The 144,179-nt window shown below is 39.2% G+C and overlaps 6 protein-coding genes across 9 annotated transcripts; 4 read left to right on the forward strand and 2 right to left on the reverse strand.

Annotated features, from left to right (window-relative positions):
* Positions 1-24,507: 24,507 nt before the first annotated feature.
* Positions 24,508-29,231, forward strand: cmtm8b (CKLF-like MARVEL transmembrane domain containing 8b). Its single transcript, XM_040117362.1, has 5 exons — positions 24,508-24,513; positions 25,434-25,610; positions 27,091-27,264; positions 28,162-28,281; positions 29,004-29,231. The coding sequence occupies exons 1-5, from the start codon at positions 24,508-24,510 to the stop codon at positions 29,088-29,090; spliced, it is 564 nt and encodes a 187-aa protein (XP_039973296.1). The 3' UTR covers positions 29,091-29,231.
* A 192-nt stretch (positions 29,232-29,423) lies between these two features.
* Positions 29,424-31,314, reverse strand: LOC120784580 (zymogen granule membrane protein 16-like). Its single transcript, XM_040118492.1, has 6 exons — positions 31,281-31,314; positions 31,013-31,094; positions 30,724-30,850; positions 30,071-30,170; positions 29,763-29,852; positions 29,424-29,682 (listed from the first exon to the last, which is right to left on the reverse strand). Exons 2-6 carry the CDS (start codon positions 31,062-31,064, stop codon positions 29,545-29,547), a joined length of 507 nt encoding a protein of 168 aa, XP_039974426.1. The 5' UTR covers positions 31,065-31,094; positions 31,281-31,314; the 3' UTR covers positions 29,424-29,544.
* A 17,536-nt stretch (positions 31,315-48,850) lies between these two features.
* On the forward strand, positions 48,851-53,359 carry LOC120784432 (nuclear receptor coactivator 7). 2 transcript variants are annotated; one of them, XM_040118262.1, is made up of 7 exons: positions 48,851-48,958; positions 49,881-50,076; positions 51,005-51,157; positions 51,307-51,459; positions 51,579-51,674; positions 51,971-52,044; positions 52,255-53,359. In XM_040118262.1, the coding sequence occupies exons 1-7, from the start codon at positions 48,933-48,935 to the stop codon at positions 52,391-52,393; spliced, it is 837 nt and encodes a 278-aa protein (XP_039974196.1). In that variant the 5' UTR covers positions 48,851-48,932; the 3' UTR covers positions 52,394-53,359. The 2 variants fall into 2 exon arrangements, with proteins under 2 accessions (XP_039974196.1, XP_039974197.1); XM_040118263.1 differs by lacking the exons at positions 48,851-48,958; positions 49,881-50,076 and adding an exon at positions 50,267-50,627.
* A 2,075-nt stretch (positions 53,360-55,434) lies between these two features.
* hint3 (histidine triad nucleotide binding protein 3) lies at positions 55,435-58,821 on the forward strand. The gene is made up of 5 exons (XM_040118114.1): positions 55,435-55,653; positions 56,310-56,427; positions 56,695-56,764; positions 57,190-57,316; positions 57,736-58,821. The coding sequence occupies exons 1-5, from the start codon at positions 55,516-55,518 to the stop codon at positions 57,781-57,783; spliced, it is 501 nt and encodes a 166-aa protein (XP_039974048.1). The 5' UTR covers positions 55,435-55,515; the 3' UTR covers positions 57,784-58,821.
* A 197-nt stretch (positions 58,822-59,018) lies between these two features.
* On the reverse strand, positions 59,019-60,729 carry si:dkey-29b11.3 (actin-binding Rho-activating protein-like). 2 transcript variants are annotated; one of them, XM_040118358.1, is made up of 2 exons: positions 60,623-60,729; positions 59,019-60,158 (listed from the first exon to the last, which is right to left on the reverse strand). In XM_040118358.1, the coding sequence occupies exon 2, from the start codon at positions 60,154-60,156 to the stop codon at positions 59,617-59,619; it is 540 nt and encodes a 179-aa protein (XP_039974292.1). In that variant the 5' UTR covers positions 60,157-60,158; positions 60,623-60,729; the 3' UTR covers positions 59,019-59,616. The 2 variants fall into 2 exon arrangements, with proteins under 2 accessions (XP_039974292.1, XP_039974291.1); XM_040118357.1 differs by having other exon boundaries at positions 59,019-60,162.
* Positions 60,730-61,254: 525 nt separating this feature from the next.
* trmt11 (tRNA methyltransferase 11 homolog) lies at positions 61,255-71,390 on the forward strand. 2 transcript variants are annotated; one of them, XM_040116657.1, is made up of 13 exons: positions 61,255-61,385; positions 62,429-62,494; positions 62,666-62,739; positions 62,897-62,978; positions 63,132-63,224; positions 63,329-63,463; positions 63,554-63,710; positions 63,820-63,900; positions 64,086-64,250; positions 64,697-64,769; positions 65,109-65,243; positions 68,795-68,915; positions 71,044-71,390. In XM_040116657.1, exons 1-13 carry the CDS (start codon positions 61,305-61,307, stop codon positions 71,185-71,187), a joined length of 1,407 nt encoding a protein of 468 aa, XP_039972591.1. In that variant the 5' UTR covers positions 61,255-61,304; the 3' UTR covers positions 71,188-71,390. The 2 variants fall into 2 exon arrangements, with proteins under 2 accessions (XP_039972591.1, XP_039972592.1); XM_040116658.1 differs by lacking the exon at positions 71,044-71,390 and adding an exon at positions 65,499-65,520 and having other exon boundaries at positions 68,795-68,909.
* The last annotated feature ends 72,789 nt before the right edge of the window (positions 71,391-144,179 follow it).

The following is a 144,179-nucleotide window of genomic DNA, read 5'->3' on the forward strand; positions in this document are numbered from 1 at the left end:
CTTGGACAGTGCGCTTTTCTAACTTTATTCGACAAAAAATGTCCATGTCTGTGTTAAGTTTATGCTGAATATGAGAACATGAAAGTGAACCTGGTCCATCTGATATCTTTTAAGATAACTTTGGGTCAAAAAATCCATCAGACAGGCCGCTGAACTCACCAAGAGGACAATATGATGTCTGTGTTTCTCTTGTCTGAAATTCTCTCCTACAGACTCAGGTGCAAACTGAGAGTTAGTGTTTGGGCGAGTGTCTTTGTGTGTATCTGTGTGTGTGTGCACGTATGGGGAGCTTGGGGGGCTGCTGTGGCAGAGAGTGGCACAGGTGGCACAGAGCCCCAGCAGTGCCGGGGGCATTGGATTGGCATGTGGCGCACAGCCAAGCACACACAACATATGCCAACGGGGGAGAAGAGAGGGAGAAAGTGTGTGAGAGAGAGAGAGAGAGAGAGAGAGAGAGAGGAATGTGTTTTTCTAACGACCACATGGGTCCACAGGTCTCCTGTCTTGCACCATATGCTGTCAGCATGTCTCCCTGTCTGTCTGTCTGTCTCCCTGTCTGTGTGCCAACAGAACAAAGTGCTGTCAGTGGTCAAACTGTCAGTGCAAAGACGATGGACATGTGATGTGATTGGGGCTCTGAACATCCAACACAAACATATAACATATACACACAAACACACACACACACACACACTCTCAAACACACACACACACACACACACACACACACACACACACACACACACACACACACACACACACACACACACAAACACACACACACACACACACACACAGACTTGGAGCGGGCACACAAATGCCCACATGACCACAGTGCCAGCTTGTGTCATTATCATATTCATCAATTATGTAAACAGTTATGTGAACAGAGTAGTAACACACGCACATACACACACACACACACATTCCCCAAAACACATGCATTTTAATGAACTGCCGTGGGGTTAGACATGACCTCCGCATTTCTTCCATACACACACACACATACACAGGTGTTTGAGAGTGCATAGCTGAGGGGAGATTCGGTATGTTTGTGTTTGGATACAGACAAGGGTTCTCCCTGTGCGCACAAGTGTGTGTGGTGCCGCTGTATCTGTATATATTTGTTTGGAATATTTATTATAATACAAAAGCTACAGTACAACTGGTGTCATCTGAACTTGGATCTGTGAACTGTAGGTCTAGACAAAGTTTCGAACTCAGGCTTTGACTGACAAAATTCCAATATTAAAGGGCAATGTGTCCTACTAGAGGTTTACTTTCATTCTAATGCTAGTGCATTGATATCTCGTACTGCATGTGCGTATACTTTACGTTGACCTTTTATGTACATGTCTGTTTATAGAAATGAAAATTATAAAGGCTGGCAATACTGCACTACACAATGTGAAAATGCACGTGGATAACATCGTGTAAGCTGTTTGTCAGTCTTAAAGTGTTCTTTTCTGGAAAAGCTTCTGCAGAAGGCCACTGCCAGGAGAACATGACACAAACTGCTGAGCATTCAGATTTCATTTGTTTGTCAGGTCTGGTTTGGAGTGGGAGGAGTAGTAAGAGTAGATTTGTCAGTTTCATTAACACATACACACACACACACACACACACACACACACACACACACACACACACACACACACACACACACACACACACACACACACACACACACACACACACACACACAAACACACACACATGCACAGAAACATACAAACACACCTTGCTGACAGGTCTGTTGTGAAGGGTGTGTGGATAAATGCACAGGAGGGAATGAGAGACAGAGAAAGTGAGCTGGATGGAGAGACCGAAAAGACAGTGATTCTGTGAGTCTTGACAGTGAGGGTTGATATTAATTCATGATGTCACTGAAACATCATTGAAGACAGACTATTCACGTGAGTTAAGATGAATAATAATGATGAATAAACTAAGAACCAACAACATTTCAACAACATTTGGAATAAGAAAACAGCCATACCCACCTTAATTGTCTTTTCTTCTTTCATTTATAAGCACCTAAGGTGTATTATGAATATTTTATCAAAATGGCACCCTCTTTCAGTGTGAATACTAAACGATGAACCTAAATCACCAAAAATCATAACAAACCCTGCTTACAATGGGTTTTCCAAGTAATACACCTAACATACTTCTTTACTGATTAAAAAAAGTGAGTTAGTTTATAAATGGCTGTAAAGTAATGGTACAGTCAGTGAGCTGTGGTATTTTCATAATTTATTCCTTCATTCTTCACACACCTAAGTCCATTGCTGTACAACCGCTGGACACATTAAGAGATATGGCCAGTCAGCCCTGCTGCCATTATGCTCCAGTGACTAACTGTACTACAAAAATCCCCTGCAGTCCGAAGAAGCATGTAGACCACCATTATAAAAGAGGTTTTATATTTGCAAAAAACTTTGCCACAGCCAGGAAAAGTGTTTTTGTAAAGTAATTTTTGGGGGCATTTCGTACCCTTATCAGATCGCGTCAGTAGAGAGATGACAGGAAATGAGGGAGAGAGACACAACAAAGGACCTCAGTCAAACCCAGGACGTTTCGGTTCATGGTTGGCGTTATAACATGTAAGCAATGGGTGCACCCCGGGAAAAGCTATTTTCATGTTTGTAATGTAATCTCAAGGAAAAGTCTATAGGTTGGGCGGAACTGCATGAGTGGGGCCAGTGGGAGAAATCGTAGTTTCATTTTCAATTGGTTCCAATTGGGCAAACCAGAAAACAAGAAAACTGTTTTAGTATATTCAACAATTTTCATATGAATGAATGGTTGCTGTCTTGTTTCCCGGTATTCACTTTTAAATAGATCCGAGTGCAATACCATGAATGACTGTCCAAAAGTGTGTGTGTTATCCCCTTTGTACGATTAATTGTGTCAAAAGCACAAAGACATGCCAAAGATGCAGAATTCTTGGAGATAGATTGGGGAGGCATTAGATGGAGGCTATGACAGCAGGCTTTTCACCCAGGTATAAACACTTTTAACGTCAGGTGAGATTGGATAAAACATCAAAATTAGTGTAAAACATAGAGTAGCCTTTTATGGGCTGCATCTATCCAAGTTGTCCTAGATGATTGCTGTATTTTCCATTTTTTTGCTGATCAAAAAAGAGGGATTTAGCAATTCCTTTATTGATCTGGTATTTCAGTGTGAATGAGTATCTTAAAGGGAAAATGTGAGTGTGGACACTGTCTGGACAAAATTCAAATATATCCATCTTAGTGTCAACATGGTCTAAGTTCATAAAGGAATACTCCATTGGAAAACAAAGAAATTTGTGACTTTGTGTTTTGATTTCTGTTTCTCTGGCCCCTTGAATATATCTTTATTTATTTGTTCATTAAATAAACAAATGAATGAAGAACAGAATCAGAGCACTGACACAGTTTCCAGGCCCATAGTTCAAGCTCAGCACACATTCTTGTCTCACCATCTATCCACTGAATTTGAATTCTATGGGGTTCAGTAAACCATGCCAACAAAATGAGTGGCAGGCTCAAAAGGGGTGCCAATTTAATCAAAACTATTGCCACAGGCAGTAAGTCAAGGCTATGGCACCCAGACAACATTTGGAGCCAAAGTAGACGGCCAGTTAGCCAGCGATTATGACCAACGGTATTTTCCATGATACTTTGCTCCCTTACAGCCCACTGTGTTATAGGCATTGATTTTGTCTGAGTTGCCAATCCCCCTTTTTGCTGAGAGCAGTACTGTCTTGCTATATTCCCTTGAAAAGTTGTGATGGTGTCAAAGCAAAAAGCAAAACAAAACAAACAAACAAACAAACAAAAACACAGACAAATAGGACTTGATTGTTTGGCAGTCTCCCAGTCCTTGTAAAAATCTTTGTAGAAAGGGAACACTGTTTTTTCAGATTACAGTATCATGTAATATCCATTACAGTTTTGACATTCAAAATCACCGAGGCTCCTGAGCTAAAGCAATGCTTCGGAAACTATAATACTTTGGAAGCTAGGAAATGTCTTAAAAGTGAAGGAACAATGAAAAGACAAAGAGAGGGATGTACTGTGTGAACAGTAGCATGCAGGGAACAGAGCTTTCTGTGGCCTCTCCTGTTTGCTGACTAATGAGTGTATAATTGAGTGCAGTCGGCCCTGCGTCTCCCTGATTAGAGCCAGACTGGGCCCCTGAAAAGACAGAAAGACAGGAGTCAGGCCTTTCTTTCTTTCTTTTTTATCTTTCAATGTATGTTATCCTCTCCACCCTCCTCTGCAAAGATACTTATCACATCAGATAATAAATTAAGACACATACACACTTACCCACATAGACACAATCCCTTACACATACAGTCACACAGTGGTACTGATTGCTGAAACAATATGTAGTCCAATCAGACAATACACACTGCATAATTGGCCCAGAGGACAGTGACAATGACATTAGCAGCACAGAGCGCAATGAGAAAGAACAGACCAAAATAGCAGGACTCATGGTTTTTGTTTTAGAAATTAGATTTGAGTCTTGTTGGATCAGCAAACTATGTCCTCAGAGATGGAAGTGTCCCCGAAGAAGAAAATTGTGATGCTTTTCATAATATGGAGCTGAACCAGTAGTTGGAACATGGAGAAGATTATCTTCCAGCTGTGTTAATCCACCGAGCTCTGTCAAGTGCTGGAGAATCAAAATAATAAGCACACATTTCTAGAAGATTACTCTGTAATGTGTGTAATGTGCATATTTTTACCATTTACCAGATGATCATTGTGACAAAAAAAATATATATATGTATATATGTGTGTGTATATATATATATATATATATATATATATATATATATATATATATAAAATGATTGTAAAATGCTGTGTCATAATATTATAAACCACTGTGCAGTGATTTAGAGTCTGATAAGCCCTTACTCTTGCTCTTACTCAAACTTGACTTCCTGGATCATATTTCAGTGTCTCACTGATACCCCGCCAACACAGTCACTTGCATGTTTCTAATGCAGGGCTGTTTTCTGTCTCAGCGCCCATTTACTGAAAAGGATGAGCCTCCTCTCAAAGCTGACGAAGGCATAGAGATAAACAGTCATTCAAATGCTAAATGATTTCTAAAATTCATCCCTGAGGCAACATGTGACAGAACTAAGACAGTCTTCTTTTTGGATGTCATTAGTGCCCAACTCGCTGCTGTTCTCCAGCAGTGCTACCACTGTGGACAGGAGGAAAGAAATCTACTATATATAATCTATATATGTGTGAAAAGAGTCCAAATGGATGCAATGAGAAACTTAAGTCTGAAACACAACCTTACACATTTCAAGTAAGCAATGATCCATCTTCCATGTGTGAAAATGGCTGCAGTGTCTTTCACATGCTCCCAATTCTTCAGCATTTGTCTCTTGTGGTCTGTGAAAATGGAGAAAAGTGGAGGCAGACACACACACACACACACACACACACACACACACACACACACACACACACACACACACACACACACACACACAAAAACCCTGAAACTGCAGTGCCTGCAGCCACAGTGTACTAAGAGTGGAGGTGTGTGTTAACGGGAACAGTGCCAGTCTTGGCATGGCTGGATGCCTGTCTGTGAGTCTCCTGAGAGGGGACCAGGGGCACAACAAATTGGCACACTACACTACTTGGTCCCACCTGTGTGTGTTTGTGTGCTTATTTGACTGTTTGTGTGTCTGTGCACATGTGCATAGTGAAGGCTACTTTGTGTGTTTCTCTGGAACCCTCTGGCTGAGAGTAGCATCAACTGTGGAGATGCCCTCTCTCCTTCCTTCTTTTCCTCCTTCTTGTCTTCCCCTGGATTTCTTTCTCCATCTTTTTCTTTTTAGCCCACCTCTGTATCTCTGTTTACATCCCTCCATCCTTCCTTTTGTCTCAATTTAGGCCCTTTCACACACGCATATTCCATAACTTTAACAGAATCAAATTGCCTGTTTCAGCCAAGCCAGCAGCTTCTATTGTTTACACAAGCTACACCTTGAAGGATAAGGCTGAAGATATTCTATATTTAACTTATTGTCAACAAATCCCATTAAAAAAAAAGAAATGATAGCCCATTTTTTTCCTACTGGAGATGTAAATACAGGTCACAAATATGTATTTTTCAATGTGTAATTTTCAAAAAAGACTAAATGATTTTATAAAAAAGCTGGGCACTGTAGTTTTTAGTAAATATTACTCAACAAGGAGTTAATGGGGCTTTTGTTGGAGATTACTTCAGATGCATATTTGGCCTGATAGTGAGTATTTATAGCAGCTGGACAGTGTCTGACTAAAATAAATTGTAATCATGGAGAAATGTCAACCAGTGCAACAGTGTGGCTTAATGATGTGTTTTAAATAGTGTTTAAACAATGGTAGAGCTCTATGGTAGAGGAATAAGATATATCAGGCTTTAGATACTCAGACATCACATGTTAATAGGATCAGTTCATTGTTGGTTTTGGGTATTTTCATGGGATTAAGTGCCAATAACACATAAATAAAATACCTCCAGACACCACTCATATTCTCAAATATCGCCACTCACCGTTCTTTAAAGTCTAACAGAAATTACGTCTATTTTTGCCGTCAAAATATTTTCAAAAATTATTTTTAACACTTTGCAATTTTGAAGGACATTGCACATTCTTTTTTTTCAAATGTGAACAACCTTGTTCTGAAAACAGCATCTAAAATGAAGGATCTTGACATAGGTAGATCATTTTGAGCTGCTGAAAAATTGCTAAAGCTAAACCACGAATTAACAATCTAGCATATCTTCTCTTTTAACCTCCTTGACAGGTGCTGGATTGATTATTATCCAAGGTACAGGAAGAGATATATTTCTGCACTTGTAATCGAAAATTACAAATTATAGCTAGCAAGGTAATATCTGCTGTGGTGTCATAATCTGTGGCTCTTCTGTGAATGTGTCTTTGGCTGATGTCCGTTCTGTGTCATAGTCACACTGATCAGAGAACAATATGAAATGAAATGTTAATGCTTAATGCAAATGCTGTTTTAAGTCTTATGTCTTATTTAACCATTTGTATTTTTTCTGGACTAAAATCCTAAAATATAAACTTCCCTTCTAAATTCAAATCACCACTACCAAGACTGAGAAATCTTTGTCGCCCGGAATTACAACCATCACACCTGTTTCCTGGCATTGTCCCTGTCCATAGCAGCAATGTGACGCTTTTGTTCACACAATATGCCAGTGGTAAAGACATCTCGACCAGTCAAAATTGAAAATTGAAAATTATTATTGAACAGACTTGTAGTAACACCTCCCCATTCACACATGGTGATTTAATGGCGAAATGTCATTAAAAATCAACAGTAAAGGCTTTATTTGTGTACCTCATGTTTCCTCTCATCAACTACAATCCCTTACTCACTGTTACTGTCACTCTTCCTTTGTCTGTCTCTCATTTTTCTCAGCAGTGGTGTGTAATAAAGAAGCAACACCAGGAATTGACCTTTATAAAAGGAGAGACCCATTCCTTCATTACCAAAAGGTGAAAGATGAGGATCCTTTTTTTCTGTATCCCAGAACACTAGACAAGATAGAATAGAAACAACAGAAAGATGAAATCAGCCTTTAGACTAATTTAAACAGCTCTTAATTTTCAGTTAATTTCCAGCTTGTCTAAATGTAGAGAGAGGCCACAAACAGACATGACTGATAAGTCTTTTCATTGTCATTGCTTTTCATTACAAACCATTTTGAGTATGATTTTTTTCCCCCCATAAGTTTGATTAAATATGTATGTAGTCTGCACTACTTACATCAAAAGCACAAGATGCCACTCTGTTAATTACATGGAAACATCATTATCTCTCTTATTTATTTATTTATTTTTGCAACAGTTAGAGCCCGCTGAGTATTTTCACTCTCCTCCCCACCTCCAAGCCAAAACAGACTAATTATGCTCCATACAGTCACCAGCCAGAGGATCTTTTATCAGTGGCTGCTGCTTGAATTAAATCAGGTGCCCCTGTACATGTACAAACACACGCATTCACACACACGCCCGATACACACAAATGCACATTAAAGATGACTGATGTGTGTGCTGTGTGTGTATCAGGAAAAGAAGTGAATACCTTGTTTCTTGCTTCAACTAAGTGAACTGGATCATTGTGCAATGTGTTAGTATGTACTGTGTATTATGATATGACGGAGTGCAAAATACCTGTATCAACCATATGTTCATTCATGCTCATATGGTGCAACACACCATGACATCACTGCTTTATTTCAATTCAGAATGTGAAAAACATAAATATCTCAACATCTTGTTTACCAGTTTGTTTGTTTTTTAAAGATTGGCTTATCTTGTCATTATTAGTATTTTTTTCCTTTACTTCAACAGAGAGAGAGAAGAGGGGGTGGGCATGAGGGATTTGATCCTCAGGGCAGAAAGAGAACACATGTGGTTGCAGAAGCTGGGGTCATAAACACTCTTCTGTGTTTTAGCACACATGTCAGTAACTTTTACAATCACTTACTGTAGCTTTGCCAGCAAAAAGTATCATCTCAGAAGAAAATAAAGCAAAAATAATCACTTTAGACCTCTTTCACCCATGATTGTTTGCCCTATAAAATGGTAGATGTAGGTTTAGTCCTGTCTGACTTGAGGTCTGCAAGAGTTTTGGATCTTATTTGGATCATATTTGGATATATTCCATGGAGGTAAAGCCAGGTTTGTCTGTGTTTTTCATTATCATATAGTCACAAGGGGAAACTGTTACCACGGTGCACCTGGGCCAAAGTCAGATGGAGCACCTTTAATTCAGAGACAATAAAAATCAAACAGAAGTACCTGTCAGCAGGCCAGCATTTGCAGATACAGTAGTGCCTGCGGCTTATAAACACATGATGTGCTTACATCTATACAACTTTTGCATCAATATCCCATGTAAAAGGGATGTTTCAGGATTACCTCGCTCAGCCTCGTCTAAATTCTTATGAAAGCAGCAAGTGATTTCAAAATATAGGCATGTTGTCACTGAGGCATACAGGAAGGCAAATACTGCAACTCAAAAAGCAGAAAAACAGAATGAAGGACAGAGGACCGGCGTGTAGAAGAGAGAAAGCTTAGCTGGCAGAGAGACAGAGAGACAGACAGACTTTTAGACAAGCGGGCTGACAGACAGATAATCTGTGGACTCAAAGGAGGGGAATGTCATTGATCTCCCAGAGGACAATACGATTCTGCGCCCTCTGTGCAATGTTACCACCAGCCTTTCGAGCACACACACACACACACACACACACACACACACACACACACACACACACACACACACACACACACACACACACACACACACACACACACACACAGGGGTCAGACCTTTTGGGTGTGGTAGTGAATGGAGTCTAATTCCTATTCAGTCAGTTGGAAGCTGTCTAAGTCTATAGAGTCATTGTCAGGAAACATTACCCAGCATGCCACACAACACATCAGGCTACATAAACCTCCATGCATTCCTTTGGATTTTAAAAGCCACCACTTTCATGACTATTTCATCACATAAACTGAAAATTTCAGAGTTGTCAGCATAACTGCTGCTACTGTTAGCAAAACTACTCGGTTAGGCTTAGGAGAAGATCGTGCTTTGGGTTAAAATAAGTACGTCCTTAAGTCTATAGGACCTGGACGTCATGGTAACGATAATAAACACGGTTAAGGTTGTGGTACAGTCATTGCTAAAGAAACAATGTTGATTATTGGTTTCATGTGGGAAACTAATGGCGGTCTCCTGTGTGAGAGTTCTGTGTCTGTCGACCAATCCATCCACCCCCACTAGCGACTTTGTCGCTTTTTATACTACGTCACCTGACCTCCTCCTTCACTCCCGTCATAATTACTTTAAGAGGTTGCCTATCAATAAAATATAACAGTGGGTCATAATAACCTGCCTGCACAGATGACTTGTGGGGTCATTTTTTACAAAAGGACAGTCTACTTTCTCCATGGACACCCACTCATCATTTTCTTAGTTGTGATCAGGCAAGTTTTGGGAAAACCTATATGACTCCATGCCTCTCACTCTCTTCATCACAATATCCCCTTTTTGAGCATAGTAACATACAGTAATTAAACTCTAAGCAAATGAAACTACAAATTTTATCTATGCAATTTGTGAAAAACAGACAAGTCATCATCCTGCAATTATTGTTGCAGTTCAAATCAGAATCATTGCATATGGTGATTATGTTGGTTGGATGTGTGATTATAACATGTACCACAAAGGTACATGTATAATGCAAGACATGTACAGATGCTTTTTGTGCATTATACCTAAAAGCCATATCATATGATATGGCAAGGAAGGTCAGATTTAATATGACATATTTTTATAGATAGCGATAACTGATTCTGTTAACCTCAAGGAAATATGGCTTGGCTTTTTCTTCTTAAAACGGCAAGAAAAAAAACTGCATATACTTATTCTACTGTAGCCAATTAGCAGACACACTGTAATACGCCAAATTCACTGATTAGGTCCTCGTTATTTTTAAACTTTTCTCTGTTGTCTATACTGAATACAGAGAAAAGTTTAACGGCAATTCATGAAATAGTCACAAAATTTAATCTATTGATTTTTGCGCAGGGACACGAGTTTTTAATTTTTTTCATGACAGTAAAATATAAACTTGTTGTGAATCGGCCTTTTTTTTACTTATTTATGGTTATGTTTAGGCACTCACACTCACAGCCCTTGGTTAAGGTTAGGGAAACATCATGGTCTGGTTTAATACAGAAAAAGTTCATAGTGACTTCAGACACAATGTGTTTATTTAAATTGAACCAAAACCACAATCTTTCCCTAACCTTAACCAAAGCGCTTTTGTTGCCTAACTCTAACCACATATGGGATGCAAACCTGTCTCTGGTGTGGCAGTCGTGCGCTTTGTATGCCCACCATCCACCATCCACCTGTTGGCGAGTCCACTACTGTTAATATATGTACCACTTTATTCATTCAAAAAATGCGTTTCCAAGAAACACGTTGTTTGAAAGTCGTGCTGAGTGCCACAAAAATTCATGTCCATGTACACAAATCAATAATTTGAATTTCATGACTATTTCATGAACTGCTTTGAGAGTGGGTTGAAATACATGTTGACTCGACATTAAATTAATTTCCCGACTGTCTGTGGCAAAGAAATCAGCAATAAACACTGATGATATAGAGCATATTGTATAAGACACTCGTTGCTGGTTTGTACAAACTTTTCACTTGTTTGATTGAAAGCTTTGTGCGTGCAAAAGGTCCAAGGATACTGTAAATCTTGACACTTAGTGTATTCGGGGAGTATTCAGACCCTGTCACTTTTTCACATTTTGTTATGTTTCAGCCTTATGCTAAAATCGTTTAAATTCATTTCCCCCCTAGTCAGTCTGCCCTCAATACCCCATAATGATAACCTGAAATTTTTGCAAATTCATTAAAAAGGAAATACTGAAATATCACTTTGAAATAAGTATTCAGACGGTTTGCTATGACACTTGAAATTTAGCTCAGGTGCCTTCTGTTTCTCTTGATCATCTTTGAGATGATTCTACGACTTGATTGGAGTCGACCTGTGGTAAATTAAATTGACTGGACATGATCTGGAAGTGTGCACACCTGTCTATATAAGGTCTCACAGCTGACAATGCATATCCGAGCAAAAACCTAGCCATGAGGTTAAAGGAACTAGCTGCAGCGCTCAGAGAATTTTGTGTCAAGGCACAGATCTGGGGAAGGCTACAAATAAATTTCTGCTGCATTGAAGGTTCCAAAGAGAACAGTGGCTTCCATAATTCTTAAATGGAAGAAATTTGGAACAACCAGGAGTCCTACAAGAGCTCGCTGCCCAGCCAAACTGACTAATCAAGGGACAAGGGCCCTGGTAAGAGAGGTGACCAAGAACCCGATGTTCACTCAGGCTGAGCTTCTGAGATCCTGAGTGGAGATAAAAACTTCCAGAAAGACAACCATCACTGCAAACGATCTGGGCTTTATGGCAGAGTGGCCAGAAGGAAGCCTCTCCTCAGTGAAACACACATGAAGACCTGCTTGGAGTTTGCAAAAAAGCACCTAAAGTAGGAAACCAGGCAGCGCTCATCACCTGCCCTGCTGTATCATGCTGTGGGGTTTTTTTTCAGTTGGACAGGGAGACTGGTTGGGGTTGAGGGACAGCTGAAAAGAGCAAAGCACAGAGATATCCTTGATGAAATCCTGGTCCAGGAAGCTCAGGACCTCAGACTGGGCCGAAAGTTCACCTTCCAAAAGGGCAATGACCCTAAGCGCAGAGACAAGATAATGCAAGATTGGCATATGGACAACTCCTCAACTGGGCCACTTGAATTTCCTCAAGTGGCCCAGCCAGAGCCCTGACTTGAACCCAATTGAACATCTCTGGAGAGTACGGAAAATGGCTGTTCACCGATGGTCCCCATCCATCCTGGCAGAGCTTGAGAGGATCTGCAGAGAAGAATGGCAGAAAATCCCCATATCCAGGTGTGCAAAGCTGCGTCATGTCATACACAACAAGACTTGATGCTGTAATCACTGCAAAAGATGCTTCAACTAAGTACTGAATAAAGGGTCTGAATACTTTTGTCGATGTGGTATTTCAGTTTTTCCTTCTTAATAAATGTGCAAACATTTCTAAAATTCAGTATTGAGTGTAGATTGATGAGGGGGAGAATGAATTAAAACGATTACGGCATAAGGCTGCAACTTAACTAAATGTGAAAAAAGCGAAGGGGTCTCAATACTTCCTGAAAGCACTGTATGTGGTGTGTGTTCTTGAATACAAATTGAAATAAAATATTATAGATCAGCAAAGCCAGAAAACCTCAAGAATGATTTAAATGTTTTTAAATTTAAATGTTTTATTGTGTGTTCAAGGTTCGTGACACATGGCAAGGCTGTACAATAAATGATAAATGGAACAAAATCAAGTGGGCTAAAGGGAACAAAACCTCTAGATTAAAGATTGCCATTGACTATTTTTATTATCTGGTACCAGACGACTGAAAGTGGCTCATAAAATGCCAAATGTATATAGCTGTAGTAGCAAGAAAGACATCTAAAACAGCTCTGTAGCATACATCTTCTGCAGAAACCACTGACTTCCAAAAATACCCTAAAACAACAGCATTTTTCCACAGAGAAAATGGAATTCTCTCTTGACAAGCATGTTCCCATGCATTATCAATGGTGTAGCTCGGCCCCATGGTGATAAAACATTTTCTACACTTGAGAGACAATGTTGGCTGTCAGTTACTTAAAAGAAATTTTAAAAGCAGAGCTATGGTTCTAGGAGACACAGATAATATAAATAATGAAGAACGGCTGGAAAAAAGATCCATTTACAGAGAGAGCTGGGAACATAACTTATCACTGTCAATGTGAGACAGAAATGGACAGAGATCGATAGATGTGGTTTCAGTGCATGTAAATATTTTCGGCCTGACTAGTCACTACTGAGAGAGGAGGAGGAAGAATATGTTAAGGACAAAAAGAAAGACAGTAAGATGAACGGAGAAACTCACACAAAAAAAAACAAACAAGAAAATAGGAGTGACTTTGAATAAAGCAGGAAAGTAATTCAACATGCAGTAACTGAGACACACACACACACATTAATGCACAAGCCACTATGATAATGGTGACATTTGCAGTGTGGTGATGGTTCTGTGCGGCTGGCTGATGGCCCACAGCGATGGCCTTTAGAAGAGCGACAGGCCAAAATTACCATTAAGAGCCAGCGGTATTAACCCTCAATTTTACATACATCTCTCTCTCTCTCTCTTTCTCATACACACACACACACACACACACACACGGTTCATTGCCATCTATTACTACTCTATGTGAGTTCAATAGCTTAATAACCTCTGTGTTGGAAAGATTTGATTGCTCTCTCTTTCTCCCCTGCTCACCTATCTGTCCCTCTCTCATCTGCTCCTGCCTCCATTTCCTCCCTCCAGCAGCCATCATCTCCACCTCCATCTCTACCTCTCTTTTATCATTCCTCCCATCTCCCTCTTCCCTTATCCATCCCACTCCCGCACCTCCCCTGTTTTTGTTTGTTTGTTTTCTTTCTTTCTTCTCTTCCCATGTCCTTATTGGGTATTTTTCATTCCCACCTAAATTCCAACAAACATATCAGCACACTTGTCAATTTTTGATTTCACCTTCTAAAAAATATATTCAAGAATATTGGTTCATAAAGATTAGACCATTTTGCCATATAATACATGTACATGCCTCGGTTTACTGCTGCAGCGGTCTTGAACAGGTGTAAACCAGAAAGCACAGGCTGTAACTGCTACAAAATGTAGCTGACCAGAAAAAAAAAAAAAATACTACTCCACTTTTAGCATCACTACACTAGTTACTGGTTTTAGGATTGATATTAAGATTATATTGATTGCTTTAAAGGCTCTTCATGGCCCGTCTGTATTTCAGAGTTGGTCTCCCCTTACCTGTTCCAAGTGCATTATCTTACTTTAAATCACGTCTTAACTCATTTTTACTGATGACTTATCAACAATGTTAAGCTTGGCAGCTTATTTTGTATTATATGCTGCACATCTTAGATTTTTATCCTATATCGGTTTGACTGGTTTCAGTTGTTTACTTCTGTATGTTTGACTTTACTGTTTTGTGTAAAGCACTTTGTAATGGTGATTTTTTTGAGAGGTGTGATAGAAAACAAATATTTCTATCACACTTGTATCTGTATGTACAGATACAAGTGCTGTATGTACAGAATGCCAAATAAAGAAAATAACAGCCTTTACTGGATTAAAGCAGGTTAGCCAACCTCAACCCCACTGCAGAATAGGGCTTCACTGGCTCATAGATGTAGAAGCTTTTCCTAACAATACTGACCTTGGCAACAGGGGAGAGTGGCAGGGTAGTAACCAGACAGAGTGACAAATAGACTGGCTGACACTCCACAGGCTGCAGTATTTACTGGACTGTAAAGTCAAGGTGGGAGAGGAAGAGAGGGGCTGTGAGTAGCCTTGGTGAATGTGTGTGTGTGTATGTATGTATGTATATGTGTGTGTGTCTAAGAGAGTGTGAGAGAAGGCTTGTGCGTGCATGTGTGTGTTATCAGGGTACTGCAGACTCTGCTGTCCAGCAGTGTGTGAGATGAGACAGAACGAACGATTTACCACCATGAAACACTAAGCAGACTACTTAACACACACACACCTACATACACACACATGCACACACACGCAGACGCACACACACCCACACACACCTACATACACACACACGGACGCACACACACACACACACACACACACACACGCACGCACGCACGCACACACACACAGAAACACAAACAATCACCTAAATACACACACACAAACACACATACATACAAACACACACACACACACACACACACACACACACACACACACACTCAGTAGTGTTATCAGAGTTCACTATTGGTCCATATCCTGGCCAGGGGCAACCACTTGGGCTTGTATGATGACAGGCATATCTGCAGATAGAACACTAACCAGCCACCTGGCCCACCACTCAACCTCAGACCAAACACTCTAACATAGCACTTTGCTAATACTTGGTTGGGACCCAGTTATGGATCCTTGTGAAGAAACTCTCTTTTAGACTGGTCAGGAGCAGGGTCAACTGCAGACAGCACTGTGGAGTTGTAGTAGTAGTGTCCAGCTAAAAAATAAGGCTACAACTGGTATAATGATTCTCTTAGAACTACAGTATATGCTTTTCAGTTTGTCAATTCAAAGTTTTAACCCGTTCCACCATTAGTTGTCATTTAATTTTGGAGCAGTTTCTATCAAAACTTAATTACTCCCTTTGCACTCATTATTTAAACTAAGTGTGAGTTCTGCAGCACATCTGCAGATTCCTTTGAGTGTTTTTGTTCAGTATTAATGCGAGAAGCAATGTGGGCCTCTTCATTTTGCATGCTGCAAGCTCAACATGTCATTAACTATGAATCAGAGAATCACACTGGGAGCACGAGCAAGAACAGCCTGAATGATATTCATTAAAAGTGGCACATGATTCAAACAAAAACAGGGCCAGCGCGCCAAAAAAAGACTAGTGTGCTGCTAAAATCTGAAGCCATTTTGTGTGCATGAGGGTGTTTGTGCAAAATGGACAGAAAGAGAGAGCAAGGTGTCGTACTTTCGTAACCCTTAGTGAAGGTAAGTCAAATTTAACCCAGCCATGTAGCTTACCTTTATCAATATCTTACAACCTCACCACACTGAATAACCACTGTTTGCCTACAACAAAGCAGACCATGGTTCACATTCATAGTTTGCCTAGGACTAAGACTCAATCTCTCCATCCACTCTTGTCCTGCCTCAGAGTGGGACATGAATGGGTCTTTGCGGAGCTTCCTGTAACTACCTTTAGCAAGAAGATCTCCTTTGCAATTTGATGACATCACCCTTTTACTGCACTGTAAAACAATATTAACAATGATGTCTTCTAAAGTTTTTTTCACAGTATTTGCCATGGCTCTGGCACATTGAAAAGAATCATACGAATGTTTATCTAAATTAATGCTATTATTAGTGCTATCCAAATAAGCGTTAGTAAGCTGCAGAGGCAAAACACTGATGGAGAAGAATAAACAAATACAAATAATGAGGCTGTATCTATACAGTATATCTAGGTTGGAGGCTATTTGGCTGGCTGCTAATGTTGGCACTATCAGCAAAGCAGAGCCTCAGTGATAATCCCAGCAGAAAGAGAGTGAATTAGCAACATCCATTAGGCTCATATAACAAAACAAGCTGAGCAGGGCAATAGTTCCAACATTTATCAAAAGCCGATATGGCCTAAAGTGACGTTTTACTTTCCGTTATAGGTTCAAGGCATTGGAGATGTCCAATCTCCCCAAACTTCATTAAAAATAATTCCTCACATCAAATATATAACCACATACAAAAACAAATACAACCAAAAGGAAAAACACAGTTTTGCTCTCTTACTTACTCTTACTTACTTAATCATAATATTGATTTTAGAAATGTCTTTAAGGACCCACTGCATCGTTCAGTTTTTTTGGGATTAACTCATAAAACTGAACGAATCAGTGGCAGCAGCCTTTTAAATGGGATGCATGATACACACTGAATTCTCTTTTCTCTGAAAGTTTCTGATGACAGACTCCTGGCAACCCAAGGGTTTTGTTTATTTTGGGTATGATGCCAAAAATACAAGGGAGTCTGAATGTTATTCAAATAAATTTCCCAATCTCAAGTGACTTGTTTTACTCAAGCTCAAAACGAACACTTTCCAGGCAAATTTACAAAAGCGCTTTATTTTCATTTTTTGGAAAAAAAAGAACCACATTCAGATCACAGAGACTACTCTTCCAGGTAACAGCTCACCTCTATTGTGTGTTCTGCATCCAAACGTTGCATCTTAGCTGTATGCAATTATCAGAAACATTACTTATTACTGATCAAGGGATTTGTATTGATCAATTAGTAGTCTTTATCATCGCCTCAATACACAACAGACCCACTTCTAAATACACAGACACTCTATATTGAAAAGATAACAAGATTGCTAAAAATAAACAGCAGATAAGGAAAGGAGTTGTTAAATTATCAACACAAAAAACAAAAGAGCAGTTTGTTAAAAATCTATTTAGGTCTCCAGAGAAACTCCCTGCCTGCTGATATTTGTTTTGTTCCATTCGTTCTGTTTTTATTGTCTAACTACCCCGGGCCAAACCATCACAAGTGTCGAGCAGGGGGGTTGGGGAAGCAGCCAAGTTGAGGCAACACTCTTCTGCTGCGTTCTCAGATTTACATTCAGGAGCCATTTTCTGATTCAGCTACCCAGAATTCAGCCCGAGCCAGTCTATCCCATTCTCTCTCTTTCTCTCTCACTCTCTCTCTGTATATGTCTCTCTGACTTGCTCTCTCCATCTCTATCACTTGCTTCATTATCACTGTCCACTCCAAAAGAGTGTAAAGGGAGAGAAGAAGGGGGTGGTGGAGGGTTAAGAAGGAGTGAAGTAGAGAGTGACTGAGAGAGAGAGAGAAACAAAGAGAGAGAGAGAGAGTGACTGAGAGAGAGAGAGAGAGAGAGAGAGACGGGGAGAGAGACAGAGAGAGAGAGAGAATGACTGAGAAAGAGAGTGACTGAGAGAGAGACAGACTCAGAGAGAGTGACAGAGAGAGAGTGACTGTGTGAGAGAGAGAGAGAGAGAGAGAGAGACAGAGAGAAAGAGACAGAGAGAGAGAGAGGGAGAGGTACAGAGAGCTGTAGCTTTCTGCTGAAATATTCATGTTGGTGCCAGCAGCTTTTCCATTCCCTGCTCACCAGGAGGCTGCTGTTTGATACATCCATTGCTCTCTCCCTCTATTTTTTTCTCTCCCCATCTCCCCTCCCCTCCCCTCACTCTCTCTGTCTCTCTTAACTAGTAAGGTTCGTAGATAGTAAATGATCATCTAGAAACAGAGGGCCAATCTCTCCTCCACTCTGGACAAAGCATCCCTTCCCTGTTGAAAAAAAACAAGACAAAACAAAACAAAATGACTTCTACCATTAGAAACAAGGGTTTCTTATGTTCCATAATATTACCAAAGCCATGGAAGACAATGAATATTAAATCAATCAGTGAAATCAAAGCTTCTGCACCCTTATCTCCATTGCATACTAATTAATTGTGTTGGCGTCACCAAAATGACCGCCATTTAGACTATAAAGGATTAAGATGTTATTACCAGGTTTTAGGGATAAACACTATGATGATTTATAGCAGAGGATGATACAAATTTGTCCCCCATCAGTGATTTTTTTCATACTATTTATACTGTGGTGGCTATCACTTAAATATTTCTGGGTGTATGATGAACATGTGCAATCAATCATCAGAACTGCTGTATGGTAATATTGAATTTTATATGATTTTTGCATCAAAGTGAAGAAGTGTCTTGATTTACCAGGTACTTAATTCGCTGGATTAGACACAAACAAACAACTCCATGTGGTTATTATATCCATAAAAAGTTTCTTAATTGATTTTCCAAAAAAATTCCCATATTATGACATAGGCTGATACCAATATGACATTATAAAATTGTATATATATATATATATATAGATGGTTTAATACATGTTGTCTACTCCCACCATCTGTCAATTGAATATTATTTCAAGAATTATTATCTAAAACAGAATTTAAAATTTCAGTCATGTAAAACAATATCCCCTCACCTTTTTACTCTCTCTCTAGCAATTAACTCAGAGTCGACATGGTAAACAGCAGCCGCAGCTCTCTTCAATGATTTCCTAGTTAGGGGCATGCATTTATTATTTTGTACTGAGCTGCAACCTCAAATAGCTACTGGCAAGTTTAGCATCACATCGCAGTTATGTATTGAAGGAATACTGCTAAAATATGTTTAGCTTTAGACAAACACACAAGAGCAGCAACAATCAGGATAAAGCTGAAGATGAAAATTGCATAGTCCCTTCTGTCCTATAGTCACTGAGTAATGAGGCTGATAGTTAAAAATAAACTGAAGTTGAGGACAGAAGAAAACAAGTAAAAGAAGATACAAAACAGGTAAGAGAGCAACAAATAAAGGAAATTTAAAGATGTTAGGACTCAAAACATTGTAGTTACTTGGCTCTGATAAATGTTGGTGTCACATGAAAAATGTACTTTTTTGAATAATTTTTATTTGCTCTAACTAAAAGTTCCGGTAGAAATGTTTAGTATCACCCAAGCACTGATCCAGAGGCCTTTCCACACAGCAGTCCAAGGGAGAATGAGAAATCAGCAGTTGTCGACTCTGAGGGCGAGGCTATGCCTTTCCGGTGAACAACTGGATCATTTTATTTAGAACTGATGTCAGAGCTGGTGGTTAAACAGGGATGGGCTGCCTGTATGGTTATACTGGGTGCGTGCACGATACATGAATATGTGTGTACACATGAGTGTGCAGTTGCATTTAAACAGCACATGTGCCGGGGGATGTGGCAGATGTTGCAGAGGCAAGGATTAGTGTGTGTGTGTCTTTAAGTGTGTGCATTAAAAATATCTTTGCCACAGCAGGAAGCCACCGCGGCCAATTACAGTGCAGCATCTGGGCTAGCACACATTTATTAGTTTGTGTGTGTGTGTGTGTGTGTGTAGAGGGGATGGGGAGGTTCAGGCGGAGTTCAGGTTATTTACATCTTAGCATGTAGAGTTTCAGTAAACGGTGCAGAGTGTGTGTTTGTGTGTGTGTGTGTGTGTGAGACAATGATGAGGCTTTGTGTCACTGCAGCAGAATCTAAACACACACCATGAAGACGAAGACAGAACAGGGGAGAGAGAATTAGAGGGATAGAAGAGTAAATACAGAGAAGCAATGAAGACAATGTTGAGAATGGACAAGGCACTTTAAAAAAGGAAGGGGAGAAGGAGAAAACTAAATAAAAACCCTGTCATTTCCAGCAGAGATGTGATACCTCGCTGGTTTTCTCACCACACTCTCAGAAAAAAAGGTTCAGAGTGAACGTACAACCTCAACAACAAAAGGTACAACTCTGCACATTTTAGCCTATTGCATAATTCTTTCTCTAGTCTAAAAAAAATTATCCTACTTGTTTTATTTTCTCTCTTTCAATCAAATCAGTCTGAGATGATTAGTCTGCTGTCTGACTAAAACTGGATGATTGTGAGCCAGTGGTAGGCCTGAGTTCACTTTAATTTCATTTAAATGAAAGCAGTGGAAGTGAAATACTGCAGCATTAGTAAAGTTTATGCCCAAATATTATAACTACTCCACGTTTTCCGTCAAAAAGTCAAAGAAAAATTTTGTTTTCCTATTTTCTTATGCCACATAGTCTAAATGTAGTAGGGAAATTTTGTCCCATGCTAAATTTATTGTAAAGTGTGGACTTACACCTCAAAACACAAAACCTATGGTTAACAATAACACGCATGGGCCAAGTGAAATCTTTGTCCATCTTTATTATTGTTACAATCATCATAAGTTAAATGATCAAAAATCACATACAAGGCCAGGAGAATGATCATGTGTTTGCAATCATGTACAGAAAAAAATCCAAAAGCAGGGAAATAACCATTAATCACCCGTATGCTTCTAAGCCTTTGTGGTATTTTAGGGAATTAACGGAGAAACCCAGTTTTAATTGAGCCGCTGAGACAACAGTTAGTCAATAGTCATAATTACTTTAGAGAATCTAAGAAAGTGGCTACTATTAGGCTAGGTATTATTTAGTGATGAACAGAAAAGACTGCTCTATTAATACTAATTATGACTAGGACTAACGATCATTCTCTGATATCCATTGATATGATCATTCCATACAGTCCTAATAGCTTTATGTTCATTGGTGATGAGAGGATTTTCTGGTATTTAAAGGTTTCCCTCCAACTCACTGGTACATTTTTTAATATTCTCTACATGTTCCTTCAACCTCTAATGAAACCATCAAAGTTTTTGATCATTTTGCAAAACTCCATCAATCTCTACAAATCTTTAAACATGAAAATTTAACTTCACTCAGCCACAAACTCTCATTCATGCAGCACATTCTTAATACCAATTCATTTGGGTGAGTAGCTGAGCACATGCCACAAGTGATTAATGCTAAACTAGACTCTCACATTGTTCTTATCAGGCAAGTGTGGGGACAAATAATGGCACCAGATGATTAGAGCTATAGAAAGACAAGTCATGAAGAGATGCGTTACACTGAGTGGAGCAGGGAAAGAAGGAGAAAGAACGACTGGTAGAGGAAAGATGGAGAGCTATTCAATGAGTAAGAAAAGCTCTCAAATAACTAGTGCAACTCCAATGGACCATGTCATCAATCATTGTTTTCCCGTGTGGCTGAGGAGGGAGTCTGCGCTAATGTGAACAAATCTACAGTGGTTTCCATTATTGATATGCTCCCTATAGAAACTCTGCTGGCTGCATATTCTGGAAAGCACACCTTAGCTAAAAGGTTGCTTAATATGTATTGTATAAGATAGTAGTGTAGGACTCTTAGTGGACTTTATTGGACACCCATAACAAATGTGCGACTTTTTTCGCCCCTATTCAATCTTCAATCAAGTATAAACACAAATACTAGCAGATGTTTGGGTGGGCAAGCAATACCATGTTGAACCAAAATACTGAAATTAATTTACCAGTTCGGGAAAGCCATTGATCATCCACACCACAATATTCCACACAAAAATGTACAAGGATTTTCTGTAAAACCTAAAACTTTCAGAAGGTGGCCACATTCAGTCTCTCAAGAAATAATTAAGAATATACTCTGACATTAGTAAATGACATTGAGATTGTTTTTCCATTTTTAATTAATAGAATGAAAGTGAAATGACCCCAGTCCTGCTGTGATAATTAGCTGTTTGACAGCTCATATAGAAAATCTATTGGTCTCAAAGACTGGTGTCTCTGGGCACAGGCTGCCAGTCTCATATACCGAAATGCCTTGGTTGGCCATTTGTTTTTTATTGTATTGGCTCAATGTAGCCACTCATCAGCTCAAAAAAGACAAGAAAAGCTGGCCAACTGGTTCAATAATGGAGAAAAGAGAGGACGAGTAATGCAGAGTATGGATTGCTGCAGTGGATATATTGCTGTACAGAGCAGAATGTGCTCAGCGGGGCAGAATCAGTCCATCAAGTACCATAAGATAAAGCAAGTGAAATATCCAGTCACATAAGGCCTGGTCTAGGATATTGACTAAAGTACAAAGCATCTTAATGTGAAGGTTATTGGTCTATTTGTTATCATTTTTTAAAGAGCAGGGAGAACTTGGGGTCCAACCCAATGAATCCCTTATTTCTGAGTTTACTGAAGAATCTTTTTGGCTTCATTGCCATATGAATTTTAGCAATTCATAAGACTGAGTTTATAGTCACCTGGTTATTTCAATGAGCCCTGTCCAATCAGAGTTACAACTGGAATTGCCTACTTGGGAAACCGCTGTCAGAGCCAAGATACACATAATCTCACTGATTAAATGCAAATACAAACTAGAATGGCACTCAGTAGGGCTCAGACCTCTGCTAAAGCCAAATATTGACAAAAATGTCGAAACATGCATTATCCAGCAATGTTAAGGAAACTGATCAAAAATTCCTGGATCTTCCCCTTTAAATGGTTCTACACCAAAATTTAATGGGTTCTTCCCTGACCTATACCCCATCCCTCCATAAAACTTGGTGCAAATGGGTTCAGAACTTTTTGCATCATACTGCGGACGAATAAACAAACAAACAAACAAACAACAGACACTGGTGAAAAACTTAACTGCCTTTGCAAAGGTAATTACATTAGAAACAATTTTTTCATCCTTTTAAAATAAAGGTTATAATTGTTAATAGGTGTATACTTTTGTATACGTTTATTCTCTATTCAGTTCTGATGGAAATAAACCGACATAAGCACTGACATGCACAGTTATAAATGTCCATGCAATGGTCATAGCAGCATGAGACAATGAGTTATCCTCGTTTCTGCTCCAGTGCAGTTGGGCCTCATGCACACCTACTGCTGTAGGGAGTAAGCATTTAGGTAATGAATTAGTGTTGCCTTCTAGATTTTAACAACAACAATATATATAAATAAGTGAGTGAAAACAACAATTTGAACCCACAGTGTAAACAGTTAACCGGCTGTGTGAGTCTTGTAGGAATCAACTTTGCATCTTTTGTCACTACACTCTGCTGTTTCCTCTGGTCAGGTGCATTTTCCATCAATTTGTAACTACTGCCCCCCAGTGGTCAAGGCCACCCACTGCGTCCATAGCTGGTTTTAATTAGGCCACAAATCTTAATGCAGTTGAACTCAACTGAAATTAATTAATGAATCAACAAGGTCTCAGTAGATTTCTTCCTTAAAGAACTCCTCCTCTCAAAAATGTGTTTTGCTCGTGGTTACTCACTTTGTAAAATGATGAATGTGCAGACTTTGACACTATTGAACTGTTTTCACATTCGCCTGCCAAAGGGGAAAGTGTCCCTGCGCTCACCTTAAGTCTGAGTTTAGCAAGTGTTCATATTAGCAGGATTTTGTGACTTCACAACTGGTATGGAGCCAGTTCACACAAGTGCGATCTGGAAAGAAAATGGATAGGTCAATGATGAAGGAGACATCTCTTATTCAGCAGTTAAACATTTGAAATTAACAGCATATTCATAGATACTGGATTTTGTAAGTGTTAGGGAAGAAGTGGGTATGGTTTTATGAATCTTTTACTAGGTAATTGAACTTTTTTGCAGAATAACACAAATTACTACTCAAGGCAGAGTTTTTTTTCATATGTCAAAAACACAAATAGGATATTTAAACTGAGCTCCACTGGTTTCGGTTCATCTCACTGAAACCGGTCAATCTGCAGATTAAAACTGGAGATATGCATTTTAGTGTATTATTGTCATGACAAAGTCACATTATTCTTAATGGTAATGAAGGTGGGTTTTTTTTTTAATGTTCCCCGCTGGTGTCTTCAAGGATGCTTCACCATCCACTATCTTACTTACAAGAGTACGCTGCCATTTCTGATGTAATAAACTTTTTTTTCCAATGATGCCATTCTATTTTAGCAGCTCTCTATCAATTCTTGGATATCAAAGCATATTTAAATGCACCACGAAAATAAATTGTTCATTGTGTTGGATTATCACAAGCAAGACTGAATCTATGCAAACTGATTTTCACAGCACTATTGAAAACAATGACAGCTTGGAATGCAGCATATCAACCTAAATAATCAATAATTGTAGTTGAGGGGCTCAAATATGCAAAACAATAAGTAGCATCACCTTTGGTTCCTCATGCAGATACCACCTCTTCCTCTTGCCTATCAGCATCATTTATCATCAGCAGCAGACTGCTCATAATCAGTGTGTCCTGAAGTAGATTTCACACAGTGCTCCTCTACTTGCATTAAGCTGTAAATAGCCCTGAAGGGACTGTTATCTCCATTTCCTTCCTATTTAGTGTCATCTTTGCATCAGTTCAAATGTGTAATGTAGCATCACGGCTCGTATATAGCTCTTATTACTTGACCAAACAATAAAATAATTTTTAAAAAGCAGTGACAGAAAAATAAATCTTGCACATGATTATCCATCAACCTCTCTGTCTTTTTTTAGTGCCAAATGGGCTCTACAGTGTACATTTATGGCCTTTTTAATTATTCAAAAGAGAGAAGAGTATCTTTTTCTGGACTTAGAGATTTTTTAAATCAAGCAAAATTAGACAGGGCACAACTTAAATATTAGTTCATGTAATTACTGTTAATGTATGAACTTATATACAATATTTATTAGTTAATAGAAGGGTGTCCTTGTTGGATTCGGGGACAGGAACACAACTTCCTCTGCTGCAGAGACAACCTCACGGAAAGCACACAGACCGACTGCGTCAGTCCACCATGGAGAGAGCTGCTGTGGTGTCGGGCTGCAGGGGTCCCTCAGTGCCAGAGTACAACACCTCGACCTCCACGTTGGCCTTCGACCAGCATTTCACCACAAATGCCAAAGGAATTCTCCTCCTGGCTGAAATAGTAAGTTTGAATATGGATTTGAAGTTTTAAGGCCTGTGTTTGAAGACTGTATCATTCAAAAATGCTCAGCAGTTCTGAAACGTCAAAATCACAATAGAGCCAATGACAAGAAGTTACTATGGGAAGATCTGATAATACTTTTAATAACCATTGTCAGGAAGTTACACAAGGAGGGAACACTTACAGTATGTTAAAAGTGCACATGTCCTTACCGGATAATGCCGAAACAAACACACACTTGGAGACGTGAGACAGTTGGATCTGTTTAGTTTGTTTCTAGTCTACAGTATAATCAGGGCGTACAGAAATATATAAAGGCAGATTTTGGGTTAGAAAAAAGCGATTCTTTAAATTACTTTCACCTACTTTACTCTTTTTCTATAAATTGAAGCTCATCTGAGCAATAATAGCATAAATTTATTTTTTTCGTACTCCTCAGACTGTATTCAATAGACTCAAAGAAAAACTAGAAAAACTAGAAAAACTAAAACCTATTTTTCTATGAAAATAGGAAGTTAACCAAAAACACACCAAGCAAATCAACTCTTCCTCCTTTTTCTCCCTCATTGTCTCTCTTCCTTTCCAAAACAGCTGAGGGAAAAAGACGGGACAACCTTTCTCTAAATACAGTCTGGCTGGCTGCCATTCAGAGGCTGGGCACGCCACATTTGGAGGAATCTGACTGTAAACGATTTCAACATGTTTAAATAAGTAGAATGGAATTGCAGACACTCTAAAGCTGTTTATTTTGGAAATTATATAACGCATTGTGAGATCATACTACATATATGATACAGTGATATATTTTATATTATAACTTAAAATTAGGTTCAATTGGTAACATAAAAGAGATGTCATTTTAACCCACCCGGCTCACAGGCATGTTTCACACCAGCAAATGTTTTTTTCCTGTTGTATGAAACACCCACCAGGAATTTTTTGTTGTGAAAAAGGAAGGGTGGGTTTTGAATAGTGTTGGAAGGAAAGAGATTTAGCTGTTCGCCACTACAACACTTTGATGCAGTGGAGAGAGAATGTTGGGTGTAATGACATTTGGAAATTACTCATGGACAAAAAAATAAATAAAACAGAAAGGCCAAAAACAAAACAAAGTTTGTTGGGGTTTTTAGTCTGGTTCATTTGAATTTTCTGTTGGCAACCCTAATCATCAACTACCTCCAAATGTTACATTTCACATCCCATATCTATTTCCTTTTCATGACTTTAAAAGATTAGTATATCTTAGAGAGAACAATTGAGCCAAATATGTTCTCCACTTGTTTCAGCCAGTGGAAAAATGAACCAAAAAACCTGTTGTACCTAATTTTCTCTTCTCTCGCCTTGTTTCTAGTGTTATCTTCCCGCTTTCACTTTGTTTCTCAACAAGCTTTATTTACAGTGTGACAATGTAATCTCGTAATAGCAAACTCAGGCGTGAACACTGAAGTAAATCAATCTCCTCTTCTTTCCTCTCCTCCAGGTGTGTGGTATGTTGGTGTGGATTCTGGTTGGAGGAACAGAATATTTTCATCTGTCTGCTCTTTGCTGGGTGATGTTTGTTGCCATCTTGTGCTGGGTTCTGACCCTTTGCCTGTTTATAATTTACCTCACTGGAGCTCACAATAGGATACCACAGGTCCCCTGGACTACACTGGTAACGTGCATACAAATAGACACACACACACACACACACACACACACACACACACACACACACACACACACACACACACACACACGTTTGTACTTCTATCTAGGACACTCGTTGACACAATGCACTGCCTTGCCTCTTACCCCATGGTTAACTCTCACCCTTAGCCTAACCCGAATTTTAACCTAAAACCTAAAACCAAGACCTAACCCCAAAATAGCCCTTTGAAGGTGTTTCAGACACACCTTCAAAGAGGAAAATTTCCTCACCTTACAAAAATGTCATGACCCCCAAGGTCTAAAACTGACAGTGATTCCCGCAAAGGCAGCCATACAAGTACACACACATGCACTGGTTCACTTCTTCACTCAGAATAGTCTGACTGCTCAACCCTGTCTGCTTTAAATTAGGTTTATATACAACTAACTTGCAACAGAAAATACATTTTGTAGGAAACATAGTTGTGACTGGATTAGGTCTTCTATTAACATAATGTTTTTAATACACGTATTTGAACTTGTCAGTAAAATGTTCACAGACACCATGGGTTTTCCACCCAAATATCCGACCTGGCAGTCCATTATCCATTTATAGTGACTACAGTATTATTAAACTTTTTTACGGTTATGTTTAGACACGCACAGAACTTGGTTAAGGTTAGTGACAGAATGTGGTCTGGTTAAATACGGAAAAAGTTCACAGTGACACAAAATGTTTATTTGCATAAAACCACGACCTTTCCCTATATTGCCTCTAAATGTAAACCAGCCAGTGATTACACTACCACCACAACGTAAATGGGGAAACAGTTTAGTATATGAACGTAATTTCTAGAGGACAGGGTTGCACTGCTTTGTCTTTTTATCTGTAATTCACTGTTTGTGTCTGTGTCTCCTCTAGTCACTTGGTTTGAACTGCAGTGCTGCAGCTCTCTATCTGCTGACAGCAGTAGTAGAGGCTGTGTCAGTCAACCAGGCCATTAGGGGGCGACACAACTATAACTGCTGGGCAGCATCTGCAGTAAGAGAACTCCTGTTAATACTTAGCTAATGTTTATCCAAAAAGGACGTTGTTGTTATTATCCATGTATGTGATTTCATCACAGAAGTTTGTATGTTTACATTACACACAACAAGACAAGAGCAGCCCAGTGCTGGAAAATCAACTGATGTGCAGACTTCTTCCATGAAGTTAAAAAAAAAAAAAAGAGATGGAAAATGACAAAAACCACACATGCCGAGTTATTGTGCAGAGCTACCATGAAGGACATCAAGGTAATCTCCTCAATATTGTTTTTAGGAATGAGGAGATTTTACACTTGGGGGGGGGGGGTTTAAGGCTTGTTCGCAGAGATTTTACACATTACCTTGAGAGACACACAAGAGACAGATTTTGAAAAACTGTCAAAGCAACATAGGCCGAGGTACAGCACTCTGACTTTGAGTCTCTTGTATAGGTGTCGCTCCAAAAACACTGGATCCTGCATTTCATTTATTGTTGATTTCACTACTGATGACATCGCCAGGGGTTATTTTTTCAGACTTAAGACAGCTCCATTCAGAGCCACAGAGGACATTATAAACTCTTTTCACAGGCTGAGTATTCCTCCTTGTGATGAATTTTGAAGGGGGAAGGGTTGTGCTGGTGTGGAATTCTGTCACTTTTATGTTTGTTCGCATTTTGATCCCTATTTTCCCGTGTTCTTTTTTTCCTCACCTCTTCTCCACCTTTCCCTCTTTCAGTTCTTTGCTTTTTTGACCACGCTGTGCTATTCAGGAAGCAGTTACCTGAGCTACCGTGCCTGGAAAACCACAGAAGAAGAGCCATAGTCTCAAAGGCTCCCGTTTTATGGCAACATTGTTTGCAAGAGGAAAAAAAAGTCTAAATCATACCTTTCGCAAAATGTTGTATGTCGCATGCAACAGAATTTCATAAGGATCAGACTGAGCATTTCTCCAACCATTAACATATGCAGAAATAAAAATCATGTAGTCTTCTGAACAATCTCTTGTCATCCTTATAGTTGGAATTCCTCAAAATACATGTGATTTTGATTAAAAGTGCGATACATTACTGTTTTGTTTCCTTAAGTGAAGCAGATGTGCAAAATGCTTTTAATTAATGTTCCTTTATTTGATACCAAATACCAAAAGTGGTATGATATTACCCTGTGCACATTTTTTAGCACATATTGGAAACACATATGTTGGTTGACCACTGACAGTTTTCGATTATTAAACAATAGTAGATCGTTACTCAGTTTTTCACTAGGTCATTATGTGCTTATGCAGTGCTGTTGCCTTGATTAATGAAGACCACTCCCCAGTGAGCTGCCAGTGAAGTAATCCCATTGCCATTATAGCGGCCACTCAGTGTTATGAGCTCTGCATCCGCGTGGATCGGGTAGAAGTTAAAGGAGCTCTGCAACACAGCATCAAATGTTAATTCATGACCAGGAGTACTGGTATTAATAATTGTAACAAACAGAAAGGGTAGAAGACCTGTGAAGGCTGTCCGACAATCAGAGAGCGCCCTCTGGAGGTCACAAATATCAGCTGATAGATGTAGTTGGTGTGGTATTTACCAGAGACCTGAAACGTGCAAGACAATATGAGCACATTAAGACAGTTAGTGGAGGTAGTTAGTCCTCAGTAAGTAAGCAAATGATGTACACTAGTCATTTCAATGAAAAATGCTACTACTAATATTTAGATGATTAGAGATATAAATGTAATTTAAATGTTTACATTGCCAAAATTAGGCTTGGAACAATACCAAACTAGTATTTTGGTATCAATGAAATTCTGACCTGAAAAATAACCTCTCCATCAAACAGGTCCAGTTCGTGCGCATGGCCATTTGTGCGTCCAAGCCTTTGAGACCAAATGTAATCATAACGCAGCTGGATACTGCAAGGGCAGACACGAGAGAGAGGGGATACAACACTGTTAAACACAGAAGATGATATATGATAATGTAAAAAGACTGAACATTAGGTACAGGCATAATGCAGCCAGATATAGTAATGAATTAAACAAGAACAGGTAGACAATAGATAAAATGCTGATAAAGCAGTAGTACACACTGAAACTACTTAAGCAATAAGTTACTGTATGAAAATTATTGAAGAAGAGGGTAGCTGAATCTTATGTTTCTCTTAAAAAGAAAAGCACCTCCCAGTTTTATTAAAACTTTCAATGGACCCTCCCTTTCACTTCACCTCACCAGTAACATCATCAAATAATATAACAGCCCGGACTTGGTACATCTTGTTTAATCATAAAAACTTAATGCGCATAAAGAATTTAAAGTTTTGTACCATTATAATGTAGTATGTTAATTAAACAAAAATGTTCACAATAGAGAGAGAAAAATCCTCCTCCCCCCTTTTTGACCCCTCTCCCCACTAATAATTTCCATACAGTCCCTAACACATTTGGACAAGAAGGAGCAAAAACTGACCCAGTGATGTAGGAATTGTTTATCTCCCAGACCCTAACACCTGTGATCCTTCCCTGTCCATCTGAGGAGAAGGAAGTGCCACTACCACCTCCAACTGCACGAGAGTAGGAGTAGTACACCAAGGCAGCTTGAGAAGGGAAAAAAGTTGTTATTATGTGAACGACAAGAGGAATCTACTACCCTTGACTCAACCACCCATATACAAAGATCTTAGAAGCTACGACAGGCGTTTGTGTGAAAAGCAGAAAAATGGTGAAAAAAGACCTCAACAGTCGAGTTAACTTCTTACGTTTTGCCAGGCAGCTGGCACAGAGCACAGCAATGAACAGGAAGGAAAACATTCTGGCGTGTGAGGAAATCCAGAGACAACCCTGTAATTAGAGACCAGCTGATCATCTATAAACATTTTTTTAAACTTCAAAGCAATCTGATGATTTCTTTTTAATAATAATTCTTTTTTCATGGAAATTGAAATAATTGGGTTCTGTAGCTGCAATAAGATGCTATGAGAGTTGGTCCAATGAAAAAAGGTTAACAACCCTGATGTTCAAACTCACCTTTTGAAACGAGCTTGAGAAGCCTGAGCAAAGGCTGAGCACACACTGTGACACTGGCACTTTTATATCTATACCTCCCTCCCTCACCACACACACACACACACACACACACACACACACACACACACACACACACACACACACACACAAACATTGAAACATTCCTACTGGACAGCTTCTGACATCTGAACAAAAGCACAAGTACATCATTAAGTTCAACAAAATACTTTTGACCGGACTTATGGGAGAGGAACTCTGACTCAAACAACTTCGATAACTCCATGATTCTGTCTCTTATAATTTAACACCCCATCAACTTAAAATGAGCAGCTGTAACTTCCCGATAAATTAATAGTTTGCATCTAAGATCTGTGTAACGTTATGGGTCTGAGTCACTAAAACAGAATTTTGAAAGTTTATTCTTGACCTTGAAAATGTAGGCTCACTTCAAGGGGCCAATTAGCAGCCGTTCTGTAGCTGGTGAGGTTGTTTCGTCAACAGAATTACAATTTTTCTTGGTGTTGGCACCGTAAATGGTTCGCTATAAAAATACAACTTTATAAAAACAAACAAACAAAACAACTAAGACAACAGAATTAAGGATGTTCCTTTGTTTATCACAGTTTTGCTTAATGGGTTATTATTGGATAAACAAACCAGTGAATAGCAATAAATCTGCTCAGTTACAAGTTTCTGTCGGAAAGATTTTTTTGAATGACCTTTCACCTACATGTATGACACAGTCCTTCATGTCATGTCATTTAAATACATTCAAATGTTTCTCAGTAATTAAAATGTTTGTCAAACCAGGAATTAATCTGCAAATAATAGAATTCACTCAAGAGGAAGCTCAAGTTTAATTTGAAATCATTCTCCTGATGGAACTAGAAATGACGTGAACACATGGGACATTAAACCAGGAAATAACATGAGAGGAGAGTCCCACAGCATTTTTTTCAACTGGTTTTACTGCAACAACCATTCCCATTGCATAAATATATCATGTCACTACATGTCATTACTCACATGGAACGTAGCTCAGTACAAAACTTCCTGCTTTTTGAACTTGGTCATGAGCATGTTCATGAAACATGAAAAAGACATAGAGATAGAGAGAGAGAGTAAAACAAGTTTCAGTCATCATCACTATGTTTTTCAAATTGAGATAAAAAATTGAGATAAAACTTTATTCTTCCTGAAAGAAACTTCTTTGCCCAAGATGTTTGATATGTATAGTAAGAGAAATTGTATAAATACACTATTTATATACACAATATACATTGAAAAAAAATCTTTAAAAAAAAGTGAATGCAGAACAAAAAACAAATAAAGGAAGGTGCAAAGTACAAGTTAAGGTGCAATGCCTTAGCGAAATTGCTAGGTATCAATGTTCGAAATTAGAGCAAGTAATTCACTGTAAGAATCAGCATTGATGTATTACTGTGTGAAAAATTAAAGTAATGGTGTTTTATGATGAATCAGTTTCCTTCTGCACTAGACTTCGTTGTGAGCACATCAGAAAATAATGAAATCTACAAAAAAGTCACCTGCAAGGTCAGTTTACTGTCTTAAATGGAGTGCTGACCTTTTTCGTTGTTTTATTCCTTTGTTTTGTATTATAAACCATTTTTTGATTGTTTCTGTACAGCATAATCAAATTACACCTTGTCTACCATTATCTGGTATCATTCTTATTTTTGTTTTTCGTGATTGTTGATGATTGATGTCTTTTATGCTATGGAACAAAGCGTGGAAATAGTCCTGACCGCAAAAATATCTGGGCTCAGACATGAGAGAATGCGGCATTTCTTGTTGTGTTATGCGCATTCTTGTGTTAGAGATCAGCACACGCGGTGATCTCCAATTGAAATGAAGCCAGTGCTGTCAAAGCGTCTGTTAACAAATAGCAGCTCACTGCCATGGGCTGCAAAATGAAGAGCTGACCTACGGAAGTGGCTGGCGTCCAATCACGAAACCATGAAAAACCCTTTTTTGGTCACAAATCCACAAGTACATGACCAGCAGGAGAGAATCGGAGGAAAAGTTAAAAGGCCATTTTAAATGGTCCAAAGACAAAACTGAAACAGAAAAGAAATTTCTAGTCCATCTATTTCTTTATCTGTCATAAAGAGCACCTGTCACACAGCTGAAGAGGGAAAAAACTGATTAAATCCCTCAGATGAGACGAGTTCATCTGCAGTTTGTATCTAGTTGATGGAGTGAATCTTCCTGGACACCTGAACAACAGCCTCTTATTTAGATATTACAATGCCAAAACTGGAGCGTGTCTGTGTGTGTGTGTGTGTGTGTGTGTGTGTGTGTGTGTGTGTGTGTGTGTGTGTGTGTGTGTGTCTGTGTGTGTGTGGTTTGAAAACCAGGAGTCCACTATACTTTTTGGGTCCGATAGCTTTGTGGGGCCCAAAATGCTGGACCCCACAAATTTAAATGGCTCTTTGAGGGTCAAGACTTGGTTTTAGGGTTCAGATTAGAATGAAATTCAGGTTAGGATTGGGGTTAGGGTTGGGGTTAGGCATTCAGTTGGTGATGGTTAAGGTTAGGGTAAGGGACTGGGAATGCATTATGTCAGGGATGGGTCCCCACGAATATAGTAAAACAAGGATGTGTGTTCGTGCATGTGTGTGGTCCCAGTATTACTCATGTTGTGGGGACCTAAATCTGTTTACACAGTCATATTATGGCGACTCGTCTTCCTTATGGGGACAAAGAGCAAGTCTCCATTACGTAGATCATAAATCGTAAACCTGTCTTTCCTGGAGAGCAGCCTGACAGTGTCAGTGTGAAAGCCACCGGTGTCAAGTCATTTGCCACGCTGGCCTGCAAACACTGGACAAACCTGCATGAGGAAGTAAAGCTAGGACTTCTTTTGAATCACTGCCCTCAGAGCTTGATGAAGGGAGTTTTTCCATTAGGCAGTGCCAAAACCTTTACCAGCTGCTGGAAAGAAGCTGTATGACTTTCCCAAAGGCTGACAGAAAAAGAGAGAGAAACAGAGAAAAAGAGAAAGAGAGAAAATTAAGATCGAAGCCAAACAAAGGTTTTATACAAGGATATGGACATTGGGTAGGATAAATATGATATATGATATGATATTATATGAATTAGGAGGATACATCATGTACATTAACTCTATCCGGCGCATTTTTCAGATGAAGTTAGCCTTTTTTGGCAGAAAAACAAAAACATCTGTAAATGCAGAAACAACCAGCACAGTCACACACAGAGGTGGCAATACCAAGTTGAAAGGCTAGAAACGCATTTCTAAATTAATATCGAGGAAGTCAAAGAATGTACAGTAGTGTCCTTTGATAATACTATTACCAACACTGCTATGCCAACAGCATGTTTACAACATAACTGAATTGCTTCATTCTCGAGTTAGCACTGTAAGTTTAAAACCGAATTACAGAATATTTCCACTATGTAGAAATTCTCATGTTGTGTTATACAAATACATTTTTAAATGCACCTTTATACGGTGTCTTGATGTGAGTGCAGAGGCGCATTCACTTGCATTAAAAATGTTACTCAGAAACAGTACAATCAAACTTAAGATACAAGAAATAAATTCTGATTATATCTTGTTCTCTTTTGATGTGCGCTGCATCAATATCTTCAATAGCGTGGTACTTCCCATTCAACAGCACTCCTTCCAGCAGAGATCCAGTACCACAGATTAACAACAAGAAAGTATTTTTAATACACAGGAAAGTATTTTTAAACTTGGCAATGAACTTGGATGCAAATTCTAATCCTGTGTTTCAAGGATGGGGCCAAAAAAAAAAAAAAGTTAGTTCTGGGGAAGCAGAGATGAGGCTTTCCAAACCGTGGGCCCTCACTGTGAGTGGATTCCTGTAAGCGAGAGAATTAGTGTTGGAAATTGGGTGAACTGGACTTTGCCAGGACAGCTGAAGGCCAAACACACACACACACACACACACACACACACACACACACACACACACACACACACACACACACACACACACACACACACACACACACATAGTGCTTCTACATAAGTGATCCAGTGATAGATAATAGCTGTCAGAATTGTTTCTCTTGACTTATGAGGACGGCCAGCTCTAGGGAGAGTCCTGGTTGTTCTACACTTCTTCCAGTGAAGAATTATGGAGGCCACTGGGCTCTTGGGAGCAAAGTGCTCTTGTAGCCTTCCCCAGATCTGCGCCTCTACACAATCCTGTCTCTGAGCTCTGCAGACAGATCCTTCGGCCTCATGGCTTAGTTTTTGCTCTGATATGCATTGTCAACCGTGAGACCCTATATAAACAGGTGTGTGCCTTTCCAAATCATGTCCAGTCAATTGAATTTACCACAGGTGGACTCCAATCAAGGTGCAGAAACGTCTCAAAGATGATCAAGAGAAATTTCAAGAGTCACAACAAAGGGTCTGAATACTTATGTCAATGTGATATTTCAGTTTTTTACTTTTAATAAATCTGCAAATTTTCTAAATTTCTGTTTTCGCTTTGTCATTATGGGGTGCTGAATGTGGATTTATGAGGGAAAAAATAAGATTTTAGCATAAGGCTGCAATATAACAAAATGTGAAAAAATTGAATGGGTCTGAATATTTTCCAATTGCATATATACTGTCTACATGTATGTTTAAATGGGACCACTTTCCGGTGTGGCGTTACAATAGTTGTAATAGAATGAATGTAAGAGACATTTAAGTGAAGATCAATACTTAGGTTCACTTCTTGGTTGTGATGACTGGGGAAACATGTTTAAATCTTGCATTTCATCTGTAGGGACTCACTTTCAATATGGGAGTTAACCAATGTAGAGTGGTCAGGTGGAGGACATGGGTGCTACTGGGGCCAGGTGTCTCATGGGCAAACTAGGCAAATGCCATGGGGCTCTGCAAAGCTGTTGTTGATCAACTTTTTTCACATTATCATCTGTATAACTCTATGCAGTTTATTACAGCTATACATGCTGGTATCATTTTTTTCATTTTATTTCCCTGATTTGTAAAAGTGTACAAATCATGGGCAGTTCAGATAGAACCACAAACATTTAATAAAACCTTGTATATTACACCACTTCAAACCAGTAAGGTCACATTCAATTGACTGAATGTGATTCTTGTATTTAAATGAACTAAAACATTTAAGTTTCTGAAAAATAACCTCAACTTGTAACTTTACTCTGAAGAGTCATATTGGCTGTAACCTCAAGAATAACTTGACACACGGAGACTATGCTTTTCATAAACACGAGATGTTGCAGTAAGTCACATGGTCCTCACGAATTTGTTTTTCAAAGATGCCAGGAAAGGCCAGGGTATGTTCAAAAAGAACCAGCAATTTGAAAGGCAAAATTGTTTATACCTATTCTGAAGGGCCACAAGGCGGGGTGAAAAGCCAGCCATCATAGAGTGAAGCGAGACGCAAAAATTGTTTAAGTGTGGGAATTGGCCACAAGTGACAAGAATGAAAAAAGAGAGCTAAAGAGAGACGTTCAAACCCTAGCACCTTCTCACCTCCACACACCTGGCCAATCAAATGGGTGTAGATGAGTTATTGGATGCGGCACCCCTGAATTCCGACATTGGAAAGGTGTAGGGGGATGGGGCCTTCAGAAGAATTTATTTAATATGTGTGATGGCTGTACAGTTAAGTGGAGATAAAATGAAAATTTGAGAACATTTATTTGAAGTGTGACAGTGACATAAGCTTTACAGTTGAATTAGGATTTGGGAAACTGCTTAACACCACTTATTTGCACTGATCACCTGCACAGAATATACCCATTATTATGTTTGTTTCATTTTCAAGAATGATAAAAGGTGGTGAGTGTCCTACTTCGCTCGCTGTGTCATGTCAGGCCTCACCTCCCCAGCAGATGTCCTCATTGAGCTTTCAAAGATCATCTGACTTCCACACACAGCTATTCATCCTCTTATGTGCCGTGCAGTATACAATATATTACACTAGAGAGCAGTTTTACTCTTTTGTTTTGTCATCCAAGTACTTTTCACTATTGTTAACCATCAGCCTTAAGCCTGTCTAAGTTAGGAAAGTCTTTTTACCTAAACCTCAAACTGACTAAAGGATCTGCTTTCGAGTCTAAATCTAGGCCACCACAACTATGACAGGAACATGTCATTTTCCAAGAAAATTAAATCATCTAATTAGTTTTTTTGAATATGATTAACTTAACGGCAAGTATGAATAGGATGAAAGATAACTTTGCATATGGGCGTATACATATTATCTGAAGACGGACCTAAAATTGTGAAGCTATGCTTTAAGGTACACACAGATTTGAACAGTAATTAAAGATAAATTCAAAATCCCTGTGGCCAGTTACAACATTACTTCAAGTGCTATCTATGATGCAGTTCCTCAAATACTACTTTATTTAACCTATGGAATGCCTTTATTGAGCCAAACATTCAAATTCTAGACGCCATGTTTTTAATGGCAACATCTGCCATTATTATGGGTAATTCTTAATGTCTTATGGGTTGCATATTCCCATAATTCAACTTGAATAGTGGTCCTTTTTCACAGCAGGCATTCTGATTTGTCATGGTAGAAATACTCAAATGTTAGAGTAAGTCACGACAACTGGAAACCAGCCATCATTGATTTCATTATTTACACCTGTGATTTTCCTGTCAAAACTCTGAAAAAGGTCTGTTAGCTGTTATATCATTTTCCAAACAAAAAAAGTTCTTTTTACAGATGTTTTCTTAAGAAATGCTAAAGAATTCTTAAAAATTCTTAAGTGACATCTCATGGGGGAAAACTGTTGCTTTTGCAACCTACCGCTGTACCTTAGATGTTTTTCCTTATAAAACCAGCACGTATTAAATAGTTTTGTGATATATACAGTATAAAACCTATATCATTGAATAGAGCTTGATGGTTATGTTTATTTATTAAAATAGATATACATCACCATATCATGTACATCTTATATGAACTTTATTCAGTTTTTTGTTTATTCATGAAAATGTAGTGCATTAATTGCAAATGAATGTTTAAATTCTAGCAACACTCTTAACTAGCACCATAACAACTTTTTAAATAATCACATTAGCAAACCTGTGGATACGACCCGAACGTGTTGGTCAGTTATGAAGCAGCGTCTGTCTTTTAATCTGCGTGTTTCTGTGAGTAAAGTGAGAAATGAGCATGGGTTTCACCAAATGAGAAAAATGCAAGCAATAGCATCATTTGATAGACAATCTCCATTTGGTAAATGCTCATGTCTTTCACAATCCACAACCCCCAGTTTGTAACCCAGAATTTCAAATTTTGTAATTTGTTGTCTCTAAGCCCAAGATGATATTACTTACAGAAAGTGATGTCAATTTGGTAACTTACAGCTTCACTGAAAAAGATTGGTTAACCTTTTGTCAGATGAAATATCACATTCTGTGTAGACAGACATCTTTATTAAAATACAGAGATACCGTATGGTTAAATTTACAGTCTCCTGAAGAGATTCTGTGCAGAGCTGAAACCTGAGAAAGAATGACCCAGCTTGACCTGCACTGCAAGATCAGTAGATCAGCATGATGTAACCATAACGACACTGTTTCTTAATTAATTTTATATAAAATAATATTCCTCTGATAAGCATTTTCTGACTTTAAACTGAGAACAAGCACTAGCATGCAGGTTGGGGGAATAAACTTCCCCAGAACTTAACTTGGACCATCGTTCCACCAGTGGAAATACAGGAAGGGGACCTGAGTTCCTCAAATGGTACCTGCTCCCCGGAGAAATTTCCTGCAGAGGAAGTGCATCCATTGGCTTTCAGATTCCAGTCCCCTCCTACTCTTTTTCCAAACAAATGACAACATACCCAACTCCCTCCCATCAAAAGGAAAAAGGAAAAATATTCCACTTTCGTTGACACCCGAATGAAACCCATAGAGCCACCTTGAGAGTAAGACTAAAAATAAGAGTTACAAAAGGGCTTCTTGCTGATATTTGTCCATTGTTAAGATTGGATATTAAAAACCACGATTTGTCATGGAGGCCTCAAACTGACAATATTCTGTGGTTCAGATAGAAATAAATGTTACACCTTATTAATTGTATTGATATTTGTTTCCTGGCTTCTGCTGCATTGACTTGGTAACTTACAGTAGAAAGAAAAAGAGAATTGCTTTGTTACTTTATGTGAAAGAGTTTTATATAAATCTCGATGACATGTAACAACTTAAACTCATTGCAGTATTTTACGACTGTGCTATTTATCTATAGAAAGATCTTTCTAGTTTTATGGCAGTCCAATTCATAAAAGACTGCACAGCTACAGCATAATGGACAGGGAGCATAATGCTGACATCGGCCGTTGCTATGTAAAGCCCAGTCTGGTCTAAAGTGCAGAAGTGACTGTCGTTCAGTTTGCTGAGAGTCAGGCTGGTTTTGGCAGGCCACCAGAGTAAGTTAATCTGACATGTTGACAAAGGTACAACATACTTTCTTAAAAACCTTGATTTTAATACAGACAGCTGTCAGAATTATGAGCTCAGAGGTTATGACAGAGACGGGTGTTATTAGTCTTGCTGTGACAGTTCTTGGAGACAGATATGGCTCTCTACAGAAAATGAAAAGTGCGTGTGAGTCTACAACCATAACATGGCTGCATATTAAAGCAGGCATTATGCATGTGATGATGTGATTTCTTGTCTTGTCTAAGCAAACTATATGAACAAAAATATAAACCTCCTCAAACTAAGCCACATACTGCCTTCAAACTATGTCCATGACATATTTGCAAGACCAAGACTCTACGGCCAATTAAGCGGCTCTGTGAGACTGTGGTTAGGTATAACGATGCTTTCAGCTAAATGCTAACATACGTACAATGCCAATGCTAACATGCTGATATTTAGCAGGTAATGTTTACCATGTTCACTATTTAGTTTAGTTAGCATACTAACATTTGGTAATTACCACTAAACACCGAGTTGAGCTGAGGCCGATGGGGATGTCTTTAATTTTGCAGGCATGTGGTGATAAAAGAAAATATATGACAAATTAAAAATTTGACCTCTTGGTGGATCTAAACGAAAATGTAAGGGATCATCAAAGACTGCCAGGGCTTAGTAAAACAAGTAGAACTCAAATGCATGCCCCAGAGACACAGGTAGAAGATTAAACTGTTCACCTTTCCTGGAAGATTAACATTGCAAACAGAAGCACAAAGGGGAACAGTTTAACACAAGCAAAAAGGGGAAACGGCAAGAGGCAAACTCTGTGGGCAGGCTGGAGTCGATAACAGGTAAGCAGGAACACCATGGATACCTGTCCCAAATTTCATGACAGTCCACCAAATGGCTGTCGAGATATTTCACTGAAAACCACAGATGTCAACTTCATGGTGGTGCTATAGGATTGTGAAAGTCAGTAGAATTCATCATCTGGGGACGATGACTATTAGATGAGTTACAAAAGGGGTTTCTTGCCGAGTTTAGACATTTGTTAAGATTATGTATTATTCATCATCTCAGTAAATGTAAATAATGATTGGTCATGGAGGCCTCAATCAAGAGAAATGCATGAAATCACTAGTAAATTAAGTTATGTCAGCTGTAGGTCACATTCTTTCTCCTATTTAACCTTTTCAAATGATGATAACACATTTCAGTATAATTGCCAATGGAAGGACTCTATGTATTTTTTTTTTTTTTTAATTTTAAAAGCAGATACAATTACAACTTATGTATTTCCTTAGTTAAACCCTCTGTTTATCTTGTACCCATTCAACTTTCCTTTGAAGCAAAACCCCAGATGCAGAGGAAGTTCTGTTTTGGCTTCCTCTTGAAAATGTGCTCACTTGCGGTCTTTCTTAAATTTTGTGTCACAGCTCTGTATGTCGGTCAATAGGTACCTTACTCTCTCTGAAACATCACTGATTAACGCTTACTGACACAGAAGTATGGGAGCTATTACACAGTCAGGCAGGCATAAAACAGGCATAAACCTGTCCTTTACTACCTGCTGCTACACATGTTACATCAGTGTGTCACTAAATGGCATTTAAAGTTAAATGTCTCTGGGAACAGAGTGCTAGGTAAGCAGTTTGCCTCAGGGGGTTGCAACTGGGTGAGAGAGAAGGAGAAGGTATAGAGAGTAAGACATGAAGAGAGAGAAAGAATATTGGCCCCATATACTGTATAGCCCTGTAGGTATACAATTTCCAGGTATGGCATTTACTTTATGCTAACGCTTTTTATTGCTACTGCATGCACGCACGCGCACATACGCACAAGCACACACAAGCTCTGAGATTTGGCCTCAAAGTGTCAAGGCAGTGCTGTATCCAGTCCGAACCAGTTCTGCAAGCTCTGAGATTTGGCCTCTCAGCATGCAGGTGAAAAAATAACAAAAGCATAACTGCATTAACCAGCTTATGTGCACTTGTACTTCCCAGCGACCTGCCACTGGGAAAAGTCTATGACTACACACAACCAAATAGAAAAAGATAAGGACAGCTTCGAACGAAAGGAGGAAGACAAATAATGGAAACACTGATCAACACATAATTTGGATATCAAGAACTGAACAAGTTAGAGCTATCCTTAGACTCAAAGACAGCTTGAGTCGTCCTTAAATCTTAAAGTGGTTTACTACCACTCTTTATTTCAAAACTGCCCTTTTTACACTGATAAAAGCAAAGCCACTATATTGCTGGACAAACGGGGATGAATATTGCTTTTTAAACTTTGCATTCTACAACTTCAACTAAATGTACAATCATGAGATTGAGATCGAGGCCAACAGAAATCTGTCTGAAGCATTAGGTTTTTTTTAGCACAATATATAATCATACTGAAAAAATAGCAATGAAGAATATAGAGTGAAAAGAGTGATTTTAACTGATTGTATTTTTTTGGTTGATCCATCTGAATCATCTTAGTTAAGATTACAGTTTTGTACATTTGGATATTCACATGTAAACCTGATCTAGCGGGTCACCCAAGCTGATACACTTTCACCTGTAACCTTCCTGTGAACTGTGGCCATGCTCTCTGAATTGATTGACAAATGTTCAGTCCTGTTCTATTATCGTTTAGACACGTACGCTGTTGACTTGCATGCATTTAAACCCACACACAACTAGATGAGGATGTCTTACACGTACATATACTTTCATAAACAAAAATGTAAGCAGGCATGGCCAGGCAACACACACACACACACACACACACACACATCCTGTGCCTACCCACATATATACACTTCATGTGTTTTAGTAATAACCCCTAATGGACTTTTGGATCGCTGAAAATCAATGGGTTCAACATGTGGTCATGTTGCTTAAATGACTTCTGCACCACTTCATTTTAGCTTCATACTGACTTGCAGTAAAGATGGATATTTATATAATCAAATATGATTAAATCAAAAGCTCAAAAATAAAATCTTTTGGATTATGTTAACAATTCTGTAAAAATAAATGGTTGCACACACAATAATAAAAGAAACAAAGCTACTATTATTCATTGTACTTTTCTGTCATGGTATTACTGAATGTTATAAAGATATATTTTGTGATTATTATACCAATCGGATTAATTTTTTTTGCAAAAATTGTTAGCATCCATGTTTACCTGCCAGTGTTCACCTTTTTCACTGCCATTGCTGGCACATTGCTGCACTGCTTTGCATGTCACCAACTGATAATGACATTAGTGTATCACGTCACACCTGCTTGAATGCAGGACCCAGTTGTAAAATCATTGCACCACAGCACTACTTGTAGTCAAAAACTCCACAAAGCACCTTAAAGTCTTTACACATGAACCCTTTGACTAATTCTCAAAAGCTTTCCAACCAAACCACAATGTTCATCAATTTTGGTTTGGTGAAATGAAAAACAAAATGAAAAACAAGACTAGGTCAGAATCTAACTTGTGGCCAAAGCACCCCTTATCTGTTTGCTTCTGTCTTACTCTCTGTGCTCAAATGTACAGTATTTTAATGCAGCCAAATTCCCAATAAAGCTGTTCTCATTTACATGTTTTTCTGTTTTCTGTTAGACAAAGGAACAAGTATGAAAGACTACATGTTAACCAGAAATCACTTTCAAGCCATTTTCAAGCTGCTGCTCTGTACTGCTAAAATCCTGAATTTATAACCGTGAAGTCGTCTGACAAAATCACCATGCTCATAAGTTAAAGACAACAGCTATGCTATGGTTTCTGCTATATTTACTTGTAAAATGATCACTCAGAGAGAAAGTTAGAAGCTCATTCACGTCTGTGTCAGCTGCCGTGCAGTCAGTTCAATTGAGAGGTGTATCTGCGGAGGGAAAGAATGACCTCGAGCTTGCAGGGCAATACTGGCGACTCTTTTGCGGAAAGTAGCTAAGGTTTGACCAAAAAGTGGCCAGGTGCTTTTGTGAGGAAGACTCGCTAAAAGGTCTGAAAAGTCGCTAAATGTAGCGACAAAGGCTCAAAGTTGGCAACACTGCCTGAAATTGCTCCCCTGATGATGCAATAGAAACTGTTTTCACCAAATTATTTTGAAAGACCATCAACCAATGGTGTAACTTTATCACGCACTCAGTCAGTCAGTCAGTCAGTCACAAACATTCCCGTTTTTAGGGCTGGCCCCACTGTTGGGATTAAGCCAAAAAGAAGCTTGATGTTGGTCATGTTGTATCATGTTGTCAACTTCTACCACCTACTTGCTTAGCATGTTGTGGGATAGTTATTTTTTCTCCTACAACACAAGATGCATTCAACAAGCCAAATACAATTAGTTATTTAGACAAATGGTGTGCTCGCTGTTTAAATTCAGTGTTTCTTGCTTTCTAGGTGACTCACTAAGTTCTAGAGACTAATCTAATTTTCCACAGCAATAAATATAAAGTATTGAGGTAAATATGTAATACTTAAGGCCATTTTGGAGCTTTAGTATTACCTAAGTTAGCCATTGTGTCATTTTATACAGTTACCAATAGCCAGTTTCATTTGATTAGGTGTGAAACTGAGGTTAGTAATCGTAAATGTCATGAAATCTAAATGATTACTTTGTAAATACCTCTAAAATTTGTCAAAAACATTATAAATATGTTTTTATGTTAAATGTTTTTGGTAAGAAGATGGTCTTGCAGAAGTACACAGGGACTCATGAGGCATCTTAACACACTAAAACAATGGCATCAGTCTGTGGATTTATTTACCACTTATGGTCACCTTGGCTATAGATGTCTGAAAAGCCACCATGCTCTTTCAGTTTACACATGTACCACTGTTAGTTGCAGAGGCACACTTACTGGCAACACTAGGTTTCAGGGAAGAAGACATAAAATGCATTTACAGTCTAGGCTCCAACACTGAAACACCTGCGGGAGTAAATAAAACACAAAATGTCAGCCTGCAGAGTGATACCAATTTGTGTGTGTGTGCCTGCATGCCGGATTGCTATGTTTGTGTCCCTGTCCCTGTGTGTATGTGTGTGTGTATCGAACCCAGACAATTGAGCATGCTGGCCCATGGAGGTTTTTCCCATGTCTGGTTAGAGGTGATTTATAGGAATTGGAGGAGAGGTGAAGCAATAATGGCTCTGCAGCTGTTGATGCCACAACTTACTACCAAAAAATTGACAAAGTGTGTGCGTGCGCATGTGCGTGTGAATGTGTGTGAGGGTGTGTGAATATACTGTATACACATGTAATTTCTCAGAAACACATAGCCCCAGGGACAAGACCAAACAATATCTAATGGCCTGTGCACATCCTAAGTATTCTTGGACACAGTTGTTTGCAGTTACAGTTTAATTTAACCATTGCCCTACTTCCTAATCACTTTGTCTTTCTATCCTGCTTTAAAAAGAGAACTCCACAAAAGATTGAAAATGATTTGTCTTAAAATTTAGTCAGAATCTCAGTGCAGTTTGCATCAAATTTGGTTATGTAAAAGCTTTTTTGCAATGTCAGCACAGACAAATGTAGTTCGTCATGGTGGTCTGAGTATAGTTCCTGATAAACTGCGGCATGCTTTACAGTTATGAGTTCCAACCAATTTTTATGCCTAACCTGTGCATTCACTTTTTAAAACAAATCTTAACTGAAATAGGGAAAAATATGCCTCTCACAGCTGTAGAAAGAGTAACAACAAAAATCCTACAATCACACATATCAATATATGCATTTATTTTCCCTACAAGATTTATATATGCAGACATTGTCTCCTATGATGACATACAACAAAAGATAGATTGGGTATTTATCTTACATTTCAAGTGATAGAATTTTTTTGTGTATAATATTATTCTAAAAGGCACATTTAAAAAAACTGCATCCTTAATTTTTTGCATTATGTGCATTAATTTCTTCGTTAATTGTCCAATATTTCTAACGTTCTGTAAGTTTACTTGAAAGTTTCAGAAACAAAATATTTTCTTCCTTGCTTTCAAATGGCATGGTCTTTTGAAAACATGTTCTTTACTGAAAGATAATACTGCAAACCATTCCTGTCTGCTGCAATTTTTGAAGAAGATAGAAACGTTGATAGATATTCTACTAAAACCTTCGAATGGGCCATCAGGTAACCTTCACTACTGTTAACACAAAATTTCAAACAGGCCAAGCACACATTCTTCTTACTAATACAGTGCATTGGAAAGACTCAATTTGATGACAAAGGGTACTCAGAGCATCAGCTCAGAGGAACTCAAAATAATGTAATCACTATGAAAGCCAAACTATGAATCACATTATTAAAAAAAAAAAAATCTCAGCTGTGACTTTCTCTGAAAATTGCTGGTGTCATGTGGGAATGACATGTATGCATGCATTGGGTGTGAGTATGGGAGCATGCATGTCTGCTGGTGTTTGCACATATGCATGCATATATCTATACGTCTTTTAAGCATGTATATCTGTATATCTGTGTGCCTCTGTGTTTACCTATCGATCTTGTCTGTGTGTCAGACTGGTCATCAGACTCTCAAATTGATCCATTTCTATTTCTCTTGAGTAAGAACATCATAGCTGATTGTTGACCCCGGCGTGTCCCTATTGTAATCTCTTAACCTGATATCTGAACATGAACAAACCTGAGTACTGGGACCATTATCATAAACAATCATTTTGTAATTTAACTGAATGCAGTCCTGTCATTGTAGCTGTAGCACCTTAACTGTTTTAACTTTAAAGATGATTTTATACCCATTTTACTGTATATATTTTTGAATTAGTCGAGAATCCTACATGAAGAGTACAAATTAATATTTGCTGATGTAGAGAGAAGACTGAAGAAAGCTCTAATCATAAAATTGAAGATATTTGGAAATAAAATCCTCAAAGCAGCTCTCACCAATAGGATTACTGCTTCATCAGCTCAGCATGTTCAGATGATCCAGAACCATTGAGAGGTCTGTGTATTTGGGTTTACCAAGTAATTCCAATGACCATAGACAGAATTTTTAAAAAAAAAGAAACGATTATGTGATTCTGCTTGAGCATTAGTTTAGAGAGATAATAGCCTACACTGGAAATTGATCATGTCTGAAAGGTTCGTATTGAACACTGATCATTTATAAACGGTCAACTGTCCAATCAAGGTGTGCTACTTTGATTTAATCTTGATATTAAGGCTTGAGCCTTAGACTAATCCCGAAAGAGTGGAGACTGTTAAGATAAAGGCCTCAAATGAGAAATGCAGAGGGATAACCATCCATGTCATTGTGTGTATTCAAACGTACAATCTGAACAAAATAAAACAATAAAAACAAAACAATAAATCCAAAAACAATATGTATATACTTTATACACACTCCCTGAGCATGAACAGTAGTTATGTGCCACTGAGTAAAGCTAAGACACAACTGCTAAACCATGTGTCATAGGCAATTCCTGGGTATTGCATAATCCCTAAAACTCCCAAAATGCAATGACAGCCTTGCTCCAAGCCTTACAACAGACCACAGCCTCCTTTATGCGCTCTTCATCCTGCTCTGAGAGACTTCCATTTTGGGCGGTGCAAACAAACTGTAATCACTTCCCATTTTGGATTATTCAAGGGAATGCTGAGAGAGACAGACAGGAATTGAGACAGAGATATAACTGTTATGGGATGCAGTGGTGGAAAAAGTATCCAGAACTTTTACTTAAGTAAAAGGAGGAATATCGCAGTGTAAATTACTCTTTTACAAGCAAATGTTCAGCAAAGTGAAACTTAAACGAAGAGTTTTAATTTTTGGGAAATACACATCTTTGTTTTCTTGCTGAGAGTGTGTTTTGAGAAGATTTATACCGCTCCAATGTCTGTTTGATAAATACAGTCAGTAACTACAGCCTGCAACTGTTTAGCTTGGCTAGCCTGGCTAGCCTGGCTAAATCCCAACATGACAAAACCCATATACCAGCACCCCTACAACTCATTAATTAACACTTTATATCTAATTTTTTAAATCTGTACGAAAATTGTGTAAAAACAATAGTTATGTGCCGGATTACTTCTAAGGTACGTGTTGTGACTTCCTGAAACGTAACATAACCTTTGGTAAGCCATAACCTGATGTTTTTACACTTCAGTTTTGGTATGGATTAAACAAGCGAGACCTAATTTATTACTTAGTCACTACATTTTTTTCTACATTTGGACTGAGCTAGGTGAGTTGTTCCCCATTTCCAGTCTTTATGTTAGGCTAATAAGCTAAAGGGTTGCTTTCACTAGCTTGATATTTACTTTACAGACATGAGAATGGTATAAATCTTGTCATCTAACTGGCAGCAAGACAGCAAATAAGCGTATTTCCCTGAATGTTGAACTATTCTTTTTTAATTAAAAGTATTTCAGTATTATCAACAAAATTTACTTAAAGTATCATAAGTAATAGTGCTCATTATTCAGAATTGACCCTAACAATCTAATATTTTTACACTGTATATATTTAAGTGTGTCTACTGACACATTTAAATGTACTGATCATTTAATATTGTATCTAGTTGAGGTGGAGATAATATTAACTACTCACTTTGTGAGATATTCTTAGACAGTTTCATGTTCTTTATGACGATGCATTGGATTTTATATGCTGATTAAAGTTTTGTTTAAAATCATAATATGCAAATTAAACAGTCTCTTGAAATGTAGCGTAGTGGCGTCAAAATGGGGATACTCAAGTAAAGTGCAAGTACCTAAGAATTCACTTAAATGGCAATGTAATTTATTTTTCACCGCTGAAGGGATGGGAAAAGTGAAACACAGACAGGAGAGCACAATAGAAAGCCAATCAAATGGACAGACAGGGATACATACAGGCCTTTATCTTTCTATCAAGCCACCTCATTCAGTCACTGAGCCACTACCGTGACACAGTAACTGTCTGAATTCCAGCCAACCTTAAGGACAGGGACCAGAAGCAGGTCAAGTTAATGTGTCACCAGCTTTGGCTTTCAGGCACCATTGTGAAATCCTTGTGTTAATACGTGCAGGCCATTTAGAGCTGTCGGTTGAGAAAGGGAGGGTTTATGGTCAAAGGGGCTTATCTCAGCGATTGATCCGCTGGTATAAAATGCCGGCGATGGCAGAGACTCAGCGTAGCCATGCTGCTTCAGCACTGAGCTTCCAAACCACCTACTCTCTCCTTCTCCTTACAGTTTCAAAACCTTCATCTTCAGTCAGCCATGGGGGTTGCCTACAGCGTTGGAGAGTAAGTGAAACGCATCATCAAGACAACTGTAAACATAGTTATGTTGAATCCTGAATATTGTGGTGTTACCTGGACTTGAATCAGACAATATGTTGGTCTGTTTGCTTCCACCAATTTAGCTGTAAGAAAATGTGATTTTAGAATTGCGAAGACCATTTAATTCTGACAAGATTTTGAATCCAATCTTTTTTTTTTTATTTGAAGTCAAATCAGATCAAATGCATGGGAAATAAATATTTTTCAAAGTCATATGGCAGTGATTAGTGTTCTTGGTGTTGGGTGCATTTACTATTACATATGTGCAAGGAAAGAGTTATTATTGACATTCAATGGTAGAAGTCAGATTGATACATGGAGACCAAAGAGCTGGTGATTGTGTGTTTGTGACAAGAGAGTGAGATAGTTAGGGGAAGAGAAACACAGAGGCTTATTTGAGTTTATACATCCTTACATTCAAATAGGTTTATATCATGAATTCCTGTGCAAATGCTTTCATTAATTGTAAATGAAAGAGCCATGGATTTCTTTAATTCTTAATTGTGGCTTATTTCCTCTGTCAAGAATGGTTTAATGCTTAAAATATTCAAAACATGAATCACTTCCCTGGAATTCATGTTAAGGCATGTTGACCAGATATCAGAATATTGTGAACTGGCATGTGTTCAACTTACAGTTTGTGTGTGGGTTGGGACAACTGTCGTTAATGCTTTAAGACTGCACCTACACTACAAGTTCAGTATAAGATGAAGATTTATTTACCGTATTCTAGTCAAGATGATGTTGCCTTTCTTTTATTATTTATTTTCTAATACCATTATGACAGACACACACACACACACTCACACATGTAGGCGCGTGTGCGCACACACATACATTTATACTGTATAAGTTAAAATTGCACTTTCTCCCTTTGCCGCTGCAGGGTTGACCACCTCTACACCTTCTTTGTGCAGTGGTCACCAGATATCTACACTAAAGGCAACAGGAAGCACAGCCAGCCCCGCTTTCTCATCAGAGAGAAACATCAGAACCGCTACCTGGTTGTAGAGAAGAACAAGGTCGCTGTGATCAACAAGCTCCTCAGCAACCCTGTTAGCCCCACTACTAAAAACTGGGAGGTACAGACTGCACTAACACACCCACCCACACACACACACACACACACACACACACACACACACACACACACACACACACACGCACACACGATTACAGATTAAACAAAAGCCCTCTGTGGTGCTTTAGGTCAAAACAGTAAGTCCTCTACATTTTAAACATTTGTAAAAAGAACATCAAGCATCCCCGAATAACAGTAACTGAGGAACTTAGGTGCTTGGCAGTTCTCCCAGAGGTTGCGGGAAATCCCACTGTCTCCATATATGGACATCCTTTCTTTAAATCCCTCCCAGCATCACAATACTGTTTAGTGAGAAAAGAAACTTGTTTAGTATCAGAGCTAGCCAATGAGAAGCCCCTAAACATAAGTTTTCAACCAATGGCATTTCCAACCCAGAAAATGAAAGTAACCCAGAGGGTACAAAATTGATGGATGCTACCCAGCATGGCTTGAGTGCAGAACTTGACAGAGAAATCAGGAGTTATGAAGCTGTTGCCAGAAAATATCAAAGTGCTTTATTTTGCCTGTGATTATGTGGAGCCTTATGTGGAGGTAGGACTGCTATGCTGCATGTAATCATGTACTACATTTATGGGGAAAGGACACTTTACTTTGGTGGTTAAGATGGTTGTTTTGTCATCATCCATCCATCTATTCTTACTAGCTGACTTGTCAACAAAAATTTAATTATAAATTCACTTGTGATTATGCTGTGTTAAAATTACATCCTGCGATTACTAGTACACTATTATACTAGTGCTTACCCTTTAGATTTTACATGTGCACTTTCATTACATGAGCCACTCATGAGTACCTGTGTAATGTAAGGGACATTTTCAGAACAGAAAAAATGAGAATAGTGAGAATATGAAAGTGTTTGACATTAAGTATTTTCTAACTGATTTATTGGATTGTGTGCCCTCTACCAGATTATCAGAGTGAAGGACTCCAAACGCCGCCTGAGCCTATGTAGCTCAGAGGACTCAGAGGTGGAGGAGCCAGAATACCAGGAGGAAGCTGACGATGCTCTCCCTGTCCTGAGCGACCACAGCCAGCTGCTGGATGACACCCACCTGAAGCAAGTAATATACCTGGCAACATTTAATCTTAGTGGACGATTTTGCATTGATTACAGCTTGTTTATAGCAAGTTTTGCCTTGATGAATTGTTGCTAATTATTTGCATACCTGTCAGTATGTCGTCTTTTGATTAACAACCCCTTTTCCAACAGCTCGCTGCTCACATGCCAGCAAGGACGCAGGGCTATCCATGGCAGCTGGCCTACAGCACCACCATCCATGGGAGCAGCCTGAACACACTCTACAGGAATATGGCTGGTCTGGACAGTCCTGTCCTGTTGGTCATCAAAGACATGCACAAAAAGGTTAGCATCTTTGTCTTTACCCTACAAGCCTTTTTTTCAAAACAACAATAACAACAACAAAAGATTAAAAGTATATCTGTGGGTAATCCTTTAATGACCTGCTGTCTTGGTCTTATCAGGTGTTTGGGGCTTTTTCTTCACATCCATTCAGAATCAGTAAATACTGCTATGGCACTGGAGAAACCTTCCTGTTCAGCTTCAACCCTGACTTTCAGGTAAGAGTGGAACAGATCATTCTTTTGCTACCTACGCTCCGCCCACCAGCATGTCTGACAACTGTTTTTATTGCAAGAAAAGACTTGTTGTCTTGTCTCGTTTATAGTACATTTTGCAGACATTGAAGAGAATTTCTTTTGTTTAGGAAACTAAACACAATATCAGGAAAGTAACAACCTTCAGAAAAGGATAAAATAAAAATACATTTTTGTTATATAAGATTTCAAATATTTAGAAATGTGTCCACTGATTTTGAGTATAAGCTTCTAATGTCTCGTATTTGGCATCTATCCAGGCATACAGGTGGAGCGGGGAGAACTCCTACTTTGTGAGCGGTGATTTGGAATCTCTGCAAATTGGTGGAGGAGGGTAAGTTATGTTGTTATTGATTTCTCCGGTAAAATATAGACATGCTCACCAAAGGAAAGAGCAGCAATTACAAGTGTAGGTGTCATAAAGTAGTAAAAGATCATAAAATAATTACATTACCTGCTACCTGTGAGATATCAGAGATTACAGTGCCAGTTATCTGCAAGAAAAGATTGAATGTTAAAGTGCTTTTTTTTTCTTGGTCTGTAGGGGTGGCTTCGCTCTGTGGCTGGATGCTGATCTGTACCACGGTGCAAGTTTTTCCTGTCCCACCTTCCACAATGCGCCTCTCTCCACACAGGAAGACTTTATTGTACAAGACCTCGAGGTCTGGACTGTGCAGAACTGAGGGAGAACATCTAAAAAAGCAAGATAAAAACAATGTAAGATCCACATTTACAAAACTTCAAGACTTCAAGGAGTACAAGGAGGTTTTGTACAAAACCTGATAGAGCAGTTGCTACTGTATCATCTGTGTACCTGGCTGAGATTAGCTCACACACAGTATGAAGCCTGTTCTAGTGGTTCTGGAGCTGGACTTTCTGTTTAGGCTGGTATGATCTGTGCCTGTTAAAGAGAAGTGCGCAGTCGAAATCCTGTGATCCAGGGTCCTGGTGCTTTAAACCACCGGCTACTCATCAGTAGCCCTGACCTAAGCCCCGTTAGTAACTGGCAATCAGAGCTTTAAGCTCTCTATGCCCTCCTTTATTTCTGGAGAGCTTTATAATACAAAGTTCGTAACACTGTTGGATAAAAAGTTTGTAACTACTGTAAGCACATTCAGCTTTGAAGGATTTTTTTTTATTATTATTTTCTGTCTAACAACCACGCCTGTTTGTGAAATTTAAAAATATGTGTTTACAGTATGTGTTTCTGTGTGTGAAAGTGTGAATATGTTCTATTGGTTTCGTGAGTTTGGGGTTTATGAAAAATACTCGCTGCATAAACAGCTATAAAAACCTTAAAGACAAATAAGTACATATTTAATACATATTTAATTTATTGTAAAACCACTGTAGCATAATAGGACCCAAAATAACATTTCAAGACTTTAATTGTACTTTTGAGTTTTTTTCTAACATGAGATCTTGGTTTTAATATTCTCCATTTGAAAACAACATCAACCAACAACAACCGCTCAGGTTAAAAAATAAAAGTACAGATTTGCACTATAACCAACTTATTATAACCTAAGTGATATGCTCCATTTGTGACAAAAGGGACCTCAACTGTTAACTGTCATTTCTGTTGTTTGAAAATGAGACACCTGCCTGTTTTTTTGCATAGATGGATAATATTTTAAGGAAATCTTTTACATCTTTTTAGTGTATATATATATATATATATATATATATATATATATATATATATATATATATATTTAAATGTATTTTTTAGAAAATTTGAACAGGAAAGCAAAGCATATTTTCTTGTTGTTCTTGTGTGTTTGTTTTACATCTGTTCTTGTGCAAATCAGAGTCTGCTAGGCGGTGCCGGCGCTGCCAATGTTTTTTTTTTTCTTTTTTTTGTGGAACCACATTAAATCTTTGTCTTTCCTGTTGACACTGATTAAATCAGTCATATTTTATTATGAATAAACCCTTAAAACAACCAGAATTTCTCCGGGAAAAAGATGTTTTTCATTGCTCCAAATAATGAAATAGAAGTGGACTATAAATATGAAACGTCATATTTGTTTGACTCTTAAATCATTTGTGTTAAATATGCACACAAAAGGATTGAACAATCAAGCAGAAGTAGAAGTTAACAGAAAAACTGTAACAATGCAAACCTGCAGTCATCCAGACAACAGGTTGCTGCAACCTTCAGGAACTTCAGGCATCTGAAAAGGGAAACATCATCCAACCTTCCATCAAAGGTAGTTGTAGTTTGCAGTGCCACAAGTTTACAAGACACCATACATGGAAAGGATAGTGTTCAGTGGCTTGGAGTTAAGCATCAAAAAGTCCAAATAAAAATACTTAAAGGAACCCAATCCACAAAAAAAACAATGCTGTTAAGTAAGAAGCAGTGTACACTCTGGATAGGCCATCAGTCTAACATATAAACAGTCAAACACCTTCACACCTATTGACAAATTTAATGTTTTTATTTCACCTGACCTACACAACTTTGTTCCGGTGTGCACCGACGAAACCAGTACAGATGCAGGCATGGGTGGGTTACAAAATGAGCTAAGGGGCCCCAGGGCTTCAAGCAAGAGCCTCTGATGATTCTTGTTAGGAGGTCACAGGGCCCGGTCAAAAGTAGAGATGCCCTGATCATGTTTTTTAAACCTTGATTACTGATACCAAATCAGTAATCTAACATTTTATTTACTTTATTTATAATTATTTTTCCCTAATATAATTGTACAGTGCAGTTTGTATGTAGGCCAGAAGACCACATTAGAATTAGTAAGGTTTTTTGAATGTATATTTGACAGCAGAATAGACCTGCATAACAGGTTTCCTTTGATTTTTTGTATAGAATATTATAGTATAGTAAAGATATTTGTGGAGTTAAATGTCACTTGGAATCTGTGATGGCAGGGAGGTTTGAAACATGGGAGGTTTGAAACATTTATACAGCCTCTTCTCATTTCCAGTGAGAACATAAAAAAAAAGTTTGAAGTACTAACAGAACTTTAAAGTTTGGGGGTTGACCTGCAAATTATCATGGAAATAGATTCAAAACCACAGTGAATGACGCAGGGCTGTGGGTGTTTTGGCAAGTAGGTACTATACACCACTGCAGGAGGGAATTTTTTTCAATTTTTTTTTGCTTCTTGTTTATTCATAACCTGTCTCTGGAAGGGCCAAAATTATAATGCTTTAACATTAACATTAACTGACATTTTTACATTACACATTACATTATGTCTATTTTTCCAGCCTTAATGCTCATGGCTTCATACATCAGAATCTTCATGGCCACTGTTGTTCACCTGTTTACTTGAAGTTATCTGCCTTTGCCAAATGAAATGAACTAAATCTCTCCTTTTTATTTAACAGTAGTCACAGATTGGCTGTTTTTGTTCTATAAGTCCAAATGTCTTTGTTGGAGTTAAATTGGATTTAAATGTATGTCATTTTTGCTGTAAGGAAACAGTCCTATCCACAGAGCCATCAGCCTTCATTACAATGTGACTGAATTTTGAATTAAAATTTACAGTTGAGGGCAGCTGATGTTTTAGTGAAGCACAGCTGATTCCAGATAAGGACCGTTATGCTCGAAAAGGGAGGTGGAAATTGACACAAGAATTTTGAAAGATTTTGTTAATGTGATACAGTTGGTCATATAAATACAATGAATTAAATACAATAATCTGAACCACATCGCTCTCTTGTGGTAGTTTTCTTCCCTTACACTATCGATCAAGATCGACCATCTCTCTGCTTCCCCTTGTGCGCTCGATGACCTCTGGAATCGACTGGACTGGTCTCAACATTGACAGTTCATTGTACAACAATGGCAGGAGTTGAGACCGCGCAAAGTGCTCAGGTTGATAATCCCAAAACTAGCAGCGTGCCAGCTGAAGGATATGATAAGAAATGTATTTTCTGCAAGATTGTAAACAATGAAATGGGCACGGAGCTCCTTCACTGTGTGAGAATATTGTAATAATTAAATAATATTGAGCACATGCAGCTAGCTAGCGTTAGCCTGTTCCATTTGTATACACTTGTGTTTAGAAGCACCGTAACAAATATCCCTGTAACAAATACTGGCTTCGTGAACATGCAGCTAATGTTTCATTTTCGTTTCGGCTGTGTAAATCAATTGTACAGTAATTTAACCATCACATTGGTATTAGTGCCGTAGTTGTACATACTCTGCTCTATTGTGTTATAATGCATCGTGCCTCACCCCCTATACAAACACAAACCGATTATTGTAGGTATGTATATTGTGTTCAGCCCTTGAAGGCTTGTGCTAGCACGTCTTGTTTTATATAACACAGATTTTCAAAACTTCTTGCAGTTTTTTCACTAGCCACTCTGAATAAATTCAGCCACATTTATTTTACTGGAGATCCCCTGAAACATACTCTGATTGGAAGTTCCGGTTTGGAAACCACAGCTGTAAGGGAGACAATAAAAAGCTGAAAAGAACCTGAAGTTAACTTGTTAATTTAATTGGCTAACAACAAAAGGGTAGCTGAAATGAAACAGACAATAAAGTCTGTGTCATTTTACCCTCCCAGCCATGAAGCACACCAATTAATTTGTACTTTCTGACTTATTCCCTTATCTCTGCTGCAGGATGAAGAGATCTCATGTTTCAGAGACATCAAACCTGGAGCTCCCCACCATTACCTGGTCGTCCCAACCAGACATGTTGGGAACTGTAAATCACTCAGCAAAGAACATCTGCCTTTGGGTAAGGTTTAAATAACAAGCCTTATGACCAATGCCTGTGGAAAAGTTTTTGCACTTTGAAAAGATTTAGATTACTGTATGTTTCTGTTTTCAATTTATGTCAACTTAGGCAATGTCACTAACAATGCATTGCTTGTATCGTGTGTTTTCAGCAATGTAATAAAATGTAGTTGCAGAATAAAAAACCAATACTCTTTGTTACAAAAAAGTCAAATTTTTAACGGCAAATTGTTTAAAAAGGATCATATGTTTTTGTTGTCATACTCAGTGGAGCAGATGGTCAAGACAGGGAAGGAGATCCTCCAGAAAAACAACATAACAGATCTCATGGATGTCAGGTGGGCTACATTCTGTGGTACATTTTGTAGTTTGCAGCTCTTCACACTACTTGTTAGTGGTTCATGAATGTAAATGTGACACTATGTCTACTACAAAGGGAACATCCCCAAACATTTTCAGTGGATCAGCTTTTGTCATTTGATGAAATTAACCTTAGGTCAGGGGTCACTTCAGTTGTTCTGTTCAAATAGTGACTGGCACATTATTTTGAGGTATATAGTAAAAGACAGTCTTCTAAACTGTTGTGCAATCGTTACTGACTAACTCTTTTGGTTTGGTAACATACCTGTTGCTTTGTTAATGTAACTGTTTGGCAACTTAAACTGAAACATCCTTAAAACATCCTTACTGTTGAGCCTTTAAAACCTGTCATATCTTAAAACAGTGAGCCTTTGAGCAATAATGACTTTCACTTTGTCTGCAGATTTGGTTTCCATTGGCCCCCATTCTGTTCGGTTACACACCTACACCTTCATGTCCTGGCACCTGCCAGTCAAATGGGCTTCTGGTCCCGCCTCTTCTACAGACCCAATTCCTATTGGTTTATCACAGTAAGCCCCCTTCTCATATTTGTACTGTTCAATAGTACTGTGTTATTGTATTTTATTTGAGGATTAGTAAAGATAAATTAATTGCTTCTCAATTTTAAGTTTGTGCCCCATCGGGCTGGCATGCAAAAGAAGTCCACTGTATTCTTACTATCTTGTCTCGTCATTAAGTTTCAATCTTTTGCAGGCACCAATGTTTAAAAGTGTAGAAACTGGTGACCTAATCATTTTTTATCTGATCAATGATCAGCTCCATTGCTTTGACACATTTTTCTGCGCATTTCTTTCTTAGTTTGGGAATTTTAGTACCACCAACCCTGTGGTGCTACCATACATTAGTTCGTTCAGGTGAAGTTTTAAAGTCAAGTATTTCTGCTGTCAGTCTAATTTCTGTTCTGTCCACATTTGTTAATCTTTTGCAGGCAGACCAGCTGATTGAGCTTCTCAACTCTAAAGGAGAGGCCAACTGATCACCTGAATCCAGTTCTTGTAGTACTTGGCTGTGATGCAGTGACTGAAAGATCCACCTTCTTGCAGATGTCATGTTGGATGTTACACATTCACATTAAGTGGCTGTCTGTTTGACCGCAGCAAATGGAATTTATATTTCTATATTTGTGACAAGTGACCACTTAGGTTTTTAGTTTAATGAAAACTTTTCAGACTTGAAGCCAAGTAAAAGCTTGAATGAAGCCAAATGTTTTTTTCATGCTGTTTGAGACTTGTCACACAAATGTTCTAAGAACATAATTTTTTTTAACGTTTTTACATTTAAAGAAGTGAATTAAATCTCCATTAATCTGCCATAATAAAAAATGTATTCACTTTATAGACCAAATTAGATACCATCTAATACAAATCTTTTAATCAGGCATCCCCTTTCTTATGAACAGAAAGTTGAGTTGACTAGAACGATAGATTTACTGAGGTGATTTGTATAATTTTCATGATCATTTTACAGCTAGAGAAATGATTCATAGACTGGTTTCCTGTCACGCAGGGCTGCCTAAATGCTTTGCAGATCTGACTTTATACATGTATAAACTGAAATGTGTTCAAAACTCTATAAGAAAGATGAATTTGTACAATTCATATATTGAGATAACATACATATTAGCTGATTATACCACAAGTTCCTCAGTCATGTTGAGTTACCTCTTTACTGATGGATCAAAGCACTGAGTGACATCTTCATCAACCATTTACAAGGTTCCTTTACAGTGGAAGCGACTGAGTAACTGTCTGACACTGAAAGTAAAGTTTGGTACACTTGATGATCTCAACAAGCACTAAAAGACAATGGGGTATTTGCTCATCTTATGTTTGATTTGATGTAATGTATTAAGACTGTGTTAAGATATATAATATATATTATGATTAGCTAACTGGATGGTGCATGAATTGAATACTATTACTGCTATACTCTACTGTATTAATGGAATGTAAATAAATCATACTGTATGTACTGTACAAAAGTGTATGCACTTTCAGAAATGTTCATTTAGAATAAATAATATATTGCTGCTTCTTAGTATGACTTTCTCAGCTATGTTGACTTCTATGTTGTTTCTAATGTAGTGAGTATAAAGTCCACCAACTACACCCGTCAGTGTTTATGGTTTACAAAGCACCTACAGTAACAGAATAACAAACAAGGCACTGTGTCTTTTATTTCTTTATTATAAGACCATAAGCAGTACTTGCTGTTTTATCAATTTACTACTCCTCATGTTAAGAAAGCTCAATAATTTGCAATAGCAGCAGCAGATATCATGGCGTCTATCAGTCAGTACATAGTTCTTTACTATGTGCTTCTCACTCTCTTAAAGCAATGTTTTAGTTTATTGTACATCTGTCTTGTACATCTGTGGTTCAGGTATTCTGTGTTTCAAAGTATAACTACGTGGCCTAAACTACAAGCACACTTGCAATATATACATGCTCTGAAGCACCCAAGCCAAGTCGGATCAAGTTCATCCTATAGCACCCTATTGTCTTTCACAGGTGGCTTCATGTTCTCTTTGGCTCTGGGTCACACTCATGAAACCACTCTGACTTTACTTGGTATCACCCAAATTGGTAACATAATATGTAGTTGTGATTAACTTATGTCAGTCCATTGCTTTCAGGTTATTACAAGATTTTATCTACCTAAATAAAAGTACCATTACATGACTGAAGTACAGTTAGTGCAATCCCCATGCTATCCGCTTACTACAGTGAGTGCTGCCATGAAGAAGCTCTGTACCTGCCACTGCAGATGCAACATGAATCAAGGCATTAACACTAATCCAAGTGTCTGGTCACTGTAACAGAGTGATAACTACATGGTCATCCTTCCCCTGCCACAGCATCTCCCCCTCAAAGTTAACCAGCCTCTGCTTCCTCGCTCGTAGAAGAATCCCCACCAGCTTATTAGAGATAGTGACATAGTGCTCAAAGAGTTTCCCAAATTCTACAGCGATCACTTTCCCGTCGCTGCTGCTCCCACCCGCATCGCTGTCTCTCGGCTCTCCAATGTTCCTTATCACCTCACACAGCTCCTGAACCTCTCTGCTGATATGTGTGTGAGCATCCTTCCCCCGCTGCTCCGTCATGGAGCCCTGCAGGGGCCTCCCATAGTCGTCGTGCTCCTTCAGCGGGACCACCGCACTGGGCCTGGTGTCGTGACTGAAGGGATTGTGCTTCTGGTACTCCTGGCGCTCGTCAGACCACTTCTGCCAGTTCTCCTTTAAGCCTTTCACAGAAACAATGCACACTGCAGTGTCCTCGTTGAGCTGAGCAGGAGCTGGGACGTCATCTTGAGTTCCCATGATGGTGGTGCTCTGGCTGTTCGTCCCCATCACTGGCTTGGTTGAGGAGAAGATTACATAACCGTAATTGCATTGTTGTACTCAGTGAATAATAGTCCTTTATTATTTTTTTGCTTTGTTATTTAAAAACAACTACCTAAAATCATCTGCATATCTTTGGATTATAATCTTAACATTATTCACCCAATTTGCAACTGTTGTCCTGTAATGTATTGGAGGTGTTTTTGTGATTCAGCTGTACAGATTTGTCTGTGACTCTTTGATGACTGATGACAGAGAGTTTAGTGTTGATTAGCAGTTGTTGCCCACAATCTGAACAACAGATCCAATTGAGAATTAATAAAAACTAAAGAAAAAAGGGAAATATTTTACAAAATCAGTGTCAGTTTATCATAAAAACCAGGAGTGAACATCTTGCTTTGTAAAGTAGCCTCGGTCTATACAGCCTTTCAGAGATTTGGAAAAAAAACAAATTATCAAATACGATTCAACTTACATGTCACACAATGACTCGACCCTCACTTCATCTGCAATAATGTGTCATTTTAGCCAAAGAGCAAAACCAATCCTATGGTTACACTGTAACTGTCTCATACAACTTATCAATACTGCAGCAGTGCTGACAATAGCAAGAGTGCTGATGCCTCTCTGTGCCGAGGCAAAACCACTGTGATGGACAGCTGTCTCGGCCAATGCCTGCTAGAGAAGATCCGGCCAGCCAATCACTGATCAGAGAGGGCGGCGAGGACAAGGTGCCTCTGAAGTAAAGCAGATTACAGCCTGGAGAGGAGAGAGGACTTTATCTATGCGTTCATGTCCAGTATAGAACTCGATTGGTGACAAAGAGTTGCCCATGCGTGACATGTTATTATTTTGGTTAAAAACAAATGGAATTAAAGTATCTGTTAAATAGCGAAAGGAAAAAAAATTCAACGCCAGTGATACTGAGACTCTCAAAACAACAGCAACTTATGTGAACTCTTTATCCCTCTGTAGAAATGTATACAGTACGCAAACAAAAAAAAAGCAAACACGTTACACAATTCAACGCCTGGCAATGCATTTAATTAACTGAAAGAGAGGACCTCATTCTTCTACCATTTATGGTAATTTGACCCACTAGAGGTACTTTGTTTCAGAGGTCGGTTTCAACACGGACGTATTTTGAATCCGCAACAATGATGGCGACTTCCCATAGTCGACCATGCCTCCAGTATCTGTTACATCTTGCCCAAGATAATCTGGACTTCAGGTTACCGGTAACATTCATAGACTACGCAACCTCTGTCTTGCTTTTAACGGGAATGTTAAAGTTGAATTATTTGGTGCAAAGGAGGAGAATTTGGCAGACCAGACTCCCACCTCCCTCGGTGTGCTGTGTTGGCTAACGCACTTGCTACATCAAACCGTGAAAACTAACAGTCTAATCTCTGTAGATGAATCCCTTTGGCTTCATGTGAGAATTCCCTGATGATTTATCGCGTTATTAGCACAATAACACATTTCTCCATCTGACCGCCCTTTGTGTACTTTATCTGCATGGTTATGAACTGGTAGTTCACAGTTGCATGGTCTCTGTAGCCTATTTGTTACCATAATATCACCCTTTGTCTTCACTTAACAAGTCTTACGAAGTGAATAGAACCAGTATTCATGTTACCACACCTGCACAAGTGGACATCTTGTACATTATAGACTTAATCTGCAGTAATACGTGCTTGTTAAGAAGCAGAATCATGGACAGTATGTTTCGGTGTCTTTACTTATATCTGAATGTACTCTACTATGCTCCTAACCTATCCCACCCAAACGAATCCTTAAAGGGACATTCGTCTGATTTACATATGATAATCAGCAAACCGGTCACAGGGAGCACTACTCATCCTGGGGGTAAAGTTGCATAATGTTGGCCGCTAAAATAATCTTAAATTGGGTTTGAGACTTCACATTTATAACGGTAAACCTGCAGGAGCAACTCAGGGTGTGAATTAATGAAAGATGTTGGCATTTACGCCACAGGATGGGGCTAACAAAAAGATGCTGTTGCATTGCCGTATGTGAATTGGAGGGTCCAGGATTGTTAAATCTTGACAAAAAAACAAAACAAAAAACCTCAGGATATTTCAGCCTATGCTGCAACAAATGTGACCATTCTTTCATGTTTCTCTTAAGTCCCCAAACTTTATGAGAGTGTAATGCTAAATCCCCACTGTGCCCCTTTTAATCTGCCTGTAGGTATGATATTTTCCAATAGAGTTTATTGCATATTTCAGTATTTGTGGTTTTTCTGCTCAATCTGCAGGAGATTAAGTCTCTGCTGGCTCTCAGAGGAAAACCGTTCCATCCTGGTGAAAACTTCAAAGAAAAGGTTTGCAGGTCTAATGCACCTGTTTTAATTCTTGTCCTTTTGTTTTCCCTGCTGTTTCCTAACAAATTGTTTGGCTACAGAGTAATGATGTGACAGCGGCTAGATCAGAAAGTTTTGTCCTGCAGACCCCATTTCCCCACAGCTACCCATCTACTTGCTTCTTTGCTCTAGTCTCCTTTCTGGTGTCTGGATGGTTTGTCTGAGGAGGATGCCCGCGGCATCATGGCCAGATCTGTTTGTGCAAAGTAAGTGATGGCCCTGTACCCGTGGTGATGGACTGACCTTAATATGCTGCACATATTGCATTCCATCCATTAATCTGTGGCCTTGTTACCTTGGCAGTACTTCCTATACCACGGTGGCTGTAATGTGGATGTAGTTTAAGTTGCATTATCCTTCCAGGTCTGCCTTTGAATTATGGGGCCATGGACAGACACACTGTGAACTCAGAACATCCCTCTTGAACTACCCATCAGAGAACATGGTTTGTGATGCTATAGTTTATAGTCCAATTGTGTTGGACAGACAAATCCATGCAATCCATGCAATAGTAGGAAAAGTTTCATATGAAACATATAAAGTATAATCTAATATGTTTTAATTTGTGTTTATGCTCCTCCTTCACATTCCCCTACAGTCACCATTCATGCACAAAGACTCCACATACCGAATCAACGTCTACACTTTCAACAAGACTTTGGAGTTTGCAGACAGAATTAAAAAGATTGATGTGAGTCTTTAGATGGGTGTGATATGCTCAGAAATGTGTGTACTGTATTTTCATCTTTGTAAGCTTGTGTATACAGAATATCATGTTCTGTACTTTCATGTCAGGCTTTGGATTATCTTCCATTTGAGGGCACAGTGAGTCTGAAAAGCCCACAGCACATCTTCTGCTTATTGGAAGATTACGGCACAGACCCCAACAACATCCCTGAGCATCCAAACTACATCTACTTTGGCCGATGGGTGAGATAAATGTGAATCTTTGTTTACATTAGACTAATAAGCAGTGATCTGCAACTAAACACTTTTCATCATTATACATTCCTGCACCAGATAGCGGACGGTCAGCGTGAACTGATTCGCTCCCACAGTGTGAAGAACAGACACTTCATTGGAAACACCAGTATGGATGCTGGCCTCTCATTCATCATGGCCAACCACGCTAAGGTCAAAGAGAATGACCTCGTTTTTGACCCATTTGTTGGCACGGGTGAGTATGTCGGTCACTGCCTCTCACACACAGACATACCCATAGACTTCCACACACTGTGGGAAATCATCAGTGAATTTTTTCTATTCTTTGTCTCTATCTGTTTTAGGGAGCCTGCTGGTAGCATGTTCTCATTTTGGAGCCTATGTCTGTGGAACAGATATTGATTACAACACTATTCATGGCAAAGGTAAGTTTTGTCTACTCAGAGTTTACATGGCACACCAACTGTAGTCTCTTTAAATTATTTTAATCCAGGCTTGCAAATATGGCTTCAGATCATTTCTGTGTTCAGAAGCAACAGTGGCAAGACTCTACTCTGACAGCTCTGAATTTGTGATTATCCAAATTTCCTAAAGTGCCTTTGTCTTTTAGGTCGGTCCAGCCGTAAAAACCAGAAGTGGCGAGGACCTGATGAGAATATCAGAGCCAACCTGCGGCAATATGGAATAGAGAAGATGTATTTGGATGTGATGGTGTCTGATGCATCCAAGACTGTGTGGAGGGAGGCTGCTCTGTTTGATGCCATCATTACTGACCGTAGGTTCAGAGTATATTCTTAACAGACCACTATTACCACTTTAGACAAACTGAGTGTGAAAACTTGTGATACATCTGTCGATAACTGTGGTGTAATTCCTGCTGTTTATTGTTTTTTTTAGATGAGGTTTTGTGCATTTTGAGCCGGTTTTATTGTGAAAAAATGAATTTAGAATTTAGGAACCGTGCATTGGTCCATAAACCTGAAACCTGGCCAAACAACCGTCCTGTTACTAGCTAAGTATTTTAGACTATTGTCAGCGTTACTTTTACACATTACATTTGTAGTGTTTAACACACGCTGGATATTTATTTTTTTTGGAGTATTGCAACCAGCCTGTGCTCCAGCTACACCTGTGCAGGTGTTGAGTTCCTCTCATTATGACATAAACCTTTTCTTTTGTTTTTCTTGTTTTTTCATTCGTATGTGGTGTTTTTGTTGTCAGCTCCATATGGTATCCGTGAGTCCACAAGGCGAACAGGCTCCCACAAAGACATCACTAAACCCCCTGACGGCATGTAAGTTCACCTGATATTTTACCAACACCAGTGTTGTATAGTATTGGTATCTAGGCCTGCGTCTCTGAGATGAATTAGCTGACCATAATTTTTAAAGGCATAAAACATCAATTAACTGCAGTAAGCCTAGTATTTACTCTTGAGCAAATTTTCATTAGATCCTAGAGGGAATTTTAGGCTTTTCCTTTGTATTTATTTCAAATAAAAGAAGCAGAAATCTCTGCAGCTTCCTCCAATTAGACAAATACAAAACTTGAGAAAATCATTTGAAATGTTTAATGTTTTGTTATCATCGCTCCGTTCTAACCATGTTCATATTTCTTTTAATCTTCTGCCCAGCTATGTAGAGTCTCACGTCCCTGTCTCACTGGCATACCACCTTAGTGACATCTTCACCGATTTGTTAAACTTCTCTGCCCACCATCTGGTCATGGGCGGGAGGCTCGTCTATTGGCTGCCTGTCTACAGGCCAGAGTGAGTATACAGACTTGCGTTGAGCATGCTACCACGTTCATCGTTTTCTGTAGCTTATCTTTAACTTCAGCCTCTCAATGTAACATCCATTATTTTTTTAGCTTGTTGTTAAAAACATGCCTTGCTACATGAAGATTTTTATTTTGATACTATTTAAAGGACCAGTGTGTAGGATTTAGTGGCATCTAGCGGTGAGGTTGCAAATTGCAACCAACTGAATGCTCTCCCTTCACCCCTCTCTTTCTAATCATGCAGGAGAACCTACAGTGGCCTTCAGGTAATGTAAAAATACAGCCCTCTCTAGTGCCAGTGTTTGGTTTGTCCATTCTGGGCTACTGTAGAAACATGGCGGTGTAACATTGCGGGCTCTGTGAAAGAGGACCCACTCCTTGTGCATTCATGAAGGGCTCATTCTAAGCTAACAAAAACTTAACAATTCTTAGTTTCAGGTGATAATACACTAATGAAAACATAATTATTATATTTCATTTCTGCCAATAGATCCCACTAAATCCTACTCACTGGTCCTAAAAGTGTACATTTCCCTAATCAGTTGAGATGGAGAACTATTGATGAAATGATGCTATTCTCCAAATAATAATTTGTAACAATAGGGGGCAGACTCATTCCATAAACCAGAACGCCACAATACAGATTTACAATACACAATACAGGACAAAATGTACAAAAATTTATATCTATTATTGGCCTAATTAATTCTCTGAAAAACAAACATGAAGCAAAGAAGTATTATGATGTAAACATGGATGCATTTTACAAAATCCAATTACTGTAATTAAGCTTGGCTTTGTAAATTAATTCTGGGAAATGTTAACAAAACAGAGACTGTGTGTATGTGTGTGTGTGTGTGTTAATCACCTATTATTAATCACTATTACAGTTTTGACTAATTAGTTTACAAGCTGCTAATTGCTTTTAAAATCCTGAGGTGTATTAGCTTCCTTTCAGTTTGAGTCCAGAAGACTGGCACACAAAGGATTTTCCACCCCACTTTTCCACTTGGGTTTTTTACCTTCCAGCAATTCCCTTTAGCACTATTCCATTCCTGCTCCTATCAAACATTGTCCTTTATGTGTAACCACCTGTGTGAATGACAGTGTTTATACACAGTAGTATACAGGTGTGTTGAGGATTTCCCGCCCATACAGCTGGGCCTCAGTAAACCACAATTGACAGTAGTGAGCTCCTTTATAAGTGGGCCACATAAGACAGCTCTTCTGAAACAAAGTTGTTCATTGTTAGATTTTCTGTGCATTAGCAGAAAGTGAAGTGCTGACTGGAAGTGCAGGTGTTTGACGGCAAAGGTATGAACCACAACAGACAGCAGCAGCAACCGACAGTTGGGGAAGAAAACCCCTCCAGGGCTGGAACTCCTTCTGGTCACTGATTATAAGACCGGGAAGGTGATGAGATAATCATCCATGCTCTGGTTTTAGTTTGAGTATATGTGTGTGTGCGAGAGAGAAAAAACACATGTACAAACACACCTTGCAAACTTATGAATTTTGTTTACATCCCTTTGTATTTGTCTATTCATGTGCATTTATGTGTTCGTACATAAGCATGAATGTGTGTGGTCTTGTGTATGAGCACATGCATACTTGTGTGTCGTCATGTTCACACATTTGTCTTTGCTACTCATCTACCGTTGCTTGACTCTGTGCCTGTGAGAGCACTGTGCCAAAATAAACGTCTGAGGCCAGCCAAGTCAGATATGTGAACTATCTGTCCCTGTGGTCTGCAGGCTGCCCTCTGTGTGTGTTTCTGTGCACAATTGCATGTGTGTTTTTGGATGTGTGTGTGTAAGCTCAGACCCAGCCTGTCTCCTAGGCCTAATCTGGGGCTCTACAAGGGAGATATCGGGTTTCTGTCACCCCCACATATGTGTGTATCTGCGGCCATGGCTGTGATAGAAACAGTGGGGATTGTTTGGGTCTAACTCATGAAAAGGGGGGAGGGTGTGTGTGTGTGTGTGTGTGTGTGTGTGTGTGTGTGTGTGTGTGTGTGTGTGTGTGTGTGTGTGTGTGTGTGTGTGTGTGTGTGTGTGTGTGTGTGTGTGTGTGTGTGTGTGTGATGATGATAGGTGACACAAACTCCTGTCAGCAAGAGACGGCTTCTAGATCAGGTCAGACCCCCTAAACTCTTGTCCCTTTCTCCCTTTAAATAATAGATGACAGAAGAAAAAGTATCAAGACAGACGATGGAATATCAGTCATCACAGCCATAATGTTGCCTAATTACAACATAAACAAGTGAAGGGAGGACATAAAGTGACTGTTTTGTCCGAAGTAAGGTGATACTTGTGTCACTGATGGAGTATAAAGGAGCCGTGTTTTCATTTTCAGGTCATAATTTTTTTAGCCAATCACTCATTCAGTGATTTGGTACTTTTACCAGGGGCCGTTTTCCACTGCTTCTGCATCAGATTTTGCATGCTTTGAAACCGGAGTAAATTTAAATCAGCTAGATTTTAATATATTATGGGAAAAATTAAAAAAAAACGGGAACCTTTTGAGACATTTTAAATCATGTTTTGTGTAAATACAGTTTAAATCATATAATGTGTCCTACTGTGATAATCATCAAGCTGTTTTTGCATTTGACTGCATCAAGTGTCAAATGTAAGGGTATCCTCCTGGCTGAGCGTTATTATGAAAAAGAAAAAATGTACATTAGTGCAACACAAAAGAACTAGTGAGCAGTAGCAGTTTGTGTGATGGTGCCCTTTATAAAGTCACAGACTCTAGTAGAAAATAACATCTGAAGATGAAAGACAACACCTGCCTGTGCTTAGACGTTAACACCATCTCAACAGGTTGGGCTCACCACTAATGACTCCTGATTGGCAGGAGAAAATTATTGCCTGGCTGCATCACTGTTAGTCTCCGTGACAACCAAACATCCTGTCGCTGCGGAGGCTCACATGTGGCCACGGCAACAGGGCTGACAAACAGTGACGTGCAAATCTGGTTTTGAGTAAGGACTGTTGCTACTGTGATGGTGGTTAGATGGAAAAAGTGCTACTGACACAAATATGAAAACACATACATCATCCACTGTTAATAGGCCCTGACCTGGCCTGGCTAGTGATGACAGAGACAGCAGTCAACCTGTCAGGTCAGAGTCACTTTTTCCAGCTTCTTCTTTGCACACAATGAGCTAACTTAGCTTTATCGCTGTGTTACACTAAACTGGTCGGTTGTTTACTGATTTGATTGTTGAAAGAGACACAGAAAGAGGTGTGCTTAGAGAAAGACGTCAGAGTGGCAGAGAAAGTTGGCAAAAGTTAAGTAGTAATTTTGACACAATTAGTCTCTGTGTCCCAGTGGCCATTGTATGTCCTCCAGTCGACATGCAAACTGTCACCAGGGCCAAAAGTCATCTCATCCATTTCTTTAGGTGTATGCAGTCAGTTTATCATGCCCAGATGAAGGAAAGTGGTCTACTTCTGTTTCTCTATCTCTCCCTGCGCTTTCCTTTTGGAGACTGATTAACAACTGTGTGTCTGCGTGTGTGTGTGTCTTTTCCAGATACTGTGAGGAGATGGTTCCTCTTAATCCATGCCTCCAGCTCGTCAGTAACTGTGAGCAGACACTCTCCAGCCACACTTCACGACGCCTGATCACCATGGAGAAGATCAAGGAACCAGAGGTGTGTGAAATTATTAGTCATTTAAATGGTAAGTCGGTTGACAAAAAATTAATCGGCATCTAATGATTAATGCCAAACCTTTTCCAGCTCCAGGTTCTCCTATGTGAGGACTTGCTGCTTTTCTGCCATATGATAGTAAATGGAATATTTTTAAAAAGACTTGGTTTTTGACTGTTGGCGGGATAAAACAAGCGTTTAAATATAATGGACATTTTTTATGATTTTCCAACATTTTGTAGGCATATTGATTAAGTGAAAAACTGATCAGCAGATTAATCAATCATGAAAACAATTATCATTTGCAGTCCCAGTTTACATGAAGGTCTGCGTTTTAGTTTGCAAAGGTGTGAGCATGTGTGGAGAGGCAATGACATGCATGTTTGTTGTGTGCATCATACTGTGCATTACACTCTGTTCATAACTGAATTTTTCCTACAGGTTTTGTCATTGTTTTGTGCATAAAGTAGTACAAAAATTTACTCCCATTGTTTCACTTTTTTTCTGACGTGTATGACTAGTGGGCATGAATAGCGACACATACTGTATATGACTTGGTTTATGTAAAATGAGAGCATATGTGTGTCTGCCTGTTGTTTCATGTTTTTATGTGTATTTTATAGACTTGTTTGTACAGTGTGTATGTAACCACATGAGTATGTGTCATGTACGTGTATGTAGCATATGCCTGTGTATGTTTTTTTTACATGTCATCCCAATGGAAGTGATGGTGTCTCTCTGTCTGTCTGGGGTTAATCCTTACCATCTGGCTGTGATTGGCTCATTTCTTTTATACTGGAACCCTAAATGGCTTAATAACACATCGTATGGAAAACAATCCATCTTTGGATCTGTCATCCATTCCACTTCATAACCCCAAATTGCTCCCATAAAGGGCCTCGTATGACACGCACACACAAACACACAGTTGTTTGATCTTATCTGACTCATATCTTTCTTGGGTTTTTCCTTTCCTTTCTCAGTACACACCTATCTGCACTTGTTAACCAGGGTTCACGGCTTGATGTGTGTGTACACTTAAATGTGTTTACTTGTCTATGATTCATATGTGTGTCCACACTGTTCCTGTGTTTTGACAGTAAAGGGGCAAGCCTAATTGCTGGTAATGTTTTGTGTTACACTAGTGCAGAAAAACCTCTCTGAAACCTCACAATTTGCTGTTTATGACGTGTGACATAATGTATTTGATGGCCTTAAATAACTTCTTATTTGCCTAATTTAACACTAAATACACTGTTAGCCCTCCACCTGTATCGCTGTTGGCAAAGACCGAGTGTTTTTTTCCACTATTTTTCAGTTGCTTGTAGTCATGTCCCTCTGTCCTTATTAATTTGGGGTCATGGTTAGGTTGTCAGTCTCGTTACCCATAGTTTTCCCTCAGAGTGGTCATGGAAAACCGTTTTTGGGTTGCTTGGCAGTATCAGCAACCAAAAGAGAGGTGTCGCTGAAAAATTACAGGCTCCAGCATTGGAGTCATCACTTCCAACTCAACTCACCTCATTATTTCTCTTTCCCAGCATATCTTTTCCTTCCTTCATCCCTCCGTTAACCAGTGGCTACCTTACAGCTGAGACAAACCGTTTAGTTGTAAGGCTTCACAACAGTTCATATACATTGTTCATATACAAGAGCACAGCCTTGTTCCTACATGCAAACATGGAAAAGGTATGCAAACCTTGAGATGCTAATATTATACTGACAGGAAGTGAGAGTAGATTCATTGACTGGAAAAAGGAAGAGCTGTTTCAACTTTTACGTCCAGATGACCTTTATATTAATATAGTGTTATCGAATTTTTAGTCTCAACACATGCTCAATGCATGCTCCTTGGCAGCCACGTCTTATTCAGGTTTATTTTTATTCCTTTTATTTTTCTCATAACTTTCTTTAACAGGCTATAACTCTGATAGCAAAATGTATAAGAAAGCCAGATATAAGTTTGTTTTTTACTATTAAATACACTGGAGGATGAAAAATAAACACATATATTCCATTACATATAATGTGGCAACGTGCTGTAAAAAGTTCCCTAATTAGGGAAAACAGGCAGCACTTTTAGGAAGCCAGGTTAAGTAAGTTCAGTACGATAATCTCTGCTTGTCTCTTTTAGGAGGAGTTAGACAGCCTGGCCAATCTTGCAGATCCACGCTTCAGACCCTACCAGGGACACAATGCCTTCAGAGAGAAGTATTTCAGTGGATTTAACAAGAGGTGTGGCAAGGGGGACAACAAATCTGATTTTAATTCAGAATAAACAAATTGATTGCCTCAAGATGAAGATCAGAAGAAAACTCTTCAGAGTGTCTTTACTGAAAAGAGAAAACAACAATGGTTGGCAGTGGACTCAAGAGGGAAACAAACTGTATCCTATTTGTCATAATTATACTTAAAAAAAAAACTTTCTCACTATTTTAATTATGATTATTTTTATTCCTGTGCTTAGTTCTTTGCAAATAAATGGATAAAATGTGTCAAATGTGTCCTTCCTTAAGTGCTGACCGATAAACTAGAAGACAATTAATACACATGGAAACTTGACTGCTGAAATGGTAAATGCAGCTCTTGCTAATATTTTAGAAAAGAACTTTTATAGGGACATATAGTCTAAAATGTTAAAGTGGTACTCCAGTGATTCAGTAGTACACAGATTAAAAAACAGAATGGTCAAAACTGAAACAGCAGAGGCCGAGACACCCTGACTATTAGTCTTAATATGGTTTAAGCTCCCAAAACACTGGATCCTAACCGCCCGAAAATGCAACTTAGCACCTTTCATTGAACCCTTTAGGCCTGGTAAACACCTTGTCTTTCATCACTTAAAATCCCTCAGTCTTTCTGTTAAAATGTAGATGTCCAAGCCAAGGAAGAGATAACCCAGATGATGTCATCGGGGGTATTTTGTCAGGCTTCACTGAGCTCCTCCAGAGCAAAGTACAACATTATAAACTGTTATCACAGGCTGAGTAGTAGTCCCCATCTCCAGAAAACTGATCTTTATATGTGAAATTGTTGACCGCCTCCACTTCCTCCTATTTACTAAATTATAACCACCATATATTATCAGTACCATTAATGTGCCTCTTACACTGTAACTAGTGGCTTCATTGTACCAGACTGGCCTGGTCTGAATTTGATTTTGACTCAGTTTTTTGATTTATTTATTTCAGTGTTTTTTTTAAGGAGGATGCTACTCAGTCGCAGAGCCTAAATAATCTAAATACAGAATCTAAAACTACATTTAGAACCACGGTCCTGCTTTATTCAGACAAAGGGAGCATGTTTAGGCGAGAGAGGCCTCCCTGTGCAGGCAAGAGCCCAAATGACAGGACGTCCCTACCTCACCACACACCCCTACAGTTAGTCAGCAGCTTTTGTTGTTTTCCAACCACAGTTTACATGCAGCCGGGCTCATTATTCATCTCCTGAGAGCGACGCAGCAAGCCTTTATGTACATTACCCCTTCACTCTGTTTATCAGTTGGACCTCTGCGTTTCCACCACACTTCCCCGTTCGCCCTGCTTCACAGAAAGAGATTTCCAGGCACCATCACATGATACCGGCTCGCCATCGTATGCGGTGCGTATTGTTTATGGTTCCCACAGTGCCCTTTTGTTGTCTATGATCATCATGCAAAATCAATTGATGCCGCGAGACAGTTAGAGACCTCGTATTTCTTTACTTATCACGTCTGTCCTCTCTCTCTCTTGGCATTTCCTTTCTTGTCACATGTAAATGAGTACTATGTTTGCCACAACACAAGACCCCTCTATGTTGACGATGGTAGTTTTAATGCAGCTGCTGCCTATTATTGTGTTTGAGGAGTGCTGTGTGTGTGTGTTTGCTCTGCCACAATACAGTGATAAAATGTGTTCTCAAGAACTCTCAGTCTCCAATGATGCAGACTATAATTAGGGAGGGGGCAGTTGGGGGGTTCCTCTCCACACCATGTAATGCTGTCCAGACGTTGAGGAAATTCTGTTTGTGTGTGTGCATGTGTGTACTTTCGAGATCTGGTTTTGGTTTATGTTGGATGCTAACTGCAGCAGGGACGTTTCCTGATGTCATGCAGTAACAATAAAATGATCTGAGACCTAACCTGTAAGTAATAGTCGTATCCCAGCCACTGGTTAGCTTCATAATCACAAAATTAGGTCCATCTTTAAATACTTTCTTAAATACTCTGTGTAAAGATGTTCATGCATATATTTATTTTTTTTTTTCCATTTATCCAGTGGGAGTTACAACAGAGGTTCAATTGCTCTTCCATTCTGCATTTCTCCCAAATCCTTTATCCCTCTTCACCTCACCTCCACCAGTTCCCCCAGCCTCCTTTTCCCCTCCTCGCCCGTTTCACCTCTGCCCTCTACTCCTCTCTCTTTTTCTCAAAGAGGAACTCCTTGTAGGAGGAGAGGGCCGCTGTTTTGGAACGATGGCTCCTGATTAAACTCCCTTCTGTCTGAAGTCTGAAAGAGACCCTCAGACTGCTGAATCAGCTGGTACACAAAAAGGCTCAGTGTGCGCACATGCACACATACACAAACTACATATACAGTACAACAAACCTAGATTTAACTTAAACCAAATTTTAACCTTAAACTTGAATCATTTACTAGCTTTAAAAACAGCCCCTTGAAGAAGATGACCGATCAAAATGTCGAACTTTGCAAAAAATATGCCTACTCTGAGCATCTCAAACTCGTTTGTTTTGAGATTAAAACACAACAAGCGCGCACAACACCACTAACAGTTTTACGGGCCAGAGGAGTTGTAGAGCAGGGCAAGAAACAAACAAAACCACACCACAAATAGTATCATTAAATGGTATCACTTTGGAAATGAGCTTGTTCACTTTCTTTTGAGCTTATTGCCTTCTTGCAGAGAGTTAGACAAGAAGATCACCACTCTCATTTCTGCATGCTAAATATGAAGCTACTGCCAGCAGGTTATCTTAGCTTAGCATAAAGACTGGAAACGGGGAAACAGCTCAGAACAAAACCCAAAGTGTAAAAACAATACTTTTTACACTTCATCCTCAACGTTTCATTTTAACACTTTGGTTTTTGTACAGATTAAACAAAGATGTAGCATGCTAATCGGTGAATGATAGTTGCAGGTAGGTAGATTTTGTTGCCTTCGGACAGAGCCAGGATAGACAGGCCAGTCTGAGTTAAAAAGCTCCTTTCCCACGAGCGTCATATTTACCGTAAAAACAGTGGTATCAGTCTTCTCAACTAACTCTATGCGAAAAAAGTGAATAAGTCTGTTTCTCAAAATGTTAAACTCTATTTTCTTCATTATCCATCTATGTACTCGATGGAGAAGGAAACACCTGTACAACACACACCCCACTCAAACCCTTAGGGAAGATCCCTGTAGTCAGAGGGGGTGGTGTAACTGTCATGATGTCCTTATCAGTCCTGGTTAGCTGTGATGGATAGATGCTCCACGCATCTGTGAGCCAGTGATGGATAGTAAATGATTGAACAGCTATTGACCCGTAACACAGGTGTATACATTAATTTTTCTTTTTCACAGTAGTGTGTTGGGTGCATGATTGAATGTATATGTAAGTGTGTGTTTCACAGGGGGACTGTATGTGAAAGAAAACCTTGCGAGTGTGCATGTGTATTTTAGGAGGCAGGGTGGGAAGTGTGTGAAGGCGAGAGAGAGAAACTTCATAGCACACAGCTGGTATTCAGGAGTGTCCAGGCTACACACACACACACACACACACACACACACGAAACATATGTGGCACAGGTGCAGTGCACCTGTCCATAGCCAAGGGAGTTTGGACACCTGCAAGTCCTCCACCCCTTCTCTCCTTGCCTCCCCCGCCCTCAGGTCACCCCGACGCCCTCATCGACCCTCCACAGCCCCTTTAGTTGTTGATCGAGGTAAGGTGAGAGCTTTTATCTCAATGTCAGAGAGGAGAAGCACAGCAAAGGATAAGCCATTATAGTGCTACAAATCACCACAGGTCCCAGCTCAAACAGCTGTGTGAAACTCAAACCATGCTCGGGGGAAAGCAGAAGAGGAAGACGAGGAACAAAGAGGGGGCAGGAAGAGTAAAGTGAGGATTGTACATTGTGCTTTAAGGTCCTCCAATTATTTTACAATCAATGCTAGAGCAACCTCAGCACATCTTTTTCTAGCGCCATTGAATTTAGTGCCACTAGATGACAGCCTTGAGCAGAGAAAGCGTTCAAACTATCTTCTAAGCTGATAGCCAGGGGTTCTTTGTGTGCTGTACTTTATGTACTGTACTCCAGCCTACAGACTGTTTGCTATACAATCAATGCTGTGCAGCTTGTAAACACACAGTTCAGGGGCTAAGCTTTTGAAGTGATAGAGCTGTGGTTGAGAAAGTGCAGAGCAGCTCTGAACACACAACATCCTCTTTAAGATACTCGCCTAGAAGTGATGAGGGTTGTTGGCCCAGGAAGTAAAAGGGGTGACTGAACGGCTTGTCACACAACTTCCTCATCCTTCTTTCACCTATTCACGGCCCACCCACAATGACCATACTTGACTGTTTTATCATCATCATGCAAGGTTTTAGTAGAGCTCGAGGAAACTATGCTACAACCGCTCATGCTTTTCTTTAAATGAACCACCAGAAATCCCTCTTTGTAGTTTAACCAGCTCTTTGTTTTCCTTTTGTGACCTTAAAGTCCTCCAGAAGTACTTCACACATGCGTTGTTGTTTTTGTAAAATTACATGTATGTCTGTGTGTGCATGTTTATGGGGTCATTACACTTAATACGACAAGAAAAGGAAGAGAAAAAAAAAGTGTATGTAGCAAAGAGCAGCAGGGAGCAAAGATCCAAAGACAACAGTCAATGGGTGTATTTTGATGTGTGCATATGTGCCTCATTTTGTGTATATAGTGTTTATGCGTGTATTTGTGGCTTCTTGTGGTTGTCAGTGCTGTTCTTCATTAATGACAAGAAACCGCTGGGTGGCTCCTTCACGCCCTTTTTTAATGACTCTTAACTGCCAAGTGGGTACATACACATTCACCCACACACACACAGCCAAGATGGCAAACATGGCGGTTGTGACACATTTCCTCTTCTACTCTAGCAAGGATCGTAAAGCGCTAATGCCTCTAATGGGGCCTAATATAAGACACCATTGAGGATGTGGCCATTTTCATTCATTCATACGTTCTATCTTTTCAGGGGTACGGGGAGCCAATCCCAGCATGCATTGGGCCCAAGGCATGGAAACAACCTGGACAGGTCACTAGTCTACACAGGGCAAGTACGGAAACACACCCTAACACGGAAATTCACACTAATGAGCAAATTTGAGTCTCCGGTCTCATCAGACTTGCATGTATTTGTGAAGTGGGAGGAAACTGGAGCTGCTAAAGGAAATATCTGTGAACACAGGAAGACCACCACAGAAAGGAAAAATTAATATCCTCTGTGCTTTACATGATATATTTGCAGCCGTTTTGAAAAGGACTCTTTCATGAACTTCATGGCCAAGTACTGTACTTGTTTCTAGAACCTCCCTTCTGCATTATAAGACTATATCTTCCAAACTCTCATATGTGAAAGTACCAGCAGACGCCTGTTCCTCTATTTCTTTTTATTCCTGAGTCCTCTCTTTATCTCTTCCACCTCCAGCACACTTTGCATGGTCCCTGCATCCCCCACATCATCCCTCTCCCTGAGAAATTACATCTTTCAGGATGAGCTGCTCTGCCTCTCAGCAGTGAAGAGTGCTGTCTATGCAGGGTTTGAATTTCAGCGATGCACCTCAGTGCCTCTTGGGAGGGTCTGATTGAGGTGTAGGGGTACAGTGTGTGAGTGTGTATACTACAGACAGTTGTGTGTCTGTGAACATCCCTCGCTGAGTAGATATGTACTCTGCCGATCACACCGACCACTCTCACGGTTGTTTAGCTGAGTGGAATGTGTTATCCATGGGGGTGTGCGTTAGTCGGGGGCCAGGATACACGCATGATACTCAGATGTTTTCTACTCTGGGACCCGCGGAGACTATCACACCCCTATCACCGCTGGGTGAATCTGTGAGGTGCCTCCTGGCTACCAACACACTCACACCTGTCCTTTCTGCACAGGTGGGCCTGCTGAGGACCGGCTGAGCCCCGCTCACCTGCATTCTTGTCTACATCTGGCTGTGTTTCTCTGTGTGTCGATGCATCTCTGTTTGTATGTCTGTCTTGCTTTGTCTTTGTCTACCTGCACTTTCTCTGTCAGTTTGACTTGTTCCTTCCTCTCTTGCGTTGTTCTGTGTACATCTTGAGCCTCATTTACCTTAAACTGTGCAGTGATATTAGAAAATTTAGAGGGGCTATATATAATTTTTTCCTATCACAACATATCCAACGTTAGCATTAACAGCAATGCCAATGGTAACTCTTGTTTTGCTTCTACTTCTATCACTTTTCTGCTACTGAAATTAGCATACTAACCAGGTAGCCTCAGCCTGTCCGGCCTGTCCGGCCCGTCTCGTCACTTTCTGAGTGAGTCACTGTAGTGTCCAGGCTTCCCTCAGTCCAATATTAAAGGATGAAGAAGTAATCCTGCCAAGAGGACGTATTCTAACCTTGTCTTGTAAACGCAACGATGGCTGAAGAACTTACATATAGCCCCTTTACCCACAGAGTTACGACAAGACTTGTTTTCACACTTTTGTTCTTGTACGGCTTCATCAAACAAAATACAACGTTTTAATAAGTGAGCTTTAGAGCGGATGGGGACTGGCTTTATTTTCTATATTTAAAAGAACAGAAATGATAAATCCAAGTATACGACAAGAAAGCAAATTTCACAAAATGTTCAACTTTTCTTTTAAATAAACAAGATTCTAAAGTAGTTACATCAGAAAATGCATTCATAATATACATATATATATATATATATATACATATACATATATATACATATATATGCATATATTCATATAATCAATCATATTATGTTCTGTAAATATAAAAGCAAGAAATAGGCTAGAACAAAGTTATACGCATAGCCTCATAAGCAGCAACTTATAATGACCTATAAAAAACTTTTCTCCCCAAAAAAGACAGAAATAACAACTTGCATTCAGTGTTTAGACAACTTTAATTTTATTTTTTTCAATTCAGTTTTTCTAATCTAATGAATCAGTTAGTATAAAAGTGTCTGGATAAGGCACTTTTCTAACTTCATTTTCCTCTCTGCTCTGCTGTGTGGCCAAACGCGGCCTCGCCAGTATCTGACAGTGTGGAACTCAAACCAAATAAACCCTGTAGATTTGAGTTAGTGCTTGTTCTTGTTGTTACAGCTTTTTGGCTTGGCGCAGGCCAGGACCAACACTGACTTTCATTCATGTAGCATTCAGAGCTGGCCAGAGCCGTAACAACTTTGTTTTATACAAGGCAGCAAGGAAAACTATAATGCTGGTAAAATGTGTCTAAGTTGTCTTTACTTACAGATAGTAGATAATAAAAGGCATCTTACAAGCGTCTACAAATTGTTAAGAGAGAGATACTTAAATCCTACTTGTGTATTTTGTGAAATTGGGTTTTTTATTTTCCCTTTATGAGCAACAACAGGCAAAGTTCTGAAGAGGATTCTTGAGGTATTTTAAATAGTTGATATAAAATTAAATATTATGGGCAAATTAACACAAAAAAACAACATTTTCAAAAAAACCACAAGAAATACTGTTTATTTTTGTTCTTTTCTTACTGTTTTTAAACAATGCTGCTATGCTACCTCTTCTTGCCGCATCACCATAAACAATTTGCAGACCGCAAATTGCAGGAGTCTGCTGGTAGCTCAGGTCTTGCTTGTTGGGCTGCCAGGTTGCTGGGATAGACAGTACATGTAAAATGCATATGCATTTTGTTCTGCTACTTTCTTTTGTTTCTCATTCTACACACTGTGGTTGGTGACTTGGAGGGAATAAAAGAAAACCTTACAAACAAAGCCTAAGTCCCTCTTCCACCTGGAAACCAAAAAATGGGCTTTGATGTGAATGTAGGTTGCGTGTTTCAATCTATAGTGTGTAATATGAGGCTGATGGGAAGTTGGTTAGAATAGTTTATGTTGTCTGTTTGGATATTGCATGATGAAAAGTCTGTTGCTGTTGTTTTTTATTTCATTCTTGCATAGCTTTTGTTGGACATTTTGAGGTTTTATGAATCTAAATAAATAAAATATGCATTTGGGTAACCTACTGTGTGTGCATTCAGCAGCGTTTTAGTGTGTGTAGGTGTCTGCACACCCACAACAGTGTTTGTACGCATGTGTGTGAGTGATTTTGACTATCTGTACTGTTTATATCATGGGGGATTTCCAGAACATCTCTCCCTTTGCTTGCAAATTTTCCTTCCAGCTGCCCCCATTGAAATCTGCACTCTTCTCGTTTTCTCCCCCCTCTGATGCTTTTTTACCTCCCACCTGCCAGACTCATACACTGATTCAGCATCTGTCATTAAAAAGCAACCAGCCCCGATAGTCTAAAACCACCATTCTATTTTATTTGGATTTGATTTGAAAGGTGTAACATCGTCATTCTTTGTGGCCCAGGGTTTTTCCACATGCAAAGCACAAATGTTTCAGATTTTTTAAAGATCCTTTTACACAATGCATGGCACGAATCTCATCTTTTACCACGATTCTTTTTAAATATTTAGTTAAGGTTTGAAGCAGTTTTGAGTTTGAAATCAAATGGTCCATTTCTTTATTCTGTAATTGCTAAGCTTTCTTCCTGCACACACTGGCAGAAAAGGCCTGTACATTTACCTGCCCTGAATATTCCTCCAAAATCAGTTTTTCTTTTGCTATTATTGAAGGTAAAGCACCACTGTCCGCTGTTCCCATATGGCTATAAATACTTGGGGAAAAAAAACCTTTCAGACTGTTCATTTTGTGCTGCTTTGTTTGACCAAATCCGTTTAGGGCTGAATTCTATTTGAGCTGTGTACTTTGACACAAACTGACACTGAGGTCTCAAATAGTTCTATAGACAGGCTTCAGTGATCTCTACACTTCAGAGTTGGTGATGGTTTCTCTAAGAAGTGAGCCAGATGGTTCTGCATTCAAGCAACACAGCAGGATGTCGAGAGACACATCATGAAGGTGTTAGAAGTTGGACTGAAGTGATGGGTGTTCATGGGCAAGGCATGTCACTGTGATGGATTCTTGGAAGGATCGTGAGATAAAATATACTTTTTCTCTTAACTTAAATATGTTCATTTTAGTGGTTATGTGCGCATGAGTCACTGGGTGAAGAGCTTGGAGCCTGTAGTAACAAATGAAGTCTCCCCCCATTAAAATGGACAAACAATGTACTTTCACAAGTACTGGATCCATTACTGCAAACAACAGGATGTGACTGACTTTCCTCAGTTGTACTTTGTGGACCATTCTGGCAATGCAGTTGACCATAGTCATTAGTGAGAAAATAATAAACATGACATTTAGTTGCTTGGTTTAGTTTCTTGAAACAGACATAAATTCACAATAAGTGGGTCTATTGATTTTCTGTGCTGCCATTTAGAATTGGGTACATTCCTTGGCCAATGATAAAGAGATTGTTAAAGGAGTTTGGAAGGAGTCATGTCCTGTTTTAAGGAGTTTTATCTAACCCTTTATTAGACACTTAGCACCTCATCAGAACTTTCCAGACAGAGTTGTTGAAAAAAAGGATGATTGGAAGCATGCCAAACTGCAGCCATGGTAAGCATGACTGGCAGGTGGTTGTGGGTGTTTCACTGGTGGCATTTCCCAGTATGGTCCACACCCGACTGGCAACAGGCTGCATCTGTTTTAAAAGCTGCTCTACCATGATCTGAGCGGTCAACACAAAGGCATTCTGAAAGGCTGGTGCTTTCATGAGCAAAATAGGTTTTAATAATGATGGCAGCCATGCTCCATGTTTGTCTTTTAAGCTATCAGATATTTGAACTTTGTCTGAAAAGCTCTTAGAAACAAAGCTAGTCACTCCAGGTCTGTACCATACTGCTCAACACATTTAGGCCAACACCACATGCAAAGCACACAGTTGCATTAATAGGAGGGAGTTCGGCAAGGAATTCCTCTTTGACTTCATAAGCATTGAAGTCATTTTTCTTAAAATCTGCTCCGCATTCAGTCAAATAAACTGACCAATTTACCTTTTGGTGACTAATTGAAATGGTCTTAAGGGAACCTTTGTTTTTAAGGGAGAAAAAATAGGACTTCATCCCTCTTCCACCTCACCAGCCTTACACCTCTCATCCCTCCCTCCATTCATCATCAAAGGTCCATGTGCCCGCAGCGTAACACCGTGTGTGCCTCCAACAGTCATTTATCATCATATAGTTATTTCCAAAAAAGAACCATTTGTGTAATGAAAGCTCAGAGGGGAAAAAAATTGAAAAATTGGAAAAAAGAAACAACTTTTAACCTGTAATAAAAAACAGACATGCCATGTAGGAGGCACGGAGGTGACGTCTCTTTTGCTGCCAGCGCTCCCCAAAGTGGGGGAGGTGGTGGGGAAACATTACATTATAAGGAATGAATTAAGGCTTGGATGCAAAGAGGGAGCTTTAGATGCTCTTCACTTTTATGAGGCTGCAAGCAGAACCAAGCGCACTGGTGTCCAGGGTTGGCTCTTAATAGCTGAATGCTCTTGCACAACGGCATCACCACTGACTGCCATGTTCCCAGAACTGAGGTACATTTTTCCGCTGTTAAGATGTCACCAAACAAGTGTTGAGAATGTATGCCCAGCACAAGGCAGATGTCTCTGGAAAGAACGTTAAGAAGATGCAGAAAGGATTTGTAATTGAACATCTGCAAGGAAACAGTGTTTTCGCTGAGATCACAGTGATGATATTAGAAACTGAATTTTACTTTTGATTTGATTTTGAGTCCTTTTTGCTATTACAGCTCATGTTACAAGCTCATTAAAAAGTTTGGGGCACAAGCAAATACTGTAGCTGCTATTTAATTATAGCAATACTTTAACTTTTTCAATATACATTTTTCATCCAAAAAAAATGCCATACATGTAGGGATGTTAGGGAGTGGGATATCCTTTCCTTTTTGTACTTTTTTGCACTTTTGTTTTTTTGATTGTGTCTTTGGGGGAAAAAATGCTTTCATAAACACCATACAGTCATTGAGAGGATTGCCTAAGTTTATCGTCAGCACTGGAGTCTGGCATAAAGCTAACATTCCAATGTTATCCATCCATAATATTGTAGACATGCATGTAATCCCTGTTTATGCTCGCATCTTGTATGGTGTACAAGTGTGAAATTTGTAATTAAAGACTGAGAAGTGCTGGTCAGGGATGTGAAGTGAAGGCAGGAGTGGAAGAGCAGGTCATTTCTCATGACAAAGTGACTTATACTCAGTCAGGTCAATGCAAGCAGATGTGTGGGAATGTCTTTTTCCTATATGGATTTTTAACTCTGGTACCTTGGATAATCCTGACCAGGTGAGTGGTGGGTTCTCTCTAAGTGTTGCAAAGTTTGAGCAGCAGCTACAGAGGATCATGGTCCTGTTTATACAGGGACCCCCATAGTAGTCTACAGTATGTTTTGTTTTAAAAAATGAGACAATTTTAGGAGTTAAGATGAAAAGGTTTAACAAACCTTGTTCAAATATTAATCTTGTGTCAACACATATAATAAATTATCACTATGATTTATCATTTTCACGTGTCTCCATTCATCCTGGCAACTAAACAAAGCTGGCTTTGTGAAATACCTACAGTACTTGGCATGAAATACCCTCTAAAATCCACATTGTGCTTGTTATTATACAGCAAAAGCTTTGAAGCCATGAGGTAATGGACTACTGTGCTGTATTTCTTCTTGACACCCTCTTTAGCAAGGAATCAAATCCAGCACATTTACCAGCTGAAAGCTCTTTGATTAAATGTCCAGTTTACTGATGGTAATAGTTGATAATTGATCATTCACGTTATTTATCGAGTGTAACGCATTTGCAGTTTGCAATTTCAGCCACACCTTGTTTTCTTGCCTATTTCTGCAGAGGGCACTGGCCCAGGAGCGCACATGTGGGGAAGTAATGCTTATTAGAGGGAAACATACACACACACACTTAATCTACACTCCACGGTTGAACAACAAGTTGAACTCAGGCAAAAGCTACTGGACTACTGGTGAGGGGAAAAAAGAAGAAAGCTTTTTTTTTTTTTTTTTGGAAAGAACTGTTCGTCTTTTTCAAGTGTGAGGTGCAGTGTAAGAAATCTAGTATGGGCTTCCTTTCTCTTCAGCTCCTGCAAGCCGATCCCAGAGCCCACAAACATACCATCTCTGGCCAGTGTGTGATAGCTTTTGTTAAAGTGGTTTTATGGAGTCTATCATAAAACATAAGCTTGTATGTGGTAGACATATGCACAGGCTTTACTTTGTTTACAATTCATCAACTTCTTAACTTCCCTTGTTTAATTTTATGTAGCAACATACAGACGATAGTACCTTTCTTTTTTACTTACAACCACTTTGTCTTGCCAGTCTGTCTCATTTTATCCCTCCGTATATTCCTGCTTCTTTCCTTAGATTTTCCCCTCTCCTTCGTTCCTCTCACCACAAGATTGGCTACTGTTACTACTTAAGAGAAAGTTATGAGACTATGAGAGTGCTACCGTGAAACAGACTCAGGGTTGGTTATGGTTCCCTTCAAGCAGCAGGTCCTGGATCATTTCAGCAGTTGTCCCCCCAGATATTGAGTGTACAATATGTTTGGGGGTGAAGTAAGCCGATCCAAATGCAGTACCAAGCTGGGCCGGGATATTTGTTTAAGAGTCCTTTCTGTAGTGATAGCTGTGCCTAACACCAACATTGGCATCAACTACAGTACACATGCGTGTTTGTAGAAACACACACACAAATTTGCCATATCAAGTCTTTCATGTTCAGCGAACCTTATTAGGGAAAAACAGTCAGAGATGACATCACTGCTAGGGCTTAGAAGAAGGAGTTGTAGTGGAGGTGTCTGTGGAAAGAAACAAGGGAAACAATACATTATTTAGGTTTCCTCCTCAGTGGATTATTGTCTTGTCTTTGCTATTGATGCAATGGCTTCATGTGTCAAACATAATCACAATGTCTGGAGATTGAAGGATTAAATTACTCGTAGGAAAAGAGAGCTGTCGATTGAAAACAGAATCTCAGGTCTCACTTTTTATGTCTTTAAATGTCCTGAATCTGTCTTTTTGATATGGATGGATAATCAGTTATGTGTCTTATTGTTCTGTTGTTGAAACCCTCTGAACTTTGTGAAAGACTTGAGCTCTTTCACATCTGAACCAGACTGAGGACAACCAAGTAAACACAGATGAAAGTGATCAGCACCTGATCTATCTAGGGACAGAATCTACATATGGCATCTCAAACCACCATTTTCTTTGAGAATTATAGATGTACAATAACTGTACGATTGACTCATGAAACATTTATGATGCATAGAAGAAACCATTTTCCATAGATGTTTTACTTTCTCATTAGATATATAATTAGCTTTTATCTTTTCCATCAAACCAATGGGTATTGTTTTTCCACAGAATAGCGCCTGTCATATCAACATGATGTTCTGTACTTGGATTTTATTAATAAAAATCTATATTTTTAAATGTTAGCAGAATACAGTACATAGATGCATACAGTAAATTGTGTGTATGCACATACACACTCTTGGAAGCGGAAGAAATACACATTCAAGTCCTCAAATGGGCGGTCTGTTATTATCTTTTAGCAGTAAATGAATCCTTGTTTGTATTTTAATAGAAATGTCTTCCAACAGAAATGAGTCTACAGTTTTCACATGAATCCTATCATTCTGGATGCATAGTTGAGCTGTGACGATGCCACAGATAGTGTCTCAGAAACTAAAGCAGACGTTGGATCAGATGAGGGTCTGACTTCAAAGTTGTTTTAATGCGCCAAACTCTGTCATGACCAACTCTGCTCTATGACCATGTGGAAAACATTACCTCCATTACTTTAAGTGTTTCACAACATGGCAAGCAGCAATATTTATTAAAGAAAACAAACCACAAAGAGCACAACAGGCTCTCAACCAGCTCCATAGGTGCTCAAATGGGAGAAACACAGAAAAAAAAAAAAAAAAAAACCCACAACAAAACCAATGGGACGACCATGCCTCTGGCTTCTGAGAGTACAGAGATACATGTTGGGCCAATCATTGTGTTTTATTTGTTAAATTTGTTTAGTAAATAGGGCAAACAACTAAGAAATTTAAATTATTTGTGTGTTTCAGCTGTTACATTGTTTCAGTTCAGTGTTTCCAGTAAAACTGGACACAAAATTCCTGCTGAATACAAAAAACTTATTAAAAATAATACTTTATTTTGGGGTTGGGAAAACTCTTTTTAAAATTCATCTTTAAACATCTTTTGAGAAGAAAAGAGAGGGTTTTTTGAAGTACATAGGAATTTTTTTCTAAATGTAGATGTTTTTGTCATGTTTTGTTTTTTCATTGGAAAAGAAGCTATAAAGGGAGAAATTTAAAGAAAACAAATATAGAATTTAGCCCAAAAATTTCACAAACGTGGTGGTTAAATGACAACAACAAAATGAAAAAAACTGACACGGGGAATGTATTTATGTTGGTCATTTGCTAAAATGAGCGTTTTAATTTCCAGATCGTAAAGATCTAGGACAGAGATAATTGTACATTTTGTCTGTGGTTTTGGTGAGAATGTACTGTATGAAGGTATTAAATCATGGAGTGTTTGCTCTCTGTTTGAGCCCTTACCAATCTCCTTTATATTATTTCCCTTAAAAAGATGGCAAAATCAAATGGAAAATGATAAAAGAGAGGGTGACTGTCAGTATAGTAAGAAACGTTTCACAATCCTTCATTTGCTTATTTTATGTCCAGTTCCCTGTGCATTGTCCTGATTGCAGATGTCCTCCGTGGGTGTGGCCTATAGAATTGCCTCCTAATCCATAACACGCTGATAAAAGCACACAGCAGAAATATGCTGGTAGTTTTTAGACTTCCCTTTCCCTCTCTAAAGACTTTTTATTTATGCAAAACACACACAGGCACAGCCGTGTGTACCTATCTAATTTTGGATACCAGAATGGATCTTTCAGCCCTTACTTTAAGCAGCATTTATTGATGTAAAATGTGACGAAAAATATGAAATGTCTCTTTTGCTATTTTGACTTTTAGTATTTTTTCTCTTCACATTTGATGATTTCAATAACCTCTCTGAAAACAAAATGTAGTGACTGTAAATCAGATGACAACTCAAGTGCTCTGGAGGTTAGTCATGTTCTTTTTGAGTTTGTCCTCAGCTGCTGCTTTGTCTTCAACATTTTTAAATTTAGTTATGTCCAAAGATCATTATAAAAATAAAAGTCTATAATGCTTAAATATGTTTTGTATGTATATGTGTGCTTAAGGACCAGTATTGGCATTTTCACAAATATACCAACATAGCCAATATAGCCATACAAAATGATGCAAAGATGGAAAGCTACATTTTTCAAAACAGTAAAAATTGTCAGCATAAACAAATAATGATGATCATGCTAGATTTTCAAAATTTGTTAAAACTGAGGGTTCTCAGTGGCATGAGGGCAGGACGATAATCACAAAATTTTGTTTTCAGAGATAAAGCACTCCTTTAATTTAAATTATGGCTGAACTATAGTATTTAGAAATTAGAACAAACAACGAGAACAACACATTAAAAGGACATTTCACATGCACTCATTTGAGGTTGGAGCACAATCTGGAAACAAATTCGGTTTTAGTGTGGATGTTCACATCAGGTCTCAAGTTACAGAAGGTTCGCTGGGTTCATCTTTATCATACAATGTGAGAAAACCTAAAGTGGAACAAAGCATAATGTTAGCTCTGAGTTTCTTTTGGGAAAGTGGGTTGAGGCATACTTTGTTTTCATTTGCACACTTTGAGGTATCGCGAGCACATAAACACATACGACCTGTATCACTCAATCTCTCTGACATACTGATCTCTAAAAAGCACCGAGGCTCTCTGCCTTTTCAAGCTCGGTATGGATTGTTATGATCGTCTGTCTTCATCCAAAGGCCAGAAAGAACCGAATGAAAAACTACCACATTTAGAAAATGTCATCTACTTACTCATTTTCAAATTGAAGTCAGCACATTCTTTTGCCTTGAAACTTTTATTTCTTTCTACTGGACACCTTCAACATTTATGCTGTTCAAGAGCAGCAAAATGCCTTTTTTTTTTTTTTTGCTATACTTTAAGGGTTTAAGGGCATCCAGATATTTGTGCTTGTGAGTGAGCTATTTGCGTGTGTATAGAGCCTGCAAATGGTGTGTCAAGCATGCATTGGCTGCTGCTATGACGCACCTGGCATACCCCCACTGTCTTGCTAACAGGGCCCGACAGGTCTGCTCCATGCAGGTCCAGAAGAGGAAAACACTCTAAGATAGCTCTTAAATTGTGATGAGTTGGCATGTCATTACTAATAGTACTAGTAGTACTATTCATTACTGCTTGCATAGTTGGAATATCAATTTTTATAGGTCAACATTCATGTTTTGGCCAGTTAGGACAAGTTTGTGCTACCTTGCATGGAACATTTTAAGGCTGTGATCTTCAATGAATGAGTGACATACAGGATGTACAGGATCACTATGTGATAGGATGAGGTTCGAGGGATAGAGAAAGACCAAATTGTCCAAAGTTCTATACACACACACACACACACACACACACACACACACACACATACACGCACACACACACATCCACATACACACATGGGTATATTCATTCTGTGTGTGCTTGCGTGCATGCATGCGTTCCTCTACCCGTAAAGGTAATGCTACATGTTGGTGGGTTCCTGACCCAGTGTGTGTATATGTAATGTACTGTATGTCTACGTATTGCATGTATGATTTTGTGTGTGTGCATGTGTGTGCATGATTTTGTACTCCGTAAGCCCTCGTCTTTGATGTGCACTCCCTGAGCTGAAAGGGTAACATGAGAACTCAGGACCCACAAAGCTGCTCTCACCTGTACCCTTTGATGATAGGACAGAGGCTAAGTAGACCAAACCATGGATGTCTCTGTCATGAAACACACACACAGACACACACGCACACAGATATTCTCCATGACCTTTTATTGTGGTGAGTGCACAACTCAAACCAGTCCAGCTGCCTTTGTTAGCCATCGCTCTGATGCACTCCTGTTACGATGGTGGATGGATGGGTGTCATGCAGAGGTGAAGGCCTTGCTCTCCCCTCTTCATCACTCAGCTCTCGCTGCACGAGCCACTGAAAACTCTGGACAACACTATTACTTCCAGACCACTGCTCTTCTCCACACGTCACTCTACATTACAATACTCTTCATACCTCTCTGTTTATTTATAGTGTTTCTCTTATTTATCTCATTCACTCCTCGCTTTGCTTGAGGAGTGATTGTTTCAGCCTGGTGTCAGACAAATTGCAGTCAAATTTTGTGCTGAAAACTAAGGTTCAATGTTGCAATGTTTATCTTTTTACTGGATTTTAATTTCCACTAAAAGGATTTGTAATCTTACCTCTTTGCTTTAGGATTAAGGAGGATTTGAGAACCAAATTACGAACTGAAGACTCTTTACAGCAATCATTTTACAGCAAAAAAAATAGTGTATCTTTCAAAGGCGGTCGTGCACATCCCCATTCTCGAAAAGCTGTTGAATTCATACACTTCACAGAAGTGCACTTGTCTATAAAGTATATTGCAGTCGCAATCAAATGAAAATAATTTAAACAAATTTGACCAAGTATTTTTTGATATTGTGCCTTCCATATATTCATTCACACAGTTTCTGTATTTGCACTGTAGGGAATCGGACAAGATTGACAGTTGGTCATATGTGACTGCTTTGCCCACAGGAGGGAGCAAAAGGGCCATTTCTTATTACTACCATGTTTATCTACCTGTCACTGCTGAGTGTAAATTCATCATGTAAATTACAGTCCTACTCTTGCTTATTCACAGCTGTTGGCATCAGTGGTTAACAATAGTCTCTTTTCAGTCCAGTCTGCAGCCACATAGGTACAATGGTTGGACAGAGAGTGATGACTTGACAGTAGGATGAGGAGATCCCCTGTGAACAGGTGAACCAGATACTAGCTCAGGTCAGTACAAGGTCAAAGCACAGAGCGAGAGAAGCGACCTGTGTGTGTCTGTGCATGTGTGTGTGCATGTGGAGGTTAGTACTTCCATGTGGTAACAACCCTTCCTCCCTCTCTCTTGCACTCTCTCTCACACTCACTCCTAGCTCCTCCCTCCACACAAACCAACTGTTTAGCCAGGCAGAAGTAACCCATTGTCAAACCAAAAAGGCGCTGAAGGGTCCTGTCCTCTGGTCGCTTCATCCATCCCTTCATCTCTCCACCCCTCAGAGGGGATGACAATGACCTCTGTTTGAAACAGAATAGGTGCTGCACCTGTGGAGAGAGGGGGTCCCGTGCAGGCTAGTTTGATTTACCTCTTTTATCCTCATTATCAGTATCACACAGCAAACACCAAAATAGATCACAGATTGTCCGATGTGAAGCCTTTTGCACGACAGAAGCATTTTTCTATTCTTTTCTGATGATCTTTGGACCCAGGCTGACAGTGGATAGTCAGTTTGGGTATCAGCCAGGTTGAAAAGGGTAAAGTTTGGATTGAATGAAAGATTATAATAATATGGGAAAAATAAGTCATTGCAGCGGAATTGATATGAGTTGATAAGTAGGTCTATTCAGCACCTCTGGGTGATAGTTTGCATTCCTTACATTGACAGTTACAATGCCAAGTCATTGCAACAGTACCAACAGTGCCACTACAATAGAGCTAAAAAAAAAAAACCTTAGGAAAGAAGTTTGCAGCAATCTAAAACCTGTCAGTCCATCAGAATTCATTTATTAATGAAAGAAAAGGCTGAGATACAAATTTCTCCTGTAACTGTTACATTTTTGCTGAAAAGACTCATTTTTGACTGTTACAAATGTCATTTGAATCCTGGCAGGAATTCACCTGCAACAGGCCCAGGTGAATTCCTACCACCCAAAGATGTAGAAAGACCCTCTGGAAAATGTAGAGGTAACTAACTGAGTTAAAGGTTTAAGTAGTAGATGTCTCCTTTTACGAGAGAGACAAATAATTACAAAAAAAGTCTTGGAGTGGATTAAGCAATGTCAATTAAACAGAATTTAAAGGAGGAGTTTTCCGTTAATGATCACATGCACAAAGATCAGATGTACAAGTTTGGGCCTACCACTTGGCCTACACTTACTGTCAGAAAAACAAATGGAAGAACCAACTGCACACATACTGTAGACTGTGGAGACATGCAAAGTGATGTTTGCTTGAGCCATAGTCATAACAGACTCAAATCAAATCAACCACCCATCCATTCTCAGCCAGAAAGCCTCACTTCTATTATGTATCTGTTCACATATCCTCATCTCTTTCTCCTCCCTCACATCCCTCCTTCAACCAGTCCCCCTCCTCCTCACCTTCATATTTCTTTATTTTTTACCTATCGCCCTCCTGTCCCCTCTCTCCATCTCTCTCTTCCCCCGGCCCTCTCACTGCTGTCTCTATGCCAGCCCCAGTCTGTCTGCAGTGACCCAGCCTGAACCAACAGAACTCTAATCCCAGGATCACCTCTCATCGCTGTGTGACAGAAAGTGGGATCAGCCCTCCTCCCACCTCTAGGATTCTACAGTCCAATTCTCACGGCTGGACCACACCACATAGAGGTGGAGGTGGGAGGTTGGGTAAGACTGAGAGAATGACAGAGATAGACACTGACACATGCGTTGTATATTGTCTATGTAATTAGAATGAAAGTAGTGGCTGCTATTTATGGACACAACTGAGCCTGTGTGTATTGTGTGCTTAATTGTCTTCCGTCTGGTGCTTCAGGGTGCAAGGTGAACAAGGCTTGTGGCAACATTTCACTCATAGCTAACATGTTGTCTGTATCATCTCCTCCTTGATGGTAAGCTTCACACATGCACTGTAGCACAGCAGATCAGCCTGCCACAACAGACTGAGGCTTAACAAGATGAATCTCATCAGACGCACACATTGGCTTAAAAGGCTGAGGCTCAAGCAGTGCCCATATTTCATAGTCTTTATTTGCTATTTGCGTGTTTTCCTACTGTTTTGTACTATTGACAAGCAAAAATCGTAGTACAAGTGTAGTAATGTTGAAAAACACTCATGCATGCTACACTTGTGCTAAGATTTTGCTATATACAGCAATCCAGGTCTTTCGAAACGGCTCCACGAGAAAGAGTTAATAGTTAATAATGGGTCTGGTCATCCCCCAAATTGCACTGACAGCTGCTGTTAATCAGGAAAGTGTCTGAGCCATCGCGGGCCACAAGGAGAGCAGCAGGCAGGCAGACAGGGCCCTCTGAAAACTGAGGGGTTGACTATGGTTGCACTGTAGCATGACAAGATAACACACAGCACATCTGCTTAGTCTCAGCAGCCACACTTTATCATGATCAGCCATTATTTTAAGATATTGAAATGTTTCAGGCCCTAATAGTATCATGGAAATGTCAAGCCTCACACATGTCTTAATTATCCAAGAATTGCATTTATTTTTAGTAATCTATTAGTAAATCAAGTCACCTAAATAACTTCTTTAATTGTATTTCTGAAGGGGAAGATAGGCCGACATTACTGCATTAATGTGTATTGATGGTGTGATTTTGTATTTCTTTTAACGTGTTACCCCAAAAAAAAAAAAAAACGAGCCTGAATCTGATTTTCTGTATGCCAAACCCCCAATGAAACTGAAGAGTTAAGCCTATCTCCAGCAGTTATCTGCTCAATGTCAAAGCTCACGTATTTTGTCATCAGAATATTATATTTCCATTACACACAATCCTGCATCCATTACTACTTGAGGCATCAAGTAGTAATGGAAATCAAATTCAAAACTGAGCCTTTGAGTCCTAAGGGTTTCCTTCGGTAGCTCTGTGTCATGACAAGATAAAACAAAGCACATCTGCTTAGTCTCAGCGATCCGGCACGGCGGAGGGTTGGAGGGATAAACTAGTCGAGTGGAGCGTGTGGCAGTGGTGGGTGATTTAAAATCATGAGCTGATGGCTCTGCTTTTCCTCTGTTGGAAAAAGGGGGGCAGCTAAAAACACAGAGGGTTTAATGCACAGCCCCATACTGTATCATACGAGTGTGTTTTTGGGTGTGTTATGCAAGGGCTGGGTAGCAATGGAATAAATGTAATAGTATTATATAATATGTTGTGTTGTTGAGCATGCGTGTCTGTATGCTCTCATACACATATTACAATACAACCAAATGCATATGCAGCTGATCGGAGGTTGACACAGCACAGTACAATCATCCCAAGGAGGAGTTGCATCCTCTGACTAATAGGGTTAGGTTTATCACTGTGTCATCAGTACTTCTCACCACTGGATGTTTCACATAATCATCCTCTAATTAGCAGAGTCTCTCTGGAAGTGAAGGTTGTTATTTTCAGGTCGTGTGTTTTTGTGTTTGTGTGTGTAGGTGTGTGTGTTTACGTGGCAACAAACCATGTAGTCGACAGCACAGAGCAGAAGGTGCTAAGGAGTTTTGAACCAAAGGAAAAACTCATCTCACCTGTAAAAATACTAACTACCTCCCATTCAGTATAGTACACAGTAATGTGCCACAACAGATTGCCATCAAGTCCTCCAACCTAAACGTCCATGTAGGTTGTTTGTCCCTACCCTCTGATACAAACCATAAGAGTGTTTCCTGAATTAGCACTTCTACAGCAGCAGGAGATATGCCACAAATGAACTGTCACAAATCAAAAAATAACCAAGTGATCTTTTATGTGATAGTGCTATGGTACGGGTTGGGGTGGATAGATCAGTTGAGAAAACACAGGCGCTTCACACAGGAGATTGTTGTTCGTTTCCTGTGTGAAACTGATAGTCATCACTGTTTCTTTTAACCATGACTGTTCCACGAACTTAACTGCGTGTTTATTATTATAACGATGATCACAAAGGTCCGGTACGCCTGCTGCTGTAGTGGTGCTATTTCAGGAGACACTCCTATGGGTCGTATCAGAGGCTAGGGATAAATTACCAATATGGTGGTTTAGGTTTGAGGACCTGTTGGAATGTATGGAACGTGTTGTTTTGGGGCATTTGCTGAAAAGGCCGATGCTGTGTGACATGACCGTTAGACGCCACTTAATAAAACGTAATTATGGGTTGTAATAAGCTACTTCGGCAATAATCTATGGGGTCATTTTTTATGGGAGTCCAGAATGTGTGAAGAAGTTGGGGAAATTACAGTACAACAGGCTATAACAAGCCTATTGTCAAGTTGTATGATGAAGATTTGTCATATGGGCCATATGACACATTGCATATCTTGATAACTACATTTATGTTATGAGAACAAGTCATAAGAACAAGGAGGTAGGATGAAACCATTAAGACACATGTTTTCTGAAAACGGAACCATGTTTCATTCATATATGCAGAGGTTTATCTACTTTTTAAATCGCATCACTTTTGTCATTTTTTACATTCGTATGCCCTGTGTATACCCATTCAACAATGTGAGACAAAATGATAAAGAACAAGTCGGCTTGGTGTATAATATTTCACAGAGTGTGATAAAACACAGAAATTAATAAAACCTTCACAAAGTATCTTCCCGCATGTTACTCTTCCTCTCTCTGCTCTCTTCCCCTTTCCAAAAAGTGGGACCTCTGCCTTGCACAACATCCCTGGAGCATGGCACTGCCAAGCAGGAAAACTCACACACTCCCATGTAAACATGCAAGTACTCTGAGGGCCTTTTTCTCTCCTTCATTATCTCTCTCTGTCTCCACATCTCATTTCATTGCATTTGCTCACTCAACCCTTTCTCTTATCTGTCAATAAAACACCTAAATTACTTGAAAAAACAGATCATAGAAATGGGGAGGATTTATGTAAAAGTGGAATATAAACTTTCATCTATCTTCAGGTAGAAAACTTGGGCTCATGTGTTTAAGTCACATTTTGGGTCTTAACAATTTCCATGATAGTTATAATTTTATGAGTACCTTATTCTTTCCTTAAAAGGTTTGTTTGTGAGTCTCTACGTGTGTGTGTTAAAGTATCTGCTTGAATGTACAATCATGGGTCTACTTCGGAGGAAATTTCCCATCCATCTTTCAGTGTGTGTGTGTGTGTGTGTGTGTGTATGTGTGTGTGTGTGTGTGTGTGTGCGTGTGTGTGTGTGTGTGTGTGTGTGTGTGTGTGTGTGTGTGTGTGTGTGTCTATGTATGTGTTACCTGGGGTCATAACTCTGCCCAGGACAGTTTTATAAAGTGTGGTGCAGGCAGCGAAGCAGCAGTAAATCAGTTTTATTTGCTGTGTGTTGGGGGTCAGCTCTCTTGACACCCCTGGACCCTGACACCACAGGAATGGACTGGCTGACTTTTGCTATTGCAGCTGTGTTGTTGTAGGATGGTAGTTAAGGTGGATTTATTCTCGAACAACCATGGTTCACCTGAGGGAGAAGAATGGTTGCCATTGCTTTTTTTCAATATTTAGTTTAGTTTTGACAGTGCACAATTTTATTTAAGTCCCTCAAATGAAAACTTATTCTATTCTCCAATTACTGTATTTTTCTTTTAAATAAAGAAAAGTTAAGCACTTTGGGAAAATATGCTTGTTTGCTTTCTCGTTGAGAGTTAGATGAAAAAATCAATACCACCCTTTACTTTCTGTTCAAGTTCTGATTTATCATATTGGTGCTGCTGGTTACATTCATCACTACTGAATTCTATCTTGTTGAATTTCATATTTGAACACATGGAAACATTTTTTTCAAGCCAACAAATACTCATACAAATAAATTATTCATTCTAAGAGAACACCATACTTCTTATATAAAAATTATCTGCAAAGCACAACAAGCTGGATTGAAGTGGACCAAAAGTGTGTATCCGTAGAGGTTTTTGAAAAGGCAGACTCAGCACTTATGCTTTCATTTCCTTTCTGTGGAGTCGGTCTACTGCAAACAGTTGAAATTAATTATTGCAAAGAATAAACTTAAAAGGTAGACACATCAAATGAAGTAGATTATGTTATAACTTTTTTTCTGTACGTATGTTTTTCATAATTGGGGAAGAGAAATTTGTTATACAGAAAAGTAAACTGTATTGAATTTTGTGAATGAAATGTCCATGTTCCACATCTTGTCAGGTCTAATGGTTTCGCTTTGCTGTCAGGGTCTCATCCTAAATCTTAGAGAGAATGATTCATGATCCCCACACAAACTCTCTTGCATACACACACAGTCCTAGAGAGCGGGGCTGTACTGTTTGGCACACCGATGATATAAACACTATGTGGGAATGCAAACAAACTCCCTCTCTAGTTCTCTTTCTCTTTCAGCAAACTCTTCTGAGACGCATTTACTTAGAGCTCCTTTCCTTAAGTTCTCTGTTTCAAAGTTACAAGACTTAACAAAATCCTGTTAGGAATTCAACACTGATACTCAATGCTGATTCCCTGAATTTACAATTGAAAGAATTTATGATGTTGTATAACACCTGTCATGTGTGCTAATGGCTGCAAAGGCAGACTGTGACTTGAACATGCATGTAAGATTGAAATGAGCCATATGTGTATTATACACACTTGGCCTGGATAGACTTTGTGCTTGATAAACTTCTTAGTTAAAAGCATGCTTATGTAATTTTTGGAGGTTCACTGCTGAGTTACTTGGTTACCCAAAATGTATTTCATATTTTGACCTCATAATTTAACTTAGAAGCTCAAACATATTAGGACAGCACAACTATGATAACTTGCCAAACGTGAAACACAAACTGAAAATGAGGACAAAGTACAGTTTCCACTGATGTATTTGAAGATTTTGAAAGATAATAAAATTTCTCTCTAGATGAGGGGATACAGTCACTGTAAGTAACCTGTCTGTCCACAAACTTCTGTCAGTGTCTGAGTTGTTTGCTGACTCTCCCTTCTTCTTCATCATCCTCCTCCCTTGCTCTCCTCCTGGATCCTCGAGGAGGGTCTTCATCCTCAGTGTGGCTGGAAGAGAAGATGTCAGGCACTTCATTCTTTCTTGACCTCAGGGGAACCTCCGCCTCCACAGGCTGGATGACTTCCAGGTCAGCTCGAGGCTCAGCAGCAGCGTCTTCAGCTTGAACTTCATCATCATTGTCATGGCTGTCATCAACAATGGCAATGTTGTCATCTTCATCCTCGCTGTGCTCCTCTTCTTCAATATTGCGCCTCAGCAAAGTGATGCCTTCATCCTGCAGTCCATTATTTATGATGAAATACAGCCAGACAACCATTCCTGGTTCCAGTCGCTCATCTTGTGCAATAGCCACCATTACAGAGAACCGCAGGGGACGTGCTGGCCCTATCATTGAGACAAATATTAACCACTCATATCATAGGAAAATCATCCAAACTCTCTAATCTGTGCAATGCTCATATATGATAAATAAATCAACTTGTTTATTGTAAAATAAATCAATAATGGGTATTCAATAGATTGGAGGTTGTGGATGATTTTCCTATCCTTACAAGTTGTGTCTTATACCTCCTTTATTTGGCGAGTAGTGATCTGTATATATTAACTGATCATAAAGCTCAACAGGAAATCAGTATTTGACTACTGATCTGTTTTCCTTGAATAGCTTCTGCAAAGACATGTTATACATTTTAACAACTTGTCAGATTACACATCAGAAATGTCTGTGTGAAATGAGGAGTCAAGTTCTTACCCTGATGTGGGGTCCGTCTCCGTCCATTTGAACTGAAAAGATCCAATAGTAAGATACAAATATCTTAAATCCACATTACCATATTGTCTGTCCTCATTATTTACCTTTCATATTTTCAATACATTAGAGTATTGTCTACCTTACCTCAACAAAGCAGATGATAATTCTTATCACTACAAATCCTCACATTGTAAGTTTGGCACGCTGAAGTTTATATAAATTTAAAATTTGTTTATGTAATTGCACTGAAAAGGTATTTCTTCTTTGGGATGCCCACTACTCTGCTGCCAGCCTTTTACATGAATGCACTCATAACTGAATTGGAAAATCCTGGGATGCCACACTCCTATTGTGAGTCTTAATATCCAGAACAACCATTAGGCTCTGTGAAGCCAGTGGACACTGTGGAAATAGTCATGACTATGTTGAGCTTTCTTGGTGATTCTTGCAGGGGTAGTCTGAAGGATGGCCTTGCGGTTGCACGTGAATGAGCTTCTAACTTTCTCTCTGAGTAATCATTTTACAAGTAAATATAGCAGAAACCATAGCATAGCTGTTGTCTTTAACTTATGTGTATGGTGATTTTAGCAGTGCAGAGCAGCAGTTTGGAAATGGCTTGAAAGTGACTGCTGGTTAACATGCAGTCTTAAGGGGCCGCATTTGAGTCACTATTTCATACTTGTTCCTTTGTCTGACAACAGACACAGAAAAACATGTAAACAGAGCAGCTTTATTGAAAATTTGGCTGTATTAAAATACTGTATATGTAAGCACAGAGAGTAAGAGAGAAGCAAACTGATAAAGGGCCATCCAGCCACATACTAGGTTTTTATGTAGTGTTGTTTTTTTTTTTTAATCTGAGAAGTAGCACTGAGAGCCAGGCTATCTTTTTCAGCTCCATGATTTGGGATTAAGGTCCTTGCTCTAGGGTACCTCACTAGTAGGTGGAGTAAATGTTTCCTTCTCACTCTCCCTGCTCAGATTTATCCGGCTGATGACACCCAATTCTCTAACCTTAAGCACGTCTGTCCCAAATGGGATGAATGGGTTAAAACTATGACACTAAGTTCAAGCAGCAAATTAAGTTTACTCTTAGATAGTGGTGAGCGTTTGCACAAGACCCATATCAGCTTTGTGAGTGAACAAACAAGATTTTTTAAATATCAAATAAAACCAGTGCAGTACAAGGCGCGCTGGAGCGTGACCTTTGTTGATCTTATCAATGACATCATCATAGGGTTGCATCTCAATTCAAAAGAAAATGGTAACCATTGTTACCATGAAAATAGCAAATGCAGTTTTAAAATAATAAACCAGTAATTAAGTAAGTTCCCACCAGGAAAGTTATTTAAATGCTGTAGATTATTCAGAGAAGTGTATGTTATGTAAATGCCTATAGACATTGGAAGACACCGGCCAGTGAATCACAAATCATTTACCAGTCAGATTTTTTTGTTGCAGAAATATTGCTGAAGAATTGTTTGTCTTCATAGAAATCGTGGAGTGGCTCAACATCTCACCTGCTAGAGATCGTAGTATGCAATATCTTCTGATATTCAGGAGAAGCCTCTGAGACAGCCAGTGGAGTGTGTTTACTGTTAAAGATCAGTGTCATACGCAGATGACAGCACATTACATGAGTTCCACAACTTTTACCTGCTTAATTTCTGTGCATGTGGACTTTTCCCGCAAGAAACAGATATACATTTACAATGTGTATGTTTACAAAAGAGATTTATGTAGAAAAGGCATACAGATAAATTGGTACCAAATCACAAATTTCACACACAAGGGAATTGTTTCTTTGAATTAAAAAGTTTCACAATAGCAAATACCTTTGAAGCAAAATACTTAGGAATAGCCTAATGGTTTGGTCTTACTATGATTCAGATGAATAAAGCAATGTCCTTATACGCTCCCAACTGTCACACCAGAGACCAGGGTGTGAACCTCCACAGTCCTGTCTGTGGTTGGGTTTAGGCAACAAACGCACTTTGGTTAAGGATAGGTAAATACTGTGGTTTTCTTGAGTCAATGCGGACTCTTTCTGTAATAAACCAGACAATTATCTTTTTTTTTTTTGACTATGATCTATCCCAAGTGCAGCCAGTGCCTAAACATAACCATTAGAATTAAAAACAATGTTTAATTTTAATGTTTAACAATGCTATATTTGCTAAAGTGGATATTGTACTGTAAGATTGATTATTTTGGCAAAAAAAGTCATGCTCTAAATCTAATATTGTTTTTGGTGTGAGACACCCACTCTCAAGCCCTGTCTGTCACTCACTTGCCACCCAAACAAAGCCCACAAAGCCACAAACCAAATCCGTATTTGTGGCTTTGTAGCAGTATATATGTTATCTGATGTACAGCATCATTTATTACACCCTAAAATATCTTTATTTTTATCAGCTTAATAAATCCACTGTTGTTCAGGCTATTTAAAGACATGCAAATGGCGGTTAGTAATGTCAAAGCTTTTTGTGTTTTGGAATTTAGCAAACCTGCCAAGAACAATTCTATAAAAGCCTGACAACAAACAGGAAAGCATGAATAATTTCATATATGCTTCATGTTGACAAACTGCTTTGATGATTTCAGTTTTTCTCATAACAGTTGCTATTTATATTGAAGACATTTAACCAGAATCTACCTACTTTGACTCTGTATTTCTATTAATAATTTGTTGTATAAATACATTTTAAATTTTTTTAAATAATGACCAGTTAAAGAAAATGACAAGTTAATAATGACCAGACCAGTGAAACTGAATATTTTTAGTGGTCTACTGTGTACAAATCTAACAGCATTTATCAAAGGCAGGTGAGTCTAAATTAATGTTCTTATGAGGAAAGCCATTTTTGAAATCATTTTATCAAGGCTTAAAATATGTTTCAGTCAAGTGTATTTTGCTGTAGGCTATTAACGCCCACACGGTACTTAAAAAAGTAAAAATACATTGTTCTCAGCACCAAAAATTTGAACCAACATTATACAGGATATGTGGAACATTCACGTTTGTAATTTGATTGTAACATTGCAAGTGAAATTCAGAGTGCAGGTATGTGCCTCAGGACTCTTGAAAGTTACAGTATGTGTCCTGGTATTTGTCGCTAAGTCTACATTAAGTCAACAACATGGCTAATAACCTACTTATAGTCGTTTGTTTCAAGTCAGGCCCTGTCTTTCTGGTCATTATTTAACATATGTTATCTAATAGATAAGAAAGCTGAAGAAATCATCGTCTCACTAGACAAGCAAAATCAGTACAAGCCTTACTTGCTGTCTGACCCCCTGCTGTTTATAAAACCATTACAAATTGTGCTTTCTGAAATAACCTGTGTCTGCCTACTATTGATATACATATATGCATACTCAGCAGGGGATAGAGAACTGACTCTCTGATGCTTTAGGCTTTGTGAGATAAGATGAATGAAACTCCAGTTTATAAATTCATCCAGCTGCAAAAAGAGAGAGGATAAAAAGCCACTGACTGATCTCATATATAATCTTAGTCTTAAATTTAACGTATTACATGTTGTAAAATGATCTGAGATATGCCCACAAGGAAATTTGATGATAAAATGAAAGAACTAACAATAATGTATACTTTACATTTTGGCCTTTAGCTGCATGAGAAAAAAATATTGGATTAATTAAGCAGATTTGTATGAATAAATTATCACTATATCATCCTATTTCCTTTATGTTTTTCTCTATATTTTAAAATCTGGGAGAGCATGGTGAGTTACATTTAAAAAGCGATCATCTGTCCTTAGTTTTAGATGTAAAGCTCTGTGTGTGTGGTCTTCTCCCACAAGCAGCACTGATTAAAAGCACTTCATCAACATTGGACAACTTTGCCACTTGCAAACAGTGGTTCAAAGGATGCCCACACACCTCTGCACATGTGCATTGGTGTTTAGAATAAAATGCATTGATACTCAGCAGAACCAGGAAAAATCCCCCTTTGCACATTCTCTTTCAGAATCTGGGGGCCATTTCCTCTCTTTTTCTTTGTGTGTGTGTGTTTGCGTGCACCTGTTTTATGTTTCTTAGCTATCAACTCTGGAGGTCTTTCAAAGCAGGTTGCAGAGTCCACTAGTCAACAGATCTCTTCTCACAAGGTCAAGGTTAGGCTACAGGCCTAGTAGTATATAGTATGAAATGTAATAAACTTAAAAAAACAAGATTCATTACAAATGTATTTGTGAACTAATACTGAAAATACTGTAGCTGTACATTTGGTTCATTTGATTTGGTGGTTCTTTTGTGCTTAGTTAGAATGTGAGTTGCACTCAGATTGTATTCACCTGCTGGAGGTCCCTAATTGGAATAGACGCTGCACTTGTCACACTAGTTAACCAGTCAGTTTGGTAAGCCCTCTAGCAAGGCAGAATATAAGACGTGTGTGTGTGTGTGTGTGTGTGTGTGTGTGTGTGTGCGTGCGTGTGTGTCTGTGGTATCCTAAGGTTGCCCCCCCTTGGACCCAAATAACATCCAGAAGCACTCAATCTCAATCTCTCACAAAGGACTGGAAACCATTTCACCTCAATAGGCCCAACGTAAAGACCGAGGGTCTCAACACCTGAGAGCAAGAGTATGTGAGCGAGAGGGAAGGCGAAGGAGTATGGCCTGTATGGATACATACACACACACACACACACACACACACACACACACACACACACACACATACACCCAAGTTAAATCATACATATATTATCCTGTTTGAGTTCAGACATACTGCATGTACACCTTTGAATATATGAGTTACAGTGAACCAAGATTGCCCAATAGAGTGATATTTGTGAAACCAACAAAAGAAAGTACACTGGTATTAATTTACAATATAACAATCTTGGGCCACAGCACACTGACGAGAAGTAAGAGCTACAGTTTTATGTTAGTTCCTTTAGTCACCAAAAAAAAGTGCAGAAGGTTAAACAGAAAAGATAATTAATCAAACATTTTCAAAATATTCAAAGAGACAACTGAGAGCCCAACTGAGAGCCCAGACTGCTGTTGAGATTTATTCCATACTTCATTATATTATGATATCAGTTATGATAGCAAAAGAAATTTTATTATGATTTGCAGCATTTGGCTGCAAGGGAGCTCATTCCATTGTTCCCATACTGTTTTACTGTTATCATTTATGACATCTATGACAAAGAGATTAGGTGTATCTGAACTGAAAGGGTTTATTCTGGGTGACTGCAAACTTCCAACAGAATTCAGGAAAGGGTGTCAAAACTGGCAACAGAATCAAGTCGTTATGGCAGCACTTCCTGGTTAATGGTGTATGAAGAGCCTTTGATCGCCTTTCAGAGCCTTAAGCCACCATCACTGCAAAGTGGAAAGTAGAAAAATGTGTTGAGGCCAGCAAACGACTTGCTAATTATCAAAAATACCCTTTTTTGTATAGTGGTTATCTACAAAATGAGTTTAAAATAGCTTCCTTGGTCTGTCAAAACACATACAATTTGAATGAATTAAAGTCTAACAATGTCTTTACGACATGTGGGTCTGTTTTTGATCTTTCCTTGAATTTCATTTTCAGCTTCACAGTTTACTGTTAAAGCTTTGAGTCACAATTTGATTTACGTTACAGATAAAATACAAATAGCAGCTGCAACCAAGCTGCCTCTTGACTCGACCAAACTTAGAAAATATTTTTGAACAATTCCATAACCTTTCACCAGGAATACGGTATGTGATACCATCTGTGGGATATAAATGGCCTCCGTTAAACGGCAGGTTCCTTTATTCTGCCTGCTCATAAAAGTTGCGTCCATATTGTGTGAGCAATGTAAAAAAAAAAAACTGTCACATAAATATGAAATCTGCCCACTACACAAAATACTCATATATTGGATATCTTCAATATACAACAAATTTACATTTTTATCATTATTAAATGTCTGATGTATACTGAATTACATATCATGTATGAGATATACTGTATACAGATATTAATTGAAAAGAAGTACAAGTTCCAAGTGTTTATATCAGTAAATCTCAACAACTGTGTTGGACATTTGAGTTTTCATGCTTGATTTGTGTTTCCTTGAGATTATTAATGTCTTATCAGGCTTCTTATCATCTGCTGTTATGCATAGCTGCAATATTATATTCACGTACATTAACCTCTTACCAGGCACGGAAACATTTGCACTTCAAGCTCAGTAATTTAGGGTGGAAAAAGTGAGGTAGAAAAAAACCTCCGGCTCTAATATGTATTTTTATTGGTAAATATGATGTATTTTGCTCAAGGCTAGTCTCTTTCATTTCAACCTGCTGCCAAACGCCAAAGCCTAAGGTAAATTAATAAAGACCATGAAGCCATGTGCCATTAAATTGGACTCAAAATCCTGGCAAAGCACCAGACGCCCATTATTATTTATTAATTTATTTTTAATTCTGCAAATGCTTTGCAGATGTTCCACATACCTCATGTTTTTTGGGAGAAGATGTGAAAGAATAGTAGTGGTACCTAACATATGCTGATTTTTTTTTTCCTCTCACTTACTTGTAGCAGAGAAAAATGCAGCAGCTCTTAAAGTGTAGTCTGTTTTAGTTTATTTTCAGGTGCACGTCTATCTGGAATTCCCTTGTACCATCTGAGGTTGTGTGAGATAGAATTTGTACTGATCTAAGTAAGCAACCATGAATAATTCTTGCTTTTCCTCCCACTCTGTTCCTTTGTATTTTAGACTTGGAAGTTGACATAAAGATTTCTGCAATAAGAGTTCTTAAGTATGCCATGTAGCTATAAAGATGCTTATATTCAATGTGTGTCTATCTGGGTCTAAAGACAGTTCTTAACTCCATGCTTTTACGATTAGTAAAGCCTGCAAAAGAAGTATAAAAGGCTGTGTGACTAAATGTTGTGTCACCAGTCTGTTCTATAGCTCTGAAAACCATCTCTCCTCTGCAAAGGTTGGTTTGGGTCATTAAATCCATCCGGCAGTGCATCTATGTGCTTATATACAAGAACAAAAACACATCAAAGTCATATACTGCCTACACAAACACACAGAGCCCCAGTCAAAGTGCAGTAGAGTACACCAATCAGACCACAACAGTCCAAACCAGAACTGTTTATAGAGATCTTACTATTTTCTCCTAAACCAAAGCAGAAGACTGCTTCTGTAATGGAGGCTGTTTGAAGTCCTTAATCAGTTTTTAATGGCACAGAGTGAGGTGGATATTAACTACTACATGTGTGGTTTTATGGTTACTTGCCATTGCAGTAGTTTGCGTGCTATATTAAGCCATGCCAGATGCACTTAAACCCAATGCCTCTTGTTCAGATAGCTGGCTAATGATAGTAATAAACAGGTGCTCTACAAAATATTTTCTTTTGTAATGCAGAATATGACTTTTTATTTCCCCCATGCTACTGCAACTATTGGTCCATTGAGATGGAGGAAGAAGTAGAGGACACGTCTATTTCCATGTATGGCCTATAGAAGGGTCAGTGAGGTTTTGTGATTTGTTATTGTGATAAGTACATATAGCCCGTATGACGGGAAGGGCGGAAATTACTCAAGTTATGAGACTCATATATTTCTAATGTGGTAAATGTGGGTTTTGTTATATTTGTGTACAAGTCTGTCTTACTGGTGGCCTTGGTGGTTAGCAGTCACTCACGTGCACAACAACAGAGAATGAGAAAGTTGTTTAAATGAGGGGCACATAATAACAAAAACTATTGGGCTGTGAGGCTGACTTTGACACAGTGGCACTTTGAGCTAAATGCTAACTTGAGCACGCTAACATAACCACAATGACAATACTAACATGCTTAGCAGGTATAACATTTATCGTGTTCAGCATCTTAGTTTACAGGGTTAGGTTGAGGGTTCTATGTATTGTCTGGGAACCATGAATATCTGTACCATATTTTGTGACAATCAATCAGGTAGATGTTGAGACATTTCACTGGATAAGTAAAACCTTAACCTGCTGATGGCACTCAAGAAAAAGAGAATAACCAAAGATTCATCCTCTTGGGACCATGAATATCTGTACTAAATTTCATCGCAATGCAATGTCATGGAGACATTTCACTAAAAGAACAAAAATTTCAGCCTAATGGTGGTGCTAGAGGAAAGGTCAAGGGAAATCAGTTGGATTCATCCTCTGTGCAACACGAATGTCTGTACAAAATTTCACAGCAAACTATCAAATAATTGTTAAGGTATCACAGTTCGGACCAAAGTGGTGGACTGACCGACATTGCTGTCTGTAATTCTGTAATTTTACACTATTAGCACGATAAGTAAACTGTTAGTGTTTGTTGAATAAACAGTTTGAAGTTTTATATTTAAGTTTTTTATATTAGTTTTATATTACAGCATATGGATGGCTAGCTAATATAGTAGTTAGCACGCTAGGAAAAAAAGCAGCGCTGTGTTCAGTTTGACCAACAGCTACAGAGTGGATCAGTTGTAGGTCTACCGTCACGATCTTCTCATGTAACTGTGGATGTCAGGCAAGCTGAGCTCATAAAGTGCAGACTAAAAGTCATTAGAAACAGTTATTTGAAAAGTTCACACTAATGGGAGATTTGCAACATAATACCAAGTAGTCTGTTTTATTGTACGTGATGCATATTATACAATAATACATGGTTTTAAGAGTCTTGTAATACACAATGCTTCCAAAGTAATAACTTTTAAAACATGATTAGTTTACTGTAGTGTGTTGGTCAGGTTTTTTTTTACTGATGGAAATAAACCTTCTGCAGCAGCATCAGAAAAGGTTAATAACTCAGTTTGAGAGTGATAACCGTGGGTCTAATCCTGTGTTTTCAATTTTTAATACTCGTACTTTAGGTTTTTGAAGTTTTATTATGCTATTTGTATGTTGCAACAGACTGAGCTAGCACTTGTCAGGAAGTATTTTACCCTAATTCTGTTCTAATTGAACATGATTTCAGCTAGGTCTTATTTGAGTTTCTTTTTTTATGAAACTCAGTATCACAGTTATCCTTTCTCAGTGCACTGGCCAGAGTGAGTTGGTTTTCCACCTTTGTCTTATGCTCAGTGTAATATGAAGACCTAAAAAACTCACAGAAATGCTGATGTAAAACCTCAAAGCGAAAACTTTACACGGAAATTACAGTACAGAAAAGTTTAGAAAAGAGGCTGAAATAAGCTGATATTTCATACTTTCTTCAATGCATTCAAAACACTGCATTACTGACCACCATGACAACCACATCCGATGCACTAGTTTACACTTCTTAATTTAGCTGTTCATCCAGTTACAATGGATGTATTAAAAGGATAAGGAGGCCCATTAAGAATGAATATGTACAGGGTCCAGACTTTCATGCTATGCTACTGCCTGGAGCCACACGGCTAGCATGACTAAAAGGGCTACCAAGGTTGCCAAGCTATTTGTTGGCCTTTCAGGATTGCTTATTTACCTGCTCTGGTGATTTCCCTGTTTATTGTTCATCTATGTGTATCTGCAGGTCTGTCCAGCTCTTCTTACTTCCTTTACTTGCTTTCTTTCTCAGTGTAATGCAATGAGTTAAATTCCTCAGTACAGGGCCAGCTGGCTGGACTTTATAGGCCTTTAGGTGGAGATCCCTGTTGCATGTAAAAGGAGACCCTGTCTGCAAGGTGCAGTGCTTTACAGTGGTCTAATCCAGCAATAAAGTCATGGAAGAGAAATAAACAGAGGAAAACAGTGAGTGTTCTTTTACATCGGCCCGGTCTTTCCTGGTTGGATCTACTCTCCGGTACCACAAGGTTTAACATATTTTCCATGATTTAACTGGCATTGTTAATTGGCATTGTTTGCCTCCAGTTTTTACACTGGGGGTCATGGAGTTCGTTACAACGGTTCTCTCCCATGTATATCTCTGTTAGCACCAGGTGAGACTTACAAGTTTTTGGATTTCTGTCAGCATCTGCACAATTAATTGTCATAATCTTATAAATTACAAATACAAAATACAGTGGCGACAAAAGACCTTAAACAGTGGAGACCTCATAGAGTTGAAAGTTGCTGACTTCTACAAATGATCAAATGTCGTAATATAGTCTCCTACAGAACACTTTTCATCTGGGTCCTGCTGCTGAGGCCTGTCCTGTGTTTATACGTGCAGAGCTTTCAGGGTGGTTGCAGTGGCTTTGGGCTCGATAAGTTGTTTTCCTTCAGCACTGGCATGGCCTTGGCTACGTTTGATGGTTGATTGAACATGAAAACACTTGACTGCATTCTGAGAGGATGCCGTGAAACTGTCAGCCTGCCTGCTTTCCCTCCATCCAGTCGAGTCGAGACTGACGGTGGTGGACAGACAGATGATCTTCTAGACCTCAACATCCTCAAACTTAACAATCCCATGTTGACTACCAGTAGACAAGTGCTGATTGGTAAATGGATGAGTTTTGGAAACAAGAGTCTGTCTATTTCTCAGGGTTCTTCGCATTCAGCCCTTCCTCTCTCTCTCTGCAGGTCATCAGTCACACTCAGGTTAATGAGGCCTGTTTGCATCTTTACTCTCTCATAACAGAGCTCTTAATGGAAAGCAGTGCTGTGCTTACGTGGTTGCAGTCATTCTAAGGGAGTATTTCATTTTATCACTGGATATTACACTTCATCTAGTGGAAAACCAGAAAATCAGTAGATAACCTTAAGAAATCATATGTTTTGTCCCAATTTTTGCTATAAATTAAACCAGATTGCTCCATGTTATGAAAGGAGGACCTAACAGAATGAGAAATGCTTGTTTGTGTACTGAAAATCAAAAGGATGGAAATAACTTTTCCCTTTAATCAGTCCAGTTAGGCTGCTTTTGGATTCTGGCTGAGCCAGTAACATGGCAACTGGAGATGTTTAATGCTTTATTTACATTAAGAGCTTAAAGATGGTTGATATTGATTGTTTTCCCTATCGAATATACTTTTTTTTTTCATTGATGGCAAATTCAGGGAAGAATATGTAATCAGATTATTCTGTTTTTAAACATATTAAAAACAAAATTCTCTGCCACAATTTTAAGTCATTCTTTTCTGACTAAGAGAGAATTCATGTTGCACTCTAAAAACAGTGGAGGTTGTTTCATTAGATTACAATTATTCATGTCACTCTCTCACATGTCAGTCTTCATTGGATACTTAAATAAAAGAAGTGCCAAAAAAATCACCTTTGATTTGATGGTGTAACTCTAACCAGACTCTGAGCTTTGATTATCTCCCAGGCCAGACTAAACTCTGCTTTGCAGCCAGCTGCTGGGGAAATATCCAGACACCCTAGAGATGACCCCACAATTATGAAAATGAAGTATTAATAGCTTCAAATTGCACCCAAATGGCTACCATTCAGGCACACAAGGAAAACCTGTTTGTTTTTTCTTTCCATTGAAATCATTAGCAGAGTTTGGAAAATTTTCTTGGATGACGTTCAGAGGTATTTTGGACATTTTCAGTGTGTTAAAACGGGAAATGTATGTGTGTGCATGTAAACCTGTCCGTATTTTTTCAGTATCTAACATCTTGGCCTTAAAGCTCAATTTGACAAATATCTGGCAAATAAACTGTTGCCAAGTTATTGTCAAATTTGGGCAATCTGTGATTGTGTGTGCGTGCTCAGGGCACGGAGAGGTCTGTATACAGTGCATTCAGAAAGTATTCAGACCCCTTCGCTTTTTTCACATTTTGATATGTTGCCGCCTTTTACTAAAATCCTTTATATTCATTTTTCCCTCATCAATCTACATACAATACCCCATAATAACAAAGTCAAAACAGAATTTTAGAAATGTTTGCAAATTTATTAAAAGAAAAAAATGAAATATCACATTAACATAAGTATTTATGCTTTGCTATGACACTTGAAATGTAGCCTTCCCCAGGTCTGTGCCTCAACTCAATCCTGTCTCCGAGCTCTGCCGGCAGTTCCTTTAACCTCATGGCTTGGCTTTTGCTCTGATATGCATTGTCAACTTTGAGACCCTATATAAGTGTGCCTTTCCAAATCATGTCCAGTCAATTGAATTTACCACAGGTGGACTCCAATGAAGGTGCAGAAACATCTCAAAGAGGATCAAGAGAAATGGGACACCCAAGCTAAATTGCAAGTGTCATTTTTTAATAAATTTGCAACAAAAATCCCAAATTCAGTTTTTATTTTGTCATTATGGGATATTGAGTGTAGATTCAAGAGGAAAAAAATGAATTTATACAATTTTAGCATAAGGCTGAAACCTAACAATATGTGAAAAACGCGAAGGGGTCTCAATACTTTCTGAATGCACTGTATAAGTTTACCTCACCTAATGCGGGGACTTTATCAACATATTTTTTCCATCCGTTCCATCTAACGAACTTCAAGGCTAATGAAAAATTATAATTGAGAAAAGGAGGGGAGGTGTACATAGCTTGTCAATTCAATTTCTGGATTTGGAGGTTCAATGAAAATGTAATGGCAAAGCAAAGAGGATGAGTTGTTGTTAATATTTTGTCTAAAAACTTCAACAAAGAGAAAGAGAGTTGGAGCATTGAAAACCCCTGAAGAGGCAGAGGAGCAGACTCCCACAATAGGCAGCGGTCCGAGAAAAACTTCTAAGACCTTACTTGCCTTTTTATCTTTATGGCCAAGGATGCATTTTCTGTTGACTGAGAGATATTTTATAACATACAGTATGATTTATTTAAAGACCTGCTTTGTTTCTCCATTCTTGGAATAAGAGTCTGAGAGATGCCCTCTCCATCATGACTAAGCTTTTTTGATCTGACAGATTTTTATTAAGCTGAAACGTATAACATGCATCTTTGTTATGATTACCTCAGTGATGATCCCTCCTGTACATGATGGCCAGGGGACTGAGGACTGTTTGTTTCATGAGTGGAAAGACAAAATCATTTCAGATATCCCTCATGTTTTTGTTGTAAACATGTATTTGAGTGGACCTGTATTAGTCCGCACCCTGTGCATTTCCTGTGTGAGGACCCCCAGCTCAGCCTCTCGTGATGAGCCGGGGTAGATGGATAAGACCCTGAAAACAAGACAATTTCCTGGTCTAATCCCAGGTTGAGGCATAGAATGGTGAGACAGGAGGAGATTCAGCAGTGGGTGTGTTTGTGAGTGTATTTTTAGGTGCAGCATGTAAGGCTTGGTTTATAGTTTAGTTTTCATAGTATTAATGCAGACCACCCCAGGATTCTGTCCCTTACAAACCAGTGGCTGTATGTTTATATATTTTAATGAAAAATGTTAAGGCTTGAAAGGAATAATTAGACATTTTGTGGAATAGACTTACTCACTTTCTTGTTGAGAGTTAGACGAGAAGATTGATACCACTCTCCCATCTGTTCATTAAATATGAAGCTACAGGCAAGAGATGGTTAGCTAAGCTTAGCATAAAGACTGGAAATACAGGGAAATAGCTAGCCTGGCTCTGTCCAAATGTAAAAAGTCTGCAAATAAGCACATCTAAAACTCACTTATTAACACAGTGTTTGTTTAATATATACAATAATGAAGAGTAAAAAGGAAAAGTTGTGATTTAATGGGGGTTTAAATGCGGGACTATTTCTTGGCTGGGTGGTAGTAGTGCCTTACTTTGCAATGTAAGGGAAAATCCTAAAAATGAAAAGAAATGCAACCCTAATTATAAAACATAATTATAAGTGTTCTTTTACCTTTACTTTTGCTTTGTTTGTTTGTATGTTTTACCAAAACTTACTTGTGTTTTTGGTTTAAAAGTAAATCACAAAGCATTTAAGACTTTCTCCCCAGTTTCTTCTCAGCAGCTTGGTCCCATTTAAGAGAAATTCTAGTGGTAAATTAGAATACTTAAGCCCCACAGGTGTAACCAAAAACACACAAGTTTAAATCCAAGAAAACTTTTATTGATTTTTACAAAATAATATATTTGCATTCAAGTTGATGTTATTTCAACAACCGCTGATACCTGAAACAACTTGCAGGCACAGCAATGGATTCTTGTTACTGTTAATGAACATACTTTGTCACTTTACAAGATTAATATTATATCCAATGTATATTTGAGTTCTTTCTTTCTTTGAGCATTACCGTTTTTTCAGTGGAAGCTATCTCCAGTGTGATTGGCCAGACGGAGATATTGAGTTTCCCAGCCACATATTAATTTAATCATGCAGCATTGTTAACACATGTCACTGTACGGCGCCTGGCCCATTGATCCTTCATCAGCATGTGTTACTGCAATCAATACCCTCATTAGCGAGCTGTCAGGGCCAAGGAAATGCTTAGAGAGGAGGCCTTTTTCATGTTCGATTACACTGCGTGCTTTGAGCCGCTGTCCAACTTTGGTGCTGGCCGAGCTTTAAGTGAGCTCAGGGAGTGTTTCATGTCACACGAGGGATTTCAAGCTGAAACAAGAACCATGATTTTACATTTGTTGGAGGGTCTGAGAAATGGCCGGTGTTCACGCCCATTCTGTGGCTGATTGTAATGGAGTCCCTGGTGATTCCTGGGGCCAAAGAATTTCCCAGACAGACGCATATGAATACATACACAAACACTCACATACCCAAACTTCTTCTCACATACACAGCACACGCATGTAAACATTCCTGCATGAACACGCAGCTTTAGAAAGGTGGTGTTTTTGTGTAGAGACAGAAACCACCAGCCTGTGGAATAAATTTGCATACAGTAATGTACCTGCGGAACACATATAAACACACATTCACAGGCATGTTGATGCCCATATACACAAACATATGTGCCAGTTCACGCCAAGTATTTCTATGTAGTAGATATATCCCTTTTACTGTACTTAGAAAAGTGTTTTTGGAAAATGTACTTTTCTTCTGTAGTTTTATTTATGACCTGCTACAAGTAATAATAAAAACACATATTCCATCACCCTCTAAGCCTGTACACCTGACACTCAGCATCTCTGTCTCTTCTACCTGACCAGCGGTTCATGAAATCATTTTATCTCTGGTGAAAGTTGTTTGATTGAATGCTTTCAGTTTTTGAACTTTATACACATGGGCTTCTACCGTGTGAATCTCAATCTGATTAGTTCAGACTCTATGTGGGGCAGATGTGTGAGCTGACCTGGTCCTTTCTTGATGCTCGAATTTGAAGTCACATGAAGATTGTGTGTTTCTGATTATTGTAAGCATGTTTAAAATTGCTGTTAGCACACAACCAAACTGTTTTTTTTATTACCATAGATGGACAAAAAGAGTCACAAGCACCTGTATCCTCCTGTGTCTAGACAAGAAATGTTGGTGTATGTCCATGTGTATGCGTGCATGCACTATTACCTCCTGAAAGACATTATCAGATTTGTGTATCTACAGACAGCCCTGTCTGCCCTCATGTATTTGGATTTCACTATTACTTAATAGCTGCTAATAAACAATTTATGCCACTTAACTCGGGTAATACATTATATCCTGACACACGGTTGAGTAACCACCTTGACTTTCTCTCCCTCTCCTCTTCCAGTTGTGGAAAACAAAATACTTGGCACTCGGCCACAGACAACACTGAGGCCCATTATCTTCTGCATGCTCGCTAAGACAGTTTTGAAAAGAGGGAAGTTCATCGAGGGCCTCTCTTGCTGACTAGGTATTAGGTATTGAATAACTGACCAGCACGGAAATGAAATATGGACAGTGTGTTACTAATGAAACATGGATACTGCTGCAGTTCAGTGAGACTGCAGGCACAATCACCACCACCTTTTTGTTGATTTGTAACAGACTTTGGAGCAGTTGCATAGATTTAGCATCAATGTGGATTATTTGTAAGCATGTAATGAAAATCTAGCACATCAGTGTAGCTTAATGAAACAGACATAATTTGTATGTGACTTGCATATGAGAAAATACCTCTGGGCAGTGTTACAAATGATAGAAAGTTCTATTGATAGATTGTAATGATATGATGATGGATTATATGGTAATTGGATACACCTAAAGGGGTCCAGAGGATTTAGCAGAGAAGGTAACATATGCTTGTTTTCTGCTTGCACCAGTGCACATGTATGAACAAGCGTGCCTGAACGGACACACACACACGTCATGGGGAGAACAAATGATTCTCCCTTTACGCCCCTTCCACACACATGCATACACACGCGCGCACAAAAAAAACGCGCGAACACACACACACACACACACACACACACACACACACACACACACACACACACACACACACACACACACACACACACACACGTCCATAGACACTCCTCTATGTGCTATCAGTCCTGTGTGTGTCTCCAGAGGGAAACTGTATCAGACAACAGAGTTCACGTGACCTCGGGAGTCAGCCTTCCTTAATCCTACTGTCAGCCCTAATTGGGCAGTAGGGGATTGATCTAGTATGCCCTCTGAGTGTGTGTGAGTGTGAGTGTGTGTATGTGCCCTAGATGGCCTGTTAGCTGAAGTTCATTTACAGATGGACTACGGCTCATACTCTAGAGAAGCTAGGCAGCAGTCAAAGAAAGCAAAAGAAATGCCTTTTTGATCATTTGGTCACTTTTATTAGTGATCGAGCAATAAGTGCAGTTAATATTTTTTGTTAATTTCTATCATCATCCTACAACACATTATACCAAAATCAAAAGTCTATTGCACTTCACCAGTAGAGGGCAATACTGCTAAAACTACAGTGACCAATGTTCTCTCAACCCTCTCTCCAACCAACAAATCACATCTTTTATCTCTGTTGTTTCAGGAAGGTTGAAAGCGTTGCTTTCAGAGGAGACATATATTCTTTGAACAAAGAAGGAAACTATAACAAATGATGCTGTGATGTGTCATATAACAGCAGAGAGAGACAGGAGGTGTGACCGTAGATCATGACAAACTTGACCCATAATTGCATTCAAGGCCAAAGGAATTCATAATTGCAGCTAAGATCTTCCCCATCCCCATCGCTTGGACAGCCATTCATCTGTGTGCTCTTTACTTTGAGAAGGAAGTGGCTGTGTCTCAGCCTGAATTATGCGTTTTTAGAGAGCTAAAGGTGAGCAGCTTAAAGGAGGACACAGTGTAAGATGCAAAAAAAGACAAATGGATGAAAAAGTGACCAGCTGGGTGAAACTAACCAGACTTGGCACTGCAAATCACCAGAGACATTCATGAAAAACAGCAAACTCCAACACATGTTTTTCCTGCTTTTCTTTCCATTCTTTTGCCATTTGGAAGGTTTTATTCTGTGGATTAATTTTTTCACATTTTGGCCAGAAGACAACAACTTAGTCACACAATAAACTTCAGGAATACTTTGCCTGCCACTAAATCAGGATACCCCCACTTCATGTTACTTTGTTTAATTATTCTCTTGCTAATAAGTTTAATTTATTTCCTGCTTTTTTATTTGATCCCTGCTGAGGTTCAGTTGTAAACCCTGCAAAAAGCAACTCAACCTTTGTATGATATCATGGGTACAATTATACATTTGATTGGCTATTGGCTATTAAAGACCTATTCATGGTTACCATGATGTCCAGGAAAGAGGAGGCCTATTCAACACTGTAGAAATGATTTAGGTTTTTCCAGTGAGCAACAAAATAATTTTGCAACGTTTAAAAAAATCAAAAAACAGAACCCAAACTAAACTAATATATAGTCAGGAAAACAAAATATTTCCCAACTCTAAAATAAAGTGAGCATCATAAACTAGACACAACTGTCTGCCATTTGTGAAGAATCAGTCTGTGTCTTCTTCGGATGCCCTGCAGTCCTCTCTTCTATTATCCAACGATTTTGTCTGTGAGTTTCCTCTGGTATAATATAATGCAGATCATCCTCGTGTATTGAATATGGTCTAATAGCATAGTTTAAAGACTACAGTATAATGTACCCTGAAACCACTTTTGTTGATTTCGAACTTTATTTATTTATTTATTTATTTTTGCCTCCATTAGACAGCACAGAGGACATTTTATTGTTGATATCACCCACAACCAGTGATTATGTTTCTAAGAAACATAATTTGATAGATGCCAGACAGATATTTTTGTTGGTTTCATTCATGCTACCTATCTTTTTTTTTTTTTTAATTACTATTGCGTTACCAGGATAAGAAAAACATCTAACCACCATTATTTCCATTATTTTTAAAAATTGATATTTACAATATTTAAATATTTCACTGAAATATGGTTGGTTTTTGTTCTTGATGTGAACTCTGTGAAGATTTCTTGAATGACAGATGTACTGGTCTGAGTCCTTAGAGAAAGCTGTTGTTTAGACAGGTAATGGGCTGAGAGAAACACAACCACAGAAACCACTGTTATGCTTGATCTGGTTACACACCAGTGTGTGTGTGTGTGTGTGTGTGTGTGTGTGTGTGTGTGTGTGTGTGTGTGTGTGTGTGTGTGTGTGTGTGTGTGTGTGAGTCTTTGTGCGCTCACCATAACATAACAGCAGGTTATGAGGTTAGAGTGCCTGTGTTTATTTGTTTGCTTAGCAGATGCCCTTATGCAGGGCACTCAGCTTGTGGTTCATTTAACACATCCACATATTTACACAGCTGGATATGAACTGATAGCAAGGCGCTTGTGGTCAAGCAGTTTAGTGTTAATGTTAAAGGTGGAGACAAAAAGTCGGGTTGACACATTTTCTTTCTTTCTTTCTTTCTTTCTTTCTTTCTTTCTCCCTCCTTTCCCCTAATCAATAGCATCCAGCCATACTTCACACCACCACCTCTATATCCAGATCCACTGGTGCACGTTTCTTCTCCATCTTTCCTTTTCTTTCTTCCTCTCCTGCACTTCACGTCCAACCGCTCTCTCCATGATCTGTCGCTCAATTTTTTCTCCTTCACTCTCTCATCTCCATGCCCACCTCTTCCACCTCAAACTCTCCTTAGTTCTTCCTTTCCAAATTTTTTCATCCCCTATATCCTTCACTCCTCCTCCTGTGCAGTTTCACTCTCCTTCTTGCTTTTTCTCCATACATACAAAAGCCACATGGAGGGTCTGCTTCTAATCTCCACATGCTGGGGTCTCCATTTGTTTTGCTCGTCCAGGGACCCTATAATGCAGTTTCCAGTGCCCGGGACCCACTGAGTGTAGATTTAATTAGATAAGGCGAATGGTGGAAGGAGCTGGAGAATTGAAATTGGACATGGGGGTTTTACAAGGAGGGCTGGTTGGTCCTTGGCACTCCATGGGCTCAGCACAACAATGCACGTCACACTGAGAAGGGCAATGAGAAAGTGGAAAGGAAGCAGGACTGAGAATGAAGAATGGAGATGGCATACTTAACTCTTCACTGGTAGTCGCTAAGGATGTGTGTGGCTATTGTGCTCCCAGTGTATAGGTTGCTGGTGCCACATCTAACCATGCCACTGAGCCTGCGAGCTTAAACAATGTGATAAAATTTTGTAAAAATGCTGACTGTGTGTTATGCGTGTGAATAATGCGAACAGTACATTCCTACACCACACAAGGAGTATCTACTGTAATCATTACAAAAAATCATAAGCATTGGTAACAACAGCATGATGTGGAAACACTGCTTTCAGATGTGTAAAGGTCAGTTAGCTCTTACATTTCAGGCAAATAAACAATGACTTTTTTAATGCTTGGCTACAAAATTAATTAGGGTAAATTATTACTCATGATTAAACAGAGAAAACCTAAAGAAGAAAGAGAATAATTTAATCTAGATTCTCAGACATTAACTGTCACTTAATCTAGTGCCATTTTATCCAGATAAAGGTAAACTATAACATCATCTATAGCGGTATCTAAATGTACATGGCTGTTCTTCATTTGCTGCTTTTTATTATTCAAGTGCTGCCAATCTGGTTTCTGCAGTTTTTTCCCCTGTACAGGTATGTGTCTTAATTCACATGAAAGAGATCGGTTGTATTACCTAAATGTACATGTACGGGATTTGGGAAACTAAAATGTAATTTAATTGGCAGTTTGAACTAACCTATTGTAGTGGTTATGGAAAAGTCTGTTTGCTGTTTTGTTAGGTAATGGCCAGATTATGCAGAGACAGTTGTGTGTGTGTTTTTGAGTCTTATATATATAAGACTTGGATTGAATATACAGTATTGTTACCTCAAATGTCCTCTGGTTGCATTCTGGTTGTGCTACGACTCTGTCACACCTCAGGCACAGTTGAAAAGCTTTTTAGAAGAGGTGATTTTTTTCAATGATGAAATGCACATTGAACACACATTTGCTGCTCATTGATCAGTGATGCGGTAACATACTTTTTGGCTACTTTCATTTCTGTTCAATGGCATACCGTCATGTCTTTACTTTCCATCTGTATGTAGTGTATTAGCAGAGAGAAAATTGTAGCCTTCCCCTTCATGCTTCCAGCAAGTAAACGACACAAAGAGGAGAGCCGCTTGTAAGCCGTGAGTGGAACCAAGAGCGGATCATCTGTGGGAGCCCCAAAACAGCCATGGCTGGTAGATGTCGGGGGTTAGTGTATTGCTTAACGGTTGTGTAGTTGAAAATGTAGGGAGAGGAGGTGGTCCCACTGTGTTGCGACTGAATGGCAAGGGGCAGCTCTAGGTATTCCAACATCAAAATGCTCTCTTTTCCTCATAATCTAAAAGTATTTCTCTCAATTTTTGGTCTATGATTCACTTGTTTACTGTTTAAGTCTAACATTTTTTTTTTTCATTTATTGCTTATGCTGTAACCATACTGTGTATCTAACAAACTGAAACAAAAGCAAAATGTTTTGCAAAAAATATAACAGATGAGTTATGTCTTAGACCCATTGTTCTCCTGACTGTTTTTCTATAAAGTTGGCTCTCGGCAGTATTTTCAGTGAATGAAACAATTAGTGTGTCTTAGTAGAGCTTGAGTTGTCAGTACTGTACTCTCTCAGGTCACCACCTCATGTTATTTGCTTTGCGTGATGTCAAAATATTATGACAGTGTTGTGGTTTCCATTTGTTTTCCTTATACGTTTTTTTCCCAGGTTGGCAATAAGACAATGCCAGCGTGTATAATGATGTCAATGTCCACTTCATCCTGCCTGTCATCCCAGATTCACATTAATGTCAGAGACAAAACACCCAAATAGACATACAGGGGGATGGATGGAAAGTGGACATACATGGATAGAAGGAGTCTAGAGTGAATTAGACAATGACATGCCCATGTGTTTGTGAAGAGGAAGTCAGAGTGACCACATGAAATCATGCGATAGACAAAAGAAAGTGTTTTCCTTTGATGGGGAACGAGCATCTGCACGAAAATGAGCATAACAAGTGTTTAGTGGCCGTTGTGACCCTGGGCATAAAAACCCTGCCTTCACATAACTCCAGTTGCTGCATTTCTTAGTCAGACTATGACTATTAGCAGCACGACTCAGCTGGGTTCAATTACGGAGCACAGGCTGTACCAGATAGTCCTTCAAATTATTGGTTTTTAATTGGTAGGTGGAGGATGATTTGATATTGTTGTTGTTGATTCTTCATGAACATTATATTTTTTCCTGTTTAACCATGAGGATTTTCCTGAACATGCACGCACTTCTTTTTTTTATACACACTTGCAAAAAAACACTGTCACAACAATAAGATGCAGCATGGCTTAAGTGACATGTTTGATATTCTTTGTGGGTCCCGTTAGTGCAAGGTCTTACTTAAGTATTACTAGCTGCACAAGTAGTTTCAGGCATGTCTGCTGAATGATCCACCTCACATAACCAATATACTGAACTCATCATTGTATCTGTTGTGTTGCACTGCTCCTATTTGTTCATCCCCTGCAAGGCTGAATGGTGAATTTCGGCGGTTTTGACTTAACAAGAGACAATGGCACAAGAAGGGCTGCAGTATAATTGTGGCACATCCTGTGCCTTGTGGCCTCAAACTACTTATCTTTCCTTTGCTGCCCTCAAGCCTCCCATGTCTTACAATGTGTTTTATCTTTATTTCCTGCTGAGGGACTCTCCCTTGTGACTTTTCTTTACCCCTCCTTCTATTTTTTTTCCCTCCTCCTCAATTGCTGTTTATCTCCAGAGATGCCTGCATGTTGATCCATCCATCAACCAGACTCTAAGGGGCCCTCATCAGCTTTGAGCTTCCTATCATAACTTTCTCAACCATACCCCCCCCACACACACACACACACAGACACACACATACACAGAGTGCACATGTTTGCTTCAAAAAAACAGATGTTATCTTTCATACACTTTGCAAATTTATTTGTAGTCTTTCTTTGATGGTGCAAAGAATGTGTCATTTGCTCTAGATTTGTAATCTGTGAAATTGATTGCTGCTGTATGTGGACGTGTGTGTGTGTGTGTGTGTGTGTGTGTGTGTGTGTGTGTGTGTGTGTGTGTGTGTGTGTGTGTGTGTGTGTGTGTGTGTTTGTGTGTGTCTGTGTTTGTGTGTGTGTGTGTGTGTGTGTGTGCAAATTTTTAGGCACCAATTAGAAAAGAAGAAAAATACCAGGTTTTCCCCCAAGAAATTGTTTTGATTATATAGACCAGCTGGTCAATACAAACTCTAAACTAACTTTAACTCAATACAGACTCTGTTGGGTACACATCGGCACCTGATTGTGATGGACAGGGCTGTCTCCATTTTATCAAAACTTTTTCTTGAGATTGCCAAGTGCTGCTCTGACTAATTACTACTATATGATTGATCAACCAATCACTCGATGAGCTGACAGACACAAGATGCATCTCATCTTGTGATCAATGTTGGTACTCAATGATGGTTAAAAATGTTGCCTCACACATTAAATATAGGTCCTTTGCTGTGTGATATAGCATCTTTGCTCATTTTCCCCTGAAGCTTAAATAGTCTCACATTATATTTCATAGTATAAAAATCATGTAGTTGACCAATAATTTCTACATACCTGCAATTATTTTCTCTGAGCTCTGTCAGTGTATTATAACAGCAATGACTTTCCATTTGGTGAAAATTAGTAACTATAAAGAGGATTTCCCTCTGTCTGGTATTACTTAGTAGTTAAATATCCATCCTAGTATCACGTGTTCCTGGAATAGAACAGGATGTGTCCTCTAATCATAAAAGTAGATGTCTCACGCTTTGAGAGCACAATGCACGAGTATCACTCTTCCGCCATCATACATTAGACTCGTTGTTCTGTGTGAACTGTGCTGTTTATCTTTACAGATTCCAGACGAACTCGTGCTGAAAGGACAGTGGCCAAACATCTGTGCGCTGGCACGGTGCAGCGACAGGTCTGCTGCAGATTCGTATTGTGCATGGAAAAGCATGCGGGCACACTCACTTTACGCAAAAAGACATACACATATTCACATACACGGTTTCGCACATACAGAAAACACATATTTACATCTAGAGACACTTATTGATTGACTGTAGCAGGTGCACAATAACTCATCTTTCAACACAGACATGGAGAGGTGTAAGCTGGAAAGGCATGCTGAGAGTCTCGTACACCTTCCATGGCACTCATGGCTCACCTTGAGACCGCTGGCTAGAAAGAAAACAGTAAAGCCAAGCAGGACAAATCCTGTTACATAGCTATTATGTCCTTGAAATGAGAACCTCGCGATGTGAAATCAAAATTAGGTTAGAAAGTCCACAAAAGCAGGAAAAAGGTTATCACCTAATTTCCAGGACACAGATGTGATTGTTTTAACTCTGATACTGTTCCAGTTGGCATCTGTTCTCAGGACTAAAGATGTTATTAAGCCTCTCCCCCTCATCTTTTCCTTTTCAAACCATGCTTTTCTTCTATGAACATTGTATATCTCTGACTGAAACCATTTTCCACTGTTCAGGATGACACGGAACACCTGCTGTTCATGCACTGTGCTGAGCTCCATTCCAACATAAAGATTTTTCTTTTTTCACTGTTACAAAGTCAAGGACACTGAAAGACAGACTGCAATACTGATAATGTTTACCAAACTCAAATCTTTTAATTTTTATATTTCTATGTCTTTTTTTGGCCAATTTTCTCTCTTTGTCTCTCTCTTTTTGGCTGCAGTAAAACCTATTTTTTTCCAGAAACCAGATGTGATGACTATTCAGAACAGACATATTAACACTGAGGACCAGCCATGGTAGTTGATATTCACAAACTGCTGCATAATCATATTCTTAAAGAGCCCAAGTAATGCATTGTTTTGATGTTCTCTTTTTCCCCCCGTGAAAAACAGCAGGTTTGTGTTTGGGCAGATGGACGGGAGTTGGCTGATGCTCCCTGGGGATGAAATCAACTCTGCCGTAGACCGAGGTCCATGTTTATCTTTGGGCTTTATTAGATGTTGATGTTGGCCGTGTGAGAGAACCACTTGTTTAAAAAACTATTTTTAAGGGAAAAGAGAAAGAGAGAAAGGAGCGGGCTGCAGAAAGGGAGGGCAAGAAAGAGAGCAAGAGTACGTTTTTGGATTTCATGTGCTGTATTGTACATTTAGATAAAAAGACACACATGAACAGGAAAATTTTGTCTCTTGATTTGCACATATAGTACATGTTTCTCCAGAACTAAAGGAATGGAGTTGAGAGGTAAAATTTGTATGTTTGCATGAAAAGAACCTACCTTGTTAGCTGACTAACCGGGTTTAATCAATCCTTGAGTTACTTGTGACCTGCTGGACTGGTGCCTTAAGCTATGCGTCTGATTAAAGATGATGAAGTCAGTTATGTTCTAATCTCTGGGAGGAAGGCTATTCTTGGAAGGCTCAGCGTACACACTGCTGGACACATGACTTAATTCGGGCCTTAACACTTTGTGCAGTGCTTGATTTGACCCTGTGCTGGCCCTTTGTGTGTAAGCATATTGCACTATGTGTGCTCTGTCAGCACTTGGAAAACACACTTGTCCTAACTACACCTACAGCGGTACTGTGAGAGATGCTTTTGGTTGCCTTCCATTTAAACAAGCATTAGTCATGTTTGTTCAAACCGCGTGTAGAAAGTAGCCTTCTTGCAGCACGCCTTGCCTGACAGTGCAATATGCAACAGTAAAACTTAAGGACTTTAGAATTTAGAGCACCACAGTGAATTATTGTATTTGTTAAACGTACTTTTTTTTTTGCTAACGATGACACTGTTTACTGTGGAGAACTTGTTTTTACCAGCCATAAACCAACCAGCAGTGCCAGTTCTGAGGGCAGGTATTTCCCAACTCACATCCAGTATAAAAAGAGCTGCCTAACAATTTGCCTAACGATTTGCGGAGGTATCATTATCCACCTGCGTAACTTTGACAATGAGGTCTAGTTGCACAAGATTACCACTAGGCCGGAGCAAAGGTGAGAAACAGGGAGAAAAAGGGCAGAGCAGAAATAATTGAAATGGAGGACCAAGAGAAGGAGATGGGATAAGCAGAAAAGAAGTGATGAGAAGAAGGAAAAAGCAAGCAGGAGAGCATGGGGAAGGGAGAGGAGTGCATTTCTGATTGCCAGAGGTGCACCTGAGTGCTGTTTAATGATGACTCATGGGAAAACAAACTGTGGATCCAATTGGCTGAGGCCACAGCTGGCAGACCTGTGGCTGCTGCTGCCATGTTGTGTCAAACTGCAGTGATGTGGGGAAACACCAGTGGAGGGAGCATTACTCTGTCTTTTTCCAAGAAACATTTTGATGTTGCAGGCTATAGACGCAAGCTGCACTGAATATCTGCTTAACTATTGCATCATAATGTTGTCCATCATCCTGCACTGTTGATGAAAACAGTGAAAGAACGCTTGTTTTTTTGACACTGATGTTATGACAGACAGAGATGGTCAAATGATTATAGAGAGAAGCGGCTGCTGACAAACATGCAAATGAATTGTCAGACGGACAGAGAGACAACTGGGAAGACAAGCAGACACCGATATTTAAACAGTAAAACAGACAGTAAATCTATCAGGAGGGCAAGTGGAGACAAAACATAACAACAAAGACAAGTGACAAATCGATGGTTGAATGGATGAATGGAAAGCTGAGTGAAGAATGTGGAAATGATGGATCAACGGAAGGATATGAGAGAAGACAGACCAAATGAAAGATGAATGGAGTTTAATGGCAGGATGCAGTGGCACACTAACACACTGACAGACAAACAGGGACGTACTTTACACTCACAGGTGCAACAAAAATGTAATTATCCCATCATTCTATATGTGATCATTGTTGGCCAAAAAAATGCTGTTGACATTCTTTTTTTTACCTGCTCAGAAAGACATGCAGTTTAAGACACGACTCTCTGATTCCCTTGAGAGAAAAAGACTTTTTGCACTGTGTGTTGTCCACATGGTCGACAGTGAACATGTCACCTGCCCAGCAGCTGGTGTTAGGATACAATGTGCCAAAATGCAGAGTTAGAAGAGAGTGTGTGTTTGCACTCCTGCTGCCTTGTGTGTGTATGAGCATATGTGCTTGTGTAAAATACATCTATGTCATCGTATGTACAAGCAGGTTTTCATGCTTGTTCAGTCCAAGACAAAACACGTTTGGCCATGGTTAGAGGTCAAGTCTAATGCCAAACTAAACAAAGAGGTGTATCTGCTTTCTCTGCAAGAAAAAAAAAGCTGGCAGCTCTCCAGTGTCCACTGGATTTAGTTAAAAGACGCCCTGTTTTGCTCAGTGGTACACGCTGTGGGGTGTTTGTTGTTAGCACCTTGAATGGATGGGATCAATTAGCTCTTGGTTCTAATAATGGGTTTGTTGAGTTTGAACATAAATATTTATATTTCATAAAATTTACACAATACATTCGCTGAATGGTCTTTTCTTTTCATCATCACTGGAACACTTCATAACTTAAAGCCCAATATAAAATTAATTTCAAGTTTTAGGCTCCGTCCATCAAGTTCATCATGAGTTTTCACCATGCTGTTTCATAAGCCTTGCCATCATGTTAGGAAAATATGCCTCTCATACATAGCAGGATCTCAAGCTGAAAGTCCTGTAATTTGATGGAACTGACAAAAGTCATGTTTTTGAGATAAACTGGAATTGGTACTAATGGGTGGCCATAGTTTAGGAGGATTGGTCAAGAACAGGAGGGGCAAAATATGATGTAGTGCTCTGTGAGGTCATTACCGATGCTTGGCTAAAATGAACATCTCTGTTTTCCTTCTCACCCTCTCCCCCTGTCTGTATGTCCATCCTTACCTCCTATATCTGTCATCCTGATGTTATTTATTGCCACTATCCTCAATCCCCAGGGTTTATTTACTTGCCTTGAAACCCCTCTACAAGATGTGTGTGTGCGAGTTGGTGTATTAATGGGGTGTCAAAGGCAAAACGATTGGCTGGGGGAGTTGATGTACATGAGATTAGAGAGTTAGTCACCCAGTAAAGATGAATACCAGTCCATGTATGTCTCCTTACCTTTCGTTAACATTTTCCTCACATCTGACCTCACTACCTCAAGCTGCTCACCCAGACACGCACCCAGTCCATCTGATCAGGATTATGGTGTAAGGTACTCTGGGTGAACTCAGGTGCAATAACAGATCAATTTTCAAAGAACTGATTGCTGCATCCATCCATCCATCATCCAATTTGCAGCCTTCTTGGCAGATAAGATTAATAGGGTTTGCCACAAATTCAAAAGACAATTGGAAAGTTCTTTTAATCACAGGAGAATGTTTGTTTTGTACACCGTTTGATGTCAACTTATCTGACAACTTTCCAACATGCAAATGCAACATTTTAAACATTTTCGCTCTCCAATATCTGTAACAAGGCTCACTAATTTAACTTGTTTAATCTGTAAAAAAAAATCTGCAATTATTAATAATACAAAGATGAACATGAATTCCAATTTCTGTGACATGTCAAAAATTTCTGTATCCTGCATAAAAGTCATACACGCTACACACCCATGCCTAACATATAGGGCACACTGCTTCCTGCATTTTCACTAAATGTTGGACTTAAATCAATTGTGCAATATCATGTTGGGTAATAGATCACTTGTTCACTTACTCCTTTGTACATGTATCATGTAATATCTCACTTCCAGTCAGAATAACACATTATGCATTTAACCACAGTGTCTGAGCATTCTCAAACACTGTGGTGTCTCATGGCTGAAAATAACCTCAAGTATTTCCAGATTGTCTCCTACTTTGATTTCATAGTTTGTTGTAAGCAACATGTTTACTATTATGATGTCACACCATGCTACCAAGGGTACCTGCACATTTCAGAAACCTGGCAGTGATGATTGTGAAATGGTGAAGATGAAGTCAAATTTATCTCGCTTTCCTTGGTAACCAGCCCCACACACACTCATATGACACACACCCATCACGGCCCATCTCCTCCCCTCATCTGTGGCCCTTGAAATAAAGGTGCTGATGAGCAGCCCCTATCAGCAGATGCCATCTTGGCCTTGTCATCGGCGGCTTGCATGGTCAAAGAGAACGGAGCTGACGGCTTCACCTTTCAAAGGCTCTTTGCCAGCCACTGTCTCCCCTCAAATTCCTTCTCTCTCCATCTCTTTATGCTAGATTTATTACTTGCACTTAGATAATATCCTGTCTGATCGTCCTTTTTTTCCTTTCAAGTAGAGGTGTTGAAAACTTGACATCACCATCATGACCGCCATTTTCTCTTATTCACCTAAATTTTCTCAGAATAGGAAGTAGAATAGCTTTATTAGCTTGGCACAGTGTACATGTGTTGTCAAAGTCGTCCACATTACAGTTGATATATAGACTTGGTAGGTAACAGTAAACCAATAACCTATACTTATTGTGTGTCTATAGAAGTAAGAGTAAAGCTGATAGTGTGACATCCTCATGAGTCTTTGTGTAGTCATGCATAGACACATCAGTACATCTGGTTCTCAGCTTGCACTTGTCTGTACAAGAATCTGAATACATGTTTGTCTGCTTTGTCTATCCAAACGGTGTGTTTGTGTCTGCGTCTGGCACACACTGTTTCATCTGGTCTGTGTGAATGTTGGTGGGCAGTCAGCGTGTATGAATCTAACTAAAAGTGTCAGTGTCAGCATCACAGGAAGAAGGGTTGTACACTGTGCTCGTCTGGTCCCTGGACTCCACAGGAAACGGACGTTTTCAGAAGACACCTGGTACCTGTTTCCTTTTCAAATGGTTGAAGAAAAACAAACTGCTGAGTGGGAAGGCAGGGGATTTCTCTCTGGCATCCAAGACGTCAAACAGGGGTCTCTGGTCCTCATTGCCCTATAGAACTAACAATTAAAGAAAGAGGGAGAGATACCATATAGGCAAAAAAAGACCAGTTGCCAGTAGAGCAAAAACTGAACAAATGCTCTACAAAGTCTCATTAGGTCTGACACACATGCTGACTTTCATCTGATTTGACCTTTAACCTTTACTGACAAGGAGATGCAGAGTCAACATGACAAAATGATGCATGTCCTAAACTCAGTAAAAAGAAAGAGGATAAGGAAAGAGAGAAAACCCTAGAATATTATTATATACTAAATATTCAGTCACAATGTTCTTCCAATACATCAGACACAGTCAAAGGGATAGCTTGAAATTTTGGGTAATCAATGGAGTACCCTGGCAGTTAATGCACCTGGCGCTAGCAAGGTAACACTGCAAAGTACTGTTTTTGTACTGCAGTTTTTTCACAGGTTAAACAAGTGTTAATTTCCTAGAGGTGCTGGCAGGTGGATTTTTTTTTACCTTCAGACAGAGCCAGGCTAGCTCTTTACCCTGTTTCCAGTCTTCGTGTTAAACTATGATAACTAGCTGATGCTGGTGGTAGCTTCATATTTAATGTACAGACATGAGGGTAGCAAATGTCAAACTATTCCTTTAGCACAGGGAGCTAGTGAATGTCTTCTCCAACCTTAAAACCACTTTGTCATCTTACTGGCACACCTCAGCAAAAGAGGGAAAAGGTGGACAGAGTCGGAGGTCATTTGCCATTTGTCAGTTAGAAGATAAAATCATGCTATGTGTGATAAGAACATTCAAAAGATTTTCCTTTTGAGCTATTTAATGTTAAATACGTTTTATTTTTACGACTGGTATTCCCTGAAATTGATTTCACATCTATGACATGGGGAAATAAACATTTAAAAAGCTCCCTAAAATGTTAAAACAATAAATAGTGCTGTGTGCCATGAATGCGAGTATTATCCAAGTTCAATCCAAGTTTCAGTGGTGAGCAAAGTTCACTAACCCACTGGTCCCCAACCCCCAGGCCGCGGACCGGTACTGGTCCGTGGGTCGTTTGGTACCGGGCCGCACAGAAAGAATAAATAACTTACATTATTTCCGTTTTATTTATTATCCGAGTCTAGGCAATCTTTTATTTTGAAAAATGACAATCTAAATGATAAATGAAAACTCTCCCCGTTACATCTGTCTGTTCTTGACTCACTCTTGACGCATGTCAGGATGCTTGTCTCGGTCACGTGACGGAACGCTAATATTAAACCCACAAGCTAGCAAAATGAGTGAAAAACAGACGTCGTTGGAAAGTTTCTTTACAAAGGGGAAAAGGCCCAGTAAGGAGACAGATGAAGAGCCTATGACCACTAAGAAGAAGAAAGCTGCATTTAACAGACAATACCAGGAGACATACTTAAAATATGGATTTATCGCGAAAGGAGATTCCCGCTCACCAAGCCCGCTCTCCATAATATGCGGCGACTGTCTCTCAAACGAAGCAATGAAGCCCTCAAAACTGCTTCACCAATTGGAGACCAAGCATCCTGCATTAAAAAACAAACCTTTGGAGTATTTTGAAAGGAAAAAGAGGGAACAAGCGGGAACTCTTGTTATGCTGTTGACGCATGTCAGGAGGACGCTGCTTATAAAGTTACATACAAGTACACAGTGGATTCACGTTTATTATTATATTTACAAAATACCACATGTTTTGTGTTGGTCGTATCATTTTTTTCTGTTGTATTTATCCGCTACACCTTGAAGGGGGTCTGTGGAAACAATGCTTACATTAAACCGGTCCTTGGTGCAAAAAATTTTGGGGACCCCTGCACTAACCTCTAATTTTCATTTTATTGGCCACGTCACTCCATCCCCCCTTTCAACTAAATGTTACCTTTCTCATCTGTTTCTTTGCCTTTTCCATCCAAATTGCAGCATACGTGAGAGGGGTGAATTGTTTTTTTAGTGAACGTCCATGTTTTGTTTCTTACAGTCACATGCAGGTGTGTTTAGAATGTGGCTTATCATAGTATATGTGTTGTTCGGTGTGTTGTGTACTGTTTTTACTCTTATTCTTTAAATGGTTACAATAAATCGTTTCATGTGTCTAGCATTTGTAGGTTTCTTAAATCTGGAGGTCTGTTCTCAGCTTAACACCCTCAATCCCTTAAAGGACATCCACTAAACAGCTGCGATTGTATTATGACACAACTGAAAATACACAACACCATCATCTCCCCTATGGGAGCGTCGTGAATACAACAATGATGCATCATCTGTTAACTTACGATAGAGTTCATCGTGTCACTGTAAATTTTCTCTTGGAACAGCAGAGACAGAGAAAGGGAAGGGAGGCCAGCCAACTCACATGAACATGTTCCAGAGACATAGCCACAAAGGTCTCACTAACCCTTAAATATAGCAGAAGTATGATGGAGATTTTGCAAACATTAATGTGCTTTTTGGTATGTGTGTTCTAATGTGTGTGTGGCCAGCATATGATATTTACCAAGCCGCCCAAGGACTCAAAGATAAAACTATTATTTCATCCTTCAAGGACAAACCATTCCAACTGATTCTACTTAACATCAAATACATAATATACTACTGTAGATACTGACTCCTTGAGTCACTAGCTACACAGCCATGAGGTGATTTACAGTAATATTTTGATACTAACGTTTTAGACTGGGAAGCAATTTAAAGACAAATAAAGGATATGTTACACGTGTTTCAAGCATTCGGATTTTGCATAATGCATTTCATGCTTTGCAGCTGTAAACAGCAAAGCTCTTTTCATGTACCTACAGAAGGTAAACATGCTAAAGAAATTTAAAAAGGTTAAATCAAGTGAAGCCATGTTCTCTTCACCAAGATAAAAGTCAGGTCCTCAGTTCCAGAATCACGTCCAATCATTGCACGGCTGTCAGCTGCAGATCCTGTGACTTTGTAGGCGTGACGGCCACACACACACTTTCCTCGGTTTACCACTCACACATACACTCAAGCAAGAACATTACTACAACGCTATTACTCAAATGTCTGTAAAACTGCCATCCCCCTCTGCAAGGAAAGACACTTCCTACCATTCACAGCAGAACAAATTTTATAGACAGCAGTTTAGTACTAAAACTCGTAGACACTCAGAGATACGAACACACAAATGTTCGCACATGTTTATAAATAGAACATTTGATTTCATTAAATGGCATGTTCATGCATAGCAACATGAAAGAAGAGCTGCATTCCCTCCAAAGGATCTAAACTGTGAGGGACAAATGAGTTAGCATGGTGGTCACAACCACAGATCCAATGCTTCCCCCCATCGCTTTGCCTTCATCCTGTTCACATCGGGCAGCCTCACCACACAGGAGGATGACTACCCTGCTCAGAAATTAGTCTTATTTACCTCTATAGACTACAGATGTAGCTTTTCTTTAAGATCTGACTTTCTAGTGCCCCAAGAAAAACTCAAAACTCAAACCTGCTGATTTTTTCTGTTAGCCAACCGATTCATTTATAAAGTCATAATTAAAGAGAATACAGTCATGCACACACAGACACACACACACACACACACATTTCTACCTTACAAGCCATACACACACCCATATACACACTTCTCCTGGGTTCATGATTCACCCCAATAACGTAAAACTGAACCAAAATGTAAGCCTCACAAACATACATATACACATACATACAAAGTTACACACAGCCACACAAAAACAAAGGTTCACAGATAGATAAAGGTCAATCCCACTCTATACCTTCCCTCCAAGAGATGGACATTTGCTAATGCAGTTCTCATGTGAGGTAGTCTGACCCAAATGGAAAATGTGACTGCCTCACTGTATTGGTGTCATGATACCAAGATAGTGACTGTAATGCAAAACAACATTTTTTCAAAATGTTGTGGTCTATGTGGAAATTTGGCTATTGGCTCCATTTTTTTCCACTGAATTTTGCACTTACTACAGCAGTTTACTGCCAAAAGCCGGACTCAAACTCTCCTTTTTCATATGTTCCACACAATCAGCAAGTGAAATGTCAGCTTATAGAATCCATTTTGTGATAGTACTGATCACTTAGAAAACAGTTTTAGGGAAACCACAACTTACAGTTATTTTTTTATTACCAAATAATGTTTATTCATCTCTAATTGTTTGGTCAGAAAAAAAGGGAAATACATTCTCACCGTCCTCAAATTTAAGAAGCCGGAAACAGGGATTGTTTGGTATTTTGTTTGAAAAAATTATTTACGGGACTAATTGATGATCAAATTTTTACCAATTAATTTCCTGTCAATCAACTAACTGATTAATTGACTTATCTGCTTGGCCTCACTTTGATTGCTTGTCTCATAAATATAAAAAACAAACAACAACTTAAATAATCTTTACTTCAAAGTATTGGTTTGACTCTTGTTGATGAAGTTGTTGCTGTAAGTGGCGATTTTTATGTCTTCATCCACAGTGGTTATCATTACCCATCCCCTCTTCAGTTATTCCAAACAAATAAGTGTTACTGCTGGCGCAAATGTAAAACTTGTTCCTCTACACTAGAGGATTTTTTTTCCAGATAACACTTTCTGTTTAGAAGGGTAACAGCTTGCGGGGTGAGTCACTGCTGTGTTATATCAATATGTACTGCGCAGTTTTCAGATAATTCATCTCAGGATTGTAGCACCAGTGTTGAAGCAGTGCAGTAAGTATGTGAAACTGTGCATTTCTACAAAGCTTCATCTGTAGGTGTTCCCAGGCCACAAAGAGCCTCATAGGCAAAACAGATAGGTGTAAAAGATATAAAAGTACACTTCCTGCTGTTTTGTTGTTTTGTGGGCCATACCTGTGGGTGTTGCGTGTGGGGTATTGTCTGCACGTGGGTGCCCCCACTGCATAAGAAAGAGAGCCTAGCTATAGCCAAGTCATGTGTGTTTGTATATCTTTTTGACTACAATGAATTCATGTTTAAGTGCGTGCAGTACGTCTCTCTTAGTGTGTGTGCAAGGGGATGGCCTGAGGTAGCTGACTGCTAGTAAACAGTTGTGGGGTAGTAATTAAATACAGTTAAAGCTGCTGGTTCTGCTCAACCGCCGCCTGACAAAGCATAGCCCACCCCTGGAGACAAGCATGTTAGGACAATATTAGTGTTAATGTGCTTTTATGGAAGCAGGGGTCTTAGTGTGTGTCTGTGTGTGGTGGGTGAGAAAGAGACAGAGAAAAGGTCTGATTCAGGTTAGTAAGGTTGGTGTTTTTTATGTGTGTTTCCGTGTAGTTTTGAGAGTTAACCGCCTATTCATATTACAAGTACAAGTTACTTTAATTTTACAGACAAAATAGGAAAAGAAGAGTCTTAATTAACTGGAGGGTTCTTACGTAATTACAGGAAAGTTCAGTTGTATCCAAATTGTTTCGTCTCCTGAGTTCTCTGTAAGTGTGGTTCTTGTAGCATCCATTTTTGATGCATCGAACAACGTATGTTGTGGACACAGAGATCTTTTTGAATTATGACACACATAAACATAGAGAAACAGTCGGGGAAATTACCAAGTTCATTAGGATTCATCCTCTGGGAAATATAATAATAATCTTGGCAAAATTTTACGGCAATCCATCTCAATCTTGTAGAAATATTCCTGTCTGGACCAAAGTGGTGGACAAAAGTGACCAAGCAACATTGCCATCCCTAGAGCAATGCCACTAGCATGGCTAAAAACAATGTAGTGAAAATATTTTTAAAACATGACAAAAATGAAAAAACAATATAAACTGTACAAGTCTAAAAATGGATGTGTGAGACATCGGTGTGTGTGTGTGTGTGTGTGCGTGTGTGTGTGTATGTGTGTGTGTCAGAATGTGCATGTGTGTATATACTATATGACCTGCTGTGTAATTAGCCCTCTGGTCACTAGAGGTGATGAGGAGAGCAGGCCCTGGAATCCCCTCCCTTATGTCCACAAAGAAATCCCAAAAAAACCCTTGCACACACACACACACACACACACACATAACACACACAGTGTCTCCATTTCGACGAGCCCCTGCCGCCCAGCCTTCATTACCTTCCAGCCCCCTGGGGCCGCAAGGAGGTGGGGGCAGACAGAGCTCAATCTCCCCTTCTATCCGGAGTCCTGAGGCTGCACTGGAATTTACACCCTTGGTCCTGAGAACAGACGGGATCCACACTCCTCCACTTTCCCATTGTTGAGGAAAAGGAGGAGGGGAGCAGTAGGTCTACATACTGTATAAGAGAAGGAGGAGAGTGGGAAAGCACAGTGAGGAGAAATGAAACGGATTTCCCTTGTCTTGGAGTGGGCTTTAGTGCTCATGCCTTCTCAGGGATTCTGAATGCTAGAGCTCAGCTGTACAGCTGTTCGTTTTTAAGTACAGGAGCACGCCTATGACATGCGCATGGTTAAGTTGTGGCTCATTTCAAAGGTTATGTAACCACCGTTCCTACGTTGGCAAGTTTACATACATTAGTAAACTATAACTGGCGACACGACTTTCAACTGACTTTATGAATAGTTTAATCATGTTGAGAATATTACGGGCAGTCAGACAAACATCTAGCTAAGCAGTATTAGAAGATACCATGGATGTAGTAGGTTGTAATTAGCGTGGCATGAAGCAATAACCTATAGGCAAACGAACACAGGTAGTTTGTGTTTTGCAAGATTTCATTTACTTACTTGTGGCAAGCAAATGAAGCCACATTCAAAACATCCATTCTGAGGAAAAGTTGCAGTGCAGGCAGAGGTTAAGCTCATCTAATAGGCTAGGCTATGAAAACATAGCTAACAGGGATGCGATACACATCTTGATGCATTGCTAACTATCCGATACATTAAAGATACATATGAAGCTACTCATAATGCCAAACAGTGCGATTCTACATGATTTGATTCAACACAATGCGATTCAACGCCATACGATGCGATGCAAACAATATGATATTAGGCAATTCAGTATGGTATAAGACACCACGCTTGATAACCAGTTTGGAGAGGAGGAATTCATCTAAAATGTAAAATTATTGGTCACAAATTATTAGTCATATTTCTACATAATAAGGGCATAGGGCCTCTACTAATAATTATATATAAAGGATTCATCCGGAGTTCACCCCAAATTGTATTTGGTGCACAATTTTTTAATTAGGGCAATCGCATTGTGATCTTTTATGACAGTGCACGGATGAGAATTAGTGGATCTTACCATCCCCTAGTGGCTAAGCAAGTTTTCATTTCCTGCAGGCATTGTGGAGGCAGAACAAGCTGTCAAAGTTTAATAGGCCAGCTTAATAATGCTTCTTTTCAAACACTTTAAAAAAAAAGAAACTGTCAGAGGAGTGAATGATGAATGAAAGGATATATAGCTGCCTTTTTATCTTTTCTAGTTAACGTTAGCTAGGTAGAAAAAAATAATTTAATTGTCTGTGCTGCTCAAAGGCTACCAGCATCTACTGGCAACTTTTAAGGTAGAATGTTATCTTGAATGTCCCTCAATGCATGAGCTGACATCGTGAATCAATCAAAACCTTAAATCCTTGCATTACAAGTAGTAATGCGAACTGTGAATATTCTGTTTCCTCACTTGGAGAAAAAAGTGGCGGAGCGTCGTTCCGGTGCCCTCTGGTAGCACTACACCTATGGAAAAATCTAATTTCAGCAAGCATTGGTCCTCTTTTTCCCCATCTTTCACTAAATCTGCTGCTTTAAAGATTCCCCCTTTTTGTGTTTTGCACACTCCTTTGCCTCCTCCTCACTGAAATTCTCCATGGGATTTTTCCAAAATTGTACCACTAGTTAACCCCCAACACTGATAATTTTCCTTGACTTAACAGGCCACATTACACCCATAATAACACTAACACTGGGAGGTGAAAGATAGCTTAGCTCCATCACTGGCTCTCTGACTGTCTGAGAACTAAAGTCTACAGGGGGAGTCTATTGTAAATTCTTCTGTAAAGAAATTTACATTGTTCTGAATACATTAGTTCACACTCACATTGTGCATGAGTGTGTGCTGCCAGAGAAGCCCATAAAAAAGCACTTCCCCTGTAATTGAGGATGGTATCATTCCCTCCCCTCCTGTAAAAGTGAGCAGGCGGACAGAATGAGAGAGAGAAGGAGGGAGGGAGAGAGTGAGTGAGGGATCTCCTACTACCTGAGGTCTCTGTGTGTGCATGCTGCCCTGCTAAACATGGGTAAACACAGTAAATGGTTTTGACGGTAAAAGCTTAATTTCCGCTGCCCTTTCTCCCGAGGAGGGAGCAACACAGCCCTGCACTCTGGACCGGCCAAACAAGACAGACTCAGAAAAGCTCTATGAAATTACAATTCAGTGAAGGATGGATCGGCATCGTCACTGATGCCATCTGTGCTTTGCTAAAGTTGATGTAATTTTCACGTCCTGGGTGGGCTTGTCTATGCTTACCTGATGCCTTCGAAAGCGCTCATTCCTCTCAGCTTCAGTGCTTTTGGGGCTTGGAGTCTCAATATAAAGTGCTCTTCAAATAAAATACAGTGGTCCTATATTTCTCAATGATTTTCCGGAAACATAAAGCCTTCAAGCTATTGACACCTGTGTTTAATTCTATTTACGTGAGAGTTGCTTATTCAAGTCTGTTTAATTCTCTGTGAGGCCAACTCATTGTCCAATGTTTACACCAACACACTGAAACATGGGGCCCCATTGTGCCTGGTCCTGGCCCTAGAGCTTGCGCACTGAGTTATACCACCGGCTGGGCCAGAGTGCCCCATTAGCTTAATGGCCATATAGGATTTCACAGGGGATGCATTGCTGTTATGACTGAGAGTTTTGCGTTTCCCTTTTTATGGCTCCTTTGGATTCACAACACCCAGAAATAGGGGTTGGGGGTGGGGGTGGGGTGGGGGTACGGGTGTGGGGGGGGGGACAAAACAAAACAAACATAGAGGCAACTTTACACCAGCTGGGGCCAGGCTAGGGCAGACAAGTCAGGGAGGTAGGAATGGTGCAAGAACAAGCAACAGAGGAAGAGGCAGGAAGCAAAAAAGGGAAACAGGGAGAGAGAAGGAAAATTTACAAATACAGGAAAAGCAAAGGAAGTGCAGCGTGAGGAAAAAAATAGAAGCTGCTCTTTTATGCTTTACCAAAAAGTCCTGGAGCTCCCAGTTTTTATTTAAGTGTCTATTTTGGGTATTGACAGACTTAACAAGTGATGACCCGATTTTTCTTTCCCATAGCTTTGACCTTTGCCCTGAGTGACTTCCCCAGCTGGTCAAAAAGCAATAGGAACGAAGGGTCAAGTTTCACTGCAGCCAAAATGGGGCATGTGACATGCAGCATTTTTATTTGTTTGACTTTCAGTCGTATTTTTTAAAATATCGTGGAAACGGTATAGAAATATGCCATTGTTTTAAGTTCATTTATATGAATGAAACTTCCTTCGTTCAATCATGTAGTCAGTCATTTATTTTTGTGTTCCTTCTTTCCTTCCTTTTCTCGTTTTGTCTTAAATCTGTATTACACATACAGAAGAAATTCAGAATACACCAAATAGCCCAAACATGATGTATACTACAATAAATGACCCATTCTCTCATCCTTTGTCCATATGTGTATATTAAAACTGTGATTTATACATTTTCTGGTCCAGATGGAATGTGGAATTGATACTGATACCTTCGTGGACAGACATGGATCAATAGCCCCATTATACACCAGCGTTCCTTTTTCATGAATACCACTCTGCACACTCTACTTTGTTGACTGCAAACAGGCATTTTGATACCACTGAGGGGATATGTAAAAGGCTTTGCACTCATTTTTGGATTATGAGGGCCAATTACATATTGTATTAGTTGATGCTGTTACCAAGTATGAATGACCAACTACATTAGCAGAGAATGTATTCAGTCAAATGTTAGGATCCACTTAAGCACTGACAGTGTCATATCTGCTTTGCATATATTGGGCCAGAGCTATTGAGACTAACCTCCCATGACATATGTTTGTCCTGCTATGCAAAGTAACTTGACATAGGGCTCTTTGGATTGTGAACTCAGTAACTGGCCATCTGGTAGGCATAATCACAAAATGATTGTGATGAATTGGCTTTTATTTGAAGATGAGTAACGCAATGGGTAGGATGACACAGCAGCAGCACTGATGGTACCAAAAATTACTTATGCCCACTTGTAAAGGAAAAAAAAGACAGTACCAACAACAGGGTCCTATCAGGGTGCTCAACCAAAATTCACTTAGTGAATAATAGCTTAAAAGGGAATCGCATTACACTTAAAGGAATAGTTAGACAATTTAGTAAAGACACTTTTTTAAATTCCTGTCCCCGAGTTAGATGAAAAGATTGATACCACTCGCACGTCTGTCTGTTTAAGTATGAAGCTAAAGCCAAGAGGCCATACGTTTAGCTTAGCATAAAGACTAGAAACAAGGGGAAACAGCTGTACAAAAGTAACAAAATCTGCCTACCAGAAGGGTTTTCCCTACTATTATAAGACCAGGGGAACCTATGCATTTTTGCACAGCAGCTAAACCAAATGAACAGAAAAAACTATGCTGAGTTTAAAAAAGTGGATGTTGTTGTTTATTACAGGACTAGACAATTACGTGTTCATTTATTACAACAGATTCTTTTTTAAATGGAGAGAGTACCAGTTTAACTACAGTCTTTTGCAAAGATTTGCATTAAGGGTTATTTGTAGCCTTATTATGTTCATTACAGTAACACGGTCAGCTGACTAGTGGCCACTGAGAAAGTGAGCTGTCTACAGATGTCCAACCAAACACAAATTATGGTATACAGCCAAACGCTGTTACCTTATCAGATGGCTATGGGAGGATGAGAAAATTGCAGATAGAGCATAGTGCGAGCACTCACAAATATGTGAAAGATTACTTCAGGACATAGCACTCAATGTAATTAGTTTCACTTCTCTTCTGGGTAATGTCTGTTGGGTTTTTATAAATATTGTATTGATAATGGTCCAAAATGAAGTGAAAATGCATATTTTCACGATGCACAAGGTCCAAACGACCTGACCAAACATCCCAGCGCCTAAGCCCTCCAGAAACCTGGGGAAAACCCTGTACCAGCACCTCTAAAGATCACACATTGTATATCTTTTGTGTAATCCATGCTCAAACAGAAATGAAAAAATGGCATGTTAAGTCTCAAGCCCATCTGCTGTAGCCCTGATGACATCATAAGGGGTTATTTCAAATTTGAAAAACTCCTTCCACAGTCACAGAAGACATTGTAATTATAACTACGCTAATGGGCTGAACACCACGCCTTGTAACGAGTCAACTGAATTTCATGTGCAAATTTGGCGGCATGTCCCTTTAACGTCCAGACACAAGCGTCGTATCACTCTTTTCATCTACTGTTCAGCAAGAAAAAGGACAAGTATACTTTCCATAATATCTTCTATTCCTTTTATGACACAGCCCTATAAGTAGTAGTCAGAAAATACTTTTTATGTATTCCGTTACACCTGAGTAAGACCATACTCTGACCATTTTATCGCTTTGAGCATACTTATATATTGATTTATTTCTTAATTTTGTGTCGCCCTTTAAAGAGATTTCTGTCCTCATAGAAATTTAAAAAATTCCTCTGGAATTAATTTCTCATATCAGTTACACTCATTCATTTTGTTTTTTCTACCACTGAGGATTCAGTTTTCACATCAGGCGATCATACTTGCGGTTAACAGAGTTGGTCTACATGAAGAAAGATGTATTGTGACTAACATGTGATTTTTTACAACCCAAGTAATCAAAGGGGGCATCTGCTGGTGGAAATCATAAGCATAAAAGAAAGATATTAAAGATAGACTGAGATGATATAGTATTTAAAGAGGAGGAGCCATTTCTCTTCATGTTTAGAGTTGTGGGCCAGGAGCGTTTTCAGTATTGTGACCAACTTGCTTTGATGTATCTAACATGGAGCACAATGTGGTTATTGAACTTCAGCGAGCATCTGCTTGTCATTGGGAACATGTGACTGTGATTTATGACTTAGACTTAACATCGGGACTTGAATGGGATGGGATAAGAGATGACATCATGGAATCATAAAAAGAAAAAAGAGTCCAATTGTATTCTTCATATTTACCTTTATAGGGCCTAGGTCATATTTTGTATCATTAGTACGACTTAAAACTTAGGATTCAAATTTGCAAGAGGTACTGTGATAAATGTTCATACCAAGATGAGATCACAATTGCATAGGTGATGACATTAAAGGGAGAGGGATGTTACTCAGGGGAAATGTGTCAGTTGTATTTTGCCAATTTTACCTACTGACTCACATGGGCTGCAGAGCTTTAGCCTGTGAGCCATCAGTTAATGTTATTATACCACAGCCATAATTCAATAGGCAGTGATCTGATCAATGGCTCTGACAGAGTTGACATTTTGTTAATGAAATAACAATGAACTGGAAGTAACAGCCACAATTTTCTAGGGAGCCAAAGGAAAAATCTTTTAGAACATTTTCCTTTTCTGTGGAAAAAAAAAACTGAAATTAGAGTTATTTTCATTTTCTAATGTTTGTTTTGCCATTGATGATAGATATGAGCCTTTATCTGCCAGTAATGTCAATGATCTTTCAACTCATTGACATTATCTAATTGTTTCAAATTTCTTTTCCTAAAGAGTTTAAAGAGGCAAGGTTTTAGACAAAAATATTGCAAGTTTTAAAGTACTAATTGATGGCAAAGACTTAGGGAAGTGAAGAATGAAAATTGAAAATTAGTCATCCTGTTGAAAGCAGCAATAACTTAGCTGCCAACTCCCCTCATTTGTAAATCTAAACATAAGGACCACTGAGTCTAAAAAAATTACATTTTGGTCACATTTCCTAGTTGCAATTTTAAAGAATAGATCTGATTCAAGAAATATTTTTCCTGATAACTATAGTATTTGACAATTCCCCAACAATGGAACAGTGCAATACACTGCTTTCTAAGTATCGAATTCAATATCGTTGTTTTATCTTTGCATCTCATTCTTTCAAATACTGCAGCAAGGGTGAGTGCACCCTTTTGACAGATTAAAGATGCTAATTCTTGGCAAACCCTGTCAATAGTTTTATAATGTTGACAAACAACTCTTTTCATAAATTGGGTTCCCATCAAAAAATAGATCAATTCAACAAAGCATGAATAAAAAAAGGTTTTTGAGAATCTTCTATATATAAAGAATTATATTTAAACTTAATACTTGGAAAAGAGTGCAAAAATTACTGCAAAAAGGGGCATATTGCACAGTAAGTGCAACATACATAGTTGCATTCCTCTTTTTCACTCTTCTCTCCCTGCTTTAACATTAACATTATCAGACTGAAATACTCCACCACTAACATGATTTTTAAAGCATCCAGTTATAAAAGTTTGGAAAAGAGTTTTCTGCAACCTCCATGTATTGTAAGAAAGCTGTTTCGATTAATATGCAGGTCAGGTCAACACCTCAGTGTCTTCACCACTACAGAGACAGATGGAGGTCCATGCACTTGGTACCACTCTATAGGTCATCAGTAGTCCGCACTTGAACTCTAAATGACTGATGTACAGGTCCTGTGTGTTTGGCTCGATTAAAGAACCTCGATTGTCAGGAATAAGAAGGGCCGGTGGGATAGACGAGAGCCATAAATGGCTGCATTCTCATACCTTACCCAAGTTGACATCAGTCCTGGGTACAACAAAGCAGAACTGTGTACTTTGATCCAGTAAATAATACCTTGAGCGCGATTAGCAAGGTACACAATAACATTTGGACATATTTTGTTAAAATGGAGTCTAGCTTAACTTGTCTAAACCAAATTGGGATTAAGCGTGTCAGTTATTATCAAAATAACAGATGTGGTGAACTTTAGAACACATTGGACCTTGAAATGGGTTAATGATCATTCTGCTTTGTTGGTTTGTCTACTTTTTTTTCCAAAAAGACATTGTTTAGTGAACGATTCAGGCGTACAGTAGGAAATTATTTAAACACTTCAAGTCCTGAGTAAGAAATTATAACACTAAAGAACTCATATTACAATCACATCAAAAGTGGGATTTGGGCTACACAATCAATAACAAATTTTACCACCTGTATTGTCTGAGTATCATGTCCTTCAGAAAGAGATGAGCTCAATTTCACAAACTATTTATCTCCCGCCGGTTGTAAGTGGCAGAGCAGCCAGGGCAGCTCTATCAGACTGGCACTCTTGACCTTGCATGACTCCGCTTGAGAACCAGTTCCTCTGGCCAATAGCCAGGACAGCTGAGACCAATTTAGCCAGCCAGCTACAACAGAGGAGTAATAGGAGGTATCATCAAGGTGAAGCTGGGAAGATTGCAACAGAAATCCTGGCATCCATCATTAAAGTTTATCATGTTATTTGAACTCATTTATTCTGGGGAGATATAGAAAATTGATCCTGACTTTCTCATTCGCCATCTTTACATTCCTTACTTGCTCAATGTTTTCCATTGCGGTGTTTTAGTCCTTCTTTCTTTATTCTCTGCCTTCTGCCTGCCTAACCCTTTTCCTTTTTTCATTCTCATGTTGTTGTCTCTGGGTTTTTCTATCTTCCTCTTGTTGTCCCTTTCTCCCCTCCCTCTGTCAGTTCACCACCCTGACACCTCACCATCAGGGAGCTGCACTAATCTTTTTGACCTGCCGCATCCTCCACAGGCTCTTCCGCCAGCCTAAGTAGGGGTTCTACTAGAGTATGTATCTGTCTGTTTGGAAAGTCTGTGGCGGGGTAGAGTCTTTTTCTGGTAGTGGAGGCCTGTTTGTTTGCATGCTTCTCAGGGTCACTGATCTCATGGTTATATAAGCAACAGCAGAAAAGAGCAGACACTTCTCTCTTTGAAAAGCATGTGTGGCAAACAGCAAAATCTGCTCTAATTAATATTAATATTATCTCAGTGGCTTAAAAATGGCTAGTAACTTTTGGATTCATCTTAGAATCTCGGATTTACCAACGCTGGTCGCAGATATGATGATATGGGCAACAAAACATTATGTTTCCCGGCTTATCTTTGTAATTAAGTACATCAATGTGCTTCCATTGTTCTTTAGTATTTACAACATGCTAAATCTGCAAAGGTATAATTTCTTCTACAAAAATTACTTTTTTTTTCACATATTGTATTTCAGTACACATACTGTTCATTAAACTATTGAATAAAACCTATGAATCTCTGATATCTAAATTTATCATACTTGCAGGACTGACAATAAGTGATTCCTAAATAGAAAGTGAGATTCAAGAAAAGGGAGAAAGAAAAAAACAATTGTCTGTGAAGATTCTCAGTCATCCAGGTCATGGTATTCTGTAAGTGCTATGCGAAGGCAACTGGACTTGCTTGAAGTCTTCAGTTCTGTACTGAAGAAGCCTTTCGGATGAGAGCTGAAATGTCTTCAAGAAAAAAATGATTAAGATATCAGGCGTGAGAAAGAGACAGAACTGAGGGAATAAAGAAAGACAGAATGAGGGAAACCATTTGAGTTAAATAGGAAGTGTGTCCATGTGTGTATTTGAAGGCCCAGGCTGACATTGTGATTTATGAGCTGAGAGTAAATTCTATCTCTACCTGACTTTTACACTTTGGCACCAGTGATAAACGAGGGGGTCACACACTTTCACCACTAAATGAGCTAAATCTCCCCCAAATAATCACAGATCCTCACTGTTTCACATTTACATACAGTACATATTCACACATACACACAAAAGCACAGTCCCACATCAACTGTGGACATACATACAAATGCAAAACAAAAAAAGCTAGACACAAGCAGTCTCCTCGACCCATAAACACACGTTCACACACACTTCTCACTCATTACCCAGAACTCTCTTACCCCCTGAGCCACCGTCCACTTGCCCTGACTTCTCTCTGACACGTATCCCAGGGTCAAAGGCCACCTCAGTAGTGTGAAGAGCAGGGGGTGTCGAGGGCCCCGTGGTGCAGTTGGGGGGATCAGACCAGGGAGTGCAGTCATATTCCATTTGGTTCCTTGTGGAGCAAAGGGCCAGGGGGACTGAAAGGGGGCACATTGTTGAAGAATACTTGTGATAATGATGTTATTTAGGTACTCGCAAGGCCTGCTCGGCAGCTGTTGACAGTAATGATGTAGTGTGTGACTTTAGTGTGTGTGTGTGTGTGTGTGTGTGTGTGTGTGTGTGTGTGTGTGTGTGTGTGTGTGTGTGTGTGTTTAATTAATGTTTCTCACAGCTCTCCTACATACCAGCTGCTGACTGAGGCAGGAAGTGGTTGATTGATGGGAATTATTGATACCTTTCTCCCTCTAACACACACATACATGTAGCAGTACCATACTGCCCAGGGTTGCTGAATTCTTGATAGGGCTTTTAGTTTGTTGCTTTTTCTCCACCTCATCACAAATGGACTCATCAGTCACTGGTGAAGGAATGTCAATACTCCACTGTGTTTTAAGTTACCATTTCCCATATGTTCCATTTTTGTCCTATACTCAGTCTATACTGAATCTTTCTAATACAAGAAATCTTTTAATTTTCTTAATAATAAAAGCCACAGACATGGCAGGTATATAGTACATAATGGATTGATGAAGGGATTGATGGATGGCATTTAGTGCCAGTGGGTACATGGTTGGTATCAGATGAGAACCACTGATTAAGGATATTTTATTGGATTTGAAACATAAACATAAGCCACATAATATACTTTGATTTTACTGATCAAAATTCTAAAATAGTAAGGCATGTTTTTTTAATTAATAAAAAGGTTAAAAAGAGAACAAACATGTTTTTAAAGTATTGTTATAAAATTATTAGCTCCAAAGTATAAAAGATCATTTATATTTAGCAAGAACACCTACACCAATCCCTTACAGTACTAATTTATCAACACTTTAGAACTTATTCACTTTAGAATTTATCCAAATTTTATTTGTTAACATAAGGCTCTGTTAAATAGCTAGACACTGTCCCTTCTGCTGCCACAGCAATATATTGTGTTCTAAAAAAACTTTCTGCATAATTAATCCTTCTCGGTTTTTCTCAGTTCTCATTTTTACACAAAACCAGGACTGTGGATTTTGTCTTCCTTCACTTACACTGATATCACATTAGAAAGGAGTTTTTTGGGGGCTAGTATGAACAGGAGAACAACTGCAGTGGCAATAACTGTTTCAATATACATAAGGCCATGTAAGTATTGTTATAAGGCAGACTTTAAAAAATGTCAACTCCTTTAAAGCTGGGTGTATACTTGATAGACGGGGTTAATAGCAGTCCCCCAAAAGAAACCTAGAGCGTACATCTGAAATTAAAGTTCAGCTTTGGATTTTACCTGTTGATAGCATCACTTCAGCACTAGACATATGTGCTGTACAAGATCATACATAATCAGGTTGAATTGAATTGTGCTTTAATTATATTCCCTGCAGTAACTGTACTTATATTCCCCATTTGTCACATAGTAATAAGGTGATCTAAGCACATACTTACTGTGTATAAATCCTGGTAGAGATCTTGGGAACTTCTATTTCACCTTATCTAATTACTGAAGAGTAGACTACTCCCGTGCAGTTGCTCTGCTTAAGTTCTTTCATTCATCGTAATGGAGATAACCATAAGGCTCCACTAGCACTGGAAACTTGGATTAGAAAACACAACCAGCCCATCGCTTGTATCACTTGTGGGGTATCTCTGGCCACTTTGTGCCTTAGGCTATACCTGATGAAGACCCTGGAGCGGCTGGTCCTTGTCCATCTCTGCCACCTGGTGAGCCCATCAATGAACCTAGCATTGGGCTGGATGATGCTGTCATCTACCTCCTACATAGATCCCCCTGTCACCTGGAAAAGGCTGAGAGCAATGTGAGAATGTTTTTTTTTTAATTCTCCAGTGCCTTTAATACCATACAGCCCATGCTTCTGAGGGACAAGTTGGAGCACCCCGGCGGGGGACCACCACCTCACAGCATGGATCCCTCCACAGTACATGAGGATCTGGGACTGAGTCTGACATGGTTGTCTGCAGCATGAGGGCCCTGCAGGGAAACAGTCCTGGCTCCCTTCCTCTTGACCCTCTACACTGCAGACTTCATACCAACACAGCCAACTGCCAACTGCAAAAGTTCTCTGACAACTCCACAATCGTCAGGCTCATCACAGATGGGGACGACAGGGAGTACAGAGAGCTGACCCTGGGTTTTGTGAATTGGTGCCGATTTTAACTGCCTCCAGATCAATGTAAGGAAAAGCAAAGAGCTGGTGGTGGACTTCCAGAGGTGCAAACGCTCTCCTAGATTAGTGAACAGCCAGGGAATGGACATTTAGATGGTGAAATCTTACAAGTACATGGGT

This window comes from Xiphias gladius, chromosome 22, assembly GCF_016859285.1.
Source record: "Xiphias gladius isolate SHS-SW01 ecotype Sanya breed wild chromosome 22, ASM1685928v1, whole genome shotgun sequence".
Lineage (NCBI taxonomy): Eukaryota > Metazoa > Chordata > Actinopteri > Istiophoriformes > Xiphiidae > Xiphias > Xiphias gladius.

Excerpts from the sequence above, each read along its gene's own strand:
- LOC120784432 (XM_040118262.1), top strand. The coding sequence starts at position 48,933 with ATGGGGGTTGCCTACAGCGTTGGAGA. Across the intron at positions 48,959-49,880 it reads GTTGCCTACAGCGTTGGAGA|GGTTGACCACCTCTACACCT; the intron begins GTAAGTGAAACG and ends TTGCCGCTGCAG. Across the intron at positions 51,460-51,578 it reads TCAAAGACATGCACAAAAAG|GTGTTTGGGGCTTTTTCTTC; the intron begins GTTAGCATCTTT and ends TGGTCTTATCAG.
- si:dkey-29b11.3 (XM_040118358.1), bottom strand. The coding sequence starts at position 60,156 with ATGGGGACGAACAGCCAGAGCACCACCATCATGGGAACTCAAGATGAC.
- cmtm8b (XM_040117362.1), top strand. Across the intron at positions 25,611-27,090 it reads TTCTCCTCCTGGCTGAAATA|GTGTGTGGTATGTTGGTGTG; the intron begins GTAAGTTTGAAT and ends CCTCTCCTCCAG. Across the intron at positions 28,282-29,003 it reads ACTGCTGGGCAGCATCTGCA|TTCTTTGCTTTTTTGACCAC; the intron begins GTAAGAGAACTC and ends TCCCTCTTTCAG.
- trmt11 (XM_040116657.1), top strand. The coding sequence starts at position 61,305 with ATGATGGCGACTTCCCATAGTCGACCATGCCTCCAGTATCTGTTACAT. Across the intron at positions 63,901-64,085 it reads CAACACTATTCATGGCAAAG|GTCGGTCCAGCCGTAAAAAC; the intron begins GTAAGTTTTGTC and ends TTTGTCTTTTAG. Across the intron at positions 65,244-68,794 it reads CTGCCTGTCTACAGGCCAGA|ATACTGTGAGGAGATGGTTC; the intron begins GTGAGTATACAG and ends TGTCTTTTCCAG.
- LOC120784580 (XM_040118492.1), bottom strand. The coding sequence starts at position 31,064 with ATGTTTTCCTTCCTGTTCATTGCTGTGCTCTGTGCCAGCTGCCTGGCA. Across the intron at positions 30,851-31,012 it reads TGCCAGCTGCCTGGCAAAAC|CTGCCTTGGTGTACTACTCC; the intron begins GTAAGAAGTTAA and ends TCCCTTCTCAAG. Across the intron at positions 29,683-29,762 it reads TTGTCGGACAGCCTTCACAG|AGCTCCTTTAACTTCTACCC; the intron begins GTCTTCTACCCT and ends GCTGTGTTGCAG.
- hint3 (XM_040118114.1), top strand. The coding sequence starts at position 55,516 with ATGGCAGGAGTTGAGACCGCGCAAAGTGCTCAGGTTGATAATCCCAAA. Across the intron at positions 56,428-56,694 it reads CAAAGAACATCTGCCTTTGG|TGGAGCAGATGGTCAAGACA; the intron begins GTAAGGTTTAAA and ends TGTCATACTCAG. Across the intron at positions 56,765-57,189 it reads ACAGATCTCATGGATGTCAG|ATTTGGTTTCCATTGGCCCC; the intron begins GTGGGCTACATT and ends CTTTGTCTGCAG.